At 41.8% G+C, this 143,380-nt stretch overlaps 3 protein-coding genes across 15 annotated transcripts; 2 read left to right on the top strand and 1 right to left on the bottom strand.

Annotated features, from left to right (window-relative positions):
• Window positions 1-10,504: 10,504 nt before the first annotated feature.
• Window positions 10,505-22,562, bottom strand: LOC103823012 (b(0,+)-type amino acid transporter 1-like). The gene is made up of 6 exons (XM_018921198.3): window positions 21,778-22,562; window positions 19,982-20,115; window positions 17,060-17,189; window positions 14,615-14,739; window positions 14,097-14,184; window positions 10,505-13,008 (listed from the first exon to the last, which is right to left on the bottom strand). Exons 1-6 carry the CDS (start codon window positions 22,519-22,521, stop codon window positions 12,775-12,777), a joined length of 1,455 nt encoding a protein of 484 aa, XP_018776743.1. The 5' UTR covers window positions 22,522-22,562; the 3' UTR covers window positions 10,505-12,774.
• A 7,318-nt stretch (window positions 22,563-29,880) lies between these two features.
• PUM2 (pumilio RNA binding family member 2) lies at window positions 29,881-105,833 on the top strand. 13 transcript variants are annotated; one of them, XM_050972460.1, is made up of 22 exons: window positions 29,881-30,057; window positions 36,146-36,274; window positions 59,473-59,541; window positions 65,124-65,229; window positions 65,515-65,702; window positions 66,324-66,496; window positions 69,488-69,758; window positions 70,048-70,141; window positions 71,992-72,117; window positions 73,296-73,435; window positions 75,125-75,263; window positions 82,240-82,383; window positions 83,400-83,681; window positions 88,426-88,662; window positions 94,830-95,097; window positions 95,665-95,794; window positions 97,334-97,468; window positions 97,723-97,860; window positions 99,532-99,657; window positions 100,194-100,315; window positions 102,012-102,204; window positions 102,907-105,833. In XM_050972460.1, exons 3-22 carry the CDS (start codon window positions 59,491-59,493, stop codon window positions 103,036-103,038), a joined length of 3,195 nt encoding a protein of 1,064 aa, XP_050828417.1. In that variant the 5' UTR covers window positions 29,881-30,057; window positions 36,146-36,274; window positions 59,473-59,490; the 3' UTR covers window positions 103,039-105,833. The 13 variants fall into 13 exon arrangements, with proteins under 13 accessions (XP_050828417.1, XP_050828418.1, XP_030092385.1 ...); XM_050972461.1 differs by lacking the exons at window positions 29,881-30,057; window positions 36,146-36,274 and adding exons at window positions 36,477-36,719; window positions 37,298-37,369; XM_030236525.2 differs by lacking the exons at window positions 29,881-30,057; window positions 36,146-36,274 and adding an exon at window positions 36,477-36,719.
• An 11,509-nt stretch (window positions 105,834-117,342) lies between these two features.
• On the top strand, window positions 117,343-141,659 carry SDC1 (syndecan 1). Its single transcript, XM_030236308.2, has 5 exons — window positions 117,343-117,679; window positions 138,822-138,903; window positions 139,954-140,447; window positions 140,624-140,753; window positions 141,261-141,659. Exons 1-5 carry the CDS (start codon window positions 117,623-117,625, stop codon window positions 141,425-141,427), a joined length of 930 nt encoding a protein of 309 aa, XP_030092168.2. The 5' UTR covers window positions 117,343-117,622; the 3' UTR covers window positions 141,428-141,659.
• The last annotated feature ends 1,721 nt before the right edge of the window (window positions 141,660-143,380 follow it).

Raw genomic sequence — 143,380 nt, 5'->3', positions numbered from 1 at the left:
TGTGTCACACTCCCCAGCCACCATGGGAAGACACTTTGGGGTGTGCCACAGGCTGTGCCCATCATGGACAGCTGCCTGCCAACACTTACCCTGGAGGGAAGTGAAATGTAGCTATGCTTAAAGCCTTTGGCAGGTTAAAGCCTAAATAAATATTTATCAACGGCCAGAGGTAGAAGAGAGAGATAATAAAAATTCATCTTTTGGAAGGCTCCCTGTCCACCAGTTTTCTGCAGGAAGGTAAATTTAAATTAATGTTGCACTTAAGCATTGCTTTGCTTTTAAAAACAATGAATGGGCTCGGGTGCATTTCCAGTGACCTGCTGTAAACCTGGCACATGCTGCATCAGTAGCAAATTGCCAATAGATTATGAGGCTCTGAAAATATGAGGGAGGCAGCTCAGACTTTTTCTTCTTTTTATCCCAGTCTCATTGGAAAGAGCACACTGGCTTCTTTCCCAGCAACTGGAGATCAAGACCCACAGGACTCCGTCTGCCTCTGCCATGGTTGTCAGAGCATCACCATGGCCCCCCTCACTAAACCAACACTTCAGCCTCATGCAGGGACCACAGAGGAACAGGTGAGGGATTGGGGATGAGCAGGACCCAACATCACCAAAACAAGCTTGTTATTTTCTTCCCCTGAAACCCAGACAGCTGGGTTCCCATTAAAATTAGACAGATATGGAAAAGCCTCATGGTAACCCCTACCAGCCTTTTTTGACACACTTCTGTGATGATTGCCATATGGATCAAGAGATGAGATGGCAAACTCAGCACTGCCTTTTTGTTTTGTGTTCATAGAGATGCAAACATGAGGGGTTGGATCATCCCAGAGCAGAGGGAAGTGCCCCTGATGGTGACGTCCCTTGTTTGTCTGGCCACAACCCAGCTGCTTTAAGACCATGGCAAATCGTCACATCTGATAAACTCTGTTAACCAGAGATCTCCGCAGATTCTCAGTCTGTCAAGAAAAGACAATAATACAAAGACATTAGTTGCCATTACCACAGGGCTTCCCTATGTGGTCATCCTCCAAGACCCCTGGGGAAAGAGAGAGCCCTGGGACAATCTTTACTCACTTTGACTCATTGGGAAGCCATCCACCCAGTGCAGGATCTGTCTTGGCACTTAGTCTGCTGCCTCATCTCAGCTACAAATTAGTGTTAAACATAAATGTTATTTATCTCTAATTAATTATTAAGGCAATGTGTAACAGCACTCAGGAAAGATCATATTGGTGTTTGTCTGGATACAGCCCTCCCTAAATCACACTGAAATCTGACTTCCCTCCTGCTTAAGCAGATTACTTCAGTCTCAGTGTTGGTACATAAGGAGAAGATTTGTCACCCTTCTGGAAAATCAATAGGCTCTTGGCAAACTGGCTTCAGTGCTGTAAATCATCCTGATGGCACCATCTGCCCATCTGCCAAACTGCAGCAGGAGAACCACCCTGCCTGAGGGCCCAGCCACAGCCCCTCAGTGGCTGCAGAGCCCTGGCACAGCTGGGTTTGCATCTCTGTCTGCATTTGAAACAAGCCCAGCTGAAGGTATAGGAGGATCTGGGGACTGGGAGTGCAGAGTTCATGGAGAACTCTGTCATGCCTCCTCAGTATTTCTGTTCCATGTCTGGGGGCAGTGCCTCTGCCTGGTGCCCAAAACCAGCTGAATGTTCACAGGAAAAACGGAGCAGTCAAAGATGCTAAAAGTTCCAGATGCCTGAGGCATCACTGCTGGTGTGTGCAGCTCCTCAGCACCTCACCAACATGCAGACGATGCAGAAATCCCGTGGCAGAGCTCGCTGGCTATGGACTGTCACTTGTCACCATATGAGGCTCTGGTGTGAGTGTCCCGCCTGCCCTGCGAGGAAGGGTCTCCTCCTCCTCATCATCCTCCTAACCCAGCTCAGTGCTGCTCCAACAGACAGGAGCAACAAGCTGTGAGAAATCCTTCTGTGCAGGGCCAGGACAGGCTGGAGAGGCTGGACCAAGCTCCAGGAAAGGATGAAGCAGATGACAGACAATCTGTAGCTCGAGCAAAGAGCTCTGGCCAGGCTCACAGGGCATTGCTGCAGCAAAGTCCTGGCTGCTGCCTCTGGAGAGGTGCTCCAAGTGCAGCTGCTGCCCGGCTGCTGGCATGGGGAAGGAATGGGGCAGGACCCCACACCACTGCTGGGGCTTCCCATCCAGTCTGCCCAGCTCTGCATTCCCCTAGTCAGGCTGGGGACATGGGCAAGGGACACAGGCTGGATCCAGGGGTCACGGGCTGGGGCAGTGCTCAACTTCCTCCTGCTCTGTATTAATCAGCGCTTTTCTGAATCACAGACCTGCTTTGGCTGTGGGATATCAACTATGAGATTCAGAAATTAATTCAGTTTGGGAGCTTTGGATGACTCAGACTTCTATGAAAACACCTCAGGGCAGAAATGAGAAGTAGGGAAAATTCGCCCTGGGGGTATCTCTCAATAGACTTTAACTGAGGACAAATTTAATTTGCAGAACTGAAGCATATTTTATTTACTTTTTTAAACTAGCATTTTAAATTGAAATATTCAAATAGGTAATCAAGATGCTCTTAATGGGTTGCTTTTATTGAAAGAGAGTTTATTTAAAATTCCTCAACCTTGGAGTCCCAGACATATTTCCTTCCCCCAAGTGAATTCTCTGTTGAATTTCTCTACTGCATTAATTATGAAAATCTGAATTCACCAAATAAACAGACAAGATGACACAGCACTGATGTTAGGCTGCCCACAACCTAACCCGTGATCCTGCTGGAAGTTGTCTGTAAGTCTCAATGGAAAAGCAGTATGCAGTAGTTATATGTTCTTTTAGGAGTTTATAAAGACAGAGCTCTTTCTCATGCATCACTGGGCTCCCAAAGATGGGGCTAAGCTATAACAACCCTTAGAGTTCACTTAATTCTGCTGCCAAATGTCTGCCTGAGAGGAAAAAAACCATACATTTTTGTAGCTGGAAAAATATAGAGGCAAAGGATTTGAAAAACTGAGCCATATGGACTCCTGCCTTAGCTCTCTCAGTGCAGCAGTGCTTCATTGCAATCAATAAATGTTTCATCATCATTTCTCTAGCAGGGAGGCTTTAAGGAGCCCAGGCTCCATTCTTGGCTCCACTGTCTGCTCACTGGGAGCTTTAAGCTTCATTTCATGTCAGTACAGCAGGACTCAGTGCCCTGTTTTCTTCATGAAATGCAGGCTATGTGCTGGGGACTCCCAAGGAAGAATCAGAATCAGAATCAGAACAGTTTGGACTGGAAGGAACCTTTAAAAGCCATCTAGTCCAACCCACCTGCCACAAGCAGGGACACCTTCAACTAGGTCAGGTTGCTCAGAAACTGTTGCTGCTCAGCTTGACCTTGAATGTTTCCAGGGGTAGGGCACCCACCATCTCTCTGGGCAACCCGTGCCAGTGTTCCTCAACACCTGATTGTAAAAGCTTTCTTCTTTATAGCTGAATTGATTCTATTTCAGTTTAAAACCATGGCCTCTTATCCCATTGCAACAAGCCCCTACTAAAAAGTTTGTCCTCATCTTGCAGCATCCTTTAAGTACTGGAGGTTGTTATAAGGTCTCCCTGGAACCTTCTCTTCTCCAGGCTGAACAAGCCCAACTCTCTCAGCCTGGAGAGGTGTTTGAGCCCTGTGACTATTTTTGTGGCCTCTTCTGGCCTCACTCCAACAGGCTGTTTGCCTTCCTGTGCTGGTGCCGCCAGAGCTGGATGGAAGTGTGGGTGAGGTCTCACCAGAAAGGAGCAAAGGGGCAGAATCCCCTCCCTGGGCCTGCTGTCCACTCAGCTTTGGATGCATCCCAGGATGTGGTTGGCATTCTGAAGTGGTGTGGGGTGTTCAGGACAGCTCAGGGTGCTCCACTCCTTGGGTGGAAGGGATGACAGGCAGAAGACTGTGGCAATGGAAAGGAGCAGGCAAAATTTTGACCATGCCTTCACCCTGGGAAGCCAGTGCTGATGACTGGCAGCTGAAGGGAAGCTGCTGTACATTTTATGAAAGAAACCCTGAGAGCAAAATCTGGGGAAAGATCTGGGGAAATTCTTTCCAAAAGCTAGGCCTTGTGCTGGAGGACACATCTGGATCCCTTTTGTTGTCCATCATCTCTGGAGATGTATCAGATTGTTTGAAAGCTCCCCATGACCCACCCAGCCTGTGAGACACAAGAGCTGGGTCTGTCTGTGTTTTCATAGACTAGAGTCTGGGATGTGACCAGGGGTGAAATTCACTTGAGGAAAGGAGTTCAGAGAGACCTGCGTGTCTTGCACTGGGCTTTGGGAGAATCCCAGCAGGAAGTGAGGGGCAGTTTGGCCACATCTACCCCCTATATGGCACTTCTGTGACAGTGGGGGTGAGGATGATTTTAAGGCTTTGTGCTTAATGATGCAGGTTTTATATCAGGTTGATTTTCTTGCTTTACTGGTGGCTGTGCCTGGTCCTCCCTTACACCTCCCAGCCAGTCTAAGCCAAAGCCACCCCCACAAAATGCTGAGATAATGTTATGGACATTGTTGACCCTCCCTTGGAAAGGATGGTGATTATCTCAGGGGCGACATGGGTTCCAGGACACTGGCTTGAGAAAAGCCAGATAATGGAACCTAAAATAACCCTGGAGAAATTGCTTCTCTGTGTAGTAACAAAGAGACAATTGTTGAAGTGACCTGCTAATATTCAAAGTGCTTTTAGGAATTAATTAGCTATTGCTGACGCCATTCGTGACTGCCTGGGACATTGTCAGAGCAATCAGCCAAAGTTTTTGCCCTTCTGAACTTTATTTTCTATAACCTCTTACAAGCTGGAGCAGGTATAGTGCTTTAAATGTATCCTTTCCTTTGCGAGATTTATTATATGGGCTAGATATCTTCATTTCTGCTTAAAGCCATAGAAGACATCTCTGTAGCTGCTGACACACCATGAGCATGAATCCAGGTATTCCCCACAGGGGATGCAAGGCAAGGAGATACATCCTTGTGGACAAGCCCAGCTGGTGGACTGATAGCTCTGTTTTTCTTCTGCCCCAGGAGGAACGTGTTCCCCTGCTGTCCTACCTGAGGGAATGCTGGAAAAGGAAAACTGAGTTTGTTTGCCAGTCCCACCTCTTCTGAGAAAACACTCCTGGAGGGAGCACTATCCCACAAAGCATTTCCATGGGTCACACTTTGCCAAGCCCATTCAACTGCACAGTAACTGGGGCTCCAGGGTGTAAACTGCATTTATTGAAAACACAAATGGGTTTCTTCTGCACAGCTCAGGCATTGTATAGCAGAGTTTTGCTGAGATGGTCTCTGGCAAATTGTTTAATTTTTGAAGGGGGTTTCTGCATATGTACAGCAAAATGCAGGTCCTAACTCACAGCTACAGCTTCTTTGTGTTAGGAACCCATGCATCTTAAATAAATGATAACATTCTTCCACCTATACTCCATCTGCAGAAAAGTATATGTAATTAACCCTTCCCCATTATGGCCTGTGTTTATCTGTTTGCACTCACCTTGAATAAGGAAAAAGTCATATTCACTCTGTGCCCAGTTACACAACTTGCACCTTGAATTTGACTGTGGGTTTCCAGCAAGCCCTGAGCTCAGCAGGGCAAGGTCCTGCCTGCTCCAGGAGGTGGCTCCTGCTTCCCAAACAGCTTTGATCTCAAGGCAAGACAAAGAGCCAGGTTCTTAAAATGCACCATAAAAGTACCTCTAGGGGTATCCAACTCCAGCACAAAAGCATTTCACTGGATTTCCAAAATGGCAGGGTGATGGATATGTTTTGAATACGGTGATGAATAATTCAGTTTTCATGTATTTGCCTGACTTCACAAGGACTCAACCTGATTTCAGCCTGAAGGCTGCCTTCTTTTCTTTTCTTTCTTTTCTACAGCTTCAAGAAAAAAAGCCATGGCCCTGGGGACAATTCCCTGTCCCAGGGCATGTGCTGCAGCCCAAGAGATTTGTCCCCAGTGCTGTTTAGCAGGTGGCTCTGGTGGGGGCTGCATTGTGGGTGCCTGGGTAGAGACACAGGGACAGATGGACATAGGAACCAGGAGGCCACTACTGCAGAGGGCAGGACTCGTTCCCTTGTATCATTTCACCTCCAGCCCCAGGACTGCCCTCTCCCTTGCTCCAGAGCTGGCATCTGTCAGAGCTGTTTGATCTCACTCTCCTGCTCCAAAAGGAGCTTTTCTGTTGTTAGTGGAGGAAGCTGGCTCTGGGTGGGCAGGGGCTGCATGCAGCTGTTCATTGCAGCACAGTGAAACAACTCCCTGGGCACCACTGACCCCATTCCTCATCTCAGCTCTTTGTCCCGCCCAGCCGCAGCAGGGCAAAGGCTGATGCTGCTGAGCTCTTCATCACCAGACTGCCACTGCCACCTGCCAGCCCCGCAGCCCCCTGCCATGTCACCTCCCTGCCCCACAGCTCCCAGGAACCTCTCACCTGCCTTGGGCACAGCAGACACGGGAACTTGCCGGAGCTTAGGGGAGACCTTACTGCTCTCTACAATTACGTGAGAGGAGTCATAATGAGGTGCGAGTCTCTTCTTTCAAATAACAAGCGGCAGGATGAAAGGAAATGGCCTCAAGTTGTTCCAGAGAAGGTTTAGATCAGATATTAGGAAATATTTCTTCACTGAAAGGGTTACCAACCATTGAAACAGGTTGCCCACCGATGTGGTGGAATCACCATCCCTGGAGGGGTTTTTTAGAAGTGTAGATGTGGTGCTTAGGGATGTGGTTTAGTGGTGGCTTGGCCACACTGGGTTAATGGTTGGACAGATGATCAATGATTGTAGAGGTCTTTTCCTACCTAAATGATTCTGTGATTTAAGGAAGCCAACGTTAACCTGAGGTTTCAGCCCAAATATGAGTGCAATGGCTTCCCCATCATTCCCATCTGTGCCAATGTCTATTCCAAATTCCCCCAATCCCCATCCTTTGCCCATACACAGGACTCCTGAGTAAAGTTTTTTGGTGCTGTCTGAGGGGTATTTCACATTTGTAAATCTGAGGAATGCTACTTTTAGAAGAAAGTTCACTAAATGAGAGTGGAAAAACAGGCAGGGGTTTGCTGGACAGGTTGGCAGCACAGCCCTCAGGGCAGGAGAGCAGGAAAACTTGATCCAAGGGGACATGGGGTGAGAGGACCCTTTGGGAAGCTGATGAAGACTGCAGGGGATTTTTACGGGCCATTTCTGCTTCCACAGTGGCCTGGAGTCGAGGCAGCTCCAAGGGAATGAAAAGTCACCCTATGTTTCTTTACCCATGGTCATGCTTGTGCCTGGTACATGAGAATCCTGGTAGGAACCTGCAGCAGGATCTGGTCTAAGCTTTTTGTCTTGCTCCAAAGGACACAGCTCTGCTGGTTTTGAGGATCCAAGGGGCCCTGATACTTGGGATAGTTTGCAGCATCACCTGGGTGTGCTCAAACACATCCATACGTCTCTTGCTTCCACATCCACACTCCACTACTTTCTTGCTGGGCATGAGGCATGACTCCTGCCTGCAGGGTGCCCACATGGCCCCAGGGGACTGGGAGCCATCCAGGGACACCAAAAGGGTGGCTCAGCTGGTGCAACATACAGAGTGGCCCTTCAGCCAGAATGAAACCCTCTGTAGTTTCTGCAGCCACTGCATGCTTAATACAGATTGTAAAAGTATAGGTAAGAGGGACTACTTGGCCTAGGAAGAAAGAAGATTATTGGCATCATTTGACCCTCCTGCTTCCTCTTCAGCGAGAGGATCCTTTTATTTATAAATATGAATGAATTAAAATTCATAACAGCTCAGACAGGCTGAACTCTCATTAACCCAATTTTAAACAGGGTGGGATGTGAGTGGAAAACCGAGCACTCAGAGCCCTGGAGTAAGGCCCCAGCAAAGGGAGGACAGCAGATCCAATACCCTGAGAGATCCTGGGGACAGCTCTGGATTCTTAACTCAGGAACTGGTGGTGCTCTTTGTGCCAGGGTCTGTATCTTCTGCTGGAAATCTGTGTGCCCTCTCTTCAAAGGAATCATGACCTGTTGATGATGTTTGGCAACCACAGACTGAGCAATGAAAAAAGGCTGGACTATTGCTCTACTTTGTTAATGACACAGTTATGCTGTGGGAAAAACAGATTGTGAAACGCCAGAATGTACAAACAGAAAGGAAATCAATTACTGCCAAGCAAAAAAAAAAAAAAATATTCTGTCATTTCAAAAATTCTGGGCACACATCTTTGCTGTTTGGTTGTTGTCCATGTCCGGATTTTATATAGGTAATTCAGACAGACCAAGGTATAGGTAATTCATACAAGCCAAGGTATTTTATATAGGTAATTCATACAAGCCAAGACTTGTATGTACAGTAATTCTCTTTCAAGCTGCTTCTCATTTTCCTTGTTCTCAGCTCCCCTGTTGCCTTTCATGTCACTGCATGGAAACCAGGGCATAGTTCATTAAATTAAACAATAACAACTTATGACCAAGCTTTAGAAGGAAAAGATAATCATTTATCTGCCAGACACTCAAGCCATAGGGCTCACTGTCTCTGAGGACAAACATGACATGGTAGCTTGAGTCTAGAAACAGATGGGCTATTTCACTAGCCATTAATCTCACTGCTACTTCACAAACCTAAGACCACCCATTTATTGTATGACTGTGGGTGTGCATCCTTTTTTAGCAAAAGCACTCCTTCATGAGGAATGAGTCACACACATAAAGACCCTGACATATCCAACTAACTAATCAATAAATGGTAAAGTGCAAGATGTAGATCCCCCTGCACTGCTAGAGTGAGTCATCATGATGCAGGATTTATCACAGCCTAGACAAAGTTTTTAATAAGAGCACCAACTGTACAAAGTAAGGGTTTTCCATTGCCTTCAACTAAGTCAGCTGAAGCTCTCAGAAGTGACTGAGTGAAGGGTTACAGACACTGACCTGCATTAGGAAAGGTACCTAAGCAGACCAAGGGATGTCGGTGTCTCTGTAGACTTGACACCTGTGAGGGCACACTTGGAATGTTGCATTCAATTTTCTGACCCTTTCCCGGTTCAAAAGGAAAGCAGATGAACTGGATAGAGTTCAGCAAAGAGCTCCCAAGATAGAGGTCCAGAGCACTTTGCCTACATGAAAAAGCTTCTTGGGTTGGGCTTGGCTTCTTGGGTTGAGTCTGGCAAAAAGAAAGAGACAACATAACAGCAACCTACAGCTCCCAAAAAGAGAGTTACAAAAAGGACAGAACTTTGGCAGTAGAAGATGATACAGGGAAGGGCAACAGCCACAAGCTGCAGCTTGAGATGTTCAGATTGAACTCCAGCAAAATTTCTTTATGCACAGAGCAGTGCAGAGAGATGGTGGGCTCTCTATCCTCAGTGCTTTCCAAAACATGAAGAGACAGAGGCACAGGTAAACAACCTTACATGTCAATAGGCCTGTTTCAAGAAGGAAGTTGGACAAGAGACCTCCAGAGGTCAGTTCCAACCCACACTGGAATTGTCTGTGATTCCCAGAGCTGACTGTTTTTATTTCATCCCCTAAGTGTGATGACCCAGAGAGCAAGTTAACACTGCTGAGAGAGTTCAGTGAGGTCTTTTTTATTTCCTATGTCCCAGCAAAGAGCAGGAGAGACTAAACATCAAATCCTCTGCACTGGCTGAGAACTGTTCAGATAAACCCACTCAGTCTAAGTGAGTGAACTGTGTTTCTTGAACAGAGGAAAATAAAAGTTATCTTGAATTCTGCTCTGTCCCACCCAACCACAAATTTGTCCTCAACCACGAATTATGGCAATCACTTGAACTTGGGCATATGAGCATGCCTGACTAGAAAATCACCAAAGGAGGATTTTCTGTGCTCTCTCACACGCTGGACTGTCCTTTACTGTCCCCAGGTGTAGTCCATCTCTGATGCTTCAGAGGAAGTCAGGAAAAAGCCCAGAATACATTCAGCTCTGTGCACCAAGGTAAAGCTCCCAACAGGTTTGTTGCAGGTTGCCAGCTGAAGGATGGGACTCAATTATACTGAGGGTCTAGAGGTGAAGTAGAGATCTTATGATTATCTTGGGGTCAATGCTGATAGTCCATTTTTCCTCTGAGCCTGTGAAGAAAGGGTCTAAGCACAGGTCATGGGGATCTGGAGCTTTGGAAATAGACAGGACCAATAAGATCTTGTAAGATAACCTGTACAAGCTGCAGGTACAGAGCTCAGTCCACTGTCACATTGTCACTGTGCTGCAGGAATAAAGTGTAAGGATGTGTTGCCTCTTCCTGGCACTTCTATTGTAAATGTCTCATGAAGGAAAAAGAGACTCCAATTTACATATCCTGGGGTTGAATAGATAAGCAATCATTTTGAAAAATGAGTGTATGCACATATAAACACCCACGCATGTTGTTAAACCTTCTGACCAAGGAGAGATAAGCCTAGTGCTGATTGTTTATGATCATGCAGTAAAATTTCTATGGAATTGTTTTTCTTGGGTGAAAAACAGAAACAGACACATTAACTCACTTCATTGTAATGCCCATTTTATTGTAATTATCTTTCAATTCTCTGAGCTTTCAGCATCTTGTTTTGGCATTATAAACACCTGCAAATCCTAGGCAACATAAATAAAAAAAGAACATCTTGTTACAATAATATCTATAGAAAATGAGATTGGTGCGAGTATGATAATTGCAGCTTTCCAGTTCCCCTATATCCATACACAAACCAATAACATATAAAGGCTATTTATTCAAAGTGCTAAGTCTTTTCATGTTCTTTATTAGAGCACAGTCCCATGTGATAGGCTTCATAAATAGGTAAGAAAAAGATTGTTTGAAAAAAATTATGATCAGAGAAATTGTATTATTCAAATTTTTGGGTAAGTAGCTGAGATGCAGCTCCTTTAAGAAGTTTCCCTGAAATCAGATGAAGAGCCTGGGACAGGGGGAGGAAGGTAACCTAGAGCTCCTAACCTCATCAATTCTTTTGAGAACAAACCCTCTTTAGGAGACACATCCCAAGAATTTTATATTGTCAAGGGATTCAGGAGGAAAAATTGTCCCCTCACTGGCCTTTGTTGGCAACTCCAGTAAAAATCAGTGGAAGGAAATCCTCCCAAACACTGTTTAAGCTAAGGATTTGGATGAGTGGCATCTGGCCTATCCATTATCATACCTAACACTTGGAAAAACAGACTGTTTGTGCATGCCTGTAGCTGCTCTGGTATCACCACTCAGAGGAGCAGGAGGAGTGACGTTGCAGAATGAGATTGTAATCAGATACACAACTCTGAGATGGGCTGGAAGAGGCCTGGAGGATCAAATAACCTGTGTTCTAGGATCAGGGCAGGTTAGGTAAAAGGTAGCAGGATTGTAGCAGGTTCTATAGAAGAATGCTAACAGAAAGTTAACTTTCAGTACTTTAACAAGGCATTTTAGGGACTAGCTCCTAGACCTTTTTAGTCTATGACAGGTATCATCCTGGAACCATCTGGAAAAATGTGAAGAAAACAGCTTATAATACCTCTCCTTCCCCAAGAGCAGGAAAAAACCAGCTGTGCCTCAAGATAGTAGGAAATACCAGAGACTTCAGTGTGTTTGGTGTGGGTGAGAGCACAGCCTGTGACTTTTGTGCTGTGCCTTCAGAATCACAGAAATTAGTGGAGATGGCTGTGGTAGAAAATCAAGGGAACTGAGATCTCCCCACCTTTCTGTACACTGCTCCAAGCTGCACTGCCCTCATGGGACACATTTCCTCTAAGTCTAGCCTGAATATCTCAAGCCACAGCTTGAGACCACTGCTCTGAGCTGCCATTAAAAAGAAGGGTACAGGTGGTCTTCACAACTCCACCTTGAACAGCAGGGCCCAACGCTAGATGCATGATTTCAGGAGTTGAGTCCAAAGAGACAGAGTGTTTCCTTGCTCTGCTGGCCACACTTCTAATGTAGCCCAGTATGTGGTTTCTTTAATTCCTAGCCAGAGTATTTTGCTGGTACATATGCTCTAGGGTTTTTTTGGTTGTTTTTTTTCCCTCCCTTTGTCACAAAATAAGTTTTTTTTCTTCAGGGGGATCACAGGAAGAACATGGGTGAATGTTGGTACTTGAGTGATGCTGCTTGTGTCCTCATCATGAATGGATGGATCCCAGATGACAAGTGCATTCTCAACTGAGGAAACTGACAGAGCTTTAAAGCACTCTCATCTCATGACAGAGGGTTTTCTGTGGGAGATGTGGGATGCCTTCTGAGACAGAGAAAGGACTATTGTGACTGCACACCTGAAACTGGAAGAAGCATAAACTTCCCAGAGTGAATACCTGAGTGAAAAAAGGTTTATTTCTTGTGGCCATGGTGAGCCCTTGCTTTATTGATTTGAGAAGCTCTGCAGTCACAGTGGGCAGAACTAGGTGTAAGTAATTAAAGGCATTGCCAGGAACGGCTATGGGTCTCAGCCTGTTATTTGAATAATGTTTCATTGTCTATCTTCTTCTGCATTTTATCTTGAAATAGGAGATAAGATCCTGAAACAGCCCTTTTTGGGATGGAAAATACAAAACCACATATTCGTTTGGAATCCATATGTAATGTCAAGGCAAAGCTGAAAAGGAGAAAAACATGTCCCCAGAATTTTAGGGAAACATGAGGAGTCATAGCTGCAGTCCATCTCACCTGGACCCTTAGTGTCACTCACATTCTACTCATTGCTCTTTACAGAAGAATATTTTCTGAGCCTTGAAAACCAAGGGATAAACCATGAGGTGCAGGCAGCCACGTGAAGGAAGGATGTTATCTCAGTTTGCATCCCTGGTAGTTGGAGCAACTTCCAGCAACAACTGGAGGTGCAAAGTGACTCTCTGTAAGAAGCGAGGGTGGTACTTGAAGCGAACCAATGGGAAATAAAAAATGATGCCACTAAAAATGAAGAGGATGATGTAGAGGATCTCTATTTGGGGCTGATCAATGATGGGAGCTAACACCAAGTACACAGCTGCCATCAGCACAATTATGGGGATGATAATTGGGACCTGTGAAAGCAAAACATCAGCATAAATACTCATGTAATTCTGGGCCTCTGTGTGTCTGGACAACTCTGGAACTTCTGCAGAAGGCTTTTTAGATGAAACCTTTCTGCAACCTGAGATATTACCTAGAAATACCAATTAATCCAGACATCCTGTTTCCCAGCCTATCCCCACTCCAAGGCTAAACATCCCTGCAAGAGCTACACCATCATATCACACCTGAACCCCTGGTCTTTCCTGCCCTCCTAGACCTGAAGATGCAAACTACTGGGTTTAGTGCCAGGTCTTTTCTTGCTCTCCCCACTACCTTGTATCTAAAAGCCAAGCTGTAGACAAAACACAGAGCAATTGAATTCAAATCAACAGTACCTTAGCACCCTTGCACAAAAAGTTTTATCCATGTATTGAAGACAGGTGGACAGGCAAACTCAAGGGCAGTTTCTGAAAGCCTGGTCAGAAAGCATTAAAACTTCAATTTGAAGCCACCCTTCCTCAAAGGAGGGTGGCTTGTACATTCATTAATAATCCTCAGTCACTGAGGAAGCACTGAAGATCAGCTCACTCATGGCATCAGGGGAAGAACACATGACTCTTGATTTCCCTCCTTTTACCTGTTTTGTGGGCAACAAACCTGTCCCTATGTCATCTCAAAGAACTTGGGGCACTCCACCTAAGTTATTTGTCCCTCTGCAAGGTTCTTACACCTGGGCTACCCTCAGAGGAGCTTGCCCAAAGTCTGTGCTCTGAGCATAAATGGGTGATTACAATGTTGATCAGAATCATCCTTCATTTACCATTTAAATCATTTCGAAAGAAAGAAGATATGGTGGATATATATTTTCATAGTGAGGAGGCAGGGCATTATTAGCTTATCAAGGCAGAGAATTCAATCTTGACTTATGCCTGTATGTTCACATTGTCTCACCCCTTGTTGGCTTTGCTGACACAAAACTTGAAATTAAAAAAGGAAGGACAACCACATTGAATCTGTAAGCCACCAGTGCTCACTCTTTTACTCTTTTTTCTAAATGTTCTCTTAGCCATTTGAACAATATATGAAAATATTTGAGGGGTTTTTGTTATTACTTTACCTTGTAAGATCTTGGCAGTTCTGGTTTCTTGATTTTTAAATACAGGAGTCCAGAAATAGTCATTCCATAGAAAAGCCATGCCATAAAACTTGAAGAAAAGAAAAAAAAAAATTAGACAGCATTAAGCTTGGGGTGAGGTCATCCAGGAATGTCAGTCCTGCCTTGCAGATCCCAGATGTTCATATCTCCAATTAAAAAGGTGAATATTGATATAAATTTAGTAGTTCTTCCATTAATTTCCTTTTTAGCACAAACAATGAGAACTTAAGAATTGTCTGAACATTACTGATTCAATGGGGATGAAGCACATTCAGTCAAGTCTCTAGTGACAGGATCATTCATGTATTGCAAAGGTGCTGGTTCCCAAGTTCTTTCTTTTCTTTCTTCCCTCCTCCTCTTCCCAGTATTGGTTAGAAAGCAATAGCCCAGGCTCAAAAGGATAATGCAAGAAAATACTTATAAACAATGTAAAACCCAGGAGCACAGGGGATGCAAACAGAAACCCTACACAGACATACCTGAAGAAGTTGACGATGCTGGTGAAGTTCCCTGATATTATCATTATTAAAGACATGGCAGATGTGAACAGTAGAGCAGGGGAGGGTGTGAGGCGTCCCACATGAGCCATGGACAGAATGTCTGGCTGAAAAACAAAGCAAAGCCCTGCATCATCATTTCATGGGCTCAGAGCTCCTTACTCAACCCTTCAGCTGCTGGTGGGAGCTTTGCTGCAGCCAGAGCCATTCAGAAACAGCAAAAAAGCATCATATAAAACCAGACCAACTCCGAGGAGTGTAAATACAGGAAACCCCTTCAAGGATATTTTTATTGTGTCTCACTGGTTTCATATCAAATATGCTCAGTTTGAGCAGGCAAAATGAGATTTTCAAACTACTGATGTGACAGAATGAGTCAAATTAGAGCTTTCCTAATCACCATCAGTACCTTTTGTCATGAGCCCACTCTTCTCCCCTCTGTCATGTCTCTCTGGGACTTGACTTCTCTTGGGATGACTGGAAAATTAGACAAGGACTAGTCCTGAAACATTTATGTAAATACAAATTAAACTAGGATTTGTTTAAGGATTAGCAGCCTGTTTATTGTTTGTTTCATCAGGAAAGTTTAATGAGAAAGGCTGTTTTTAAATTTTATTTTATTTTATTTTATTTTATTTTATTTTATTTTATTTTATTTTATTTTATTTTATTTTATTTTATTTTATTTTATTTTATTTTATTTTATTTTATTTTATTTTATTTTATTTTTAATTCCCAACCAAAATATCATGCAAGGACCTACCTTTGCTAGAGATGAGTGTTTGAGAAGTGACATAAGCATTCAGCTCATAGTCTGGTATGGTCAGATTCAGACTGTCTGTGCACTTCTCAGCACAGAGCTTGCCATGATAGAGCAGGCATTATCCTCAGAGAGGGAAGTTGAGGAACCAGTAACCACCGAAACCAGGAACCACCAAAACCAGCAACCACCAGCCCAGTCATCTCCACCAACCTGGTCATTCATATGCATAAAAGATTCCCTGCTGTGAACGAGGAGGAGAGGAGCTGGTGTGGAATCCTAGATTCATTGAATGATTTGGCTTGGAAGGGACCTTAAAGATCATCTAGTTCCAACATCCTGCTGTAGGTAGGGACACCTTTCACTAGACCAGGCTGCTCAGAGCCCCATCAAGCTTGGCCTCAAACTTCCAGGAATTGGGCATTCACAACCTCTCTGTGCAACCTATTTCAGTGCCTTCACACTTGAGGACAGAAATGCCAGATGTGGGTGGGAAGGACCAAAAAAAGCAGAGAGATTCAGGAGGAACACAAGAGGCCTGCTCAAAACAGAGGTCAAATACAGCTCAGCCTTTTTTCTCCTCCTTGTGGAGCAGTATGGTTAAGTGTGTGTGGAGGTGTACCTGTGAGTGAGGGGGTCTGTATCAGCAGCTGAGACGTGGCAGCAACCTTGGAGGTTTGTTTGCCCAGACAGCAGCAACTGGGGAGACTGGGATCCAGGGGCTGAGTATCTGAGCCCAGCTGCTGGAGGGACCCACACTGTATATATGTTTTATATTAATTTCTCACTAATGGACCCCTGATCAGCCAGATAGGGAATGAAAGGCCCTTGGTGTTGTTAGTGCTGGTATTTGCATGAGCTCCAGCTATGTCTGTATGTGGAGCTCTAAGTTCCCTGCTGGCTCTGTACATACATACACAGCTATACCTGTATGTGTATGTGTGTATATAAATATGTTTGATACCCGTGTTTGTGTGTGTGTGGCTACTGGGAATGCATGCTGGACTTATTAGATGGACCAGGGAGGGGGGAGCTGCAGCAGCCTGACCTCCACTGGGTTACCAGATTTGGCTCACGTAACAAAACCAATGATAAACTCAAGCTAGAAGATATGTGAGGCTTGGTGTCACCTTGTAATTTCTATGAAGCTTGAAGAGCAGAGATAGCCAATGCTGCATCTAAGCTGGACTACCCATGTGAAGGCTGGATCACCCCTGAGACCAACCTGTGTAGTCAGTATAACAACTGCAAAGGCAACTGGCTGGTGCTGTGTTACCTTCCCAGGGCAAGCAAAGGCGCCTTACAACACACAAGCATGGCCAGGTTCTCCTTTCCTGGCAAGTATATTGACTAGGTCACCCCACAGCCTGTGCCTGGTGCTCCAATGCAGCAATATTTGAGTGGTTCATTTCAAAGCTGTTCTTAGAATTCAGGCTAGATGTGAATATGTTATGGTTTTGAAAGTACCTGACTAAAAAAGAAAGCCCAGAGACAACATACACCTTACATTTGAAAGAGATGGGCATTAAAGTTTTTGAGCAAGGAACAAACCCCTTGAAGAGCTATCACTCTGCTAGCTGAACATACACAGTATTTTCCTCTCTGCTTTAGTGTCACAAGAAGATGAAGTTGCTCAAAGCAAGCCAGACCCCTTTCTTTGTGCTCACCATGTGGCCCTCCCTGGCAGCAATGTAGCACACACGGCCTCCACTGAAGAAGGTCCCATTCGAGGAACCAAATGTAGACAGGGCCACCGACAGGGAGATGAGCCATGCCCAGCTGCCCAGGACTTTGTCCCTGAGGTGGGAAAGAGTTCACAGCATAAGATGCAGTTCGTAGATGTACTGAATACCCACTGTAGAACCAGACAGGTTACATTCTTCCATTATTTCTGCATTATACAGAATCTTTTTCTGAAGTCTTTCTAGTGATTTAAAGTCTTCTTGCAATTCCCATAATATTTAGTGACTAGTAAGTTTGTCTTGTCTGACAGCTTTTCTTCCTGCTACATATATTCTGTCCACACTGCAGTGGTGTACAAAGAGGTTACAACAGGCAAAACCACCCTTTTTTTCCACAGTACTGAAGCTGTGGCAAAATGCCTGGAGATACTGCTATCACAATCAATAATATTAGCCAGGAAATCACAGAAAAACTGTTCCCATTACATGGAAGTAATATTCTGCATTACAATCTCTTCCTGAATATGCATAGGATTTTAATCCTTTAATCCTACATGCACCTATTACTGCTCTTCTGTGAATCTGATTTATGCCAAAACAATGGTTTGAATTCCAGACCTTTGGTTCTACAACTTGTTCAGACATTTCTGTTTCACTTTCTAGTTAACAGAAGAAGTAACAGAGTTACAGAGTTCAATGCAAACATTTGGAAGGAATGATAATTTTCTCACCTAAAAGTGAAGATTGTCTTCTGGAATGAAGCAGCTTTAAGAATATTAATTGAGTAATAAATGCTGGTGTTTGAGGAAATTATCACATACACAAACACTGTTTATCTAACTGGCAAAAATCCAAACCTCAAATGTTTTTTAGATCACTTTATTTACAAGCAAACTGAAACCTGTGGTTGTTGTTAAATCACTGTCATCAAAGAAACGCTGGGAAGAGTTTCCTGAGCTCCTTTTGTGGCTGCACCTCTCACCACTGAGAAGTGTTTCTTTCTGGCAGTTTTCCTCTTACATAGGGAATAAATGCATTTAAATGTGACAAGTCCTCCTCTGGCTTCTTCATGCTCCTCCCATTCCTTCGTAATGGCCTTAATAGCTGCATGTCTTACTTGTGAGCCACAAACTTCACCTTCTCCTCAGACTGGCTCCCTATCTGTTCCCCAGCCTTTGACTGTCCAGCTTTCCTGTCCTAGTTCAATATTTCTTCCTGAATTGCACTCTTGGGTGAAAAGGTCAATCAGGCAGGAAAAGGAGACGTTACAAAGGAGAAAGCTCACAAATAACTTGTTAATTAGGAATAATGGAAAAGGAAGTGCAGGAAAAGTTCAGGACACTGCAGCTTAGGGAGGCTTTGTGACATGCTCAAACAAAGCACTAGACCTTTAAAAGCTCCTACTCATAATGATGTGAAAGGCTATTAGAGAACACATCCAGCAAGAGCTCAGTCAGATCTTCAAATGGGAGATCTTGTGAAATGCACACAGAAACAAAGCTGCTGCTGACTTTTTTTGGGAAGAGTAGTACATAATCTGTGGATACACCATGTCATCATTTCTGCTAGACAACTCATTTAGGACTATCAGGGATTCTGTGTCTTTGGAAATATTTAGACTAAAGCTGCATGTTCTGGTGGAAGATCATCGATGGTGTCTATATCTCTCATGATGGTCCCGTCCTTCTTTTCCTCAATTCCTTTCTTGTACAGAAACTGTTTAATGTCACCAAATACTTCACCAAATACCTGATGAAAGGTAGAAATCGTTTCTGTGCAGCTCTGGAAAAACACAAGCCAAACTGAAGTTACAGTTACCAAAAGCTACACCCAGCCTGTGTATAACAGCTCTCAAAGGTGTTGTTGAGATCAATGCCATTTTCCATTTCCCCACAGGTGGAGAAACTGAGACAAAAGACTCTGGTCTGCTCTAAATTCCAGGCGCCAAGTAGACAGGATTCAGCCAGTTGACTCCTATCTCACTCCCAACCCACTGCCTCTGCATTAGCAGAGCAGCACATTGTCCTCTCAGTTTCCCTGGAAATATCTAAAATGTGCAAAATTTATCAGTCCCAAGTCTGGATATGTACCCTCGCTGCATTCCCAGTGCCAATGGGGACATGCTCCTGGTGTGACCTGCACCTCTCCTTTATGGACACTTTCCATGTGGTAAAACTTGAGTTGGGGGAGTTACAGGTTCCCAGTGTAAACAAAGGGAATGGGGAGTAAGGAAAGTGCCATCTCAGCAGCCTAGATGCACCTTGGAGACCATGGCCAGATGGAGCTGGTCAGCCTTGGCTTCACAGAACCATAGAATCATAGAATCATAGAACAATTTGGAATGGACCTTGAAGATCATCCTCTTCCAAGCCCCTGCCATGGGCAGGGACACCTTCCACTAGACCAGGTTCCTCAAAGCCCCTTTCAACCTGACCTTGAATGTTTCTAGGGATTGGATATCCACAGCTTCTCTAGGCAACCTGTACCAGTGCCTCACCACACTCACAGTAAACAATTTCTTCCTTATGTCTAATCTAAACCTACTCTCTACTCTCTTTCAATTTGAAGCCATTCCTGCTTGTCCTACTTCTACATGCCCTTGTAAAAGCTTCCTTTCCAGCTCTCTTACAGCCCCTTTAGGCCCTGGAAAGTGCTGTAAGGTCTCCCTGGAGCTTTCTCTCCTCCAGGCTGAGCAGTCCCATCTCTCTCAGACAGCAATGTGCTTCAGCCCTCCGAGCATCTTTGCCACCCTCTTCTTCTCTGTAACATGGTCTGACAGGACCTCCTGGCCTGCTCAATGCAGTGCTGCCACTTCCTCTGGGAAAAACACTTAAATCTCCTGAAACTCAGGAGCGAACCAGTGTTTCTCAGAGCTGCATTGCCCATCCTGCCCCACACAGAGCTCACCCCCAAGTGACAGCCACAGCTCCTGAAGACAGCAGCTCAGAGGGAGTCATGGCTGCCAAGTAGCTCACATTTACCAGCAAATACAGGCACGTAACCAAAGGAATGGCAATCATCAGAGCTCTGGGAAGGGTCACCTGGAAAAGGGATGACAGCAGTGTTAGGTGCAGCACTGTGCTTTTTTTGTTTGGTTTGGTTTTGCCACCACCCACATCTCTCATTCAAATTCCTCCACTCCCTAAACCTTTCCTCAGAACAAGACATAGATCCAGATTCACATGGCAGCTTTCACACCAGCCTTGTACAGTTCCAAAGTTAGTCTAAAAAAACCCACAACCAACCAACCAAAATAATTCAAACAAAAAGAACCCACTAAGTCTTACAAAAAAGATTTTGATTTGTAGCTGCCCAAGCTGCCCAAGATGCATTTTGCATACTTCTTGATTATTTTAATATTGATGTATTTGTTATTAGTATGTTATGTCTCCTGGTGTGCTGCATCTTCCCATAAACACCTCACTACCATGGAAAAAGTTCCAGTGTGTGTTGTATCCCATTTAACTACACTACAGTTTAAATCAAAATAGGGTGTTGATTTCAAAATCTCCAAGGGGATTTGCTCTAGGACGGAAATATTTCTGTTTTCTTAGTGGCAGGATCATGTCTTAGAACACCACAGGATCATTTTAAGACTCAGTAAAATCAACAGTGTCTTATGCAACTGAAAATACTGGGAAATGGCAACTGTTTGCATCTAAGAACCTGAAATATCAATTTTTGCATTCCCCATTCTCAACACAGGACAAGATACAGCAATTCCTAATGGTAGTGTATCCACTCTGGAAGGGCCTGAATATCAGTACTCATGATCCTGTGGGAGAGAGTGGCCCCGGGATCTTTGCTGCCATTTAGGTTAATATTTAACTGTGTATTTGCATTTGATCTGTAGGATCTTGTCTGCTGCACTGGTACAAAGCACACTCTATAAACTCTGCACTCACACAACTCTTGCAAATAAGAGTTGTTCACTGCTGCAGTTTGATCTGTGAAAATAGATAATACAGTGCAGAGAAGGCTGATGTGAGATGCAGGTGAGCTACTTCAGTGCCTATAGCATGGAGTGCACAATGCTAAAATATAGATGCTTAAAGACAGGGATTATTCAGAGTTAGATTGCCTTTCCAGTGAGGCTTGGTTTGCTCTGAAGGTGCCCCTTGATGCAACAGGGAGAGATAAAGTAGTTTTCTGAAGCATAGATTATGGATCAAGTCTTTAAGAAAACAGAAGTTGTTAAGAATCCTTTATGGATTATAGCAGTGAGTGCTTTTCTGAATAAATCTAGGTGTCTACAATTAGATCCTCTAAACACTAAGAAAAAACTTCATCTCCAAAGCATCCAAGTGCTGCCTAATAACTTCTTTGCAGTCAATGGGTTATTTTAGGACTCTTATATGACCACAAGATGGTTTGGATTGGAAGTGACCTTAAAGATTATCTAGTTCAAACCTCCATGCAATGAGCAGGGGTTCCTTCCACTACACCAAGTTGCTCAAAGCCCCACACAAGCTGGCTTTAACACTTCTGGAGATGGGGCATTGGCAACGTCTCTTGTGTCAGCGTCTCACAACCCTCACTGTAAATCCCTTGATTACCACTCTTAACACAGTCACAGATAGAATCAAACATATTAACAGCAGGATTAAGTAAGTAAAACCCAGCTTGCTCACTCACTCACTCACTCACTCACTCACTCACTCACTCACTCACTCACTCACTCACTCACTCACTCACTCACTCACCTCAGGCTTCTTCAGTTCCTCAGTTACATAATTTAGGTTGTTCCATCCATCATAGGACCAGAGCCCCTGGTAAAACGCCACTCCAACTGCCCCAATACCTGCAGTGGTGCCTTGAAAACCATTCTGAAAACTCTGAGTTTGTCCCTTGGCAAGCAGCACCAAGCCACCCACCACAATCACCAACAAAGCCAAGAGTTTGGCAGCTGTAAAAATGTTCATAACAGATGTTGCCAGCCTCACGTTGAGGCAGTTGATGATAGTTAAAATGAGGATGCAGGCGGCAGCTGCACATTTGATGGCAACCTGAGGAGATGAGCATCCTGGATAGAACGGTGCGATGGCGTACTCAGCAAAGCTCAGACAGACAGCTGCCAAACCAGCTGGTCTCACCAGGATGACAGAAGTGTAGGCGAAAAGGAAAGCAGGAAAGGAACCAAAAATCCTCAAAATGTAAATATATTCTCCTCCAGACTCTTTAATTATTGTTCCAAGCTCAGCATATGACAAGGCTCCAAACATGGCCAGGAGACCACATGCTGCCCAGATCAGCAGGCTGCTGGCAGGGTTCCCCATGTGGTGTAGTACCCACTCAGGGGACATAAAGATCCCTGAGCCTATCATGGTACCTGCAATTAACGACACGCCGCTAATCAGGCCAACCTCTTGTTTCAGTCTTAATTTCTCCTTCCCTTCAGTCAGATCTGTGGATGAATGGAGTGAATCTGTTGCCTTCCTTTCCCTCATTGTCGAAATGTGAGGAGACAGGAGACGTTGTTCTAAGGAGAGAATCTGAAAAAGGATTAAGGCATTTGAATAAGGACTACCTCAGGCTTTGAGGTTTAGTTAATAATTACAAAAGTCACACTGAACACTGTTGAGAAACACAAACCTATCTTCTGCATTTCACATTCTTTCATTACTCATCTTATCTTGGTAATTTATTATGCCAAGTTTGATTATCCCTGAATCTCATTTCAAGCAATGATAATGGACAGTATCCAGCACGACCTCAAAATCACTCAGCACATTACTGGACTGTGATCCCGGTTATCTCTCCTTTAAATCATGCCTCAAACAGCACGTGAAATAAGGATAAGGTAAGCAAAGTCCCCATGCAAATCTGTACTTTATTCTTTGCTGAAAAGTCAATGTTCAAGCACTTGCTTTGGTGCTCAATCATATTTTCATTCTTCACCGTAACACGATCAAACAAGTCTGCTGGCCAACATGCTAAGGCTTTGCTCAACAAGGAGCATTTCCAGTGTCTTGATCAAAGAAACAGAAAGGTTTTGCTAAAAACACAGTCCAGAGGCACTATTTCTGCACAGCAGTAGGGGGCAATATGAGCTTTTTCCAATTTTAGGAAGTGGAGGTAGAGAAGCATGAAAAGGCTACAATTACATTTTTCCAGGGCCTTTTTACCATTGTACATAAGGTGTGCACACTCCTACCAGATCTTCAGAGCACTTTGTCACAGGTCATTGTACACACATTTCAACGTACACATGACAAACATGGTACAAGCTTTTGAAGATACTCCTGACCCTTACTTAGATATCTAACACATAACATTCCAGGCCTGGAGGCAGGTTCTGCCATAAATATGACTATTACATGCATGAGGGTGTATTTTGTGATCTGAGATGTGTATGAAGTATTGAGCAGAAGGGAACTTCCACGTAGATTCCTTTGAACATGAACTAAACTTTACTGCAGAGTTGCTGTCTTTGGAGGTTTCTTGCAAACTTCTGTTTTGATAAGTACCAGCAGTGAGACCTTTCTCTGCCCTTCATGGCAACCACAGACCTTGAATCTTTATCTGTCCTTCTCAAATATTTGAGCTAAAAAAAGCATGACTATAAACAGAGCAGTATTTCAATTGTTTCTCTAAAAATTCCTTCTAAATAATTTAGACTTCTCTTTCTTTGCCTTAAAAAAACCCCAAAAAACAAAATCTAACTAGCTTTGCAGTTCTCTGCAAGAAGAGTCCAGGGTAACTTTTGGACCCTTAACAAAACTCATGGGTCCACAAGAAAAACAACACATACAAGTCATATTGTTTCTCATGCTAAGCCAAATAAAGATGCTCAAATTTTATCATCAGGTTGAAGGACTTTAAGTTCTCTAAAGAAGAAAAAAACTCTAAAATCTCATTAAAAAGTAGAGGGGTTTAAGTATAAATGCTATTATTAGATTAAGGAAATAATGAAAAAAGTTTGCTGGGTTTTGTAAAGGATTTCAGAAGCTATTCCTAATATCACCTCTCTAGTATTCACTAGAAAATGGATACCAGCTGGTTTTCTCCTAATTTTTAAGTCCCTTATAGAAATTCACAGCTGATCAAGGGGTAGCTGTAACAAAAGCAAAAGCTTATACTTTCTCTGTCAAGTAGGTTTTTTCAGCTTTCCCAGCAAAGGTGTGAGTTCTGAGAATAAACATACACCTTGTACTGCAAGGGTGCAAATTAACACATTTCAAGTTAATGGTTTGCAAAGTGGTTGAGAACTTGGAGGGAGGCATCCCAGTAATGCAGAGTATTTTGGTTTGCTTATACTAAGTGACAGTGCTCTTGTCTGGTTTAGCTATTTGTAGTGTATTCTTATTTAAATTGCAAATGACACTGTAAGGCAATGGAATCCTTTACGGGTCCAAAGGTCTGGGTTTTTTTCCTGCACTACTGACACTCCTGTGTGCATCAACACATGTATTGCGTATATCGATCCTTATTGAAAACAAAGGCACAAAATATGGTTAAATCAACCCTAAAGGAAAATTTCATATGAATACAACTAGTTAAGTGTCCTTCTAGTAAAGCTATACATATATTTCTCTAACTCTTCTCCTGTTTTAATGAAGGAACTTGGGATTTTTCCAACCTTTACTGTTCTTGCTTCTAGAAATGAATAACTTTTAATCTAATGTTGTAGGGAAAAAATATAATGTATTTCAACATGATCATGTAAAAAAAATTCTGTAAAGCCCCTCCTATAATGAGAATTAATTAACTGATATGTCAATAGCCTCAGTCAATTCCTAGAGGGAAGTCTATTTCCAATTCCAGATTCATTGTTACTGAGTTCTAACTGTTTCCACCTGAAGTAATAAGGAATCTAATTAATAATGATAAGAACTTGAGGCTATTCCTATGGAAGCTAAGGTAGTCTAATTGCTTTGGATTTTTTTTTCCCATTGTCTTGTTCTTTTTTAGACTGATATTAGCAGTAAGGAGCAGCCTCAGAGAGGAGCAGCAGCAGATAGTTTAGTCAAATGAATTGTCACAATTGTAATTCGTCAAAACTGAGTATGGAAAAGGGCAACTCACTGCTCCCTTCCCAAAGGGAGAGAGAGGTATAAGAAGGAGTAAAAAATACAAGTTCTACTCGTGTGGAGTAGCAGAGCTTTGCTGCTCAAGCTGTCACCTAATACATCCCCTACCTGAACACTTCTCACTTACCTCTGACACTGCAATGGGTGGTTGCCATCTACTGGTCCAGAGCAATAATGCGACATGGCTCAGTCTGCATTTGGGTTTGGTATTTTGCATTCCTGCCTGAAAAGAAAGCCCACTGTAAGTATTACTTCTTCAACATTAAGATAGCACAAACAGACTATATTCGAGCTGGGAATGAACAGTTTCCTTAATGTCTTTATGGGTTTTTTATCTCAGGAGTAACTATGAGGAGTAGAGAAAATGAATTTAAAGTAAAGGTCAATGTAAAAACTAGGCAAAACATGTGGGTAAATATTTTGCAATATTTAATTTTAGGCCCCAGGAGTGATATTTGGAACACAGTTATGGGCTTGGTTTCCCTGTCCCACGCTTGGAAAAGAGTTACAAGTCTCTAGATGGGATTAAAAATAACCTGTAATCTGAGGGTGGAGCAGCCAAAACCATTGCCCATAACTTAGGAGGTAGACACCAATACTATACCTATAAATTTGCGCAGGAATCGAGATTTTTTTTTTTTTTTTTTTTTTTAATTAAAAAAACCACCAAGCAACAAACATCAAGTTGGATTAGAGGTACTAAAGTTTAGTGAATTCATTCAGGATATAAGATGTGGTTTTGGTGGCCTTCTCTGCTTAAGAACATAGAAACCCACAAATTCAGCTTGAATACTCTCACCTCCAAAATTTAAGATTGCAGGCAGATCTTGATGCCTGTGCTTGCCGTATAAGATGCCTGACTGAAAACAGAGAGGAAATAAAGGCCAGGAAAATGGAGTTCTGAAGTACATCTCGAGCCCAGAAGAAAAATTGGGGCAGACAGACAACATACCCCAGATATCCTGCGTGAAAACAGACAAAGGAAAGAGGACTCATTGAGAGGTATCTTCCTGGGGAACGGTGCCCCATGGGTTTGACTCTAATGCTCTACATCCCCAGTGCATCCTGGCTCTTCTCACATCTGAGCCTTGAGAGAGTGCAGCTTTGGGCCTCCACCCCACTGGAGATGGCCTGGACCCACCAGCTTCTTTCATGAAGAGGCCAGCAGTGTGTGCTTGCCCCCAAGGCAACAGTGCCTCTGGCATAAAAACAGTGCTTCTTGTTCAGCAGAGCTCCGTCTGGGATTTTAAAAATGCCAATGTGAGCTGCAGCTAGCAAAACAAAAACACAGCTTGGGCTACTGGGAGTAGGATGGTGGGGTAGAAATGACATTTCTGAGGATGCAGGACAGCCCTAGGGTTCACAGCAAGAATCATCACTAAAACTGAGCTTGTTTATATTTAGAGTAACTGCCTGTCCCTGTTATGTTACAATAGCAGATCTGAAGTGGGGTGGTTAAGAGAATCTTAAACCAAATAATTTACAATGAGCTCTGCTAGTGCTCCCTCTCTGGGTCTGCAGACAGCCTGCAGCTGAGCTTGAGGCTCCCTGCTCCTGCTGAGCAAGGGCTCAGCATATTCTGCCTCTGTCACTATAAAACATTGAAAGACTTGCTTTTGTTTCATAGATATTCTTTATTAAAATGTATTTGGTATCCCATGTTTCCAATTAGGCACTGAATATTTTATGTTTAAGAGGAAGCTGCTAGTGCCATACTGAACTCCTTAAAAACAATGGGATCCAGGTAGAAGGAAATCTCAAAGGCTAGGGGGCAGGCTGTCCCTATGACTCATCACAAAAGATGAGTCAGTGGGAAAGAAAACCAACTTGACTGAATAGGGAGGTTTTGCTGAAACTCAGGGGGAAAAAAAAAGGAGGGTTTATGACCTTTGGAAGAAGGGGCAGGCAACTCAGGAAGAATACAAGGATGTCATTGGGTCACATAGAGACAAAATTTGAAAGGTGAAAGCTCAGCTAGAACTCAATCTAGCCACCACTGTGAAAGATAATAAAGTGTGTTGAGGATGAGAAGAAATGGCCACAAGCTGCATCAAAGAAAGTCCACGTTGGCTATCATGAAGAATTTTTTCACCCTTTTTTTGAACAGGTGGTTAAGCACTGGAATGGGCTGCAGAGGGAAGTGGTGGAGTCACCATCCCTGGTGGTGACTAAGAAACAACTGGTTCAGGTGGCACAGTGGTATTTGGTCAAAGGTTGGACTTGATGGTCTTGGAGGTCAAGCCTTGATGATTCTGTGATAATAGCTGCTCTAGAAGATACTGATGGAGTAAGATGAAACACTGATGAAATGAGAACCACAGCTGAAAAGAAATAATTACAGCTTGGGAAAAGTACTGATCCCACTTCTGTTTGCACAGGTCAAGTTAATTCATCAAGGGCTATGGGTACTTTTTCTTTCAGCAACTGAAGGAAAGTATACAAATTTCTTCCTTCATTCTGTATTTCCTGGGTTTATAGCTATATATGTATACAATATGTCTGTGTGTGTGATAGGAGTTTCCCTTCCTCAATCTAGCCTCAATAATTTATTTGCATTAGTTTGTACTCTTAAGAACGCCTTTTAAATGTTGGAATTAATTTTCATTTATTCATTAAGTCTACTTCAAGATTAGATTATCTTGTCCTATACAAGTCTTTATGAAATGAATGCTATCATTACCAGAATACAAATAAACATTTTCATGAAAACTTTCTAGCAAACAAGATTAAAAATAGAACTTAAACATGCCAAAATTCTATTTAATCACTGAAATGCATTCCTAAATTTCTGAGTAGATGCACAATAATACCTTCATTAACACAAAACAGTTTTATTATTTTTAAGATAAACTTTTACAACACATGCTTAGAGCTTAACCTGTAAATCCGTGTTCATTCTGTCAGGAAGCATTCTACAATAAACTTCTTTTCTCTGTACAATTCATGTCAGAAACATCATAATAATGGTGACCCTAGTAATTCCAGTTTTCCTCATGTGAAAAGGAGACATAGTAACTGCAGGTATTAAACCAAATTCCTTAAAAACTTCACAGAAACTGATTCCTAATTTTGATTGAACCTCTGGACCAGAAGTGACATTTAGGGCACACAGAAGCAGCTCCCTTCCCCAGCCTGCCCCACTGCTGCCACATCTTCCCAATAACCCTGAGGACTGAAGGGCTGTTGGCCCACCTGCCTCTTTTCTTCTTAATCACAAAAGTGAGGGAAGCACCAGCTTTGATAGTGTGGCACAGCACAGGACCTGCTCTACTACTAGGGGACTAGGAAAAGCACATGGAGAACAACAGCCAGGAAGGAAAATAGGGTAAGGTTGCTTGCAGCAGCTGGTGAAAGTTTCGTGAGTTGCCTCCACCTCTTTGCTTTCCCTGGGCCAGAGTCGGGAGTGCAGGGTGGGGCTGAGTGGCTTATCCCTGCCTGGCACTGCTGCTGTCAACATTTGTGAGGCAGATCACCCTTCCACTGCTCTCCCCCCACACAGGGGTGGGATGTGCTTCAGCTGGCAGTCAGGGCCAGCATGAGGGCAGGGTTTGCCCCTACATGCCCAAAACACTTTCTTTGTAGAGTGGCTATAAGCTGTATGATGGGCTCTGGGCCATCCATGCTTCCAGCCCTGTGAAGTTATCTCCTGGGATAAGCTTAGCCAGGGCCAAGGGGGTTCAGCCAGTGTCCAGTAACTGCCTAGCTTCTCAAAGAGCTAGGACAAGGGGGTAATTTTAATGCTGTTTAACTATAACATCACTTTTAGACTCTGTCAAATATAAAGAAAAAACTAATATTTGCCTGGAAAAGTCTTTAACATCTCTGGCTGCTGCCTTATGAAGTTGCAACAAACATGTATTTTCCAACTAATGCTTCATCTTGTGCATTTTTACCAACAGAAAAACTAATGCTCTTGGGAAGATAGTGATGTGTTGGGACTAATTCCTCCCACCTGTAAGCTTTGGTTAAAGCTAAAAATAGATATAAATAAAAGGAAGGATGAAATGGATTAGGCATCTTTTCTTGGCCTTCTAGGGGGAAGTATGTATGTGTGGGAGATGGGAACCAGGTTTTCATTCCACTTGGTAAATTTTCACTTGAGATCTTATGAAGGAAAGAACTGTACTAAAAGGTTTGGAGGACTCTTCCTGGTCTAGAGATCATAGCTCTTTAATCACCCTTGTCAGTGATGCTGTCATCATGATGTAACATGGATGTACAGGAATCACTCTTAAGTAGTATTATTCTCTTGAATGAAAATTGGATGCATCTACAGATGATGTCCTCTAATTCTTAGTCCTTAGCCAAAATGAGTGGAAAGGCACCTCTTATTTACACATAAAAACTTCCTGATTTGCAATCCACTAACAGGATGTATTACGAGGGAAGAAGTTTTCCAGACAAACTGGATTTCTGTCTGGAGCCAGCTCAAGCCAGTAGGCAAAGCAAGCTGCAGGGTGTGGTCTCATGCCTACTTTTCCTGTGCCGGGGAAATGGGAATTGATTACTCCCATTTGAAGAGCTTCCCACTTGCAAAGCTCTTCGTTCCAGGTGTCACAGAGACTGCAAAGGTATAGCTGGCTGGGTGGTGGGGTCCTCCCCCAGCAGGTCCCACAGGAAAACAAAGCAATTCTCTTCCCTCTCGCCCTGCCTTTTCCATTTTCTGCTCCAGATGCTGGCTCACCCTTGGGTCCCCACCCCAGCACTGGGGGTGCAGATGCACAAACAGCTGTTGGGTCCTGATAATAGATTAGCTGAAGACAGGGGTCCCATACTACAAGAAAGGGAGAACTGACTCACAAGAAGAACTTGAATTTTGTAATATTTAAAAACACATTGTTTCAGCTCAATGAATTTCTTGTTTAGTTCTGTATTTGACTAACTGCCTAAGAAGAAGGATGCATCAGAAACAAGTACTTTAGAAGTCTGCAAAACCTGCAGATATAATTAAAGGTAAGCCCACAGAGGTATGAAAACACTGTTATTATTTATGTAATATGTGCATAACATTGACACCTACTTTTCAGTATTACAGTGCTCAACCATTTGTTTATGCTCAGGAAGCAAGATGGAATTTCCCTTCCTCAGTCTGTGTCTGGCATTCTATACTCACCTGTGCTGCTCTGAAGGCACGTTTGGCACAGAAGGAGGTTTGGGTTCTCTGTGTGGAAATGGGGGCCAGTGGGTATGTCTTCGTGCTATAATGATGAGTCAGAACAGAGGTCTGAACTAGCTCTGAGCTGATACATCTGTGCTCCAGTTTGGTATTTAAATAATGTGTCCAGTCATCTTGTTCCTTGCAGTTGGGCCCCCTTGACACTGTGTAAGAACAGGAAATTCTTGTGAGCTTCAGGTGCAGTTAAGATAGAAAAAAAAATTATAGCCTAGTGATTACATCAGAAGAGTAGAGATGACTGCAGATGTCCAAATGTTACCCTAAGCAAAGTCCACTAAGTGTCAAGGCTGCTGGTTCAGAGCCCTGTCAGAAGAACCTTTGGCAATTGGGAGGATCAGTATTTGATATGGCAAGAGGTAGAAGGGTGTTAATGAACATAAGACATGAAATTATGTAAGTCAAAGTACTGTTGCAGATCTTTCTTCTAGTTTATCCTTTGCACTACAGCTTAGTATTTTTGAAGATACAGAGAAGTTCTAGTTCATGCAAGTTAAATTGGTGAAACTTTATGCAAAAAAAATCAGAACTTCTGGATATGCTCTTAGGGTTCTTATAATGTATTTCCCTAGGAGAGAAAAAAAAAGCATGCTTCCCACTCTTCCTTGTTCTGATATGGCTGGATTATGTCATCCTAAATGTACAAAAAAAATACCCCTCCCTATTACTCAGAGTTCTTGTGCTTGCTTCCATTGCCTCGGATATTTCTTTGAACTTTTCACATTTTTTTTAGAAATTAGAATGTTTACTCACTACTCCTTAATATATTAAATGAGTGACAATTAATTTGATGCCCAGCTCTGAGGTTTCATTCTTTGTACTGAGTATCATATTCAATCTTCAGTTCTAAGAGCCACAGACTGCCTCTGTCATGGAGAGTTCCTGTAACTTAATTCTCCTGTAACTTAATTCTCCAATAAAAGAAAAATATACTTTTATTAAGACACGCAGGCTCTTTTTTCAAAGATAAGCATTGATGGCACTCTGTTGTGAATTAAGTGAATGTGAATATAAAAACCAGCTGGCATTATTTCTGGCTTTGCACTCCACAGCTATTCACATTCACTTATGTACGTGAGGTGATGACTCTTGTTGTGTTACAATGGCAGTCTCTGCTGGCTGTGACTCTGAGGTATGTTTATGAAGTTTGTTCAGACCTCAGCCAATTATGAGGGGATGAATGACTCGGGGACCAAAGCCATTGCGCAAGAGAAACAAGTCTCCTCCACCATTATAGCACAGACTGACTTAGCAAAGCATTTCCAGGAGAGACATTTCTTTCTTGGGACAAGTTCATGATGATCTGTGCTGCGGGACTGTGCACACCACTCACTGACACCTCCTCTCATGCATTTCTTTTAAACATCTTGTTCTTGTTCTTGCATAATTATTATCTTGCTAATGTCTAGAGGAGCAATGGCCATGTGTGCAACTGAATGGCAAGGCAGCATTTTAGAACAGTATTATAGTAATGAGTCATTCAAAAATGGGATTTGTGACAAAATTTACTATAATACAATTGTGAATTTTCTGTAGGTGCTAAACTAATGTGCACTAGCTCAGTATGTTATGCCAGTTGCTATCTAGTCCATAAAAAAACCCCAGATTATGTGGCCTTCCTTGAAGAAATTTACAGGTGCACATACAGGTAGGGGGAAACAAATGGAAATAACACCACAGTTTTGAGGAATAGAGCAGACTGGCCTTTTCAGCATACTTAGAGCCTGGCTGTTGTCAAATGGGTTTATGGAAATAATACTAGGGGAAGGCCTTTTTGTACCAGTTTTTGTGTTAAATGGAAAATTTGAAGGATAAGTAACTCAAAAGAGTTCTTCCCATGTATGGGACTAAAAGTTTAAAACATGTAGTTTTAAACATTAAAACTAGACAATGGATGCAATTGCATAATGTGGGTCAAATGTTTCCGTATCAGAAGAGAGGGTTGAGACAGGCTGTGAAGATTGAGGGAATTCAGACAACAGTATCAGTTCAAGGAGAAGCTGCAGAGGCTGAGCAGGTTAGTAGTCAACAGCAATAGAACAGAAACTCAGCCCTGACTTAGCACATGAATGGCTGTGGCAGGGAAAGGCTGCACTTGTGAAGCAATGGTGGGGCAAAATGATGCAGGAATGGGAAAGTCCTGCTGTGAAAAGAGTCTGCAGCTCCTAAGCCTGTTTCTCTGTGGCTCCGGCTACAGATTAGCCAAGGGGGAGCCCTGGCTCACTGGGACAGTGTTCCTACTGCAGTAAATCTGCCTGTTATGGTCACTGCCAGACTAAAACATGAAATACAAATGCATCTATCAGCATGTCTAGTGATTGCAGCATTTCTGACTCACTAATTTTATTAAGCCCTTGACAAAATGGAATGCAGAACCCAATGCACTGGGTGCCCAGATTTGGTATGCAGTGGTGATGTGGGAAAGTTAAGATGTGGGATCGGCTCCTGCAAATGCATGAAATGTACATCCAGACCATCATACTTTACCAAGATGTAGCTCACAAGGGACACGCTAAGGATGTAAACCACCATTCCAAGGCCCTGCTCTGGAACTTGGATAGCTCCAAAGGCTCCTGAGCTGCAGGGCTGTCCCTCAGTGAAGGTGTAGGTAGTTAACTGCAGCTGTGAACTCAGAGGTTCACACATCCATGACTGCTCCTCTTAAGATGTAGGATGACAACCAGGCTGGGGATTAGACAGGGGATAGTTAGACTTGGGGTTTGGACTAGAGGGTCATTAAATCACTTCCAACCCAAACAACTCGATGCTTCTCTGACTGCAAGGCCAACAAGTAGAAGATCTGAGATGAAGATATGGACTTCTTCCCTGCAGAACAGACCAGCTGCAGCAGAGGGGAGCCAAAGTAGGCTGCTGATCTGGGGACTCTATGCAAGGAAGTCATGCCTGTAAATCTTGAGCAAAGGAATCAAATTTGGGTGCCCCCCCATCCTGGGAGTGAAGGATGTCACACACCTTGTTTTAAAAGAGTGCAAGTTTTTGTAGGGACCTGCATTTTTTGTGAAGATGGTTTGAGAGTTTCTGCCATATCTAGTTATTTCATTTTCATGGCAGAATACTTCATTTTAATGAATACAGGTTAAATATTTGCTACCCTGATAGATCCAACAGCACTGTTTGTCAAAACTGCTGGGGGACATGAATGTCATGGCACAGCAGGATAAATTCTGTTTATGTCCAGAGTTTTAGATCCTGAAGTTTGTGGCTTTAGAGAATGTAGACCTCTTCATGATTAGGCACTAGCTGAACAGGGGTGGTTAGGGCTGCAGCTTTCAGTTTCTGTGATTGCTCCTCAGTTAAGTGCCTTACCCAAGATGTCAGAGGAAGACTGTGGAGGAAGGCAATGGTATCCAGGCTTTCCATATCCTTGGCTACTGTCTTAAACTGTAGACTGTGTATCTGTTTAGTATTTTTCATTGAGGATACTTATTCACAGAAACCAAAGCATTACTGTGTTAGAGGAGTTTATCTGAAACGTCTGGACTGTAAGCAGAGCCCAGTTAACACATCCTGTTAACACATCCTTAGCAAGAGGAATAGCTGCAAAAAATATTTTGTAATGGACTGATATCAAGTAAAACTATCTAAAGCATTAAGTATTTTTAAAGTTTCCACTCAGAACAAAGGTAAGAGAGAAAGTAATTTCTGGAACTATTTTAGCATGAGTCAAAAACTTTAATGCCATTATTTAATTGTGAGATGTGTGGTGGTAGAATTGTTTTAATATTTTTTTAAAATGCTTTAGAAAATAATCAATTAATTGTACTTATCAGCTCAAATCTCAAACTGATTGCACATAAACATTTTTCTGTTTCTTGATCAGGTTGGGTTTTTCTGAGAAAAAGCACACTGAGAGCCCACTGATGCGGAAATCATTCAAGCTTACGATTATCAAATGCGTATTGAGTTCTTTGTAAAGATTTGATGCTTTATACAAACACTGATTATAATTATTGAGAACAAACAGGGTCCCCAGAAGGGTAAGAGCTGGAGAGCTGGTATAATGTAGACCAGCTGCTCTAAGTGTTCAAGATGCCAAGAGCATAACAGGGTTTCCTTCAGTCCCAGCTGGTCTGCATGCAGGGAAGGGCTGACTTGGAGGCTGTGACTTAGAGGCCTTCCCTCCTCAGTAAGCACAGGAATTGGCTTTTCAGCCCTGCAGCCTCCCTGGAGACAGCCCCAGGTGGCAGTGGGACAGGACACTGGGGATCACAGAGATTAGCCACGTGAGTGACAGCAGGCTGCAGACATCTGAGTATTTAGCTGACTAGTATTAGACTCAAGGAATCATTTTCATTTCTTGCAGAAATGTTTCTATCTTTATCAGGAGCTGGGAACTTTTATGTTCTTAACCATGTCTATAAATACTGAAAACAGTGAGGATTTTCTCCTTTGAGACATCTCTATTTTTAAGAACACAGTTGGTAGTCACAGACATCTCATCCACACAACTGCTGCGCCAGCAGTAGCACCAGTACAGGTGCTATTCCTGCAACCCCGCTCGGGGCCTGGAGTCACTGCGACAGGCCGGACCTGGCTCCTCCCTGCCCGCACAGCGAGGGGTCGGGTCAGCAGCAGCGACTGTGCAGTGCCCACAGGACCCAGAGACACGTTTTGTCTGAAGGTTTGGTCTGTGGATGGCATCTGGCACTGTTTCCTGCAATGCTGCATTCTCTAACCAGGCTCTTGAAGAATGGGTAAAAAAGCAAAATAGGGATTTTCTTGTGAAATGCAAGTTTTAAAATGTCATTGACACACAGAGATCCCTCCAATTTCTAGGAGCTGCTGAATAAGCAGAATTTATGCTCATAGTGATTGAGGTTATCAAGACACAGTGCTGGCAATGCCTACCAGCACCAGAACTGTATTTACCATCAGCAACTCCCTGCTGTACCAGTGATGCCATCTTTAAATCTTTCATGAGATGGGAATAATTGGCTCTTTGCCCAAAATCACCATACGATAAGTATCAGCACAGCAGTTAATAAATTAGTAACTGCTGAGATGCATTTTTGTTTGATGCAAACACACATCCTGTGGGTAGTGTGGGGACCTCGGGAGTCACCAGGGACCCCTCAAATAGGCCTCACCTCCCTTTTGTCTCCCAGACTCTCAGGTGGGCACCACCTCCCACCGCCACACTTCCTGAAAGGCCCAAAATCACAGGATCACAGAATTGTTAGGGTTGGAATGGATCTGTGGAGATCATCTAGTCCAGCCCCTGCCAAGGCAGGGTCACAGGAATGTCTGCAGAGATGAAGATTTCATGGCCTCCCTGGGGAGCCTTTTCCAGTGCTCTGCCACTCTCAATGTAAAGTTCTTCCTCGTGTTGAGGTGGAACTTCTTCTGTTTTAGTTCACTGCCACTGCTCCCGTCACTGGGCCCCCCTTAAAGTCTGGCACCACCCAGTACTTCAGGCTGGAGGAGACTGACGGGAGACCTCATTTCAGTCTTCAACATCCTCATGAGGGGAAGTGGAGGGGCAAGCAGCAATCTCTCCTCTCGGGTGACGAGGGACAGGATCCAAGGGAGTGGCTTGAAGCTGAGTCAGGGGATGTTTAGGTTACATATCAGGAAAAGGTTTTTCACTCAGAGGTTGGCTGGACACTGGAACAGGCTCCTCAGGACAGTGGTCACAGACCAAGCCTAAGAAAGATCAAGAAGCGTTTTAAGGCACATGGTGTGACTCTTGGGATCATGTCTTGTGCAGGGCCAAGAGCTGGACTTCTTGATGCTGATGGGTGCTTTCAAACTCAGCAAATTCTATGATTCTCTGAGCCTCTTGGCACCTGCCTTTGACATACTTATATGCATTAATGAGACCCTCTCTTTTTTCGCTTGACTGAACAGGCCCAGCTCCCACAGCGTCTTCTAATACGGGAGATGCTCTCAACCCCACATCATATTTGTGGCCTCCGCTGGACCCTCTCCAGAAGTTCCTTCTCTTTCTTGCACTGAGGAGCCGAGACCTGGACACCAGTAAGTGAACGTCAGCACAAACCCACACAGCCCAACACTAAGGCTGTCGGGCGACGGAAGGACAGGGACAGGGACACCCCCTGCAGCGGCGCCCGCGTGAGGGGCGGCGAGTGGCGCATGCGCGGCGGAAGGGGCCGGGGGCCGCCGCCTCCTCCCTCCGCCTCCCCGCGGGCCGGGCCGGGGCGCGCAGGCGCGGCGGGGCCGGGGCGGGCAGGGGCGGCGGGGCCGAGCGGCGGCGGCGGCCGGGGGGAGCGGCCAGGGAGGTTCAGCCGCGCTCTCGCTGTCCCTGTCCCTCCGCGCCATGTTGTTGTGAGCCCTAGGCGGGCGGGAGGGGAGGCAGGAAGGAGCGGCGCCCAGCGGGAGCGGCAGGAGGAGGAGGAAGGGGCCGGCGGGCAGGCAGGCGTGTCCCAGCGGCCGCTCCGGCTCCATCGCCGCCAGCCAGCCCGTGAGTACCCCCGGGGGGGCCGGCGCCGCGCTGGGAAGGCCGCAGGCGGGCGGAGCGGGCGGGCGGGCCCCCTTTCCTCCAGCCCCCTTTTGTCTGCGGGCTCGGCTGCGCGCCGAGGGAGGGGAGAGGGAGGGGAGGAGGAGGAGGAGGAGGAGGAGGAGGGAGGGGGCCATGTTGTGGCAGGTCACCGGGCGGCGCGGGGCCTGCGCGGCGGCCTCGCCGCCTTTGTGTCCGCCCGGGAGCGACGCCGAGGTGGGGACAGAGCGAGCGCCGTGAGGGGCGGTGGCGCCGGGGGAGCGAGGGAGGGAGGGGCGGCATTGTGCACTCCGGGGGGCTCGGAGAGAGCCGACCCCGGCCCGGCGGGGTGTGCGGGGCCGGGTTGGTGCCCGAGGGAGCGTCGGGGGCCCGGGGCAGACGGGGGCGGACGCAGCACCGGGGCTACAATGGGCTTCGGCTCGGGGGGAGCGGAGATGGGGGCGGCGCTCGGACCCCACGGGCCATTGCGTGGCTGGGATCACACGGGCTTTGTTCGAATGTACGAAAAACTTGTGGTTTTTTTTTTTTTATTGCTCTTAAAGATAATAACCGCTTCCTGAGAGTGCAGCGAGAAGGCCGAATGCCTTTGGTAGCTGGTGGCACACAATGAAGCGGTAGGGTTTGATTCTGCTTCAAACCTGCCCGTGTAGACCACAAAAACAAAAAGTTGAGGAAAATGCCTCCTGTCCTGAGTGGATCGTGCGTACAGCGAACAGTTTGGGGTTAATCTCCGTGGCAGTTATTGTGCAAAGATTTTTGGGGTTTGATTTGGTATTGTTTTCTTTCGTGTATTTCCTAAGCTCAGATCCTTTTTCCTTTGAGAGAAAATATTTTTGGGACGGTTTATATTCTTCTAGTTTACAGTTGGTAGCAAGATGGCTTAATACCAAAATGTGCAGCATGTTTGAGATGTGATAAATAGGTTCTTATCACCTGATTTCGGGATGCTTTTTTCTGAGCAATTAGATGTGTATGAGCAATGTGAATCAGTAAAACTCTTAATTCGCCTAACATTCCCTACATATGCTGCATGTTAACAAAATACTTTGAGGTTTATTTTACTTTCTCTTTGTTGCATCTCCACTGAGAGATCAGGCCTTCATAGTTTCAGTGAGCTGATGGTGTAGCTCTTCAGGTATGTGGGATATGAATGCATTCGAAATATAATTACTATGCCGTGTTACCATTTTTACACATAAAGCATAGTTTTGTGTTATATTTAGTCACGTCTAGGTTTAAAACCAGATGTTAACAACAGTCGCAGTTTTGTTGGGAAGCTGAGGGAAATGTTGCCTGCTTTGCTCAACAACTCTGTGTCAAGGCAAGTATAAATATGCTAGGGAAGTGGGAGAAGGAAACTTGCATTAAAAGGGAAATGCTAATTTGGTGGTGGTGTAGTTTGGGTTGTATGGGTGGAAATGACACCAAATCACCTGACGGTTTTCTGAAGTGTTCAGAGTTGAAAATTTGGAATTTGGCCCAGCAGAATGGTTGGTAGGCAAATGCATGTGAGAAACTGCCTGATAATGCACATTCTGCAGTTTATTATGTGGATGTTGTGCATAGGAAAGTCCATGTTATTTAAATATTCTTTTTTCTGCATTAATGACAATGGTTTGTTTTTATTTTTTTCATGGAGTATCACTCTGTAGTAATAAATCTTCTGTGTTAGGGATGTTGGCACAGTGCTGAGGCAATTGTAATTGTATCTGGTATCGTGATTGAGCTAATAGTGCAAGCAGTTGGCTGAAAGAACTGGGCTTGCCTGCCTTTTTATGAGAAGATGCCTCTTGTTATTACAGTTTATATTAAATCTTACAGTGGATTGTGGAGTACACTGAAGGCTTTATGCAGCTGTTTTCCTTGGTGTTTCTCTGCAATGTTCTTGGTGGGCCAGATGTTGCAGATGTTATGGGCAAGTGTGTTAACAGAATGTCAGCTTGCTGAAACTGTGAACTTGATCTGATTTTTAAACAGCACTTTCTAGTTCACGTTTAGATATTGCTCCCTCTTTATTTAGTGATATTTGAGTGTGCACTGAGTAATCACCATGTGTAGAAGCATTCTCCTTGATAATTTCATCTTTTTCTTTGTACAGTGGGTTCCAAAATCCCCATATTATTAGACCAGTTTTTTACACACAAAGGCAAGTAAGCCCGTAGAGGGTTTGAATTATTGCTTGTATGTTTTCCTGCTTTTTTTTTTTTTTTTGAGTGTGGAATTATATGAAAATTAACTGTCTATGGCACTAAGAAGAAACCTAAATTCTCTTGAATGTTAAATTCTGTGTTGAGAATCTCCTGTAAAATGAGCATTTATACATTGTATTTTATTTTTACAAAGTTTGGTAGAAACTCTACAGAGGAAACAACATATGACAGTAGACATGATGTATAAATGCTTCTCACTGTGTGTATCAAAAGTGTGGGCATGTAAGAGAGTTATCAATCTTCTTTCTCTTTGAGTAATTTAGGTGAAAATGTTTGCCTCATTAATTGGGATTTCCCCACCCATATAATACCTGTTGTCTTGCTTATTGCACGTAAGCCAGTGCCCAGGCTTTTGTCTTGGCAATGAGGAAAGAAACCTTTCCTTTACAAGCTTCTGTAACAAATAATACCAGTTGTGTAGTGTCGCTAAGTAATGAAGTTGGAGGCATTTCACAGTCTTATAGTGGAAAAGCATTTTAAATTACATCAAAACATGTAAAGGATTCAGTTCTAGCTGCTTCAGTGTTATTTCAAACAAGTTATATAGAATTTATACAATGACTTGCATGCTGAAACTTTACAGCAAGATTCAGTTTGGATCTCACTCAGAGTAGCTGCTGTGGCTTTTATCATAGGAGGCAAGAGCTGATATGTGAAATGTTTAGCTTACAAATAAAGACCACTTATCTCTAAAGATTATATTTAATTATTGCTTAACAGATACTTTTTCTAAACATGGTTATTTAAAAGCAGTTGTAGGTATGTAGAAGAAATACATCTGAGGAGGTTATGACAACCATCCTAGAAGTTAAGAAGGAAATGCCGAACTCCATAGCAAAAGCATCTTACTAATAAGCCACACTTGACTTTTTTGCCAGTTCTCTGTATATGCATCTCTTTGCCCTAAACTTGGGTGGTGATATGAACTGCTGTCCTCTGCAGGCTATGCTAAAAACACATCTGCAACCTTTCTAGGCAGGCTTATTTTTTGACACCAAATATTTTTGTACCTTGGACTAAGTAAACTGGTTTATGTTTTGCAGTTGTGATTATTTTTAATTTAATTTTTCATGCAACTCCAGGATAGGTTGCCAACACCTCACCTTCACTGAGGTGTTGGCAAAAGTCTCAGTTACAGGTAATAGGTCTGGTTGTCTGTCTTTCCATAAAATGCTTTCAGTATGTAAATCCTAGTGTAAGTAAGTGGAGTCATGTCAGATCTATATGTTCATAACTTTGCTCTTAGATTTCATCCATGGGGTTTTTTAGGAAGAATTTTGGGTGATGGATTGAACTAGTCATATAGTCATTTTGCATGGCGGATATGAAGTACATGTAGAATTAGATCATAAATCTCTTCAAAAAGGAAGTGAGTTTTTAAAAGCTGTATTAAGCTCTGTAACTCTTCACATGTGTGTATTGATTAAATATAAAGCTAGACTTCCAGGAAATGACTTTGTGTAGTTGATGTAAAAATAAGGAGTCTAGCTTGGCTCATATATTTCAAGTATCTTCTGTTTGTTTCCTCTATGATATATATTGCTTAAATTTTAGTTCTGGCATGGTACAATGATGAGTTAATCACATAGTCTGAAGAAGTTGTAGAACTCATGTTACTACAGTATTTGACAATAAGCAAGTATCTACTGTAACAGTACTGATAAGACAAAGTAGGTTTAGATCTTGCATTACTCACAAAACCAAGATTGTTCAAGATTAAAAAAATACTTCTCCCATATAACTGTCTATGTATTATATTTTTCCTTTAAGATGCAACATTTGGTATCTGTAAGACTCAGTGAATAGGGTAGAACTGTGTAGAGGGATTAAAGGACTGGTTTATTTTGTCTATATTCGGGATCTATCTACATATGTTAGATTTTAATTGGACTTGCCACTTTCCTTTAGCATGAAAAATAAGACATTTCTTAGACTTGAGTATTTTTTTCTTGCTTAAGTACTTATTTTAGATTGTAGGTGGTATTTTGTGCTTTATTTATGTCCATTCAGATCCCAAAAGGCTGATAGTACATCAGTTATGGTAGATTAGGAATGTGTGGAGATCATTAAGTGTGGGTGTTCAGGCAGGGACAGGTGTTTTTTCTGACAGGATTTTGTTGATACCTGAGTGTTTTGCTGTTGTCATTTATAATTGTTTTAAACCAAATCTTAAATGTTTCACAAGTGAGCTGATGAATTTAATTGTAATCTGAGTCTGAAATCTTTGTTTTGTGAAGAACCCCACAGGTACTGTTGTGTGGGTTAGAGACATTTAATGTCAACTACTATGTTAGAATGTTGTGTGGCTTAACACATTTGAAAGAACAATTGAGGCTGGGGTGTAAGAGTGAGATGTGTTCCCATAAAAAAGTTAGTTTTCTGTGCTACTTTGGTACATAGTCTCCTAATTATAGAATCAGACATAGCAGTATAACAGAATTAGTGGTTTTACACATCATGCTGAGTAATAATGTAAAAGAAACTGCTGCCTTTGTGACTGAAAATTATATTTTGATTTTTTTTAGCAAGGAAATACGTGGGCAAGCATTTATAATGTATGGAGCTCTACCATTTTAATATACTATTTTCTGAAAACCTCTGTGGTGCTTTTTTTTTTTTTTTCTTGTAGAGTCTTAGTTTGGCAGTGGCATTTAAGATTTAAAGTTTGAGTCAGTAACATATTTCCCAATAAATATTGTTCTTGTACTGCTTGGATTTTTTTTTTCCCCCAGTCCTAATTATAAGAGCTATATATTTAAAGATATGTAGCAGAGCCTTTTTTTGTTATCAAAAGTTTTTCTTCTTAGCTTTCTATGTGGCGTGAGCATTTATTGTGTTCTCCTTGGCATGGATGAAGTGCCCTGGCTGGAGATCAGAGGAATGATGCGTTGGTGTGGAAGCCAATGGGGTTGGAGTAGGGGTTACCCGACCTGGAGCAGTAGCTGCAGTAACATCAGGGCCCAGTTCAGGTGTAAACCCTCCTCACACCATCCCTGTAACTGTGGTGTCAGGTCTTCCAGTGTCCAGGTACCTTCAGTGGATGTTCTCCATGCCACAGATGGAATTTCTCCCAGCGGCAGGCTGGTGGGCAGCTGTGTCTGGCAAACCCTGCTGGCCCACAGGACATGGCGTTCGCATAGGTCATCCAGTAGGTTGTAGATTTGTTTTTCATTTAAACAATTGCTGTGTTTTGTGTCGAATCTACATATTTAAGAACAGTATTTGTGAATTAGCTGATTTTTTAATGCTGTAATAATACAACCCTAAAACTTACCATTCATTTTGTTAAAGCAATTATACATTTAGCTGCATAAAACAATTTCGAAATGTTCAGTTGGAACCATTTTTTCTAACTTGCATAAGCCTATCATATTTCTCTGAGTGCCTGTTTTTTATCAGAATATGATAAAATAATTAGTTTTGAATTTATGCAAAGCAGTTCAGTTTGAAAAGGCACTCTCTCCTGGTAGTCTTTATGAGAAGTAATATGCATTTAGTACTGGGTCTTAGTTGTTACATTTAGTGATAAGAATGTTTTATTCAGGTGAAATAGAATTAAATGTAGATTAAAATGTAGCTCTCCTTTTGCATATGGTAATCAAGAAGAAAAACAAAATCCAGTTTTAAGCCTTTTGCCCTTAAATGTTTGATACAGCTCCCCAAGTTTCTTTTAAAAACTTTTGTTTGGATTTGAAGGTAGGAATTGCTTTCTCCCCCAGGATTCTGGTAGCGTGCCACAGTTTAGGTCCACAAGGAACTTCTTGCACCTTCCCAAGCCCAAAGACGTAGGGACTGTACTCAAAAAATGTAGTAAGTATAGGAGCAAATGTAAATAAACAGAATTTGCTGACCTTACAAGCAGGAAAGCCTGTTGTATCTTCATCATCTTCTTCACCTGTTCTTTCTCATTCTTTGATTTCTTTTGGCATTTAGTTTCTGATTTTCCATTCTACTATTTTCTCCCTCTTATATTGACCTACATAGCAAAATAGAAAACCTTTTACCTGACATCCTGCTTCATGCTGTATCACATTCTTTATTACTTACGCAGAAGCTATAAAGCAGTTTTGTAAATCTAAAATTTACAATATTTTATTTGTCCATTTGGATATACTTCCTTAGAATGAAAATGATGAGTTTTTCCTCACTAGTGGAAGCTGCACAGGTAATGGTTCTGATTTTCACTAGCATTTCTCAAGGCTGATATGTTGTGTAGGTAAAATTATTCACAGGTAAGTAAGTGCTGAATAACAGTTGCATCTCCCTTCCGCCATCTGCTTTCCACCCCTAGTGATCAGAGCCATGCCTTTATCAGAAGCTTTGTTTGGTTCTGTTAGGTCCACCCAAATACTTCTGTATTCCTCTTGCAGATAACTGTCATGAACCTCCTATGTGTTTTCTGGTAACTTGAATGGGGGTGCAGAGGAACTACTCTTTAATTTTTGAAGCACTTCAGTGGTTCTGTGCATTATGAAGATTTGGTGAAGGGGAAGATGCTCTTTGCTGTGCATTATCCATGTGGGAATAGTAGTTTTCAGCTTACTGTCATCATTGTCTTACTGTTGTGCTGTTTTTTGACTCATTTGCTCAGTAGCAATATAAACTAGAAGAAATCAAGGATTTGATTTGAGTTCTATGTACCAGTGTTCTTTGGGATTTAGTTAAGATGGAAGTTACTGTTTTGTTGGAAGTGGTTTTGGCTTTTTTGGGAGGCTTCATTTCTTTGGGGCGGGGTTGTTGGTTTGTTTTTGTTGGGGGTTTTGTTTTTGAAAACTATTGAGTTAGATGAAGCAAAGAAATGGGTTTTCTAAAATCTGTATTTATGCATCCAGTGGAAGGAGTTTAGCTAGGATTATATTCTGTGTCTACTACACAGCCTGTGTAGGTTGAAATACTGATAATAGATTTTTTTTGTGCATTCGAAGAAAAAATGGAAAGAAAACTAATAGATGCAAATACAGTAGATAAACATCTTGTAATGTGTGATGTTCAAAGAATCGCTGAGTGGTTTGGGTTGGAAGGGACCTTAAAGATCATCCAGTTCCAACTCCATGCCTTGGTCCAGCTTTCCTGTAACCCCTCTGGATACTGGAAGGTGCACTAAGGTCTCCTCAGAGCCTTCTCTTGTCCAGGCTGAACAACCCCAGCTCTCCACCAAAAGCCTAAGAACTTCTCCCCAGCATTGTGCTCCATGCAGTTTTCCAGGGATATGTTGCAGGGTGGTAGAAATGCTGCAGCCTTCTTTGAAGTCTCCTTCAGAAGCCGCTTGGAGTAAGGCCACAAGAACAGCCATTTCTAGTCCATGCACACACACAGGCCACAGGTAGCTCAGCACATGAAAGACAGGAAGGATCCTTGTATGTTATTTTCCAGTGAAGGTTTGTTGCATCCACCGCGCCAGAGGGAGCAGGGACAAAGGCAACAAGGTTAAGTAGGGGAGGGCGCAGGGACAGTACAAAGGGCAGGGGCTTGCAGGGGAGACTGGGCTGGCCACCAGGGGTATCACAACCAGTGAGGAAACAAGGAGAAGAGAAGCCAGGGGAAGTTTGGGGAAAGGAACTGGGATGGATTGGTGTTAAGCAAGAGTCCATGGGAGACTCCTTTCTGTCCACCAGGTGGGGAAAACTCTAAGGTAAGTCTCTCCAAGGCAATGCTCTGGGGATTTTCCTGAGGAAGAAGGATTCAGAGGATTCCACAGGGATAGTCTTCTGTCAAATAAGTCCCATGAGCCTTAATTGGAGATTTCAAGTTAATAGAGAATGTGGAAAAACCTTATCTTCATTTTCTCACCAAAAGATACCTGATACTTTTTGACTGACACTGGGTGATACATAGAAGTGAGTTGAATGTGTTGTTGTTGTGAGCAATAAGATAAACAGATCAACTGGGCTGGAGTCACTAATAGATTGTGAAGAATCTTCAAATTAGTTAAAATGCTAAAGAATCTCTGTAGGAGAATAAGAAGTTGATAAATATACTTCATTAACTATGAGAAATTAATTCCTGGGAAGACTACTGAAATATTATGTTGGTCCTCTGAAAGCTATCTGAAATAACTTCAAAACAACTGAACATAAGGCAGACAATGTCTTTAGTAACGATAATTACTTGTCTGCTTGGACATTTAATTTTTACTGTGGTTCAAGACTGAGGAGTTACTTGTCAGTGTCTCTGATAAGGGGTTATTGAGGGATGAACTGTGGGAATTATCACTGAAGTATCAATAGTTGAAAGGCAGTTCATGCCATTAATAAGATGCTTTAACTTTTGGTCAGCCCTGAAGTGATCAAGCAGTTGGATTAGATTATTCCTCCCAGCTGAAATATTCTATTATAAGTTAATTCACAGTAGCATTGTAGGCCTTCGATAGCTCAGAGAAAGATCAAATGGGTTATCCTGGAGATCCGTGGCAGTATTGAGGCTTAGTGTACCCTAATTTGGAAATTACCAAGACTAATGAAAGAACTCCAGGTGGCACAAACATTTAAGAGAACAGCAGGAAATTCAGACACACCACAAGTGGATTCAACACTTGGTTGAAATGGAAAATTCTTTTGCTAAGTGTACACTTGACACGTTGGTGTCCAAATTGATCAACCACTGGCTCAGAACTAACATCATTGTCTTACAGAACATTTCAGCATAAGAGGCACAGAAACATGACAGTTGTTATTATTCTCAGTGTGATGTGTTCTTCTACATCTGCTTCAGCTGCAGCAATAAAAATTGAAGTGGTGGACAGCAGTTACCAATGCCCAACACTTCAGAGACATGAACTACTTTGCAGGCAGAGGGGGAGTCTCTAAACAATAATTTGCAGCATAGAAGAGGGCAGAGGCTAGAGGAGCATCTTTGGACACTCAGTTGAATAGTAGTGCATGCAGAACTCCTCAGTACAAGATGTCAAAGCCAGCACTGTTAATTTGAGTCTGGACACCACTATTGTCACCTTCCATTTTAAAACAGTAGTGACCATCCAGTCACTGACAAGGTTAAGTATAAGCTCCTTAACCTGGAGATAATCATCCCTGACTGTCATTAATCTTTCTTTAAAATATTTAATGGGGAAAAGAGTTATAAAGGATAACAAACTAAGTATGAAAACTATTTTCACTTGAGGCTTTGACATTTTTTTCTTTCCCTCAACATCAAAAAAGCATTTCAGTCTCTGGTAGCAGAGCATTTGAGGAAGACTGCTGTGTGCTGTGGCATCATCCTTTTGTCCACATCCCCATGGGGCTGCAGATAGGTTAGTGATCTGTTTGTCATAAATTCACGTCATTTCAGGAATGAAGAATTGTCGAGGATAGAAAGGTTTAGTGATCATCAATCAGTATGTAATATTTGGAGTTAAAGAGAAGAAGTTTTTTGTTAAGTCAGGATATATTTTCTAGGATGTCGAACTACTTGCAGATATTCTTCCCACATGCTGAAGCAAGCAGCTACAGCAGTGTGATACTGCCCAGGCTACTTGTCCTGTCCTTTCCTAATTCAGCTCAGTCAACTTCCCTCCCTCATGGCAAAGGTAGTTAAACACTTCATTAGTTCAATCTAAATACTTTAGGTTGTGAATTTTAACATGAGCTGGGTGTCTTTGAGTCTTGCTTTCGAAGAAGCAGGAGCTGATAGGCAAGACTGACAGAAAAGCTTTGGCTGTTGCAGCCTTTTCCAAAAATCCTAAGGGTAGTGGTGCTACAAACAAAAGAATATAAATTGTGTCTTTACCCAGAGTTTCAATTGAGCTGCAGTTGCTGCAACTCATTTGTGTTAGAATTGACAAACATCTCAAAGTTTTGTGAGTAGCTGCTGTAACAAAGAAAAACCCTTCCTTGGAGGGGAAGAGGAGAGAACAAAGGAAAGAGTCTTACTGAGTTCAAGAGCTTTTTGGCACTTTTGTGGTCTGGAGGAGAAACTGTATGTTTCAGTATTTGCAAGTATCCATCCTGACTTCCATGAGGGTCTATTAGAACTAATATAGCCATGAGAAAATGTATAGGTGCTATTAAACTAGCAAAATGTGCAAATACTTAACAGGATGAAACAGACAATTTCTAGCAGAAGTTCTGCCTTGGTTTTAATAATATTATTTTGTTTGTTGTTCAAATAAGGTGGACTAATATGTTTATGCAATAGAAATTGGGAAATCATTTTCCCATATGAGACCTCACAGTCATGTAGCCATCCCTTGAAACAGTGAACATAATCTCTTCATTCAAATTGAGAACAACATAATCTGTTTCCTGACCTTCCAGTGGGAATTGCATTTCCTCAATCATTAGTTCTTTCTTTTATAGATTTTACTTAAAACTGTCCCTAGAAATCTAAATATGCTTGCAGTCCATTTTTTTATTTCCTGTTTTTGTTTGCAACTTTTACTTCAGCTTAAAAGTGAAGTATAGTTGTGAAATATAACTATTTTAAGGTGATTTCAAACAAATTTTCAGCAACAGATTTCTAATACATTTTCAAGTGTTAATCACCTATACGACACATACTTTGTTAGTTTTTCATTGTAATAGCTCAAGTTTTATCTTAGCTGATTGATGGGGTTGTTCTCCCTGTAGAAGTTCTGAAGATATTTATTTCTGTTTTTGCAAGCAACAAGTTCTCTAACAACTTTTTTCTAAGTATTATCTTTCTGTGCTGGGGTTTGCTCTGGTTTAATTTTGAGTTTGCCATTGTCATCAATTAGTTCCAGTAGCATTTAGCTCCACCAAACTAGAAATCCAGATTATGGTTGTTGAATGTATGATTTAAGCAGCTTCTCAAATTTGCAAATAACTAAAACTTTCCAAGCCTCACAAACTAGGAAAAGAAATCTTAGACTGGCGGGATTTTCCATTATGCCTAGGGGAGAGCTGAGAGGGAGGGAATATGATTCCTGTTTTGGAAAATCTGTTCCCTTTTAAAAGATCTTGTTCAATAAGTTCCTGGTGAGATTTTTCTGTCATAGTAGTGCTGTATGAGATGGGGCTAATAGTGTGAGTTTTTTGAGTGAGTTGAAAAGTTGGGCCTTTTTTTTCTGTTAAAAAATTAAATGTCTTGCAACTTAATCAGTGAGATATCACTTTATTGCCTGCCTGCTTGTGACTGCCAGTTTTGATAGCAGACGTGGCTGGAAAGAGGAAATATGTCCATCTTTCCCCTCTCCTTGACTTGAAGTAGCTGAAAAAGGAGTATTTTTTGATGTATGCAACATGGTTTCATGAACTTGGACTGAAAAAAAAGCATGAGAAATTTTTGGTGAAATGCTTTAAAGAACTTCCCTAGATAGAGGAAAATTACAGTGCTGAATTTTGCAGATACTTGGGTTGTATTTTTAGTATTTTCCAGCGTGTAGTGCATGGAATAGGTAGCTTAATGTGAACTGTCATCAGCGCAGGGAAAAGGAGAGTTATTGCAGTCACCTGACTGTGCAAGCAAGTTTGTTCTGTATGGCTTCTATTCTTTAGAGACTTTTTCCTAATCACTCCTTCCAGTCACATTTGCTGTTTCTGTGTGTCTGCACAGTTTCTGACCTTTTCAGCAGCATTTCAAATTGCAGGTGATAGTTTCAGCCAGTGAGGAATTTGACCAATTCCCCACACTGCATATTGTCACATGTGGTGTCAGGTGGTGAGCTGCTACCTCGTTCATGTCTACTTTGTGTTAGTTGTGTCTTTATTAAATATCTTCACCAGTGTCCTTGTGCTGTCCAACATACTCCTTTATAGTTCCACTTGCCTTGATGTCTCCAAATACCTGGCAAGCATTGTCGAATGCATTCATGTGAATGACTGCTTTATCTCACTTTACCAATTTGGTTTCTTGTTGTATCAGTCTTTGTAATATGTTTTACACTTAAAGTTCTTTGAAGCAGAGTCCTTCATATTTTAGTGCTTTTTCAGTAATTAGCACAGGGAGAGCCTGGTTTGATATTACAGCAAACAAATGGCATGTGGTGAACTGTGCATTATCTTATTTACATATAGATAAACTTTGGTGTGTGCTTGTGCAGCAGTGGCTCTGCACAGAGTCCGTTCAGGTCTGTGAGGAATTACTAGGAGCAGCATAAACCTGAACTGTAGTGCTGCTTCCAGAGGGAGTGTGGGCTGGGAGTGGCCTTGGAGCACTACAGTGGGAACCAGAGACCTGAGCTGGTGGTGTATGGAGCCAGCTGGAGTTTTTTTGCATTCATTCCAGTGTGCTCCAGGTTCTAGGCAAGATTGTGAGTGAGGCCTTGTTCTAAAAATGGTCACTGTGTAGTTGTGGAATTTTGTCCTAAAGTTAAAACTTGTTTAAGCCATTCTAGGAGAGTTTTGCATGACATCCAGGTGGTGTGAGCCAAAAAACCTGGCCAAAAAAGGCTGCATATAGGCTTTCAAGCCTTCTGCATTTGCAGCAAATTTCTTAATACGTTCTTATTAATTTCCTTACGTTATTCATGGTGTCAAGAAAATAAAAATGTGGGTTAGTGTTAGTTCTTTTGCTTAATATAAGTTCTTGTCTGTGGGTTTAGGATGCTGTTTGCCTTTTTTAAAATGTGATTTAAAATTGGTGGTTTTGAAAATGTGAAACTGCTGTATTGGACGTAGGAGCTGCATTTAGCTTTCTGAACTACCTTGACTTGGTACCATTAAATTAAAGTCAGGGTGAAGAAGGCCCTTGTGTGTCTTTGTGAAGAGTTATGTGAAAGCTTTTTTCTCTTCAGTGTAAAGATGAAGAGAAAAGCAAAGTGGATAAATAGTGAAGGGAAGCCTGTAGTTGGGTAAATGATTTCAGGGAATACTTTATTTTGTGTGAAGATGAATAACCTGGAATTTAGACATCTAACCGGAGATTTTGCTCATAAAATCACTGTCTGATATTGTTTTAGATGATAATTCAAATGTGGGTTGTTTCTATTCACAATTTCTGCTTTTGCCTGCCCTACGTACTGTGCCTGTTCATGTACTGATAGTGGCTTTTACATGTAACTGCTCTGAAATTTTTAGCTTCTTAAAGAAAAAGTTGAAGTATTTTGCTTTAAATCTATTGAAGCACAGACGTATCAATAACAATCTTTGAACTAATTTTTGTTAAAAAGTTTTTGTTGCTTCAATTTCAATTCTAAATAGCCTGCTTTATTTTTTTACTTTTGTTTACTATCGTTGGTATAAAGTTTTTGATGTTACTTTAGACTTTTAGTTCCTTTGGAGGACTATGCTAGGGAGCACTTAATGCGATACTAATGTTCAAAGCTAGGCTGCAACTCTTAGTTATTAGAACTGATGCCTACCGAGGTAGTCTCTAGTTGTGTTTTTTTAGAGTTGGCTGGTTTTCCCAGCTTTTAGGCAATTGTAGAAATCTATGAGTAGTTTATATGCATGTTGTCCAAAGAGAACATCTTTAGAAAACAGCTGAAATAATTGATAACAGCAATTTCTTTAAATGTCCGTTCACCTGCTGTAGACAGATAAGTAGAAGACACATATGCTTCCCTGTAGCAAGGGAAGAACTAAAAAAATACACTAAAAGAAGTTAGTTTTACTATTCCCTGGCTCTCCTTGAATCATGCAGAGTTTAAAAGTGCCAAAAAATCAAGGTGGATTTTTGTCATGTACTTGAAACCTTGGGGTTTTTCACTGTTACTTTATGCTGGGGATACTGAGAAGTTGTGTGTTGTGTCAGCACCTTTCTTTGCAAAAGCTAGTTATTTGTAGTGAAATGAAGGGTCTAAAAATTCCAGGGTTTTTGTTTGTTTGGGTTTTTTTTTTTTTTTTTGTACTGTCGGCTGTTCAGTTCATTGCATAAGAACTAGGTAGTTTCATCTCTGGTTGTAGCACCCACTTTGAGAAGATCAGACTGTGTTGGTATCATCTACTTTCTTCTTGCCTGCTCAGAGGGGAAAAAAAAGCAGAACTGAAAGGCCAACAGCTTATTCAAATGGTACTGGATCGTGAGGAAGAAGAATTCATGATGCTGGAAACTTCTGAGCAGAATTACTGGGAGAACTTCAGTTTTTCCATGTGTTACTGAAAACTAAATCCTTGAGAAATTAATATTTTGTGTGGCAAATGAATCTTCCATATTCTGGAGGAAACTAAAGTAAATGCTCTGAAGAAGGGGATTGTTACTTAGCAGTTGCTGGGGGTAGGAGGAATGTTTGTGATATCAGCTCTACAATAACCCAAAATAAAACTCTTTCCTGCAAATTTTGTTAGTGACTTCTGAAATTTCCTTAGCCCCACTTTTAATAGGTGTGGTGTCTATGTGTATGTACATACATATGAAATAATTTTCTTCATATAAATGATACTATGTATAAATGAGTTATGTTCCATGGAATTCCTTAGGATCACATTAAGATGGTGTTAAAACCCCATAATTTGCCAAACAAAAATTTAGTCTGGGTTGGTTTTTTTGTTTGTTTGTTTGTTTGGGTTTTTTTGGTTTTTTTGCTTTTCAGACATTTGTGTACAGGAGATGTTCTGTTTCAGATTCCTTGGTAATAAACAGAAAAGTGAAGATAGTTGAGATTTCTAAAGAAAACACATCAGCAGAAAGAATATTGTTTAAAATGTAGAACATTAATTTATGGAAATTTTACTTGATTCCAGGCCTGTGGATTCCAGTGTTCCAATTCTTATTAACACATTTAAGACAAGCTTGTTGACTCTATTAGAATGAAAGCCATGTTTCATTAATCATTACAAAATACAGTGAGATAAATTGTCTAGTTCCTGCTTGTGTGTAGATATCTCTAGAATTTATACAGAGTTTTCATCTTCAGAAAAGGCAAAGTTTTAACCTTTTTTTAATAGTATATTGCCTAGAAAGCACTCAAAGTTTTTTTTTAAGTTTTTTAATTTACTAAATAAAGTTTTTGAATGAGAACAAATGATGAAGTAATGAAAGCTGATGTCTCAAAACAGCAGCACATCAAATTAATGTCACGCTTCTGTATAGAAGTAGCAGGATTGTTATTACTCACTGACAGAGTCTTTCTGTGTAGAACAGGATAATAATGGTTAGAAATTTGGCTCTTAAATTCCTCTAAACTTCTGTTACACCACTTGTAGCACTTGCTACTGCTAACAGAAAGGGGATGCTGACTAACCAGCTTAACAAGAAGTGTAGATATTTAAAATTAGGAAAAAAAGAATTTAGTCATACATATATAAGTAATCAGCAGCAATTAAATTAAGCATGTTAAGACAGAAAGTGCAACTCATATTTAATTTCACAGCTTTGTTTCCAAATTTCTGAGTATATTTAGTGTCTTCCCTCTTTTTTCTGGTATATTTATGAAGGATCATTGGAGTGAGTGTTGCAGAATAATGTGTGCAGCAAAGGACGGTGAAGAGTCTCACCAAACTACATGGGATTTGTACCTTAACTGTTTCATATTCATGATTAAACCTGTATGAAAAAAATTTCTTGTGTAAAAAAATAAGTCATCAGTTTGATTCCTGAGCCGTAAAGGACCAGTCAGCCACTTTTTTTAACAATTACTTTTTCTTGTAGCTCATTTAAGTAATCTAAAAGGTGTATGGGAAATATTATTTTGATCACTTGTTCTAATTAGAATTTTTAAAATAATTTCCTGTTTACAGAAGTTCTCACTGGACAAGTTTTTATGGGGTTTTTCTTCCATTTTGTAAAATTATACTGCACACTTTTTATCACATTTCTAGATTTTTATTTTGCATACTTCTGTTTACCTCCCTGCTGTGCTGTACATTTCTTAGAAACTCTTTTGAATGGATAACTTCTTACACAATTAAAAAACGGAGAAACCTAAGGTTATTTAGTCTAAACTATATGCCCTATGTATGTAGGAATATATCACTTCAGCTTTTCAAATGGTGCAAACAGTGTAACTGTTACAAATGGTTATGAAATCTGGTTTCAGTACAGACACATTCATTTATGTGAGCCTGGTAGCTCTGCCAGTATTTGGCTGTATAGATTAAAAACCTGAGCTTGAGGACATTTGACAGTAGTTTAGGAAAACTTGTACAAACAGTTCTGCCAGTCTTAGGGCAAAGCTTGAACTGGTTGGGTGGGAAAGAGAAGCATGAAAGCCTGTGCAAAAAAAAGGGCGAGTTTCTTATGTGGTTGAAGAGTTCATTTTTAGGGGAAGCAAGTGCAATTTCTTAGTATCTTTAGCTGACTTTGAATGAACCATCATGTAGTTCTGAAACAGGGGGCAAGATGTCTGTCATTTTCCTCTGCCATTCTTTGTGGATAGTGTTGATATAATAATCATTTCTCTGTATCATCTGTTGGCAGAAGACTATGATAAATAAGGACTATTTACTAAGTAAATCAGTATTTTCCAAACTTGATGGTGACTTTTGAGATACTGTCTAGCATACTTGGACATATATATAACACAGATGCATTTTTATACATGCTGTTGATGAAAACCTAGAGAATTCATTTCTCCTCTTTGCTGGCTTTGAGGTTATTGATATTCCCGTTGAAAACAAACAGACAAAGAATGTGAGTCGGTTTTTTCAGCAGGCTGGACTCTGCTTTGCGGGAGGTTATTCCCCTGCCCCTTTAAGGTGCTGCAGAAACTCCACCTCAAAATCTGCTCTTTCCTGTCGCTGACAATGTTCTCAGTGTTGCTAGGGTTGCTTTGTGGAGTTCGGCTGTTTGTCTCTGTCTCCACACACACTTAGGGTGGTTCTGGCAGGCTGTGTCTCAAAAGATGGGTCTGGACTCCAGGATTTTTCGGTCTTCAGAATTGTTTATTATATCTTATCTGTAAAGTCCCTTCTCTGCCCGACTGGGATCTGACCAGCACGGCAGCCAAAGGCACTCTGGCCACCCCCAAGGCGGGCACATCTTTTATAACAAAAACTACGTATGTCATATTTACTTTTCATCCCCAATACCTATCAGCCTCGTCACCGGATACATTCTTACCCCAGACCAATCCCCAAATGCCAACACCACAGCAGAAGATGGACGACAAGAAGAAGGAGGAAGAGTCTTGTGACCTGCCCTGTTTCCTCCATCTTGTTTCCATAACCCCCCTGTACAGAAACCCCAAAATCTGTAATTTACCCTATAACTACATTTTCCCTTCACCATTCACACCCGGGTAATTCCCACAGGTTCCATCTTCTCATACATCAGTGGCACATCCCTAGATGGATCAAAATCAAGCCACCAAGTGCTTTTGGCAACATTCCAAGACCCCCGAGACCCCCAAGGGTTCTCTCGGTAGCTCTGGACATCAGGAGTGATGTTCTGATTCCCACATTGCTTCTCAAACTACAACACAAAGCTTACAAGGAAAAAAAGCACAAGAGCCTTAAGATGCAGAGTGATTGCTGAGCCAAGCCAACTAAATTGAGAAATTTGATCTTGTTAGAATATTTGGATGTACTAGGGGTCATAGAGTGCAGAAGTATAGTACTGCTCAGTCTGAGAATGAGTTAAGAAGTCAAAAATACTGCAGTTGAAGAATTATTCACTTCCTTACAAAAGTTTTGGTTGGTTTTAGAGCACTCTATTTTACAGTGAAAATTGTTAAGTGCTCACTGGAGGAAGATGTACTTTTGAGATTGTAACCATATAAATATATGTTAGAACTTAAAATTGGTTGCCTAAGTTCCTTGTACCTTTTTTGTTTGGACTGCTTAAGGAGCCTGGAGATTTTGGAGTATTCTGTGAAGTTTTCAGTTGTGTTACTCTTCCATGTGGCCCTCAGAAAACCTTGCCTCTTATCAAAACACAGTACCTGTTGACTTTTAATTACTTGGGAGCAGCAATTTTCATTAACCAGTTTGGTAGTAAGTAAGTGAACCTCTGGTTCTCTGATGCTTCCAAGAGGTATGAGAAGATGCATCTACTTAAAAGCAGCTTTAATCAAACAGATGTCTTTTTTTTATTCATGTTACAGAAAATAATTGATGCTTAGGGTCAAAACAGTTCAGTTGTGCATCTTCTCATTTCCTGTTCAGCTACTCAACAGCTTTTGTTGACTGGGTGTACTGTGGGTTGGCTTCTCAATCAAAGTAAGGATGTTTTATGTAATTTCGGCAAAAATATTACAGAGTAGAAATCTCATAACAGGTTTGTAGATGTGCAGTTTAGGCTTCTGGTATAGTTATTCCTTCTTGTCCTTTGTTATCAGTCTGTTCTACATTTCTGTCTGATATTTGTATCAAAAATGCTATTTTTATTTTGTAATTTCAAGTTGGCCACCTATCTGAGGTTTTTGTTGAGCTGTCTTTTGGGGAGCTTTTTAAATGTCTTGTCAAGTGTCTGACTTGGCTTTACAATACAGTGGTCAACTTCATGGAGGATGGATTGGCAGAATTGCTGTGTATTGGGTTTTCAAAGTGGTTTAAATTGATCATAATATTAAGTCTCTGCCATAAGCACATCTTATATGTTGCATAAGATAAGTGCTACAGAAGAGCCACCCCTGTAGAAAACTGCTGGAAGGGTGTTTTGCATTGAAGACATTCAATAAAATTTAGAAAAAAGCAGTAGCATTTGCAGTGTAAACAGCAGCATCCCTTTCTTTCCAGTCCCAGTGCTGTAATTACCAAGTATTCTGTGTTGAATTTCTGGCCTAGGACACATCTTCAACTGCAAAATGTGTCGTCTTTGTCCCAGTGGTTAGGGTATTCACCTGAGAGGGGAGGGATGGCATTTGGCATTTCTTAATGCAGAAAATTTGTCCTACTTTCTGGTCATCTAGTTCAACCACTTTTGATGTATAAAATAAAGTCATATTTTTCTCTTTGATACTGTGTTTTGTGTTACTATTTTCCACAGGCCTTTTTTTTTTTTTTCAAAGAAGGGGCTGTTCTTTGCTTTTGCAAGAAAATGGTTACAAGCTGGCAAAATTCAGGGTTATTTGAGAGAGTAGTTGTCCCAAGATCTGGGATGCATGGATTTCAGAAATGGATATTACTGTAAGCAGTGTTTCTTGTGGTAGTCCTAGATGATTTCCAGTTGAGAGTCTGCCTCCCTAAGTCTGCCCTGAGTTATGGAGGGCAGAGTTTCACGTTTCTGGTTGAGTTACCATGTAGGCAGCACTGAGTGGATGCCCCTGTCCCACCCTGCTCCACACCAAGTTCTCCTTGTTGCTCTCCCCAAGTCAAATCTAGTGTCCTCTTTTCTGTGGTGCTTTAGTGTAGTGGCCTCTTCTCTGTGGTGTTTTACCACAGCAGTCTTTTCTCTGGGTGATCTGGTGAAATTCTCATGCATGGAAAAGGAGTGAAAAAACCTTCTGAATCAAACAGTTACCTCTGTGGTTACCAAGTTTATTTAGGGGGAGTGCTAAAAACTCTGTTGGGTGAAGGGTGGCAGGACTGTCCTACAGAGTCTCAACAGAGTAAAGGAATGGGTTTTGTGTAGGCCTCTGGATTTATAAAAAAATATTTTAAATTTCAAGGAGAGGAAGCATAAACTTGAGAAAGAGTCTACTAAGACATAATTTTGTTTTTTGAGAGAAATTTTGTGTTAAAATATCATTGCTAATGCTACAATGAAAAATGGACTACAATGTGCTGGTATGCTGTATCTAGAGCCTGTAGAAGAAGATGAGAATTTTCTGTTGATGTGCTAAGGGGGAAGAAATCAGGAATGCTTATGCCATTCTACCTACTTAACAGCAGTATGTGAGGAACTGTTTTACGTAAAGACAGCTTGGTGTGTAATATCTGTTTGTGCATAATTTGGGGGCCCTGTGAAATGATCTGCTGTGTACTGGAAGGTTGAAACCGTTGTCCAACCCCCTGCCATGGGCAGGGGCACCTTCTGTTAGACTAGGTTGCTCAGATCCCTGTCCAGCCTAGCTTTGAGCAGTTCCAGGGATGAGGCAGTGATGTAATCAGACAAAACCAGCAAAAAAAAAACCTTGTAAATGTTGAGCAGTTCCATAGGCCTCTTTTTGACTTATGAATTATTCTGTATAACAGGATATGAATAATAATACAAACAAGGGGGTGGGGTTAATGTTCTGAATTTATGTTTTAAAAAGTATTAAAAAGTTTCTTTCTGGAACCTGAGTTAAGTTAATGCTGGTATTGAGTTAGAGAAAATAAAACTCCTTGGTAATACAGATAATCCCAATCAAAGTGTCTCCTTTGGGGAAAGGGCATAGGAGATACACATAGGAGATCCAGCTGGGTGTCATTCTCAGTGTTTTCTTCTGTTCCTGTAATGAAAGGGCTGGGTTAGGGTTGAAGAAAGACATGGAGATACTGGTGCTGTCTGTGCTTTTTCCAGTTTGTAAACGACCTGTGAAACACAAATTTGTGATATGGGGCAAGATCTTGTGTGTTTTTGGTGGAAAAAAGGACTGTGTTTTTTCTCTTGCTGCTGGATGGCAATAGATAATGCTAACTTAAATTTTAAATTTTTAAGAAAGAGGCCGGTGAGCAAAATTTATGCACATTGTGCTATAAAATGTATTTACAGTTTCATAAACTTCCGTTTCTTATAATGGTCTTGAAACTGCTTAGAGGAAAAAAGGAATTAGCTGTGCTCTTACCCTGTTTCTTGGATTGTCTTTTCTCAGAGACAGGGAAGGAGGTGTTGTCATGGTTTTGGACTTCACTGAATTGTGAAAGATAAGCATTTATTATTAGGTCTTGCAACACCAGAAAAACACAATCAAATAAAACCACCACCACTGAAAGTTAAAACCAACAAAAAACCTGAACAACAAACCCCAAACAATCCACCCAAAAACCACCACAACCAAAAAAATGATGCCTCTTTCAAGCTTGGTTGTTTATTATCTAACAGTGATTTGGGTAGTATTTATGGTAAATATAATAAATATAAGCTTTACCTGCATATTTGTTTAGAGATCATTAGATCAAAACTACATATTGAGACAGAAGTGCCTAAATTAATATTGGTTTGTAATTGAAACTAAAGAGTGTGACCTCAGCACGAACAGTGGCCTAACTAGGTAACATCATGAGCTCTCTCAGCAGTCTGTAGAAGAAATTATGTTTTCAGAAACTGTAATACTCAAATTCAGAAGTCTTCTAAGTTTGAGTTTCTGATTTTTCTCTTTAAGTAATTGCTCTTCTACCATTACATTTTCTGTGTGCATGCACAAATATTTGATTATCCCTTGGAGATAATAAAATTTTGCATAAAATATGAATGTTTTTTAAAATACTAAGTTGAAGAAAATATATTTAGCTTTTTGAAGGCTATATTAAAATCTTTCAATTTTTAACAATCTAAAATCAAAATTAAAACTAATTTAGTGTCAACATTACTGGAATAAGGCTAGTGTGCTGATGTGCCTACCCCATAATTCAGTCTGAAACTAAATTTGCTCTTCAGTATCTCAGTGAAATTGTTGGAAAGTGATTTCACACTTCATCTTAACTAAAACATTGTTCTTCTTGAGGGAATATTTCTTTGAGCTGTGAAATTTCTTCGTCAAAAGCACAGACAATCTCAGAAATTAATGGCTTAGAATGATTGAGACAATAACAATAGTTTGGGAGTAAAATTTTGAGAATGGACTATCTACTGGCCACTTTTTCAATCCTAAGAAAGAATTGTTTGTGCCACAATGTTGAAAGCACCAGATTGTTTCTTTGCCTAGTATTTGAGCAGCTACTGAAAAGTGTTAGTTATGTGTTATCAGCTGTGTGGAGTAACCAGTTTGTTTTATTGGCTGGTGTAAACAGATGGATTGGTGAAAGTAACTCCTCAAGAGAGTGGAATTGGGAGGGAAATTAATTTTACTTTGAACTTGAATAACTTTGCCTGCTGGATGTCAGTATTGGGAGAGAAGAGAAGGGAAAGAAACAGCTCTGAATTTCCTTATTTTATTTGTTTTTCTAAACTTATCCTGGCTTTGAAAAGTCCTTATGGAAACCATTTACTCAGAAAAGAATGAGCCCAGTGCATTGTGCCTTGCCATGAAAAAGGAGGTGGTTTGTTGCAGCAGCAACTCTTACTTTAGTAAAATATCTTTCATATTTACAACAATTAAAAAAACACCAAACCAAACACCAACCTGTGGAGAAGGAAAAATGTGATTTCCTGGAAGAAAACATAAGGAATTGTGTTAATACACTCAGTTACTAGATTTTAAAAGCAACACATTACTAGTATGTTTTGTGACCTGCCTTGTGAGCTGTTCTTTGTTTCCTGCCAGGTGTACTCAGTAACAGTGTGCAACAGTTCCTCTCCTTTCTAAGGGATTTTATGTGGTTAAATCTTTAATTTTACCTCTTTCTTTTACATTCATTGCAAATGTACTATCGGCTATTGTTCCTATAGTGAGCAATATCTGTACAGATATGTGGAGATTAAACTGTTTAAGTCTCTTGGAATTTCTTGCATGTTATTACATTAGCAAAGTACATTAAATTGGTCTAACTATATCTGGTAATGAAATCCAGACTCATGTTCAGACAAAATGGGGAAGCACATTTTTCGTGTGCTTTCAATATTCAGGAATCTTCGGGAGTACTGAAAACTCTTAAACTTTTGTAAAGATATTTGACTAATGGATTTTTCTTTTGGTTTTCTCTCTGCAGGTTCGATCTGTGGATGAGATGAATCATGAGTTTCAAGCTCTTGCCCTAGAATCTCGGGGAATGGGAGAGGTAATTATTGAGGGCTGAAAATGCAGTTGGTGGAAGCAAAGAGCTTTCTCTTAAGAACAAGTTAATTGTTTCTGTCTAAGGTGAAGAGAAACTAATTACATTTAGAGAATGTTGGGATTGTTATTGACTGGTTCTGCTGTTCTGTGTCATTCTTGTTAGATGAGTGATAGTTCTAGGGAAGTGAAAGGGTAAGTTTTTGTAAGAGTGTACTATTCTATGAAAAGAGGCATGTTTTCAGTCTCACTGTATCTAAGCTAGTGGAACTTGCTACTCCTGAGAAGCCTGGGAGACTGGGATTTGGAAAAAAGGTTTGGCTCCAGAAAAATGAACTGGCATACCCAGCAGAAATGTGTGGTAATTTACTATTTTTTCACTGGTAATTACTCCTTAAAAGATTTTAACTAGGCTGAAGAGTGCTGTTATGTAATTTAGCTGGAGGGAAGAGGGACTATTTCTTTTGACTGATTTGATTTGTTTGGGTTTTTTTAAGTCAGTGTACTTTAAGGTTGGGGGAAGGAATTTAAGAACATGAAGGATGACTTGGCTCCTTCAAAAGCAGTTCCCTGAACTGTTTAGAAGGTAATTGACAAGTGTTAGGGTTATTTGCCCTGACAGGAACCTGGTAAAGAAATTAATGTTGAACTAAGATCTCAAATGTGGATCCTTTTGTCTTGCTGGGTATTTACCTAATTCAGTTGATGGTTGAACCAGTGACAATATTGCAACCTAACTTTCTTAAAATGATGGTAGGAGTCTTTATGGAAGCCATAACTGCTGATGAAAAATAAGTGCTGTGCTCTAGTTGCTGAATGTTTCTGAGCTGACACATGGGCATTCCTACGTGATTTTTTTTTTTAATTTTAATGAATGAAGTATTCAAGCAATCACTTGGCTTTTCAGCAATTTTTGCTTCATCCAGGATTGTCTTTGAACCATCTCCTATTTGAAAAAAATAATAGATGGAGCCCTGTTCTTTAGAAACCTAAGTAGCCACACTGCTCCCCTCCCAGTTCTTAAAACTTCTTTTGAAAAGTAAAAGTGTTAGTGAAGTATCTGTGATAGTACCAGCAGTGTGATAGAGTGGATGGGTAAAATTCATGGTGGTATTTGGTCTTTTGACAGCCACAAAGTACTGTAAAGATTGAAAGCTGTAAAAAGTGAAAGTGAAGGATGGCACAAATGCCTGGGAATTAAATTACAGTATATATGACTGTTCATACCAATCTTCATTTTAGGTTATCTCAGATGGAGGGATGTATTTTCTGCATGATTAGGATTCTGTTAGTTTGCTTTCATGGCATTCTGTGGATCTATAAGGATGTTTTAAAAAACCACACACAAAGAGTCAGAGTTTTGATCCTGTACTGCAGCATCAGAAATTGGTAGTCAGTTGTGACCGTGCACTCACCAGGTTATTTTGTCTTTTGTTTCAATGGTGTCTTCCAGGTATCTTGAGGTAATACAGGTTCCCATAGCTAGGTTGACTTACTCAGTAACTTTCTTTATGTATTGCACAACAGTAAAGTAGTTCTGGGATACATTCCATGGCTGTTCTAATCTTCCTTTTGATTATAGCCTTCTAGAATATTAAAGGAAACATCCTCATAAAGTAAGCTAGAATTGGTAGAGGCTCCTACATGGTGTCCTCCATATGCTTTGAAAGGCATGAAAGAGAGGTCATGTCAAGTGAGCTGTTTCTGGCTATTGGGAAATGATTCTTTATTTTCTCTGTCTGCCAGAATTTTTCTCTGAACTGAAATTATTTTCTTTTTCATAATTCTAATCTTTACTGATACTTTTCTTCATAGCTGGATATCAATACTTGTCATTAGGAGACTGTTAAGTCTGTTGCAGACATCTTTCTCTAAATGTGTTTCACAATTTTAGCTTGGTTAAATTGTTACATTGGTTATTCACAGATGATGCTTCTGGCTCCATCTCCCAAAATCTATGGTGGCCTGTAAAGTCACTTTAGTATTCTGAAGAAATAAGAACACATGGTCCTGTTTCTCTCTCAGCATCTGTTTGCTATATCAGAGCAAGCCAGAATGGGCTGCACGACTTCAGTGTGACCCACTACCGCCACACAAAACTAAGTGCCAAACAGAACAGAAAACTAAATCTTCTTTAGATAATGTCTGTTGGTTTAACTTACAGGGTCGAAGCACACAGAGTTCATTTTAGGAACAAAGTATTCATTTCTAGTGTCCAGACTTCTTTCAGAGAAATTTAGCTGAGACGTTCTTTGAGCTCGGTAGGAATAAGTTGTGATCTTAAAGATAAATTTTAAAAAATAATTTAAAATTCTTCACTCGAGAGTCAGCAATGGAGACAGTGCAGTTACATATCAGAGAGCTGGTTAGGAGGCAGCATGAGCATAACTGCTTGTTATTATTTGTGTGTAGTAAAGGGCTTTGTCTTTGTCTGGCAGACACCTAACAGGGATTAGTGCTGGTACTGAAAAGGACACATTTAATGTACTTTTGGGAGAGTTTAGTGAGAAATACGACAACCTTCTCCATTGTTCTTACTTATAATTGGAAGTATCTTTGTAAAGTTTGTGGTTTATTACACTAAATGCAGAAAATGTTGAGGAAAACACATGCTATCAAAGAGTAAAGCACAATGATTTTAACTATTTGTATTGATTTGACATGACTTCTAGATAGTCTTTTTCAGTAGAACTAATCAAACACATTGTTTTTCCTGTCTCTTTAGTTTTTCTGAAAAATACTTTTATTACTTGAATTCCACAGTTAAAATAATTGACAACTGATAGGGCTGTTTATTTGACAATCCAAGACCTTATATCTGCATTTAAAAAGAGCATAGTATATGTCATACCCATCTCTCAAAATGAATAATAAATCTAAATCAGTGGCTCTCAGGGAATTGCAATATTGTTAACTTTGTAAAATTGCATTTATTTAAATATTTGAAGGACTTTGTTGTGTAGAAGGTTGTGAAGATCATTTCAGTAAATCTGTTTGATCTTCAGTAGTTTAAATTTAGCCTCTCAGTATAGATCATGCATTATGTTTTGTGTTAAAGATACTTTATATTCTTTGTGTACCAAAGTACATGAAGACTGAAAGTAGTTGAATTTGTCTGATTGAAATTTGAGAGTAAGAAGTTAAAAAAAAAAAAAGGCAAACCTCAAAAAACCCAAAACAAACCTTAAAAAGCCCACACAAAAAACAACAGCAGCAAAATCTCCCCCCAAAACAACTTGTACTTTTGCAGTATTATTGCTTCTTTCTCCCAGGGGACAGTTTTCCCTCTCATACATATCATATGAATGAGTTTTGATATCAAAATCAGTATTGCAGTGTCTTCTGCTCTAAATTTGCTTATTGTTCTTAACTCTGAGTTGTCTAAACATACCTGTCTGATAGTAGAATTTACTAATTTCTGGGTTAGCATACTTCAGGTAATTCTCATTTTATGGCACTTGAGATATTACTAGATCTGTTTTATTCTGACAGGGTTGTGTTAGGTGGTGACACCTTCACTTAGGTGTTTCAAAGCTCTCAGCTGGACACATATTTCAAATTGGCTTAGACAGCATTTAAAATAAAATTATTGCCAAAAGCAAGGTTTTGTAGATAAATGCTTGCTTTCTGTTCTACCACTCTCCTGCAAAATGAAAATGAAGTAGTATTGCAAACCTGTTAGAAATAGAAAGATAAAAAAGATGTGTATATTCCATAGGCAGATTTGGATTCTGTAAACTTCTCCTTTTAGTTGAAATGCAGTTGTAAGATTCCATTAATCTGGTTCTCTGCCTTCGGATGGCTAACTTCAGACCTTAAATTTGAGGTAAACTTACATCTTGCTGCTCACAAATTATGTTTGGTTGACACCTGGTGGTGATTCTACAATGCATTTGGGAGTGGGCATCTCTGTCAGGGCAGATCACAACAGTACAGCACTTCTTGTAAGCAGAACATTCTCCTGTAGATTTGTTGAGCTTTGGCTGTTTATCAACCTCCCACCTGAATCCTTTTCTGTTAATGAATTTCTGTAAGGAACCCAGGGATTTGAGGTTAACCAGTCAAAGACCTTCATTTCTGGTAAGAGCTCTGGGCAGCACAGAAAAACAGCAATCCTTAATTTGTCCAGAGGAGCTCTTGTCACCTCTTGTTGCACTGTTAATGCTGGGGCTGCAAGTGGCAATCTTATCCACCTCCTCTTGAGGCTGTTTTCACAAGTGCTTTCGGTGTCACACTAAAATAATTTTTATTATATACTGACTCCTGTTACTAGTTTCATCGAGGCTCATATTAACCAGCTGTGAAGTTCAGAAGGGCTTTTTAGTCACTTAAGTTCCAGAAGAAGCAAATTTCCAGAATGTACTCATTTATTGCAGACAGCTTCATCAGATTGTTTTTTTTTATCATTTCAAAATTTAAAACTTTAAAAATTCTAAATACAGCATTACGCAGAATCTGATGGATTGTGCAGCTTTCTTTTTCCCTACATTTTGTAAGTTGTTTTCACTTTACTCTCTCTTGATGTACCTTGTAAAGTACCTATTCTGTCTAAGAATACAGTTTTTAGTTACATATAGGGAAAATATGACATGTAGAGTTTGGCAGTTGTACTGTTACTGATAGGAAAAGATACAGGAACAAACTAGTAAAATCAGAGCAAAAAGAATGCTAGTATTTGAGGAATTCTTGTTTGTGTGATGCTTCTGTCATGTCACACTAAGTCTTTTTGTTGTTGAAGACAGTACAAGAAGTGATACTGATCTAACATGACACCTTCTGTTTTACAAGTAGGAATGAAAAAAACCATGCATCTAAATAACACTGTTGGTATGTGGAACTACACATGTGAAATGTCACAGATTTTTAACAGCCCTGTGGTCTAAAGGAGCTGACTTGCTACCATATGTATTAGTCACTTTCTAAAATTTGGAACATGATGCATTTCCAAGTGAAGAGAACTTCACAATGAACTGCAGCTCCTTCTGGTTATCACAGTATTAGTTAACAGCCGAACTTTTGAGTCTTTGGCAGGAAGGCACTGTTTGTTAAAGTTTCTGAGAAGACTGTCTTGACTTAACACTGGGATTAATTTGATTTGCTTTTTCACAGCTACTTCTGTATTCTGTATTTCTTCCTCATAACTTCAGAATCTCAATACTGTTGGGGTTATTTTAGTAATTCCTTTTTTACAAAAAAAGAGGCAGAGCAAATTTTTACAGGGGCAGCTAGTGGTAGAATGAGGGAAAGTGGTCTTAAATTAAGATGAGAGAATAGATATAAGGAAGTAATTCTTTACTGTGTGGGTGGTGAGGCACTGGAACAGGCTGCACAGAGAAGCTGTGGCTGCTCTATCCAGGGAAGTGTTCAAGACCAGGTCGGATGAGGCCCTGAGTAACCTGCTCTAGTAAGTGGCAATCCTGCCCACGGCAGGGAAGTTGGAATTAGATGATCTTTAAGATCCCTTCCAACCCAAACCGTTTTGTGATTCCATGCTGCAGAACTAATTACTTGCATATCTTCTTAATATCCTCTTGCTATTTTTGCCCATCTATAAGCATATTTAAATAAAACCATCTTCTTTTTTAACAGCTTTTACCTGCCAAAAAGTTTTGGGAACCTGATGATTCAGCAAAAGATGGACAAAAAGGGATATTCCTTGGTGACGAGTGGAGAGAGACTGCATGGGGAACTCCTCGTAAGTGATTGCTGTATATGTACAGAAAAATCAGTCACGATTGCTGAATGTTACTCAAAGCAAATTTTGTGACTGAATATTAAATTTTATTTTCCTTTAATTTTAGTTGTGAAAATGTAAACTGCGTGGTGATTGTATTTCAATAGCACTTTTTGAAACTTTGATTTGGAATTTTTAAGTTTTTTTTTTTTTTTTTGTCCTAATATTGCTGTTGTAATGAAATACAGAAACATTACAAGCTGTATTTTAAAAAATACTATAGTTTTATTTGTTTGTTTTTAACAGACCATTCTATGTCCCAGCCTATTATGGTACAGAGAAAGCCTGGACAGGGTTTTCATGGAAACAGTGAAGTAAATGCTGTATTGTCTCCACGATCAGAAAGTGGTGGCCTTGGAGTGAGCATGGTAGAATATGTTTTAAGTTCCTCTCCAGCTGATAAATTGGATTCCCGGTTTAGGAAAGGAGCTTTTGTAAGTAATACAGTGTGTTAAGCTTGCCTGGTTACCTGCTATGGTCTTTGTTACATGGTTATATTTTCAATTCTCTTTGTCTGTTTTTAATTTTTAACTCTTTAGAAGGAAATAGTTGCTATCTGTCTGTCTTCCTTGGTTGGAGGGGGCAGAAGAGGGAAGTGGTTTGGGAATCTTAACTAAATAGCTGTCTTAAAGTGCTTTCCTAAAAACTTTAATTAAAGGTAGGAAAAAGACTGCAAATTGCTTAATTTAAAATGTGTGATGAGCTTTATTCTAGATCTTCTATGTTTTCATGCGGGTTTGTTTTGTAACTGGATGTTTTAATTGTATAATATAAACTTTTCTCTAATTCAAAGTGTTACTGCTTTAACAGCACCGCTATAGTTAAGGTTGAGTTAGCTCTTCCATTATAAATCTTGGCATTCCTTTTCATATTTTGGCAGTTATTAATTGCATGTGGTTGAAACTTGATGATCAAGTGACCCACCAAATGCAATTTCATTGACAACAAACTGTTTGTGTTGTTTACGTGCACTGTAGTGTAGAATTAGGTCACCTTGTGGTGCTCCTATTGTGTTCTGTTCAATATTCAGAATCAAACAGATTCTTTTTCCTCAGGGCACTAGAGATGCTGAAACAGATGGACCTGAGAAAGGAGATCAGAAAGGCAAGGCTTCTCCATTTGAGGAGGACAAAAACAGAGATCTTAAACAAGGAGATGATGAGGATGTTACTAAAATAAATGGCAGAGGTTTGCCAAATGGAATGGATGCCGATTGCAAAGATTTTAAGTAAGCTTTTAACTGTTTCTCAAGAAGACAAGCATGTCTCTTAAGGGCATTATTACAGTTCTGGTTTGTGTGTCAGCTTTAAACATTACCCAGCTGCAGACTGATTCTTCCCCTCTGAAGTCCTCCCTTTCCCACTGTGCCACATGTTTCTTAGGATGTCATTAATGTGTGTGTCACTTCTCATGAGACAAACTCATCTTAACATAATAACTATTAAAAGTAAATGGGTACCTTCTGAATGTGGTGCATTAAAGAGGGATGAAAACTTTAACCCTTTTAATGTCAAACTAAATTTCTTTCTCTCTCTGCTTCTTTTTAATACTCTTTTGCATCTAAGTGTTGTAGAGAGTCCTACAGAATTTTAACTTTCCTTCTGATATTGCTAGTAGATACCACAGCCTAACATAACTAAGCATTTCCCCATAAGTCTTTATAAAAGCCATATCTCTGACTAAGGTGGAGCAATGTATTTTCCTATTCATATAATTAAATGTCACCCATGGAATGGTTTTGCGGTTTGGTTGTTTTTGTAGGGAAAAATAGATTGGACTAAGCTCAAGCTTTTGAACAGTGAACTCTTATATGACAGCACAGCCAGTCTGTTTTTTTTTTCTAACACTAAACTGCATTTTAAATTGGGTACTTTTTAAGGGCTGTTCCGTCTTTCTTGAATCGCTGTGATGCATTTGTGTCATACAGAAGAATTAAAAAGATAGAGAACTAGAGTGCTGCTCATAAATTTGTATTAATGTGATGAACATGACCAGATAGTTGTGGTTTCAGTAGTTCATTACTGAGCAAGTATATTAAAATGCATGTTTGAATCCCATACGTAAGTATTTCTTACCCTTTAAAAAATGTATTTACCTGAGGCTAAAGAGGGATTCTTGAGGTCTATATTTCAAGACGTATCATTGAAAATAATACAATTCCAAGCATACCAGAGAGCTCACATTGGCTCCTTTCAGTTGTGTACTGCAATATACGCAAGAAACAAAGTTACTTTCATAGTTACCCATAGCAAATGCAGAATAACTTCTGTCCTGCTTTTCTTTACCAGTATCTATTTCAATTTTGAAATAGGTGTTTGTGAAGTACCTTCTCTATTATTTAAAGAGAGAAGTTTTTGAAAAATACACAAATGCAAAAAAGCATCCAAAGCCAGTAAACCTCTCAGAAAAATGAAAAAATAAGGCCATCTAAATGAAATGGGCCATATAAAGTGGTGGTATAGAGCCCTCCAAACTGAGGTTTATAATTGAAGTATTGACACAACTTTAACTATAGCAACAGAACAGCACCAGTGTAAGGAGCAACCTGTTATTAGCTAACCATAAGTATTAACAAAGAAACTTCATCCTGTCCTCCTCATTGTATTTTTATTGTACTCGTAGCATTTTTAAACTAAGTATGTACTGAAATAACTGCCTTTTTTCCTTTTGTTCTTCACTTTGTTAATGCTGTATTTCACTTGGGAAAAATAGGGAATATTAAATGGCTTTAAACTCAAGTTTTCAGCAAGACATGGTTGCTTGCTAGGATACCTAGATGGTAAGCCAGCATGTTATATACAATCCTCATGAGGTTTCTTTTTACATTAAAAAAACCTCTTGTCAAAAACCTCTTCCTTTCTTTGACATATTTTGTCCAGAGTAATAAATCATACAGTGTTGCTGCAATAAACTCCCTAAAAGGCTGATTTCTGGCTGTACAGACTTAAGTGTTGTTATCAGCTGCTACATAAGTGCTAGTAGATTTCTTTGCATTAGTCATGGGCTTCAGTGAGGAACAGATACTTTGGCTCTGGAGCCCTGAAGAGGAAGCAGAACAGGTAGTACTGAGGCTGTGTTGCTGACCTAGAATTAGTAGTTCAGCAGACTGGTCTAGTACTGTACTGCTGGAATAAACATGGGTTCTTCCTGCAAGATGGCATTTGGTATTTGAGCCCAGTTTTCACAAGTAAGACCAACTAAACTTGAAGTTCTGCATTTCCTGAGAAAAAATATATAATCATAAAGTTCTGCCAGCACAGTAATGTTAGTGGATCATAGATTTTCTCACACAGCTCTTTCCTAGAATTTAACTTAGATTTTTGCCAGTAAAAATTGATAGTCTAAACAATATGGCCTCCCACAGAAGGTGGGTTGCCATTCAAATTAAGGTATCCTAAATCTAACCAAATAGTGCTGGGAATCTCTTTAGGATGATACTTTGTTGACATCTCACCTCATCAGTTTGCTTGTAGGTGTTTATAGGTATCCAAAAATATCTATCCCCTGTAGACTGACAGTCAGATGAGAGAACAGTTCAGCTTTTATGTATAATACTGTATCTTTGATGCTGTATATTTTGTTCAGGGTTATATTAGGAACACTTTTTCCCCACCAGTCATCAGTGTAGTAGTCTATTAAATGAGTTGTGTAGGAAATGAAATGTTTTAGTTACATGCTAAGTGAAGTGGTTATTAGTTCATTTTACTCAAGGTAAAAAAATATACTGCTTGCTTTTCAGATTTGAAAAATGGTTACTATATTGTATGATTGTCTTATCCAGTTGAAATTATGCTGTGTCTTTCTCTTCTTTGGCATGAAATGCCCTTAGGCATTAATTTTTTTTAAATTTCTCTGTAGTACATTTCACATCACTACCAAAATACAATAAAGAGACAGCCCAAAATTCACAAGTGACCACAGTTCACTCCATTTGACTCAAAACAGCCTCACAAATCAGTTTTTTTTTCTCACAAGTAATTTGAAGAGCTCTGTAGTCAGTCTTAAACTTACAAAAAAGCAAAACTATGCTTTAGAGTTAAATGCATCCTTTATCTTGAGCCATCAGTGCATGCTGGTTGAAAATTATAAAATTAGTCTGTCCCTTCCCTTTGTAAAGTCTCTTGAGTTCAGAGCTGCTTTGAAAGTAGAAATACTGTGCTCTGTCCATGGACAGCTTTATTTAAGACTGAAGAGTCTGTCTTAAATTCCTTCTGAACAGTCGTACCCCAGGAAGTCGACAAGCCTCCCCAACAGAAGTAGCTGAACGCCTGGGCCCCAATCCCAGCACCACAGAAGGATTAGGTCCACTTCCCAATCCTACAGCCCACAAGCCTCTGGTAGAAGAATTTTCAAATCCAGAAAATCAGAATCTAGATGCCATGGAACAAGTTGGTCTGGATTCTCTACAGTTTGACTATCCTGGCAATCAGGTACAAATGGACTCTTCAGGAGCTACTGTAGGACTTTTTGACTACAATTCTCAGCAGCAGGTTAGTAATGGACTGTGGAAAATTGATCCTTTAAGTTGTTGATTATCCTCTTGATAATCATTCATTTCAACATGCAGTGCATTGAGTATTATTTTGTCTGTGACTTAGTCAAGGGCAAATAACTGTATCATTAATCTAGAAGAATATTGTTGCATAATTTTCTAGTTTAGTAACTTGCTATTATGGAAGCTTGGTTTGACATAATTTTTTTCCATAAACAAATCCAAGTATATTATAGCTCTGACTTTTGAAAACTCAAATGCATCTTTTTTTTTTTTCTCCCCAATAGCTTTTCCAGAGGACTAATGCTCTGACTGTTCAGCAGTTGACAGCAGCCCAGCAGCAGCAATATGCACTGGCTGCAGCTCAGCAGCCACACATAGGTGAGGTTTCTGTACAATGCAGCAAGTCCCTGACAAAGTGGGTGTGTTGTTTTGATAGACTCCTTTCAATTTAGCCAGTCTTCTCATTCAAATAGATACTGATCACTTGGCCCATTGCAATGGTTCTCATGAAAACTGCTCAGAATGACTGCCTATGACTGTACTGTCCTTAGTGGAGGTCTTCTGTTGTAAATTTTCCCCTTTGGACAGTTGTATACAAAGAAATAAGACTTATATTTGCTTCTGTAGCATAGCATTTGAATGCTGGTGAGAGTAAAACTTAAAAATGCTTACTGCTATAAGTAGTGGTAGAAACACTAGCTTTATATACTAAAAACCATTATGCAATTCTAAGATTCTATTGCAGTTTAGTATTTTTAGTAATCCAGTTAAGAACCATTGTACAGTAGAATTTTGAAATCATACTGTTGTGTTGATGGAGTTTTAATTTTTCCTTGTTAATGGCACCATTTAAACAGCTCTTCTTGCAGGTACCCTAATGAGCTAATTCTTTAGCAGGATTTTTTCAGTGCCTTTAGTTCAGCGAGTTAGTTAAATACATCAAGTTCTTTCAAGTGCTGCAACTTAACAAGGAGCCTTCATTTCAGTGACAGCAATTTCATGTTCCACTGTGGAGAAGCTGTTGGTGTTTAGGGGAGGGAGGTTGGAACACACATGGAAGCAATTCCTAGTTTAAGGAAGGGATGTAGTCGGGATTTAAAGATTTCTACCCTCTCCATTTCCAAGAGGCTGTTAAGGCGTGTACACAAATGTCTTTCCTCTGTGAGCAAAAAAGGTTTCTCAGGATCAGAAGGGCAGGCAGAAGTAGGAAGCATTTCCAGTGACTTGTGTCCATGCTCTCCTGCAAATAAGTTTTCCCACCAACTTGTTGTTTAGGTAGGTGGTGAGGTCTGCTTAGACTGGAATCAGCAGCCTATAGCTGGGATTGAAAAGTGGCAGCTCTTGACAAATACAGGCTGAGAGCTGGGAGCATGGCAGATTGAGATGTTTGTGTGAGTCCACAGGTCCTATCTTTGACTTCTAAACTTTGAAGAAGCCTCAACTTAGGATGAAGTGCTGGATGAGTAGTCAGCTGAAACTCTTCTCCTTAAAATGCAGCTTCTACTCATGTGCATATTAATAGAAATTTATCAAGAAATATTTGAAAGGAGGTACATAGTTTGATGTGCCTTGCTTGCTGCAACAGTTGCTGACTCAGTGTTGGATAAAGTACATGAACCCGACTGGGGAAACTCTGGGTAGTGATGCTTTGTTTGCTGCAGTTTCTGCAGTTGTCCCCTTCCATTGCAATTCCTTTATCAAATTAGGATCCTTGGGAAGTAAGATTAGCATCTCATATCTGGCTGTTTAAAAGCTAGGTATTTGACTTAAACTATCTGGTTAAATTTTTTCCTAATTGTCAGTGGAGAGAGATTTTTGTCTCTAGCAGGTGGTTTATTTCATCTGGCTGATTCACTTCACACACTAGATGACTTGTCTGCTACAGATTTCCTTGCAAGATTAGTTTAACTTTCAGATAGTTAAAGTTGAGCAAGATAAATTCCACTTTGAATAATCCCTTCTGTGTAAGGATGGATAGATGCATATGAGATAAAGCTCCTTGGAGTCTTACAAAACAAAACTAAGCTGTTAAGCCTTGGGATTAGTAAGAAAGGACCGATGAGAAGACATAGAAGTGTTGATTTCTGTTATTATGTACCTGGTCTTAAGAGCTTCCAAAGTACGAGCAGTTCTGATTTTAACAGATAGGCTGTGTGATTTGGGTGGTGTGAATATGATGATGCTTGCTAAGAATGTTGGCTGTAATGAAGCTCTGTTTGTTACTGCAGCAGGCGTGTTCTCCGCAGGCTTGGCCCCAGCTGCTTTTGTGCCAAACCCATATATTATCAGCGCTGCTCCTCCAGGGACTGACCCGTACACCGCAGCTGGATTGGCTGCAGCAGCTACCCTAGCAGGTAACTGAACACTGGGAAGTGTCTGTCTTGATAATTCAACTGAACAGAAAGAGGAGAAGAAAAAGTGAAATCTGTCCTGTTTATTCTCTGCAAAGGTAGTTCTAGGAAGAAGAGACTTGTAAAAAAATGAATACTGCCATTTTGAAAATTCTTACTGCAGTAGAAAGGATTTCAGTTTGTTATGTATGGATTCCAAGTTTCTCTTGCCACTGGACTTTCATATACAAAATGTAGGGCTTTTTTTTTGTTCTAAAAGTGTTGTTTATCCTTCATAAGGTGAATCTGACTTTGACAGTATGTATTATTTTGAAAAGATGTGACAGCTAGCCTTTCCTTGTATATTTTTACTCAGTGCATTAATTTTCTAAGTCTAGCTGTTCTCATTCCCAGTAGGCATGAGAATAAAGATGGTCTCCAGCATGCTAAAAGGCCCAGACCACAGAGAAACACAGGAAAATGTCTTAAAAGTTACTAGATATCACTGTGAAACACTGTGACTACTGAGTATTCAAGTCCCAGCTAGTGCTCAGACTTGAGCATAACATTAAAAAAAAAAAACAAACCCTCCTTTGTTTCCAGATGGTTTTTCACAGGGAAGGCAGTAGAAAAAACTAAAATACATGTACACATTATGGTTTATATGTACAATCCCATTAAACAGAGAGATTATTCTTCTACAGGTTCTTCAACAATAGACTGGAAGAGTTAAGTGTGTCCACCTTGAAGAGCATCATGTATGTGCAGGAGAGGCACAGGCAATAGTGTTTATAAGCAAGGGCATCATACAGAAAGGAGGAATCACAGATGATCAAAGTCTCAGTACATCACTATCAGGAGGATAAATTTTGTTCATATTGTGATGTTCTGAAATGATCTTTTCTTCCAACCATGAAAACTGATTTTCAGTGTTCTTTGGTACACAGACTCTGAATGCTTTAAGGTTTTTCTTTGTCATCTGAGTCTCAAAAGGGTATTCATTTTATCATACAGGTATGGCTTGGTGTGAATTTTTAAAATTAACCCATTTGTATTCATGTGTCATTTTAGCTAATGTGGGAATTCTTTCTTTTTAATACTAACTTCTCTTCTGAAACTGTGAAGATTGATCAATGAGGGATGCTACAAACTGTATTTTAAGCAGCTGCACTAGATGGAATAATCATGCTTTCTGGTTTTAGGTCCTGCTGTGGTTCCTCCTCAGTATTATGGTGTTCCATGGGGGGTGTATCCAGCCAATTTATTCCAGCAGCAAGCTGCAGCAGCAAATACCACAGCAAATCAGCAAGCAGCTTCCCAGGCACAGCAGGGACAGCAACCGGTACGTTCAGCATGAAAAGCAGAGGTGCCTTACCTTAATATCCCAGTGTGTAAGGGTCAGCTGCTGGAAAATTTTACATAATTCAGAAATTGCATTTAATTGTATTATAAATGAATGCTTAAAACTCTCAATTTCCTTATTCATTGTCACTGTCTCACACCATGTTAAAGTTATTTTACAGTCTCGTTTCTTAAGACAATAAGCATTTAAAATGGTTCCTTTCTTCCAGTTGCTATTATGTGTGTAGGTGATGCTTCCTTTGTAGTAAATTTATGTGATGTTTAATCTAGAAAATTGACATAAGGGGATGAAAAGATATATTCTGGTAATTTTTGGAGGATATTGTTTCTTTTAAGCTTGGGGAAAAACTGATCTGTGTTTTCTTAAATTAGCTGAAGATTGACTGTTACACATTTTTCTGTCCCTTTGAAAAGCAGGGAAATAAAGGTGTTACCAGTAGTTCTGTTGCTTCACAGGAAGGAAGGATTGCCCGGCTTATTTTTCTGCAATACAGTACATTAATTGTATTGCAGCATCACCATGTGCCATATGGTGTTTTTGCCTTGGTGAAGCAAGAGTGAGCAATTGTTACAAGAACCTGTTGAAAATTCAGTTTCTTTAAGTATTCCTTGAAAAATGCTAATTTTTGGTTGTTACTCTGGATAAATTTTTAAACTATTGTATGAATTTTCAGCATAAATGAATGGCAATTTTGACAAAGGAAAACCCCAGATTTTACAATAGCTTTACACTTGAACGAATGAAAGCCTTTCAAATTTTTTACCAGCAGTATGCTTAATTTCAATGCCATTCTTAGAATTGTAATATAAGAAGTCTGAGACACCTTTAATTCCAGGGGTTTTAATCACTGTTTTTATGTTGAGGTAGATATTTCTTTCTACTGATTGTTTTTATCAGTGACCTGCATTGGTAACTGAATGTATATTGTCTCTGCCATTTCTTTTTGTTTTCTCTATAAAGTTAATACTGATTTATGCAAATAACATATACAATTCTTTGTGCGAATATATTGTGAGTTGTGTTTCTCCCTTATTTCGGACCTGAAAAAGCTTATTTTAACCCAGAGGAATAGAGTAGTTGCAAGAATTTAGATTGCTTTTCAGTCAGATTCCCGGAGATTTGCTGTCAGAACATAATAAAATATGCCTGTGTTGCATGGTGATGGAGTGTTATGTGAATGTTTAAAACATAGTGGGTGCATTATTTACAGCACTGTTGGCAGTAGAGTGTTAATTATTTAGACAAGTTACTACAAGTGCTGAGATACTCAAATTTACATCATTCAGTTGCTTGGAAGTAATGTCAACAAATGTGTTTATCAAGGAAGGTCAGGCGTTCAGTTAATAAATAACGTAGGTTGTAAAATGTATCACTCTTACAGATTTTCTGCCTTCCTTTATACTCATTGCCATTGATGGAACATACCTGAGTCCTGATGTCCAAAGCAGGGCAGATATTTTATGGTCACATTGCTCAACAAAATGGTGTATACCTTTTATTCATTGTATGTGTATATTCTGGAAACCAACGAGGTGCAGGATTCCCCAAGTGACAATCAGGGCTGAGAGGCATCAGATACTCAAAGCAACTGTTCTAGACCTTTGTTAGCACATAATAGATTGGCTTCCTTACCTTTTAAGGAAGGGGTGTTGTGTCGGCCTTTTCCAGGTCCTGCGAGCTGGAGCAACTCAGCGCCCACTCACTCCCAACCAGGGGCAGCAAGGGCAGCAGGCAGAGTCACTTGCAGCAGCTGCAGCAGCAAATCCAGCTTTGGCTTTTGGTCAGGGTCTTGCTACAGGCATGCCAGGTATGTATGTTATCAGTGGATTCAGAGACTCACAGAAAGTAAGAATATTGGTGTTATTAGGTAACAGATTAACAAAGTGCTGTTCCATTTACAATAAGCTGCTTAGAACTGAGTGTTATAGTTTTGTGTTATTCAATTGGTTTAAAATACTGGCACAGTATTTTTAGAGCACAAGAAGCTCCTCTAGCATTTGTTATTTGGAGCATTTTCTCTGTATTGGCTGTTACAAATGTATGCACAAGAAATACAGATTTTTGCAAGGTAATTTCTTGTATAGTGAAGCAACTACATGCTGTCTTTAAAAGTCATTTGTTTTCTGGTTCTTCTGCAACAGGAAGTATTAGGTTTTGCTAGAATAACTTTTATTTGGGACATAATAATATCTAAAATTCAGAATCCAAAATTAAGATGTTTAAAAAAAATGTACTTCTTGATCATATCTGAAGATCACAAAATGCTTGGAAGAACTCCAAATGTTGGAGCCTCAGATTCTTTTAGTGTGCATGGCTTCTGACTTCCTGAGGAGTGGTTCATGTGTTGTGGAGTGGTTTGCTTGATGTTCAACATCTAAGTGTTTGGTACAATTACCTGAGCAAGAGCAGTTTCAGTGTACTTGGCCATTCTTCAGTATGAAAGTTAAGGTTTTTACATAGTTAAGTTAGTTAATGTTGATCCACTCCTTTTACCTTTGCAAGTTCTCTCCTTGGTCAACACCACTGTGAGATGTCCTGCAGCCTGGAGCCAGAGTTGTTTGCTGCATGCTCTGGGGCTGCATTGTGTACTTGGCCTCCTGTGAGCACATTGTAGATTCTAGCTGCAGAGGACACAGGCTATGGTGTTTTTCCTGTCTGTTTTCTTTTATAACTGCAATTTCTATTTCTTCTCATGCAGTAATTATCTTCAGCTTGTAGCATCTTTCTTGTAAAAATGAGGAATCAGCAAAGTTCAGTCCTGGCACCTGCCAAGTGGTGCTTCTGCACCTCACCAAAGCAGTGGATAAGGCCTACAAACAGTGAGAGATATTATAACCATCTTTGCACAAGCCTCAAAGACTTAGTTATAACTTTTAGGTATTTTTCCTGAAGAGGGGATGTGGTGTGCATTTTTTTATGGTTACTTATTAGTTCTTACTTTGGATCTGGATTAGTAGCTGTCTGAAGAGTAGTTCTTAAAACCCATAAACCACACCACACCCCCCAGGTGGACGATTGAAAGTAATACTGAGTGGTCAGATACATAACCTCAGCAGTGCAAGAGCCTGTCCTTTGAAGAAGGTACTTGAAGACTTTTTTTCCTCTTCCCCAAGCCCTAAAAGGTTTTCCATGAGGGCAGGAGCCTTTTTATTCAGTTTCTAATGTAGATTCCTGCTTTATCCCATCTGATGCTTCAAGCCTGGATGGCCAGAGAAGAACTCTATTCTTGTGAATATATTTCAGACTGTTGTATAATAGGAATTGTGTGCAACAGCCTTAAGCTTTACCAACCAGACTATTACAGGGAATAGAGCTCAAAATATAAAGATATTTTTTCAGTCATCATCAGATGGGTTTGTAGTGACTCAGGAGTGCTGGTGATTCCTCTTTAGGGTAAGAAGAATATAGAATGAGGAAATGAATACATGCCTTTATAGGTGGGAATTTTGTTACTGGGTTTGGTGTCTGTATTTGAGAGAGATGCTTAGGCTCCATTTATATGCAAAGATAAATAGGAACTTTTACTCTTGATTTGTCTGCCTCTATTTTAGTTTCCTGATTTAGGATAAAGTGAGTTTGGCTCCAGAAATGCCTTTTTCTATTACCTTACTATAAAATTGAATCAAGATGACTAAATAATATTTAGATACCAAAATGTGATTCAGTGAATCACTGATGGCATCCACTGAGCAACACATGTAATGTAATAAACAAGATTTTGTGTGCAATTCAGGTTTCAATGGACTAAGATGTTTTACAAGAACATGAAGGTCTAAACTGAATTTCAAGCTTTTAAATACTCTTTACAGACAGAATATTTGTAGTTTGGCTTCACTGTGAACTAGCAATTCAGAATATATTGTTCAGTTTGTCCATGCTGCTGTCTTGAAATTATTTTAGCTACTTTCTCCTTGTCACAGCCTTTGTGATGGATGAAATTCATGTTATCCCAACTATTTGATGGCTTTTATTTTGAAATTTGATATTTCAGGTGTTTCTTTGTTAACTGTTTAGGAAAGTACATTCCTGTGTCACTTAAGATAACTATCTCATTCTATGAGCAGAGAGAAAGGGCCTGAAACCCAGGTTTACTTTTCACATAATGTTGCTGTTAAGTCTCCTTTCAGAAAATCACAGAATGATAGAATGGTTTGGGTTGGAAGGGGCCTTATAGATCATCTCATTCTAACCCCTTGCCACGGACAGGGAACCTTCCACTAGACCAGGTTTCTCAGAGCCCCATCCACCCTGGTCTTGAACACTTCACCAAGGGTGAGGTGGCAACAGCTTCTCTGGGCAACCTGTTCCAGTGCCTCATCACCCTCACAGTAAAGCATTTGTTCCTAATATCCAATGCAAAGCTGCACTCTTTCATTTGGAAACTATTCCCTCTTGTTCTATCACTTATGCCCTTGTAAAAACTCTCCAGCTTTCCTGTAGGCCCCTCTGGGTACTGGAAGGCTGATAAAAGGTTAAACTTAAAGTTGTTTTTTAAAACCACTTAATGTGAAATGCATTTTGAATTAAGGTTACACAATACCATTTAAAATTCTTCCTGTCCTAATTGAGCAAGTCATTCAATAACAAAGATTCTTAAAAACCAGAGTGTTTCTGTCTTAATATATGTGCAAGAAAGTATCAGAGGGTATTCCCCAATTCATAGGGCAATTAGTATACATTCTGCTTATGAATAAAACCCTTTCTCCTCACAGTCAACTTCTGGACTTGGCTTAATCATTCAAAGTCAGGAGTCTACTTGAGACTTCAGCTGTCTTAAGGAGTCAGTGGAGATCTCCCTTGTGCAGTTGCTGTAAAGAGGCTGCAGAGCTGCTCGACTTACCCAAAAATAGATGTCTGTAACAGCAGGTCAGCCACCAGAGGCTCCACTGACTGCACTGACTAGGTCAGATACAACTTAGTTTTATGGAGCTAACACATTAAAGCTGTCATGGTGCATCTAGCTTGCAGGAGGACATGTAAAGTGAGTAGTCTGGGAAAAAACACCCATGTAAAAAGCATAAAAATGAACAATTTCTGTCCATTGGCATAGCATTTTTTGGTTTTATTACCTAGAGGAATTTGAAGTGTGACATTGCAGTGGGAAGTATGAAATAGAAGTCAAATTTCATTGTGGCAGATATACAGTATAGGCAAAGTTACAGTGGTTATAGAAAGTATAAATGGTTTACTGGCTGAATAGTAAGTTCTGAATTTGATTTGTGAGAGGATATGCAGAGATAAAGCTGAGTGTGTCTTCATCAGTACAAGCAAAAGGTTATAAGGGTTCAGGTTTTGGACAAAGAGAGTTGGGGAGGGTAGAAGATGGCATTTTTAAAAGGAGGAGATAATTGAGTTGGCAGTAAGGAGTGTCACATCTGTGACACTCCTTAAATTGTGTAGAGAGAAGTGGCTAACTGGCATCTATTTGGATGTCATCACTGAGGGAAGTTGCACTGCTGGATGGATAAGGGCAGTACGAAGGATGACCTGCATGAGCTAAGAGGAGAGATTTCATTTCTTCTCATTCTTTAGGTATATTCAAGATTTGTGTAATAATCAGAAAATTTTTCAGAGTCTGTGGTTTCTGGAGACATTTAGGAATCATTTCAGCAAAATACCCTAGTTATAAACTAGATTGTTTACTTTCACATTCCCTGCTGATACAGAGACAGTAAGTATAGATAGAGCAATTGAACTTGAAAATAAAAGGTGTGATTAGAAACTGATTAGGAAACAGTATGTTTTAGTTTTCTGACCGCATGGGAACACAAATATGAAGGCACTGAAGTGTGATTGATAATTGTTAATTTTGAGGGGAAATTGCACAACCACAGGGAGAGATGATGATGTGATGGAAGGTAATAAAAACTGAAACAGGAAGAGAGGGAATTAGAGAAGAGATCTGCGAAGTCATCACCTTATCTTTGATAAGAAAGAAGGCAGGGGAGGTTTCTAGATTTGTGCTCAGCTTTCTGGGATGAGGCACAATTTGTGGAATAGTGGAAAGGAAAGGAAATGCTCTGAGTTTGTTGTGAGACCTCTTCTTCAGTTACTTAATTTGATCTTGGATGGTCTTTCTGAAATTTTATTTTCGATATCAAAGCAAAAAAATGTTATACCTTTGAGGATGTAGATGCACTTTAGCAAGGTTTTAGCAATTTCACAGATAGTCCTTTGTTGCTTTGTTGTGGTAGATTTAAGTAGAAGCTGAGGCCTGTTTTGGTTCAGAATGTATTTCAGAAATTGGAAACAGAGATGAACCCATCAGTTCTCATTCATAGCTTGAACCTTCTGTGGTAGTACCTGGATGCTATTGATGTAGCTTATCATTACATATTTTAAATGTACTGTCTGTGAGTGGATCACAGGTTGATATAATGTCAGGGAAGTATCAAGGGGGCTTGGGCATCTTGTAGTGTAAAGAGCAAGGGCAAATTGCTTCCATTTTTTAATTTAGCAGTCATACAAGTAAATTATTTAAGAAAATCTAATATTACTGTATTAAACCGCATTAGTATTAATTTCAGTGAATTTAGTTTATGCAAAGTGTAAGTTATCTCCCCTGCCCCCCTCCAGGTATTTTGCATTGGAAAATAGGCTTGTTTACATTATGGGCTTGAAGTCATATAAAAAGCTGGGTATTAGTTTCAGATGAGAGGAAGGGTGTAAACATAAAATCAGTGGGAGTTTTGTGCAGTTATACTTCAGGAGTTACAACATTATCCATGGGTTTGTGCATTTGGAGAGGGTAGGTGGGCAGAGTAAATACTGCTAAGCATTAGCCAATTCTGAGTTCTGAAGAAGTGGTTTCATAAGATAGAGCAGGAACAAACAGCAGAACCAACATGTTGTTATTGGTTGAACCTGCTAGGAGTAAAAGCAGAAATTGCGTAGGTACTACTAATTAAACATTGCTAATGTGTGCAGGAACATGTGTTATTATAATGAGCTTTTGTACTGTGTCACTACTCTAATATTTTTGTGTTATCTGCAGAACTACAGTAAAACAGTTTGTCACCTTTCCCTACCTGAAATGGGAATCTAGCAACTTTTCTTAGTAGTCAAAGAGGTAGAGCAGAGCACATTTTTGTAGGTGGAAGAGGCAGTGGCACCTCTAGCAAAGTATTTCTACCTAGTTCACCTGCAGGAGCCTATTTTGGTTGGTTTTAACTGGCCAAATTTTCAGACAAATGATGTGGAGGACAACTGTCTTCTTGTGCTGTTGGTGGGAAAGAGAAGGTAAATGTGCCTGGATTGCAAACTGAGTAGTGAGCAGTGGGAACAAACAGGTTTAGAATTATCGCAATGATGATTTTTCATAACCAGTATAATGCATTTGTCCAAACTGTGAATTGAACCTAAAGATCTGGATTTTCATTGCTCCTGTCCTGTTCAATGCTACCTGAGTCTCCTTCATATCTTCATATTTTCTTAGTGTGTGAGAATTTGGACCTGTGTGTCCAGCTTCCCTGCAGAGCACTGCAACCACCAGGCCAGAAGGCAGATGATGTTTCCAGCTTTTTTTGGATTGTATCTAGGCAGAGGAGATTAGAGATGTTTTAGAAATCAAGGAAGAGAAAATATGACTTGGAAGGCTGGTGATTATGGTACTCGCCTTAAATTAGAGGTCCAGTTATGTTCAGGTTCATATGTATTTCAAAGAAAAATCTGCTAGACCTAATTCTAAACATACAAGGTAACTGATGGGAACAGCTGACTTAAAATAGAATGCAAAATCTTTGTTCTTACATTTACAAAAATAGATGTGTGACTTTTGCAATCTTGTCTTTTTTCTTAATACTGTTAGTATATATTTGAACATGGGAGGAATATTGAAATTCCATTCGGTTTTGTTTTATTGCTTCATAAGAATAGTCAATCTAACAACTAGAAATTGTTGTATTTTAAATAACAGCAGCCTTTCTTAAATTATCATAGCTTGCCTTCCATTTTTGAGGGATTCTTATTCCAATTAATCTCCTTCACTATAAAGTTTCAAGAGCTTTAAAATTAATTCTCGTGCTCTTGTTCTAAATACAGAGGGGTTGTTGCTTGGCTTTCTTTTGTCTCTTTTGCTTGTCTTCATTCATATATTGTATCCTGTATTCTTTTCTACTGCTTGCTTTTCTCCTTTTTCAACTCCTCCTCCTTTTCTTCATCAATTCCAATTCTTAACTGTCAACTGAATGAGGTGTTATGCTTGGATTACAGTCTTTTTTATTCCTGTGAAACTGGCTGGTCCAAGGTACTCCTGCACACACAGCATTCCTTTCCTAATGTGTTTTTTGCAGATGGACTTTTAAGTCTGGTTAGGTAATGTGTGGAATTGCCAGACTTGCATTTAGCTCAGCCATTTAGCTCAGCCATTTAGCTTTTAATTGTGCTTGTCTCAAGAGCTTCTCCATGTGCAAAGGAGTACAAGAGAAAAGTATTTTAAACTGATGAAAGAAATTGATTTGGTAATGGTCCAAATCTGCCAGTTGTGTTGTACCTGTACCTTCTCACTATGGTGTTAGAAACTTTAACTTTGACAGTAAGTGCAACTTTAGACTACTAATTTTAGTAGTTATTTTAGATGTAAAACTTACTTGAAGCATTTCTAAATCTTATTTTGTCCCAGTATTTTATAATCTTCACTGCTTTTTCTTTGATGTCCAGTTGATATTCGAAGACTGTGGCAGAAATGCTAGTTTGTAGTTTGTGGTTAGAATATTTCAAGGAGAAAGGAAATGCTGACTGTGTGAGACTGTGTAGCACTGATCCTTGTCTCCTGTGTGGTGCAGGTTACCAGGTGCTGGCTCCCACTGCCTATTACGATCAGACTGGTGCCTTAGTCGTAGGCCCTGGAGCGAGAACTGGCCTTGGTGCACCAGTCAGATTGGTGGCCTCAACTCCTGTTCTAATCAGTTCTGCAGCAGCACAAGCAGGTAAATATTTAATCCTGCACAGATGTTTCTTTCACTTCTCTACTGAATCTTAACAGTAATGTTATTAGCATTTGACACTGTTGTTTTCTGTGCATCTGTGAAGTTTTCTAGTTGCGAAGGATATACTGTGCATGCTTGCTTTTTTATTCTGTCTTCTGTTCTTTCTCACAGATGGGATTTTCCATTTTTAATTGGAATTTACACTCCTCTCCCCATACATACACAGGCATGTTTCTGCAAATGTTACTTGTCAGATAGGAACATTTTCTCCTTCCTCTTCCCATGCATTATAACATGCACTTCTCATCAGTCCCCTAAATGGTGTCCTCTAGGTAGCATCATTTCATTGCTTCGGCCTGGCAGAAGATGGACTGCTCTGGAACCTTGCTGTGCTTTACTCATGAAGCTTTTCTCCTGAAAAATGTGGCAAGGAGAAAGCTATGTATAGAATGGAAAGCAAAAGAGGAGAATTAGTTGTATCAAAACCCTCTAGTTTCCTTCTTTTTTACCAGTTGTAAGATCTAGTATTACTTTACTGAACCATTTATTGCATTTGTTAAATTAAAATTTAGAATATTAACCCTGGATTAATTAACTTAATCTGGTCAGAAATTTAGATTTTAAGTTACTATATCGGCTTCTTTCTCTGTGCAGAACTTGCTTTTGACAGTAGCTGAAGATGGCTTTGAATGACTCTTAGCTGCAATTCTGCCACTGCAACTTAGGATGTATAAAAAGTTCAGTAAACAGTAATGTCTTATATGTTTACACTGGAAATTCCCTCAATTACATTAACAGTTCTGCAGCCTTGATTAGCCTAAAACATGTGCTGTCTTCACCTTTTTTCCTTGAGTAATTAAGATTGTATAATACTATTAAGTTTCTTAGTCCTTTCATATGTGAATTTCTGCTTGTTTTAAGAGGGCTTCAAGAAAATACAATTTAGTTCTGAATAATCCATTTTTAGTTAGAAATGTTCAAGAGAGTAATTATGATTGAAAACATGTGTTTTACAGCTGCAGCTGCTTCAGCTGGAGGAACAGCAAACAATCTCGCGGGAGCCACGAACGGTCTATTTCGGCCACTTGGTGCCCAGCCACAGCAACAGCAACAGCAAACAAATAGTAGCCTACAATCCAATTCATTTTATGGCAGTAACTCTTTGACCAATAACTCCCAGAGCAGTTCCCTTTTTTCACATGGTCCTGGCCAACCAGGAAGCACATCACTTGGCTTTGGAAGTAGCAGCTCTTTAGGAGCAGCTATCGGCTCTGCACTTGGTGGATTTGGCTCATCAGGTAGGTTGTTAATATAGTGAGGACATTCTGTGAGACTTTTGTGCTAAGCAAAAAAATGTATCTGTATCAGGCATCATATCTATACATATATTTCTAAAAGGAATGCAAAAATAGGTCATATAATTTTAAAACAAATTATAGAGGAAAAAAGAAAGTTTTTAAAATTCACTTGGGTTCTGTATAGAAGATGCATTTTTGAACAATATCCTGTAGTCACGGGTATCTCCAAAATACTTTTCCATACTGATCACTGAACTGTGCCCCAGAAGTTTGTCGCCGTTTTTCAGTAAGCTGCTTTTGTTTTCAAGACAGTCTTCATTCTGTGGTTAAAGTAACAATTGATGATAGTGAAGATATACATTCTTTTGTTTTAATAATTATATCAGAAAAATTCCTAGTTTTCCTTTTAACAAATTAAACAGCACATGACTTTCTAAATTTGATCTAATATCCAAGTGCTTGTTTCCGTAACTTTTTGAAAGGATTTATTAAAAAAAAAACCTGATACCAAGGAATAGTCCTTGTTAGCTCTAGCAGGTTTAATCTTAGATATAGTTAAGCCTAAATAGTTCTGTGCACGTTTGGGGCCTTTAATTATTTCAACAGATACTCCTAAATATTACCAACCTGTTTGTATTAAAAAAAAAAAAAATCATTCTGTCACATTTCTGCTCTAAAGCAGAAATTTCATATTCACACAGTTTTTAAACATGCAAGGTAGGTTTCTTATATATCAGATTCAGTTTTAGTAAGGCAAGATAAACATTTTTAAGAATATCTCCTTTTGCTATTAATCTCTAAGTTTACAGCACTGAATTGCTTCTTATTACTAATATTATTTTAATGAAATGAGGGGAGCATGTTTGATCTTGCATATCTTGTAGATGGGTAGAAACTGGGGGAATTTTATGCACTCTTAACAGTATTCTTTGCAAAATTAAGGAAAAATTAGAGCTAAAGAAAGCAATTTTTAAAAAATTACAAAGTAGCCTAATAAATGGGGGAGAAAAAAACAGAAGGAAAAGCACACCCTTCAGTGTTAAGTCATGGTAGTTATTTGGTACCTGTGTGACTAGTGACATCCAATATGTTGCATACCAACACAGAGTTTTTTTTCTCAGTGTTAATTTTCATAAAATAATCAGAAAAATTATTTACTTCAACAAAACTAATGGTAGGAAGTCCAAAATCAGGTTTTCACACTAATCCTGTCCAGCATTTGATTTTAAAGAGGAGACCCAAAACATCCCATGTTCAATTTAAAAAAAAAAAAAAAAAAAAAATGAAGTACTCAGTAGTGAAGGTTTTCTTAGATTTTCCTTAATTTACAGCAAGTAAATTTTATTTACAGAATTGTGCTATCCAATATTATGTAATATAACTTGTCCTGAACTATTTATAAGGTTTCAGTGAATCCTTAGCAGCTGTGTTTCACTCTAGGTACCGTTTCATTACAGTGGTAGATAGTCATAATAAATATATATATTTAATACTGTGCAACTATTTAAGGTCTCTAGATACAATAGATATAAGTCATAAAAGTGTTTATCCTGCTTTATCTGAAGAACCTCCGTAGAACACAAATTTTAGTTGTGTATCTACTTAAGAAAATCAGCATAGCTTTTTCTGGCACAGGAGATTAAGCCTTTTTTTGTAGCAAAGGTCAGTTACAGAGATTTATCCAAAGCCCTCAGCACAGAGAGCACATGCTGAAATCTTGGAGCAGTATTCAGGGTGATTTAATTAGCATGGTAGTTTGCACAGGGAAGCAGGAACCCTGTGCTTTTGCAGTTTGAGAAGTGCTGATGAAAGGTGCTAGCTAAACCTGAAATATTTTTAGTAGTATTATTAGAAAAAAAGTATATTGAAAGTGCCCTTCTGCCAAGTATAAATTATACTTGCCCTAATAGCCATTTAAAAATTGTTCCTGGTTATTTATTTATTTATTTTTTTAGAGTTCTGGCCTGTATGTATATATGAATTGAGTTACACAGATGAGCACTTAAACAAGAGGTATTCATGCATATTGAGGGGAATTGAAAGTTTAATTTTTTACGTGCCATGGTTTCACCTTCTTTGTAACTCCCATCAGTGTGTTGAAAATGTTGAATTTCAGTTAAAATATAGCCATGAAGACTGATAGATGGCAGAACACATTTTGCCCTTACGTTTTCAGTTTTTGCAGGGGGCAAAAATAGCTGCAAAAATTGCGAAGGTGAGCATGTTCTAGCTTGAGTAACTGAACAAAGTAACAACTGAAAGCAGCAAACATACCATATAAATGACTGTATGTACTCACCATCTCTGTTCTTTTATAATAAAGTTATTCATACTCCATTTTAAAGGTTTAGGTACATGATGATAAGTCACTGCAGCTTAACAGGTAGCCAAGAATTAGATCAACTGTGGCAGCTTTCCAGATGCCGCCTTCTGGCTTGTAACAACTGTAAAGGAATTGGATTAGCTTAGTGAGAGGGGAAGAGGAGTAAGCTAATGCAACTTATCTTCTGGGTTTTGTGAGCTTTGCTTGTTTTGTGTGTGAAAATGCAGCTCAGCTGCTTTGTGGTAACTTGTTAAGCTGCAGTGATTTAGCCAAGTAAGAAACGCTGAAAGATGGAAAAATGGCAGTCATGTAGCATTGTATTAACATTTATATGGTTCACTGAGCCAGAGCCTGTAGAGCTGGTCTCGAAGCTTGAGATTTCTTTCAACTGTTGCCTTAATTTGCTCTTCTGGTTTCTTGTTCTCAATCTCCTTGCCTAGTTAGTCCAGTATCTTTTCCTTCTGGTTTCTCCTCTAGTATGTCGTATGTCTTCCTTCCCAGTTTCCAGGCAACATTTATCTCCTGCTTCCCTCCTAAGTATGTTTCTGTTTCTACTTGTACTGTGTGATGTTCCCATCATCAGCTTACTATTCAGTCTTTTTGCCCCACAGTCACATACACCTTCTACAGCCTAACTTCAGATCTGCTTTCTTCTCATCCTCAGTCCCACTGAAAGTGCTTGCCAGTTTTTCTTTCAGTCTCTTTGTTGGCTCCTTTATCTTCCTTTCTTGCTTCCTCCTTCTGGTTTCCTTTTTTCTCTTTCCCCTCTCCCTAGTCCCTAGTCTACTTCTTGTGTTTGGCTTTTGTCTCCCCGGCACTTGAAATAGAAAACTTCCTTTCCTCATTGCCTCATGGGCCTTTCCAACACAAGGTGGAATCTTGGACAGCAGTTTCAAAGTCTGTTTTTGACATGGCACACTGAAGTTCAGTTGCAGGCACAACCTTAATCAGCCATCTCAGATGTGCTGTGTATGGTCAGGAGTTTAAGTTTTCAGCTATGAGTCTATAGCAGATCTGTGCTGAACTTGGGTGAACTGTGATTTTGCAAAGATTTTAGTCCAGTCTAAGAGTGTGAAAATAAAGGTCTCCTGTTGCTGGCATATTTGGTCTGAGTGCATGAAAGCATAAACTTCACAAAGAGGTAGCTGCATTATTTTGTTAAGGATAAAGCACCTTTCTTTGCCAGTGTTTGTGAAATGGCAGTGTTTAGAAAAAAGTTCTATTAAAAATTTTGTCCAAGCAAGTTCCTGCCATGAAAAATATTAGCCAAGTTGTTTATGTTATAAGAAAACAAATTAGTGTCTTAAAAATGGGAAGTTTCAGGCGACTTTTATATTGTTCCATTCCACCAGCTTTAGTAGGAAAGTACTTGAAAAGGATAAAGGTTATGGAAGTAAAAATTCTGACCTTTCCGTTTTAAGTTGAAGTAGTCAATAGTAGTAATCAATTTTCCAAATTCAGCTTAAGAAAGATATTTGTTATTAAAATATCCTTAACTTTGGTTTTGTTCATGATTATAAGAATGTTCAGTGTTTAAAACAGGCACACTAGTTTAATACTTCACTAGTATGCAGCAGATATTAGAATTTAACATTTCTAAAAGCTTTTTATTGTTCTCCTAATTTGTCCTAGACTGCTCATCACCCTTCTGAATGCTGCTGTGCAGGATAACCAGTCCTTCACTAATACACTGTTATCCAAAGCCTCTAGTCTAATTTGACTTTGAGAAACACTGATAGCAGTAAAATCACATTTTTAATTTCTCGCTTAATTTTCCTATCTCTGCTGTGCTTCTCATCTTCTTTCCTGGCCTGTTCCCTCTTTATAATATCTTTTCAGAACACTTCTTTGAGAGCCATAATTCTCATAGGGAATTTAAAGTAGTCATTTTTTTCCTACAGGTGACGGGTTCACAAACGAGGAAGTTCAGAAACAGCTGAACAGCAATATAAGTTATTTTGTGAACCCTTAAACAACAACAAATTTCCTCTAGACTTTTTCCTGAAATGCATGTCACTGTCTGACTAGTAATTTATGGTGGAAAAAAAATTATCAAATAATTTAGTGGCAATATTTTTAGAATCATTTATCCTATAAAGTGACAGTGCAATCTAATCTAATAAATTCTATATTTGTCCCAAAGCCTGAAGTCAGCCATTTAAAACAGAGTACTGCAATATTACTGTGAGAAGTCTAGTGTGAAATGTTGAAAGACATGGACATTGATGAAATTATTTGCCAGTGGTATGTTTATACCCACTTAGATTTACTTAAAAGCATGTGTGGTTATCACAGTGATTGTCTTTGTCATAACGATTGCTGTAATTATTGTGATCGCATCTGTTGTTGCCCAGCTGTAGTTGGGGATAGGTTTTATTCAGTTGACACTGTGTAATTAGGGTCTTTTTATTTCTTCTTCAGTTGGCAGTTCTGCAAGTAGTAGTGCCACAAGGAGAGATTCTCTATCTACTAGCTCTGACTTGTACAAAAGATCTAGTAGCAGCCTAGCACCCATAGGGCAGCCATTTTACAATAGTCTGGGATTTTCCTCCTCTCCAAGTCCAATAGGCATGCCTCTGCCAAGCCAAACGCCAGGACATTCACTTACGCCACCGCCATCACTTTCATCACATGGATCCTCATCCAGTTTGCATTTAGGTAAAAAAAACAAAAACAAAAAACCAAAAAAACACTTTTTGTTTGTATGTGTGTATGTATTTCTATGTGTAAAATATATGTTGCATAAGAGATGTCACATTACCTTTGCTGTTAAACAGTTTTGTAATGAAGAGGGGCCATTCCTGAATGATGCAGAGCATGTTCAGATGCTCATTGATTTGACAGTGGAGGGCACTCAGCTTTTGGCAGTATCAGGCCAACAACTGATGTTTCTTCCCTTGCAGAAGCCCAGTAGAGAACCCAGTAAGAATTATTGGTCCTTTTTCTGTTATGTTTCCACAGTATGATAAGCAAAGGTGCATTATTTTTGTTTCTCCTCCACTGTGTTTCCGTTTTAAGGACATATTAGATGATGTGTTTAACAGTGAAGTGACTTTCATTAATGCCCCTTGCCATGATAAAGTAGAGAAGTGAGCAGTGCTCTCTCTCAATGTAAAATGTATTGAAAGGTGATTTTTGAATCAGTCAACCTCATGGCCCAGTTACCTTGCCAGGAAGACAGTAATTTATCACCAGACTGATGGAAGGAGATGAAAAAAAGCATTTGTCAAAGAAGTAGCAAAGGCATTGTTAGTGGTGGCTCTCTGTTATTGGATGTATTTTTTAAGGCTTGCTGAAAATAATTTCTCAAGTGGTTTTTTTTTTGGCTAGTAAGATAACATGGGAGCTCAACCTTTCTTAAAAAAAAAAAATTAAAAAATAAAACATCTAAAGAAACCCCACTACAGTATATAGTATATTTAAAAGATAATGCCTCTAACCTGAGGTTATCTAGTAGAGTTTTGCCTTTCTGCTGCAAATATTTGCAGTCATTTAATCTGGATGCTAAAATCATACAGTGAAACTGGATGTAATTCAAGATTGAGTTGCCAGTTGCTCCAGTAACTATTCAATGCACAGTTCCATGCTTGCCATAGGCAGCATAATCCCCTATACTTCTTAGTGCAAATAAAACAGGAAGCAAAATTTTTAAATGCCTATCAGAATACACCTTTAGTGAGAAATACGTGAGTGATTTGTATAACAAAGGTAAATAATTAAAAATATTACATTTGCAGTGCAGTATCCCCTTCAAGGTTAAGTGCTGAATACCCGAAATAAAACTGGGCAAGGGGATGTTTCAGCACATTTTATTTTTTTTTACTTACCTTTTTTCCTTTTTCAGGTCTACAAAGTGCACCTTTGGGCTGAGACCAAGCATGGAAAGTTTCAGCCCAAATGGAGGCTTTTGAGAAAGTTCTGAACATCTGACAATGGGGTTATCATGGAAATCTTTTTCTTTCTTTCTTTTCAAAGTACTCTCACCATAGTTTTCATATTGCTGAAAACTATACTTAAACCAAATTTTGGAAGGCATTATCTAAAATTTAAAACATTCAAAGTTTTGTTTGTTTCACATTTGATAAATGTTAAAAAACTTTTTTTCAGTACTGAGAAAATAGGCTGTGATCAGTACAGAAGATTGCCTCTATCAACAGAAATTGTTAAATACTGACTTTGACCCATTTTGAACTGTTTGGCAGTGTCAACTAAGCCTAATAGCTTGGTAAAATCATGTACTAGATCAGTGTGTAACTGCCAGAATATACAGTTGTACTCTGAAAATTGACACAACCTTGTTGGCTTCCATGTGTCCTCTTCATCATCCAAATGAAGTGGACCTTGATACTGATAAACTTTTCGCTATATTACAAAATCAGTCTGAAATTTGGAAATGGAGGACTTCTTGATATTTGCTTTCACGAAAAATGCAGTAATCTTTTTTAGCCCTTCTGCCCTGTGCCATATTTTTGCAAAGTTGCATTCAAAATGCACCTTCTAAGAGTTTAAGACTATTTCTGCAGTTAATTGTCTGTCTTGTTATATTTATTCTGGTGTGTTCATCAACCACTCTTGGAAGCATGTTTTGTTCTCACATACAAAAAATAAAAAAAACAAAGGTTTCTCACCAAGTGAGAAGTTATGCCTGAAATCAAACAGGGAGTGTACTTTAAGAAGGGTATGGTTATCATGTAGTCACTTTTCAGAGTAGAACAACATTGTAAGTTCATGTCTGCATGCAGTTTCCATTGGTATTCTGATAATGCCTGTCAAATGCAGCTCTCGCTCCACCTTCCAAACTTGTCCTGCCTGCTTGTATCAACAGGTTCAGCTAAGTTTAACTCTTGTTTTAAAATGGGCATCAAACTCGGTTGCTCCTGTTTCAGCCATCAGAATCTAGAGCTCTACACTGGGAAAGGGTGCATGGTTTTATAACCCCTTTGTCAGACACTGCTGCATTTTGTAGCTTAAAAGAACAATTTCCCTTTTACAAGAAATTTGTGATGTTTTACTGTCTTTATCTCTTCTCACCAACTTTTATCCAACATCCTAAAATAGGAATGTGCTAATGACTTTGTCCTAGTTGTCAGTTTTCCTGTATTTGAAGGGATTTGTCAGTTGTCTGGAACTGCTTCTTTACTGTAATCAGCTGGAGCAGTAAGGTCATGAATTTGAACTACCCTTTCACTCCCAAGTACAAGGAACTGCAAGAAGAGGTGGTTTTCCATTGTCATAAAAAATCCTTTTAGATTGATAGTCCTTACCCTGTTTGATGGCAATTGCAGTATTTTAACAATAGAGTTATGGTGTAGAGTGGGATTTCTAAAATCTGGGCTTTTGGAGGTAATTGTTTCCTGTGTATTGGGAGCCAGGCTTGTTAACAGTTGGGATTGATGTTTCACCTTCAGAGATGGTCATTCAGGGTAAGAGTGAAGGCCCCTTGGCAAGGCAGTTTGGGGAGCTTTGCATTGCCTCAGCTGTGCCCCTCCTCTGTAGGGCTGCAGTGAACCAGTCATTACACATACATGCATTGATTGCGATAATAGACATAGATCTGTGTAATTCCGTTCTTCATGTGAAGATGAAACTTTAGCTTAGGATGAGACTAAGCTATTTTTTTACAGATGAACAGATGCTTAATAGAAATGAAGTTTAAAGCATTTATGTATATGTAGGTGGGTTACTAGAAAATACTGCTGACACATGTAAATAAGTTACTCTGCAGTAGACGTGTTTTCTGTCTTTATTAGAAATAATTGAAAAAATACTTTTGATAAATACTAACAGATTAATGCTGTCAAAATAAATGTGCCTGGATCTAGTTTTAAATGTTTTTTTCATGTTCTCCTTAAAGGAGTCAATAATTTAACATGCTTTGTGTCCTTGAAACTTAGGCTCTGATTTAGATTATCTATATCCCCTTAATATCTCTCTGCCTTTTCGGCCCTGTGGATTAGCCATGGGGGTTTAGGTTCAATTAAGCTAAAACAACTCAATATAACTCAGTGCTTTGGAGATTTTTGTTTTATTAGATCAGAAGTGGTAGCTAATTGATTATCTGAAGAATGAACTGCACACTTCATTCCCCAAGAGTTTGGAATTGTGTGGCTATACTGATGTCTAATAAGTACTTTAATTTTTCAGTGCTTGCTTCAGTAGGGTGTGTTCCCCAAAAACTTACAAGATATAGGCTGTTAACTTTTCTAGTTTGGTGAAGAAAATAGGCCATTGTACTCACAATTATGTCTGCATGTAATAAGTATCTAAGACAATATGCCTTTATTTTGGGAGTTTTACTGTTTTTCAAGTCTGTAGAGTTGCCACTGAGCTCTAATATTGCTATAATTAAAGGTTATGTGAAAATAAAAGCTAATTACTAATTAAATTACTCCTTTTTTTATAAAATTATCCAGTGTTTTACAAGGTTCTGCTTTCTGAGTACCACAGGTTCTTCTGGGCACAATGGATGTGCTTTCTTAAAACAGCCTTCCTGTATTACTGTCCTGCTTAATGTGATTGTGTGAAATAGTCTCACAGGCTAGACAGGAGCCTCCCAGTTGCAGCAAAGTTGTCTTAAAAGTCTTAAAAAGTGATGATTTCCAAATTAGACTGAAGAAAGGCTTAATAATTCTCAGCAGGAAATGTATATTACACATATATAGCACATTTGTTAAAAGCTACCAAATTTCTTCATTTCTATTTTAGTTGCTGGATAAATTGTTGCATTTAATTTATAGAAATGGAGGCTCAGTTAAAAAAAAAGCTGAAACAATTCCTGACTCACATGTTCAATTCTTTAACTGTATATGTTGACTGAGCATATGATCAAAACTGCCCTGTTAGTTTCTGACACAGAATTGAACATGTGATCAGTGGAGTAGTAGAGATCCTGCAACAGGAAAGGAGCCTGTTAAGTTCCTCTCAGATGTGCTCTGGTGCCCTCTTGTGATATTGATAGTGTTACTGCACAGCACCTACAGGGGAGCCAGGATTGCACTGGTGTGCACTGTTTACATAGTCTAGATGAGAAATACCATCATTTCAGCTGCATAACTTGTTTTGTTCTTTAGAAGTCCATTCCTAGAGGAGAAATTATGGCAGAGCATCACTCTGCACACTGCTTCACCTGCAGAATGTTGGAGTTTTATTTCCTTTTGTTTGTTAGTACCATAGTGTTTGTCAATGGAAACTGAAAATGATAGTTACAAAAATTTGATTTTTCTGGCTGTAGAGAATGAAGAGGCTTTAATTTAAGAGAAAACCTAGTAATTTTTAAGAGGTATTGTGGGGCATAAAGTATTTATTGATGTTTTTCACAGAATTTTGAAGACCTAATTATAAAATAAGTACTAATTATTTCTATTTTAGAGTGTAGTACTATACAGTACAATAAATGTGATGCTTGATGTGTCTTGCAGAGCACTAACATTTCAGATTCTGGTACTAGAATTTGACCTTTTGAGAAAGATAACTTCACCATTTATACATTGCCAGTCCACTGTAACACTGTTGTTGCCTGGCCTTATAAATACTAGGGCGCAGTCAGCTGGGTTTTTTCTTTTTTTTTCTTTTCATTTTTTTCTGCCTTTTTTTTAAATTAAGTTCGTAATAGAGCACCATTCAAACAGCACATACTGCAATTTGTTTTAAATTCAAATGTAGATATTTATTCTGTTGACTTTGAAAGGGCGTTAATTACTATGTTACTTCCTAGACAGGGAGACAAAATGCTTTCCTTTTCCAATTCATAGTCAATACTTTCAGGGAGTGTTTGGTTTTTTTCTTTCCTTAGTTTGGTTTTAGTAGTAGAATTGAGGTTTCTCTGTGGGAATTGTCTTTGAGTATTTCTGCTTGTAGTGTAGTAAGAGTATCCCCCTGAAAAATCATACAGTAGTTGGGAAAAATGCTTTGAATGCTTTTTATGATAACTGCTGCCTTTTGTAAAGTGGAGGGAAGAGGCATGCTGGAGGAGTTCAGAGTAACACACACTGATCAGAGAGCAGGGTGTGAGGAGAAATGAACAGGACTGTAGAGTGATAAGAGCTGTAAGTGGAATCACTAGCAAAGAGGAGTAGGACATAGACACAGGAAGGCAGTTCAGTTTTTAGAAAGTAGGGAAAGATGAAGTGAGAGTGTTTGTGCAGTGAGGAAAGGACTTAATGTTTCTAGTAGGTGCTTCAGTTTGATATATCTGTGGTTGTTGGATAATTAAGTAGAGCACTCTTAGTTACCTGATTTGAAGTGTGACATATTTAGTGCTGAGAAGAGGTACCACATTGAAAGGATGCTGAAGTCATCAAATAACCTGCAGGACCCGCACAGCTTGGCAAAAGGCACCATAAGTGCCTCCCCAGAAATGCCCTTAACATGCTGTCAGCTGGAAAGGTATCTTAGTAGGGACTGAAGGGTAGTTCAGATTTCATGGTCTATTTTGACACAATTGGCTAACTTCAAGACTACTAACAAGGGTATAAGCCAGTATGACTCGTGAAGTGGAAGTCTGCCCACTAAAGCCTGTTGCCCACCCAGTTCTAAAGTTTCTGTAAGGCTGGAGTGGGTGCTTACTTTACCTACCTTGATATATTCTTCTAATGACATTTCTTTTCCTGGTGCCCTTCACATAAAAATGAGGAGGAGAATGGTTTTATTTATTGCAAGATAAAGCTATCTAACTCCTCTGACCACAATGAGGTAAATATAAATAACAAGACAGCACTGTTGTTTTCTTTGGCTCCAGGGTGTATCCGTAGTTTTAGTTCACTTGCTGTTTTGCTGTTGCTTACTTTCCTCTCACGGCTGTGACTGACAGAGCTGCTTCCTTGTAGGAGGACTGACAAATGGTAGTGGTCGCTATATTTCTGCAGCCCCCGGAGCCGAAGCCAAGTATCGCAGTGCGGCGAGCACCTCCAGCCTCTTTAGCTCCACCAGCCAGCTCTTCCCTCCTTCGCGCCTCCGCTACAGCAGGTCTGACATTATGCCTTCCGGACGCAGCCGGCTGCTGGAAGATTTCAGAAACAATCGTTTCCCTAATCTTCAGCTAAGGGACCTTGTTGGACATATTGTTGAATTTTCCCAAGACCAGCACGGTTCTAGGTAATTATTATAAGAACAGTTTATAATGTTTTAATGCTTTGATGCTGTTTTATTAATATGAAACTTTTGAATGAGGTGCTTGTCATCTTAACTCAAAGTATCTTAATTGGAGCACACACTCTTAGGCTGGCCTTCTCTGAGAAATTTCATTTTTCATACTATAAAAGCACTTTTCATACTATAAAAGTAGTATTAATTTAGCTGCCTGAAGAAGTTCTCAGTGTAGGAATAGCCTCATAACTAGACTTGTAAACTCAAGTATTTAGTTATCAAAAAGGCGTTGATTAAGAAAACAAAATATGTGGCATCTGGAATGTAAAACTGTTTTTGTCAGTACATCATCAGGTACTTAGTTACTGTTATTCTTTTCATCTTTAAATGAAAGTTTTCAAGTCCTAATTTTACTAAAATGTATCCTTTTATATGCAGAGGCACTACTTTCATTTTAATAAATTTTATAAATGTTGACTGCTTTCTTTAGAGTGTTGAGGTGTCTCATTGAAACAGTGTTTGAGAGGTTTTCCTGTTGTTGATGCAAAGCATAATGTACCTTTTTTTTGCACTTAGATTTATACAGCAAAAGCTGGAGCGAGCTACTCCAGCTGAGCGCCAGATGGTATTTAATGAGATCCTGCAAGCAGCCTATCAGTTGATGACTGATGTATTTGGAAACTATGTAATACAGAAGTTCTTTGAGGTAAGCACAGCGCTAAGTGTATGGATGGACATGCAAATGAAGTGCTGTAAGTCTGATTAAATTTAGCTGATCTTTCCATAACACCATAGCAGAATTCTGCATGACTTCCACAGAACCCAAGTGTAACTGCATGGGTGTTTTCTGTTCTGTTCCCAGTGGTTTTTGCCATAATGGACACAGTTTCTCCTTACACTGATGGTGAACACTTTGCCCACTGAGTCTTCAAAAACCTCTGAGTAGAACTTATAGGGGCTTTCAGCAGATGAAAGGGAACATAAATATTTGAAAACTGCTTTTTATTGGTTAGTGCATCATGGTACATTGTCTGGATAATGCGCCTGTGCTCAACCAGCTGTGTGAACTTCATCCAGTGCTGTGTATGAGGAAACTCCTATAAAATGTATAGAGGCAGAAGAATTTTGAGTAAGGGTATCCATCATAAGATACATCCAATATTACTACAACTAGTATTTAAAACAGATTTGTCTTCTCTTAAAAACTATGGTAAAAAAAAAAAAAAGCTTCATCAAAGAATTACAAGCTTTGGCTTGCAGAGAGAAGAAAAAAGCAAAACCTGTGTCTTGGGAAAAGTTATATGTAGGAAAGGTATCTAGTATAGTGTACTTTAAATCAAGAGCCGTATCAAGGACTTGTGGAGAGAAGGTGATGCTGGAAAATGTCCAGTAGGAAATAAGATACTTACTGTAAACAAGAATGTAATTTTTAATAATCTGTAAAACAATGTGCTCATTTTTTTTTACTTTTTTTTAAATAACCAGTCAAAATATCTTCTGTAAAGTGTCACTGACATAAAATATACAAGATCTTGATTTTGCTCAAGGATCATCATTTGCTATTTTTTCCATAGTGTTAAGTTGGATGAATACACAGTTAATCATTGTTAGCTGAGTGTTTTCATCTTAATTCTGCAGAACACTTCTCAAGAACAAAAGTGCACGTGGCCTTACATGTAATAGGGGACCTCATTTTTCTGCATAGGTAGGCAGGTGAAGTTGTTGGTCAAGCTTTCTTCAGAGCTGACTACAGGTGTGGAGTTTGACAATTCTCAGCAATGCTGCAGGAATATTGCTGTGCCACCCGCTGGTTGTCCCGCTGGTCACTTCTGTGTCTTCTCTTACAAGATGTGAGATGCACTACACAAGTTTTGAGATAGAAAATCTGATTTGGATTCATACATAATAGTGACCTGTGGTCAGTTTGCCAGTATAATTTATTTGAAAAAGTGGTTTATTGCACTTAAATATTCCTACAGACAGACAAATATAAACTATATGATTTCTTCTGTTGTCTTTCAAGGTCATGCATTTGATAGCAGGTATGTGAACTGGATGTGGAATATTACAAAATGTTGCATTTAGAAAAGAAAAGCTTCTGGTAAATATCCCCACCAAAATACAAACTGAAAATTTATTCAAATGTTACAGTCACGTACATGTTGACAGTACTTACTCTGACATGTAAATTCCAGCATGCTGCAGTATGTCTTCATTTGTTAACAGCAGATTTGTTTTCTTTTAGTTTGGAAGCCTGGATCAAAAGTTAGCCCTAGCAACACGTATCCGTGGTCACGTTCTGCCATTGGCCCTGCAGATGTACGGCTGTCGTGTCATCCAGAAAGCACTCGAGTCAATCTCACCTGACCAGCAGGTAATTGTAAGTTAGAGCAATGCTTTTTTAATTTTATTTATTGTATCCCTCTTTTTACTTGATAAAATTGATGATTATTCCCTTCATCATTAAATATCCTGGGGGCTAAATAGTTGTTTAAATGAAAGTACTGAGGTACACAGTTAACACCAGTGAATTTGAAGGTTGGAGTCTGGATGAAATTAAATTTTTCCCCATTTAAGGAGGGCAGGGTGGGGGAAATACCATCGTAAAGACAAGGATAATCTTTGTTTTTCCAGAATGAAATGGTGAAAGAGCTGGATGGCCATGTTCTGAAGTGTGTGAAGGATCAAAATGGAAACCACGTTGTACAAAAATGCATTGAGTGTGTTCAGCCCCAGTCGCTCCAGTTCATCATTGATGCATTCAAAGGACAGGTAGTGTCAGTGGTTCATTTCCTCTTTGCAGGTTGCTTAGATTTCACAGGAAAAGATTTGCAGGTCTTTGTCCATCATTTGCATGTACAAGGTTGCATTTGCCGCTTCTCACTGAGCTTATTTTAAGTAGAATGAAAAGGAGAATGATGGCATGGAGGAGCTGTTGGAGAGGCAGTTAACATGCTGTAAAAAAATGAATTTGTTGGCGATAAGGCTCTAGACAGACATGCTTGTATGTATTACAAATAATAATAAATATTTATGTAACATAAATATATAAAAGGGACTTTGCATGCCCAGGCTTTCTCTTTGTGTGTTGTGATAGCACCATTTCACATTTCCTTCACAGCTCTTGGCAGGGCCATTTTTTATATAATAATAATGTACATGCTCTCTAGTATACATTTTTCATTAAAAATTACATTTTCCTCTCCTGTTGCTCTTATTGCGCGTGTCTTTCAGTGTTTCCCAATATATGTCAGTCCTTAAGGAACTGCAGTGATGAAATTCACTAATCTGTTCCCTACATATGGACTAGTGTGAAGGGGGTGTAGTATTTGTTTACTTCAGATTGGGGTTTTTGTTTTGTTTCCAAAAAAGCATTATTACTGTAAGATTGATATTGTGCTGCAGGCTAGTGAATGTGCTGCAGCTAAATAACATTTTAATCCTCTGAGACAAGCGTGTACTTTTATAGTCTTGAGAAGAATTGTAAAAATCTTACTGACTTGGCTGTTGAACTAAATTTTACTTTAATGGATGGCCAAATGTATTTCCTAATAAAATCTACAATATCTTTCTCATTTTACACAACAGCAATACCTGAATTATTGTTGTACATAGTACTAAATTGCATACCAAGGTTTCTAGTGTTTGGTCTTTTTACACCAAAAAGTGTGTATGAGGTACATGAGATGCATTTTTTAAATTGTAAATAGAGCTCCTTGACTAAAGTGTGAGTTTATGTACTGAACATCCATCCTAAGCACCAAGTAATTATATATAGAAAGTAATAGCTAACATGAAATGGCAAATGAAAAATGTCACACTTGTGATATTACTTATAATTTTCTCCTGCATTTGAGTTGATGCCTAATGATACAAGATTCTGTGTTCAATCCTGACCAACAATTAAATTTTTGGAATTAATCCCCAAACCACAAATGTAGCTTCAGGAGAGGCCAGCAGAAGGAATAAGAAAAATTTGGCTGTATGTTTTGAGTAGTTATTTACAAACTTTGTATCTGTAACTGGGAGCTTATTGTGTATGCTGGAACACGAAATTGGTGAAAATCAGCCACTGTTATTGAATTCCTTTTTATAAGTGTCAAAGTCTTAAAATTTGAAAAGAAGGCAGAAAGGAAAGCTTGGAAGTTGAACAGCAATTACCTAAGGTGATACTTCCAGGCTTTCCTCTGTAGCTATGTAGGCTAGAAACGTTGTAATGAGCACTTGGGTTCTTAGTTGTATGTTTTCTGGAGTCCTTGACACACAAAAACCTGCTTTTTCATCTTTTCCTGACTTTTCCTGGAAATGGAATTCTGGTCTGGGCAGACAAAACTTTTTTTTTTATTGGTAGTTGGGATGTTCAGTTCCATTTAGAATGCAGCAATATTGCAATATATGTGAGCTTCAGTTGGTTTAACTTCAGTTTGCAATCCTGTTTTCAAGGTATTTGTGCTTTCAACTCATCCATATGGTTGTAGAGTAATCCAGCGTATTCTGGAGCACTGCACTGCTGAGCAGACTTTGCCAATCTTGGAAGAGCTGCATCAACACACAGAGCAGCTGGTGCAGGTCAGTGCATGTAGGCTCATTGTTAATGCACTTCAGAGTTTTCTGTAAACATCATCTACTCCTGTATCCTAGTTTAAATGCATTTGCCTCTTTTTAGTTTTGTAGACATTGATTTTTTTTGTTTTTCTTTCCTTGTATAGTTTTAATGAAAATGAATTTGGAAGTTGGGAGGCAAAGAAGATACAAAAAGCATTTTTCTTACACTTTTGACTGTAGCTTGGTGTTCAGGGGAATATTAGAACTGTTTAAGTATGATCTTAAATTTGAGGATACTTCTTTCTTTAAGAGGATAAAAGATATTCTAGCAAAGCACTGATTTTACAAATTATTTACATTTTTCATGTAAAATTTGTGGTCCATTAAGTAATTCCTGATGATATATTTCTTGCATCACTTTGCTTATATAATGTTGACACTATTGTTTTTTCCTTGCATCCATGCAAATAGTAATTTCATACTTTATGCTCGTACAAAAGCTGTCAGTATTCATTATTTGGTATGAACACAAAAGAATATTTAAGTAATCTTATTTTCAGGATCAATATGGAAATTACGTTATTCAACATGTACTGGAGCATGGTCGTCCTGAAGACAAAAGCAAAATTGTTTCAGAAATAAGAGGAAAAGTTCTAGCTCTGAGTCAGCACAAATTTGCCAGGTATTGCACAACTTTCATATATTAAAGATTCATTAACCTTGTAAAGTTGTAATACTGGGTTTATTTCTTCTGTTACAAAAGAGATACCATAATTTTTTTTATTGTTTATCTTACCTCCTGAAATTCAATATTTTTATAGAGATGAATGTAGTGATATTTTTATACTCGGTTTGGGGAAGGGAAGAGGCAAATGTTCTGTAGCAAAACAAAGGAGGTTCTATGGGGTTATGGGATGGCTTTTGTTCACTTTGTACAAGTGCAGGGAACAGGTTCCAGGTTTTCATGTAAGGCTCTCCAGATCCAGGTGAAAAGCTCTGCAGGAACTTGAGTGATGTGCTGATGACGATGACCTGGAGCTTGCTGACTCTCAATCCATCCTAGCAATTTGCAAGTATAATAAGGCTAGCTTTAAAAAATGGTAATTCGGTCTGACAAGGATTTTCTGTGTTAGAAAGTCTGAAAGACTGCTGTAGGAGGACTGAACTATTCTGAAATTGGGACCTAAAACTCCTCCTTTTGTGCTTTTTGCTGAAATATGGATTATGTGCCTTTTGGGAAGGAAAAAATATACCTGAGAATTCATTCTGGGTGGTTTAGTGAGACTAACCTTGTCATCAAAATGACGTAGAAATGCACTGTGATTTTTATGGGGGCATTTGTTCTGAAAATTGCTAGCAAACTAGTTTATTTGGATTTTATTTTTCTTTGCCTAAATAGAACTCTTCAAAACCCTCTAACTTGCATAATTACTAAAGCACAGATTTAGGACTGGGATCATTTTGCTATGTTACAAGCTTTGATGGCCTTTCCAGCTTCTGAAATAAACTAGAAGGTCAGAGACTTGCTCTACAAAAAAATATGTGATGGAATCTCTGATGTAGGCATGCTCTTGGAAGGTGCATTTATTCAAAAAGCAAGAGTACCTGGCATTCTCTGTTGTGTCTTCAAAGGGCCCACAACCAAAATAAATGTGCTAGAAAACATCTGCAGCCTGAAGTCCAGTACACCTATGTAGGTTCAGTGAAAAAGTCTCTCCTACCAACTAATCAGAAAATAGGCCTGTCACACATGTGAAATAATAGTGATGTGGTGACTAACTTCCTCAGTCATTAGACTGGAAATTTGAAAATGAGGAATTCATGCATTTGCAATATGCTCTTTACTGTCACTAAGAACCCTGAAGAACTGATAAACTTCCAGAGAAATTGGTAATAGTTACCTGAAAGAATGTTACACCTCCAGTCCTATCGGAAATCAGGGCAAACCCGACGAAGGGAGAAAATTATGCTTCTGACTCCATTGATACCAGAAGGCTAATTAATTACCTTACTATACTATATTAGTCCATACTGTATTACACTACATCTAAACTGAATCTGCACAAGCACTCAACTCAACTGCCCAGAATCCTGTGACTGTCAGCCGACAGTCCAGACACACACACAGATTCAGTTGGTCAATGAATCAAAACACACCAGAATCCAGTTACCAATTCCCTTCAGGTAAACAATCTTCTACAATGTTCCACCTGTTCCAAAACACAGGAGCAGTAAATGAGATAAGAATTGTTTTTTTCTTTCTCTGAGGTTCCTTGCTGCAATTCCCAGAAAATATCCTTGGGAAGTTGTGCCTTGCTTTTCTCTGTGAGGAGAAATGTGGCCACACAGTCCTATCACAGACTTGCCTTCTTTTTCAGCAACGTGGTAGAGAAGTGCGTGACTCACGCGTCGCGCGCGGAGCGAGCCCTGCTGATCGACGAGGTGTGCTGCCAGAACGACGGCCCGCACAGTGCCTTATACACCATGATGAAGGACCAGTACGCCAACTACGTCGTGCAGAAGATGATCGACATGGCCGAGCCCGCCCAGAGGAAGATCATCATGCACAAGGTATGTGTGTGCATGCTTGCAGGGATTCAGAAATAGGTCTGGGAGCTTTTCTGCCACAGCACCTTTCCCTGCAGATGTAAAACTCAACACTTCTGTAATCTACAGCTTGATGACATCTAGTGGAGCTTGGTAAAGGAGAAAACATTCAGGTCTCTGAGCACTGAGCTAAAAAAGGAAGTTTCAGTAGTTGGATTTCACCTCCTGTCTTTCTGCCAGCTTTTATGTGAAAATACTTTAACAGGAAAATGTAGTATCTGTCATTGCTATTAATATAACAGGAGAAATACTGGTTTCTCTTTTTATTTCTTGGTTGTGGGTAAAAATCCACTCTGCAGTTCCCCCCAAAAGAGATTAATTCCCACACTTTCTAGCATACAGGCACATTTCTACTTAAGAATATGCAGACATGGAGAAGTGTGCTGTTGCCATAATGGCCGGAGGCTATTTAACACAGGGCCCAGGATATTTATTCCTGCAGGAGCTCTGCTTCCTCCAGTCACCAACAGGGCTCTCGCAAAGTACTGCCTCCCTTTTCTTGCAGTAGGAACATCAGTTATTTGATGAGTCAAAATCACTGGTTTTACATCTTCCAGAAACTTCCAGCACTTTGAATAAGCACATTTTGCATAATTTTTTCAAAGTGTATTCACCTCTCCTTAAAAGTGTGGATGGAAAAAAAGCCAAACATATTTCTTATTACAGATTCGACCCCACATCACGACTCTGCGTAAATACACCTATGGCAAACACATTCTGGCCAAGCTGGAGAAGTATTACCTGAAGAACAGTGCTGATCTTGGGCCAATTGGTGGACCACCAAATGGGATGCTGTAAAAGACAAAGAGAAACGGAAGAAAAATTAAATTGTGAATTATCAAAACCTACAACTTAACTCTAAATGTTCTGATTTTTTTAAATCTATTTATTGACTTTGTTCATCCATTTGTAAAATTTTTATTCTTGTGTATATTTTTGGGGAGTGAATTGTTAAAAAAAAAAATCTCCAGCCCTGATCCGGAGACCTATCAGATTGGATGGCTGGCAAAGCACAGAATGCCTGTATATGATGTAATTGTATCAAAATAGCTGTCACATATTTTGTAAATTTTTACCTTGTAAAGTCACTGAAATAGTTTTTAAAGGGAAAAAGTACAGTATTCTTTTAATACACTGGCTTGCAATCTGGTAGGTCTACCCAGCATCATAGCACAACAAGTTTATAGAGTTGTATATAGAATTAATCCTTATTTTTCCCTTTTGTGTGAAGTCTTTTATACCAGATTAAAATTGATCAGCTGCATAAACATTATTTAACATATTGAAAAGTTAAGTTGTATTTTGGTGGTTCACAACATCCTATCCAAATAGCAAACAGGGCGCAGCAAATTAAAGTAGGGAAGAACAAAACAATTGAAACTTTAAAAGACTAGGTTTTGGCACTTGCTGTGGATACAGGTTTTTTTAAATCATGCCCTAAGGTTTTCTCTAGCGATGTATTAAAAATAAAACGCTGTATATACTTATATATTTAATTGTTGTACAAGGTAGAGGGATTAAAATGATGGTGGTACTTCCATTCAGCAAAGTACTCTGTTGGAAAAGGAGTGAACCCTGTATTAACTTTACAGTCAGTTTTACAATGCAGGAAGAGTAGAGATATGTATTTTTTTATTTTGCATATAGAATTGTAAGGATTTGAAAGTGTTGAGCATTTATTTTGCTTTCTCACTGTAGATGCAAAAAATAGGTAATGATAAAGAGAAGGGGCCACTGAAAAGTAAACTTGATAGCTCAACATTTAAGCATGATTGATTAAATATTCAGATAGCTTTTTGCTTCCTATAAATATATGCATTGTATACGTGTAGTTAATAGGTGTAAGTTTACAGTTTGAAAACAAATCTCTCGTTTCGATGTTTATTACAAAGCCTTGCTAATTTAGTAGTGATGCTTACCTTGGTTGTACAGATGTACATTTGTAAACCTTCATGCTGTAAATGTAATTTGTTTTACTCCTTTTTGGGACAAAAATTTGCATTTTAGTGTATATTCATATCCTCATTCCCTTTTTTCCCCCGGCATATAGTGTTGTATAATGTAAATTTATTTCAGCAAATCAAGAGTGATTTTTTTAAAATTCTATCTTTATATGGTTTCAAAAATATGAACCGGCTTTCTTTTTATCTATTGTGAGAAACATTATGTTTTGTTTATAACATAGCTGTTGAATCTGTTCATATGGACACTTTGGGAAATCAATCTGTTCAAATTTTAAATCAGGATAAATAAGCATAGTAAGAAGTGGACTGAAATATTTGGTTATTACAGAAACCAATGCTTCTTCCATCTTAATAAATGTGGCATGAATTTTTTGTACAGAAGAGTACTGTATTTTTGAATAGCCTTCTCGCAGCGTAAAGCAAATATGTATGATACTGTCGATTTTTTTCTCTGGACATATGACATTGTAACAGTAACATAAAGATGATGTACATATACAAGCGGCCTTATGTACATTTCCCAATGATCTTTTTAAGGCAGAATTGTGACCATATGTGTATAATTAAAATCCTTTTTAATCCTTTGCCTATGGAAATATTTTGGAAAAAGCTTACTTTGTATATTCAGTTTCTGAAAGATAAAGAAAGTGCTTTGTATGTTGTTGAAGTAAGTATTTTGTGTAAAATGTTCATTTGGATGGCTTAACTAAAGTTTTGATCAACGTGGTAGTTTGGAAATAACGTCTTGAGCATTGATCAAATAAAAGGCTGTTTTGCTAGGGGTGTGATCATGAGAAAGAAAATAGTAGTGGTACAAACTTGTATGAGGAATTCTGTCATGTTACTGTTGGTACCAGGGTTACATAACTGTTACTGTAGCAGACATCTGAGGCGCTGCGTTTCTAATGGTAGTGAGAACTCCTTAATAGGCAAATGGCAAAGTCTCTTCCGGCCTACTTCCAGTGCCTGCATGAAGGGAAGTAGTGGGCCTCGTTATTTTGAGTAAGCACAATTCTAATTGCCAAGTAGTTTTTGCATGGCAGTTCACAAAATTCCTCCCCAGAGGTACCAGCCCAGTCATTGGAGCCAGAGCTTTCCCGTAGTCACCCAGAGGATGACTTTTGAGCCACTCTCTTGGACACATCAATTCTCAGTGACTGTCTTTACCCTGTGAACCTGTGCCGCGTGTTACAATCCACAGAGCCGGCATTCCTTCAACACATAAGACAGTACAGCAGGCTTTTGGGGATGTCCAGGCAGAAACTTGATAATGTCCCTGTACTTTGTCCCTGCAGCACTCATGCCATTGTTGAATTAAAACAGTCCTGTAACTGTCATCCTTGGTGCTTTCAATATCTTGAGTATAATCTTCCACTTGCTCTCCTGAGATCATTTGTGCACAAATTCTATCCAGGAACATGAAAATCACTGGATTTCCTTTCAACTATTTTAGGGTTTGGGTAGAACCACTAGACTTTTTGCTCAAGTATTGCTTTTTGATATAGATTGTTTACGGACCAGTTTGATTAGGTTTGACTTCAGGTGGCTCGTATTGAATAATGTAATGTTCACGTGTATATACTGTAAAAATCAAAATGAAAATGTGTGAATAACACTGTGTGAAATATATCTGGTCTTGTGTTTTTCCTGTAGGAAAGCAGCCATATTCTCATGTGACTTACCTGTGTCTATGGAGCTCAGCTTTGGGAAGGTGCTCGCTCACTTGTTCTGATGGGAATTGGGCAATTATTGAAGAACCCTGGATTAGATCATTAAATTTTCAGAGGGCACTTTTGAGCAGCTAAACCTTCCTACTTTATACAATGTCTTATCCAATGGCAAGTTAAGCTACAGCCTGGTGACAGTTTCTTCGTACATCTCTGGATTCAGGATGAGTTCAGGAGCATTTGAGAGGGTTAGCTTTCAAATGAGAGAAGAAATTGTTAGTTCTCTGTGGCATCCCTGGATCCACACTCATTTCTGTTACTGCCCAGGAGGTTTTTCAAAAGACCGCTTTTAGCTGAAGGTGTGGAGTGAAGTGGACTGACAGCACAGGAAATGAGCCTGGTGGGAAATAACTCACCTAAGGGGCCCCTGTGGACAGAACAGTCATAATGCCCATCCCTGACTTTTCCATCAGAGCATGGAGAAAATTGAGGTTTTGGGGTCGTAATGCTTAGACATTTTAAAGTGCTGATGCAAATTCAGAAACCAATTTAGTCACTGTTCTCTAAGGGACATGCATTTGGAGAGATGCTTATGGCTCACCACAGCACAGTAGCACAGCAATGAGGTTGGGCTTCGCCAGAGTGTTTGATGCTCAGCATTCCAGTAACTGGGAAAGTGAGTTAACAGTGGGATGACAATAACTCCCACCGTGTCGTTTGGGGAAGCTGAGAGAATGCAAAAGCATTTTAACATCCAGTGACTGGTCATTGAAACTGCAGATTTCATGTAAGTCATGCACCTGGGGGGAAAACTCAGGGCAGATGACAGAGCAGCACTCTGCCCCAGGGCAGCCGCAGTGCTCCGGTGAGGAATTCTGCATGGAGCATCACGTGTCCTGAGAGTGGCAGACCCTGCCCCCGTGGTGACACAGTTCTCTGCTTGAGGAAGGAAAGGGGAACACCATGAGCTGTGTGATCTGAGCTGTTGCAGCCCACGGCAGGGCAGGAGTGTCTGTCTGTTGGTTTGTTAACGCAGTGCTTCACGTCATTCCAAGCTGCCAGTACCACCTGAAGTCTCATTAGTCTGTGGGCAGCTCTGATGTGATGACCTACAGGCAGTGCTTTACTCAGCCCAATTTCAGATACACAGGCACTATCTGTGCCCAAAGGATGCTGATTGAAGTTCCTCTTGGCTTGGGAATGAGGAAGATTGGTTCCTGTCAGGGATATATCCCTCTTGGGGCTCTGCTTGGTTCTCTTGGCAAGTGTAGATCCTGCCACCCAGGAAGAGACAATCAGAGATGCTGCAGAGTGAGGCCAGGGTGTTTGCTCTCCTGTGCAGCAGAGCACCCCAGGCCTCCCAAACTCCATCATCAGAAGGGGTTAAAAGCCAGAACTGTTGTCACAGAAAGAGTCACACGTGGAGAGGATGGAAGGATGTCTGTCCATCCCATGTTGATAGTGCTCCAGAGCTGATACAGGACATGGGCCTTCCTGAGCTAGTGCAGAAAAGGTGGTAACTGCTTTAGCCAGGAGAATGAACCAGATCCCAACATCACACATTAGGTGTCAGAACACAGAGGCTGTGGGGTGGGGGAGCAGCCACCCTGCATCGAGGCCGGGAGGGGTGGGGAAGACCAAGCTTAGGGATTTACCTGAGCTGCTGGTGCTCCTCAGGGAGGAGGTGCACGAGCGTTTCCTCTGTTGGACGGAGCCTCTCCCTCTGCAGGCTCGCTCTGTGGTTAGGGAACTCGCCCAGCAAACGAGATGCTTGAATTAGTTTCCATTACCAGCCTCAGGGTTTTGAACCCACCTCCCTCACTTCACAAGCATTTTCCTAACCACAAGGAGCTGGGCGGGTTTACCTTCTACTCCTGAATTTGGGCTGGGCTTTTAGCACAGCTTGAACCATTCATTGCATCACAAAGAGCACAAGATGGAGCATGAATCCTAAAGCACGCAGGTGGGAGTTGGAAGTTCTGCACCTGAGATCCTTGTCTCCACCTCGATTCTCCCAGACTCACTTAATGCAAAATATATCTTGGGAGCAGCATTCCCCCATCATTATCAGACTGGAAATTTTCTAGAGGCTTTTTAAAAGGCAGCTGAAATGCAGGAAGACCTATTCTAAAGACCCTCTTCCTTTCATTAATAAGAACAAACATTGGAATAAAACATTCACCTTCTCACCAGCATCAGTACTCTGGGCACAGGAGGCCTTCTGTCTCTTGCTCTTCTGCTTGCATAGTGCCTACCCCAAACTCCCCAGATCTGCAAACAAGAACTGGGGCACACTGCAGGTGACACAGCTGGTGTGCAAGAACATCGGGAGGGTGGGGAGAAACCCCTCACATAGCTGAGCCCTAATGAGCTTTGTTTGAGCTTCAGACCTGCCTGGAGGGCTCAGATTTCCTGGCAGCCGCACAGCACCGCAGCCCTTGCTCAGCCTGGCTGCTGGATCTTTTCCCAGTCCAGCCTCAGGGAGTGAGGCAGCCCTGCCCCAGCACAGCCGTGCTCAAGTGCTGGAGGCTGGGGGAAGGCTGCCTCCTTGTCTGCTGATCACAGGGCAGGTTCACACGCTGCAGCTTCACAAACACTTGATCTGAGCACGGGCTGTGGGTCGTCCCCACAGCAGCAGAGCTGCCCCAGTACCTGAGTGCCACAGAGGAGTGTCACTCGTGGGCACTGGGGGGCATTGGCCAAGCCTACTGAGATCCTTCTCTTTACAGGTGATGTTGGCTGTGCCTTCTCAGGCTGCGAGGCCACTGTCTGCCCCGTCAAAGGGCTTTTCTCAGTGTTGGGGAAGCAGAACAGTTGCAGGTGTCAGGTCCCAAAGTAAAGATCCCCAAAGACATACAACTGCTTACTGAGGGCTAATGGAAACTAAGGGAAGTTATGGCAAGGGAACACACACAGGCGGTGGCAGAAACACACAGGTGGTGGCAGAAAACACTGACTAGCAAGGGAGATGATGACAGCACATTTTACAGCTATATTCTCTTCTCCCAAACATAGACACCCCATTCCTTGTCTAAACTGGAGGATCAAAAATTAGAGGTTCCCTGGTGGGAATGAAGACTTCTCTTTCCTCCCCTGTATAAACCTGATCTCCCTTTCTCTAAAACAGCTAAAATACAGCATCAGAAAGTATTTCACACAGGATCAGTTCAGGAGGAGAGGTTTTGGGAGGCCATCTTTCATACAGGCTGGATCTTGGAGAAGGATTCAGCCCCTGAGCCTGGGCAGACCCCTGGTGGGTCTGCCTAGATGCTGTTCCTTACTCCACACCTGTGTGGGAACTGGATCCAGAGGCTGGAACAACAACCACAGCAATCACTCAATAAGCAAGAATCAGAGGGCTGAAGCTGGGCTGAGAATAGGCAAACTCACAGAGTCCAGTCCAACCCCTTGCACGGAGGGGTGGGATGAATGGAGCAGAGTTCAACCCTATCAGAGATCCAAGCTATACACTGGCCTCTTTCAAGGGGGCCATTTAGCTCTTAAAAAGCTTTTTTGTATGAAAGCTCACCATCTTAAGTACTCTAAAACTCACATGATGTCTCCTGTTTCCTTGAAACATCATGTGTCTCATGAGAACTAAGGGTTTGATTATTCATCCCAGTTTGGGAGTCATACAAGCTCACATCCTGCAGGGAAAGGGTCTATCATGCAGCCCTACCCCATGTGCCACCCCCTCCACATGCAGGGAACCAAAAGTCCAGAGGTCTGATCAGGGTGTTCAAGGTGATCCAGCCCACATTTCTGCGAAGTGCTGCATGGCCCCCACTGGCCACCTGGAGAAGGGATACCCCCACATGGGCCATGCAGCTACACCCCACCAGCGAGGCTATGGGGGAAGCACCACCCCAGTTTAAAACCAAATCTGTTCAAATGGGGACCCTTCCAGGCAGAGTCATCCACTGGGAACAGATCCTGTTGCATACTTAGGGATCTAAGTATGCAACAGGATCATTGGAGGAACCCTTGAGCATCCAGGACACCTGGGCAGGGCAGGGAAACATTCCCTAGGAGCTTGCCTCAGCCAAACCTTCTATTCCAGCAGAATGTCTTAGATAGCACTGGACACCTCAACACACACAGTTGGTCTCTTCACCTAGCATGTACCAGAAATCAGTAAGCAACATTTTATAAATCAATGGTTAAAAGGGGGAGGAAGAGAAGGGAGAAAGAGAAGAGAAGGCAAGACTAGGCCCGAAGGGTTTGTTGGGGGTGGGAGTGACAACAACTTTATACTGAAGAATGGAATGGGATGAGAGGTGGTGAAATAAAGCATCTACATCTACACACACACACAAAACTACTGCAACCACAGTGCAATAAACAACCATAAGGTCCTTTCGGATTACAAATAATGGGAGAAGGGGAGGGGAAGGCAGAAGGATCACCTTGAATACCAAATGGTGTTTTTGAAAAGTACATAGCATAGTAATAATAGTAAAGAGACACTTTATGCATTGCAAAACCTTCATTCCAGGCCTCCCTGTGAAGTATATCTTATTTCACAGCCACCTAAAAAGAAATCAAAATAAAAAAAAGGAAAACATAGGAGAACAAAATTTGAAGCAATTAAAATCTCTGTGTTCACCCCCTCTGTGTTGCAAATATCTTTGTTCACCCAAAGTCAGTGCTGTCAGAGTGGAGCAGGCATCAGGCACACATTCCACACTAAGCTGAAAACCATGTAAACCCCCAGCTTTCTCTTCCCCTCAGATATGAAGGTCAGCAGTGCAGGAACCCCCACTGCCCAACCAGGGTTACAGCCTGGTAACCCCTCCAGGGTTACAGGATTACGGCCCCCGTCCTTCCCTCCAGCTCCTCACCCATGTGTGCGCCCTGCTGTGCCCCTGCCCTGCTCCCTGTGCCCGTTCCCACCGGGACAGATGCTCCCATGGAGGTGGGTCGCCCCCAGGAAGGTGCTGGCACTGGAGCACGGCTTGGTCTGTGCCTCAGCCTTGCACCTGCACCAGCCCTGCAGCGCCGATCCGCCCGGGGCAGGGGCATCCCCACCGCCGGGAGCCGCGGAAAGGCGTTCTCCCAGTGAATGCATGGGAAGGGCCAGGGTGAGGGATGAGACAGGATGGGTGGGATCGGTGGTGAATCAATGCTCTGACAGCCAGGGCCGGGAGGCACTTGCACCGCCGGGAGGGGTCGGCCAGGAGTGACTGCACTCAGCCCCCAGCCAGGGCTGCCGATGCCTGCGGGAAGGGGTAAGTGGCCTTGAAATGCTAAATGAAGGGTGATAATTGCAGCGAGATGCATCCGTTTGGTTAATCAGGAAGAAAACCCATACGTTGTATCAATTTCACGGCATAGTCACCACAGGTGGCAAGAGGAAATGGGAAACCTGTGGCTGGCCCCAGAGCCATCGTTCCTCAAAGACCCTCAGCCACTCTGGGGTCCAGATCACCTCAGCTTGATGAATACATAAAAAAACAACAGTATTTTTTACAATGTTCCAAATACCTGTTCTAATCAGCTGTTACTGAAACGGAACTAAAATCTCTGATGCAGCCTAGCCCTGCTCTCACAACTGCTCTGCTGCAGCATCTGCTTCTCCCAAGACCAGCTTTTTTGCATACGTAGGAGTATTAAACCTGCTTTGGCAGAATTCCTGAAGTTAGATGTGCTTACTCAAATTCTCCATGCAGCAGAAACACCTAACTCGAGACACTTGGCTGTTTAAAAGTGACAGTCTTGAAACTTATAGTCAGCGTGTTTCATGTGGACCGAATACTTCCGTATTTTGGCTAAAACACTTTCATTTTCCCCGTTCATTTGGAACTTTTTAATGAGCAGTACCACTCTAGTTTGTGCAAAAACTGATAGCTAACTTCAGGAGTATGTCGTATATTGGGTATGGTCAGAGAGGAACAGGGCCCACGTTCCACAAGGAGAACTTTTATTAAAGTTTTGTGCAAGTTAGTCAAGTATAACCTATTATAAGATAGAGCATAAGCCTCTATCACACATCAGGACAAAAAAGGAATACAGAGAAAATACAGGAGGCTTTTGACAAGAGATTATACCTCATTAGATCTGGAGTCCTCATCTCCCCCAGGCAAACAATGGGTGTCTGTGACACTGCCAGAGCCAGCTGTAGGATTAAAAATACACATATTTTATTGTCATATCACTTACTGAGGTACTGTAAAAGCACCAAGTATCACAATTCCTATTTTGCAGGGTGGCAGGCAGCTGTACAGGGTCCAACTTCTCCCATGGTCAGAGGGTTTGCATCTCAGGCAATCTGCAAAACTTCTTCTCAGCACTTCCCCACTGAACACATGAAGAAAGCTCCTGCCCCCAGGGAGACCACAGGATCAATGGAAACCTCCTCTGGAGGAGCTGGGTGAAGGCAGCAGGTACGAAGCAAGGGGTGCTGTGGAAACAGGGTGGCTCTGTCCTACCTGTGCTGCTTGCCTTTTCTCCAAAGCTCCCAGCACTGCCTGCCTGTATGTTCCTGGGAGTCATGATACCCTTCTCTCCATGCTAATTTTCATGCCAGGGCAAATCCCATTCTGTGCTCAAATTATTTAGGGTCACAGAGGTCGAGGGATCATGCACTGCAAGCCAGCATGAGTCACCGTGAGTGAGCAGCCCTCAGCTGACCACAGGTAAGAGCATCACAGAAAGGCAGCAGAGCATCTCCCTGGGCAAAGGAAAGAACAACAAAAAAAGTGGTTATTCAGGTGAGTGCTTTCAGAAATACCTGCCTAGTCCACAAGCTCTGAAAGTGGTGGGCGAAAGTTGATGAACAGTGAAAGCAGCATCCAGTACTACAGGAAAGGCCTCATTAAGAGAGAGCGAGTCAGTCTTTTCTTGTGGGCAACACCCATGTAACTTCAGGCTAATGGGAAACCCCTCTGTAGGTTTTCATGCACCAGTCCCTGAAATCCAGCTCTGAGGCTCTCTGGAATGAGCATGCAAGATCCTACCAGGCCCTCACACGCAGCATCAAAGCAATGCAACTGCTTTTATTACAGCTGTTTATGAAAACTATCACAAAAGTGGCATGCCACTGCCAGCTGAGCTTTTGCCAAAGGAAGCTCTGCTTAATTAGGTCAAGAATTATTTGGTTAGTGGCACAGACATATTTATATATAGTTTTCAGTGTCCACACAGAAGTTCTCACTAGCAGAACAAAGGGAAAGGGGACCGAGGAGAAAGAAAAAGGTCAGCAAACTCTTGGGAGAGGCAGCCAAGTTGATTCAATTAGCGACTATAAAGTCAACACTACAGCTACCCTAACACTTGGACCATTGCACTTTGCATTGTTTAAGCAGAAAAAAACCCCAACCTCCAATTTTTTACAAGAAGATTTATTCTTGTCCAAGTAAGCAAAGTCATCCTTTCCATCAGAGCATTACACCAGGAGAAGAAAGGAGATCAGAGCAGACATGGCCTCAGGCTAACTGCACACTCCACACCTTAGGGTGGGCCACAGGGAGTCTCCTTTGGTCTCTCACTTCCTGGGAGTGCAAGCCAGGAGGAGATGGAGTTGCTCAGAGATGTCTGACTCACTGCAAAGGCGGCTGGACAGAACAAGCAAAATCAGATATCACTGTGCAAGCAAACTGGGTGTGTTCAGGTGATCCTGCTGCAAGTCACAGCTGCATGTGAAAGGGTCAGAACCAATTATTTCTACATCAGTGCAAAAGGACACCCAAGCCAAACGCACAGGATTTGCCAAGGCATGCAAGGAGTTAGGAAGAGCTAATTGAATTTGGTGCCACCAGCCTGAGCAAAGAGAAATGGCCTGGTGAATAGGGGACCTGGTGAACAGTGGCCCTTGTGTCTGGGGACCCAGAAGATGAGTAGCACAATGTATGGACACCAGATGATGCACTCTGGCAGACAAGCTCTTGGTAATCTGAGGCTGAAGATTCTGCTTGCTTCCTCTTCAGATTCTTTCTTAAAGCTCGTATTGGTTTAATGACTGGGCAGATTGCTCCTTTGTTACTGCATGGAGTTAGAGAGAGAAGGATGTGGTCTGGGCCATGGATAATAGAGGCATTGGCCTGAGGAACTTCAAAGAGGAAGAAGAGAAGATCCAGGTTAGCAGCAAATGAAACTTTGCAAATCTTCCTGGTCTACACAGTCTCCAAACAGGCCACCAGCCACACTGTTCTAACCTACTCCTGTCCGGACAATACTTCCTCTTCCATCTGCAGGTATTAGCTCACTGATCAAAGCTTCTTGTTGCCAGCTCACCATTCTGGGGCACCATGCATGGGAAACCCTGACATTGAAGGGACTGTCAGTGACAGTACTTTGCCCTTCCCAGACACCATCCCTCTCTTTTGGACGCATCTCTCACCTCACTCCAGTAAGTTTCTAGGGCAGACTGAATCTGAATGCATTTAACTAAATATATTTAGCATTCTTTTACTGCCCCATGTGTCCAGAGGCACCCTCTATCCTCTCTGTCCTGTTCAGCATTCACCACAGAAATTCAGGGTTTCACCTAAAGCCTTGCCTTCACATTATACTGGAGAAGTGAAACATGAGAGCTGTGGGTTTCCTGTTCTTACAAATCCCCTTTAGCCAACTGAGCTACCACATATGGGGAAAACCAGACTTCTTTCTCTGTCACAAAAGCAACAACAGAGAAAATGGCAACCATCACCTCAGAAGGCAACAACCTGAAGCCAACCAGAAATAGCCCATGTGAGCAGTGAGCTGTCAACCCCAGCAGGTGGGCAGCCTGGACACTTACAGCAATCTCAATACTTGCACATACTCTAACCTCCCACTGTGGGTTAGGGAATACAGTTCTCTTCTCCATCCCAGGATGTCGGGCTGTAGCATACTTAAACAAGTTTGCCAGCTGATGAAATCATTGAGATGTGATGTGTGAGTCTGTCCAGCTTGATGTCACAGGTACAGTCCAGCCCTTGATAAGGAACTCAAAGCAGAATCTGACCCTTTTTCTAACCCTACCCCACCTGGTCACAGACCATTAATAAACCATCTAAGGACACATGGCACCAGGCTTCAGGAGTCATCCCTCAGTCACCTTCTCTGCAGGCTGCACTGCTGTTGAGGTGCAGCTTTGAGGTGAGGACACAGAGTAACAGTGGCACATCCTCACTCACTACTGTGGGTGGGTCTGACACCTGGCAAGCCAGGCAGGCAGCTCCTGATGTGTGTGATACTCACATTCATCAGGGTAGGGGACAATGTCTTCTGCTCCACAGCCCAATGCAGAAGGGTTGCCATCCCTGCTCCCTGCTTGCCTCTGGTGGTAGCAGAAGAAGTGAGCAGGATTCCTCCCGTGGCTGTGTTTCCTCTCTTCCCATGGCAGCACACAGTTCAAACCAGCTCCTTTTCCCCAAGGAGACTGAGTTCAATTGGGCTACACTGTTGGAAGCCCTTGATCCAATTCTGGGAAATCCCCACAGCTCCACTGTACTGGGCAGAAGCAACCAACTCCTATGATCCCCTGAGCTCCAGGCTGCCAAGAAACTCCTCTCATACAAGTCTCAGCTGGCTTTTCAGCATGGAGTTCTTTTGACTGAAACCACAATACTTAACATGCTTCAATGATCAAGCGGAGGGCACGGGAATGTCACTGAAAACACTTGGCTTCCAAATGCTGCATTGTTCTTCTCTCACCCCATTCACAGATCCTGACCAGAACATCCCAATCAAGCTCGAAACCTTTTCTGGCCAATCCAACAAGAAGCACCACAGTCCTCTTTGATTGAGGACACACACAGACCCACCTTGGCATAAAACCCAGCACCACTCAACCCCAGCAGTGCCTTGTCACCGCTCCCAGGAGTGCTGTGGAATTGTTGCCTCCCTCCACTGTGTTGCTAGGGTCCACCAGATGCAGCCTAGGCCAAACTAACCACTGCTCCACCAAAATCTGCTGAGAAGGCTGGCTGTGCTCAGCTTGCATTTCCTGATCGCCAGTAATGGCCATGCAGATGGATGTCACCACCTGCCCACCAAGTCTAGGTGACGTTTTCAGCCTCGTGCTCTGCAGGCCCCAGCACCAAGCACCTCTGACCCAAGTCCTCTCCCAAAAGTCTCACGTCCAGTGTTCTGGTGGCACCAGATTCAAGACATGGCAGGAAGAAGAACCTGGTGGCCATGGCTCACGTGAGGGAAAGGCAGGGTGGTAGGAGCTGCATGAGTAATTTAAGAGAGAGGGAAAGAAAGCAAGGTAATTAAAGATGTGATAAAATCTCAACAGTTTTAGCCACATTGAATATCCAATTAGGTCTATAAAGCCTTTGGGCCACAGCTGTGGGAAGAGATCCTGGGTCTGGCACAGATTGACCAACACCCACCAAGAGCCTCCAGAGCAACCAAGAAACACCAGTTAAGGCCCCTCTTCCCCAGCAGCTCCAGGGCAGCAGGGCCCAATGGCTGCAGCATTAACCACATCCCTCATCCATCCAGCTGTGCCGTGGCCATGCTGTGCCTATTGGCCATGTGGGCAGTGTGTGCTGCTACAGCTTCCAGCAGCTGTAAAAATTCCTAAAAACTGCTCCTTTTTTTTTTTTTTTTTTTTTAATAATATTTGCACACACATTCAGCTGCATTGTTTATAGCAAACATTTCAACATGTGCTGGCACAAGCAGAGAAAATAAAACAAAACAAATGAATGGACTGGAACAGGAACTCCAGCCCTGACCCCGTGGAAGGGTGATACAATTCATCCTGCCGTGTTTTTGCTGGATGGTTGTTGCCTCATTTTTGCCATCCTTGGTGGGACGTGCGAAGACCAAGCCACAGCAGCACTGAAGTCGCTTTTAACTCCAGAAAAAACAAGGGCGAGTTGCAGGAGGGCGCTTCTTTCAAAGAGGCATTTTTTGCCGCAAACCTCTAGCAGCATGGGCATACTCTGCCAGAAATCCTGATGCGAGCAGGAGAAAAAAGTTTGCACAAAGGCACGGGCAGGGGCTATGGGGCCGACCCCGGGGACCCGCGGGCAGGAGGGAAGACACCTCATTTCCCCAAACACGAATTTTCTGGGGAAGATGCCCCTGCTGGAGGTGATCGGCAGCTAGGAAGGTTGCCCTGGATATGGGACCACCGGGGAGCGCTCCCGCCTCTCTCTCCGGAGTGGCGCCGGGGGGGAGACTGCCGAGCGCCCCCGGGCTTTTCCCACAGTGAAACGGGAAGGGAGGGCTTGTAACATTATCATTATTATTATTATTATTATTTTGAGTTATTATTTTTAGCGAGAGGGAAGGAAGCTCGGCGGGAGCAATGCTTCTGCCAGAGAGGAAATCTGGGAATGCAGTGGAAGGGAAGCGGCGGCTGCCGGGGGACCGGCCGGGGAGCGGGGGAGAGCGGCCGGGGAGGGGGCACCGGCGCAGGTAGCGCGGCAGGAAGCGGGGGCGGGCTGCGGGGCAGGGCGTGCCGGCCGGGCCGGGCTAGGGCTGGGGAGACGGGCTGAGCCGAGCCGAGCCGAGGGGAGGGGAGCGGAGGCGGGGCCGGCCGGGGGGTGGCCGTAAGGTGAAGGTTGTTGCAGTGGGTTCATTAAAAGACAGAGTTCAACTCCTCGCCATCGCAGAGCGCTGCTGGGAGGCTGGTTCGGCTGTGTGCGAAGGGGGGAAAAGGAGGGAAATAAAACAAAACATAAAGAAACCAGAAAAGGGACCAAACCCTCAGATACTTAAAACAATTCTAAGAGGAGCGGAGCAAGAGCGGCGTTGGAGACGGCGGGAAGCAGGGGCAGGCTGCGCGCTCCCGAGGCCCGGCGAGGAGGAAGGATGATAAACGTGGTGGCTCTGTGGCTGGTGGCCCTTTGCTTCCAGGCTGCTGTCCCGGTGAGCCGAGCGGAGCGGGGCGGGCGCGGCGCACGTGGGGCGGCGGGGCCCGGGTGCGGAGCGGGGCCGGGTGCGGGACCAGGGCGTCGGGGCACAGTGGGCCGGGCCGGGCCGGGCTGGGGGGACTGCTCAGCTCCCCGCTTCGACGGGCTCCCGCAGGGGATCGCAGCGGTGCCCAGCCGTGCTGGGGTGGAGGGCTGCGGTGGCCTTTGTGCTGGCGGCGGGCCCCAGCCTGGCTGCCCCGGCTGCCTTAATTCAAACCAGACCCGCCGCGGCGGCTCCCGACCTGCCGGCGGCTCCGCCCCGGGGCGCCGCGGAACGGGCGGGCGGCGCTCCCCGCACCCCCCCTGCCGCGGGACCCCTCCGTGCGCCCGGGAGGGCCGGGGGGGGTCGGATGCTGCCGCCGCCCCTCCGGAGTGTCGCGCCCCGGAGGCGCTGAGCCGCGGGTCCGGGGGAGCGCTGGCATGTGGCCCTTTGTGGTTCGGCTGTGGCCAAGTCACGGGTGGCTCCTGAAGCTGCGGCGCTCCTGTCGTGCCCCGGCACAGCCCCGGGGAGCGCTGGTCGGTGGGTCCCCGCCGCCTTTGTGCTGGAGAGCCCCGGCCAAGGGGAGGGTACGCCCGGACTCTGCTTTCTGCCTCTGAAACAAAGGTCCCGGTGCTGCCCGGCTGGGCGCACGGCCGCGCCGGTGCCGGAGCTCCCCGGAGCGTGGTGACCCCGCGGCAGCGAGGTCCGTCCCGGCTGCCGTGTCCCGGGAGCAGCTCTCGGGGCAGCCCGGAGCCGTGGGGCGCGCTGGTTCCGCAGCAGCAGCAGCCGCCAGGTGTCATCCGCGGACAGGGGATGGCTCTGCTCCTGCTCCCGCCCTGCCTGCGAGGGCCTTGCCGCGGAAACCTGGCCCCGCAGCCCCGTGAAGTGCTGTGCTCGCTGCTTCAGGTCTGTGCTCGCAGCCTGGGCGGCGTCGAACCCCGTGTGCGGTCGGAGGGCGCGGGGCAGGAGATCTTGTGGCCGCGCCTCGAGGGCCACAAAGCCCCAGTCCCGTCCCTTTCCTCTGAGATGTGGGACACGCTTCTTTGCTTCCCATGTGGTCTCCCACCAGACCTGAGTGTGCACCAGTGTGAAGTCTTCCCCTTTGGATGACTTTGGATGAAAAAGTGGAGCATGAGATAGTTTGAGCAGGCAGGGCCATCAAAGTAAAACTAGTGGGATTTTTTCTTTCTGAAATGATTGATTTAAAACTTGCTTAGGGGTAAACTGCAGCACCAGTCGGATAAGGAGTGGCAGAACAAAGTGCACAGTGGGATCTGAGCTGCTTGAAGTACCTCTGGTTTTGCTGTACCATTCTGTCTGTGAACTTTGCTTGTTCTGGAAGTTGGCCCTCCTGGCCCGCATGGCAGTGAGTCGTTATGAGATAGCTAAAAATTACAAACATGTGAGTGTAGGCAGCACTGTTCCATGGAAGGAAGGCTCTGCTCTCAACTTCTGAGTAAGCTTCTGCTTAATGAAATGGGGAAACTGCAGTTAATTTGCCGCTGCTGTACTCTATTTGGATAAAATTCCCCTGTGATAAGTATTCCTTACTAGAAATGAGAAGGACATGAAGTAAATGCTTGTCTGGAGTTCTCCTGTGCCTGAGAGATGCTCAGGCTTGGCAGGCACTGCAGATTGAGGGGTTCAAGGGTGAGCACACTGAGGAGCAGAAGTCCTGGGGCTCTCCAGGGTGACTCAGCACTGAGGCTGTTTCCCTTCTGGAGATCGCATGGCTTTTTTCCCATGTCAGAATGTCAGTGACAGGGACTAATCTGCCTTTCCCACCCATCTGGAATAATTATGATTTTGCATTGAGTGTCTGGAAGCCTCTTGTGTTGAAGCAGAGTGACCTTGCACAGCACTTTGAAACTGCCAAACTGCAGTGCTTTGGGCATTGCCATGGTTGTGTTGGGTTCTTGGTGGTCTCATTGTTGGGATGGATGCCACTGCTGCTGGCACGTGGCTTGGCCCTTGGCTCTTGCTGTGTAACTTGGCTCATCTATGCATATTGTCATTGGAATAATAAACAGGAGCAAGAAACTGGCCAAACAATAGTTGTTTTCTTCCTCAGTACTCTTACCTGCAGGAATGACTGGGGAGGTTCCTGGTCTCCTTCAAGGTGACACTTTATTGCTTAAAACACTCTTAATGAGAGTAATTGCCCTCTGTTATTATGATGGAGACATGGACTTCCTTGAAATGAGAAGGCTGATGTATTTTACCATTTTAACAGTTTAACCTTGTTATTCTCTAAACCAGAAACTTTTACATGGTATAATGCTGCCCAGAAGCCAACTGATCCTGCTGCAGGAGGGCAGTGGGCAATCCAGCCCCTATGGTGAGAGGAGGAGGGTTCTGGTTATTTTGTCTGGTGTAGGTGCATGCTGGTGGTTGACAGAAGCTTACCAGAGCAGGCTAAACGTTTTTCAAGGGTCATGTCGTTCCTATCTGAACATAAACTAGTTAGAAGAAATTGGGTAGTCCAGCTTGCTTGGTAAACATGCAGGCAGTGGAAAAGGAGGAAACACTTCTTTTCTATAGTATGCACAGAGCAGTGTCACAATATTCATCTAGCACTGTAAACAGCTTCTCCATCTGAACACTGACTTGCTGGTGGCCACCTCCCGGTGAAATGGTGACTGCTATATCTGGTCAGCTCTGAGTAGAGCAGCAGCAAATGAGCTGGAGTTTGTATGGTGTAAGGGGGCTTTGGTGCAGATTTGTAGTCTTTGTTTCAGGTTTCTCTGAGTTTCAAGTGGTGAGAAGAGCTAATGTTTTAATGGCAGCACTCTGAAATTTCTGGAAACAAACAATCCTCTCTAACAGCCTGAGACAAGTTACAGCAAGTGCAAGAAATCTGTAAGCCTTCTAAAATTAAGTTAGTGCACAAACCTGAAATGTAGGCTGCTGTTTTAGCAGCAAAAGTGGTCCATTTTAAGTATGTGTTTTGCATTGCCTGTACTCAGATGTCTCCAGGTGGCCTGTATACCAGCACTCTGTCGTAACCTTGTTTGAAGTGATTCCTGTGTCCAAGAACCATACTAATAACTCTGAGAGGGACACACACTTGTTTCTGGCATCTGAGGAGCTGGGATTTTAGGCCCTCCTTACAGGGAGGAGGGAGCTTCTTGGGAGAGAGAAGGTAGGGCCTTTTCCTGAGTAGGTGCTGCCAATTATAAAATTGCAGTGCTTCAGCATTGCAGCGTTAGTGTTTTCACCCTAATAGCTTTGAGATAATAAAGAGTAGAAGACGTCTAATACAGCACTCCTTGACAGCTGAAGATTGATGGGCTTGCTGTGTTCAAATGGCACTAGTCCCTCAGGACAGCGTTCAGCTGATGCTGAAGCACCTAAATGTAGGTGTCTGTGTGTTCTGGGTGCTTAAGCCCTCATTAGAGTCAAGGCGATGTAATCAGTGGAGCCAAAGAGAGCGATTATCTGACCAGCCCCTGCACGTCTGCTCCAAGGTGAGTTGCTTTGTCAAGGCTTTATTGGCTAGATCTCAAGTTGCCTATAAGAGGAGCACAACACCTTTACTCCGGTGCCTTTATCTGAGAGTGATTTAGCTCAAAGTGATGGACTTTTTATCTGTGGAAATTAATGGTAACTCTCTCCATAAACAAACAGACTGGACAGTTGTTCCTGCCAAGAGCACTATCAAAGCAGTTGGGAACATCAGCTGCTGGCTAGAACAGCAGCTCTCTTCTGTTCTAGTATAGCTGTAGTTTTGTTCTCCTAAAGAATGTGGAAGAAATTAGGGATTATAGCTGGGTCCCATCTCAGCATTCTGAAGTGAGCAGAATATATATGAGCAGAAACATAAGTGGTTGTATTTTGGGGGGGATGATTGTGAGCTGTTGAGTAAGCATTAGAGCATTGTAATATTTAAAGACTCTGTTTATTTGTGGATTAGATGTTAGGAGCTTTTGTTACTCTGTAGACTTTGATATAGACAATGAACTTACTGTGGGCAAGTTGTTTTGACCAAGAGTGCGAGGACTTCTGATGTTTCTTATAGGCTCATTTCTGAGTTGAGAAGATATTCTTAAATGCAGAAGGCATGTGGTGCCTCCATTGGAGTGCTGAGTGTCAGCTTTGTTAACAGGTCTCTAAGTTAGGGCTGGCAAGTGTGCTTCACCTGAGCTGCTGCTCTGCTGGCTACTGGTGTACCGCAGTGATGAGCCTTATCTGGCCTGGCTAGAAACTTGGGACAGTGCACTTTCTACTGTGGGGATGCTCATGGAAAAGTTACTGCTCTGTGAAGCCTCACCTCAAGGTGAGATAACATTTGGACCTCCTACAAGCAACTCTTGTGGGGCAACATCTGCTAATGTGGTGGTTTCCCAAGCTCTCTGTTTCTCAAGCAGTGCTTGGCTGTAGTTGGCGTTCTGGGTCTTGTGGAACCGGCACGGGTCCAATGGAGTCTGTTAGCTTGGGCTCCTTGCCATGTTCCACTGTAATGTTTGTATCTTGCTGCTGAGACCAGTCTCACCAGTGAGGCTTGCTCTGCTGGATGGGAACCAGTGTGTTAGTGGGATTTGGATGGAGTTGGCAATAGAACTTCCCATTGAGTCACTGGAGCTGCAGTAACAACTGAGTCATGGAGGTGTTGTAAGTCATGGCTTTCCCTGCTAGGCTTCTAGTTAGAAACTCCTTGGGGTATTTTTAGTTGAAGAACTCTTGCTGCTTCACCCGTGTCTTGCTGCTCTGCTCTCTGGCAGAACTATCTTCTCTCATAACCCATGTTTTTGCAACACGGCTCTCTTTAATGTCCACTCATTTTGTGTCTTGGTGTTCAGGCTTTTGTAGTAACTGAAAGGTCTTCTGGATTGCTCTTGCGGAATGACTCCTGACTAAATTCAGAGTGCTGATATAACATAGGAAACTGCCTGCCAAGCAGCTTAAAATACTCATGGGTATCCTGCCTTGCATGAGGGGTCTGTGTTGTCATACTCTACTGCACAGGCAGTGTAGAAAAGCTACACAGTGATGTCAATGTCTTGTGATTGCCAGTCATAGAAGCAAAGGCTGACAGTCTTGATTTTTGGATGTGGGCAGTCCCAGGCACACACTCCTGTCAGGCAACCTTCTGCACAGTACAGGTAAGTCACACAACAACTCCTCAGAGTGCAGAGGGCTCCATCACCTGAGCACACACAAACCATAGCTGGACATTGGGGCTTGCTCTTTGTCCGCCTCTGCCATGTGATGAGGAGCTTGTTGCCTCTTTTAAATGTAAGGAAACTTGAACTCTGTTCCACTTGGAAGGGCAGCGTGCTGAATGCTTACTGGGCGGCATTGCAGACCGTGATTGTCCTGTGCTGTACACAGGAAAGCTCTTGCTAATTAGTTCCTAATGCTGGTGGCTGTACACATCCTGGTCAGTGGCAGGCAGCAGCTCCAGTCCAGCCCCTTGCTTATACAGGGATTACTGGAGGAGCAGGCTGTAGATTGAAGCCAGAGGTGGGCAGGGGTGAGTGGAGCCAGTCTGCTTTCTAGAGAGCAAATGATGATTAATGTAACTAGTTCCAGATGAGAACTCTTGTGAAGCTCCATGTCATAGCAGTGGTGCTGCTGTGGCTGTGCTGGTAGGAAGCCTTTGTCTGTTCTCTGGGGATCAGAGCTGGCAGCTACAGTGCTGTAGGAAGAGACTACCTGGCTCTTTCCTGTCCCAGAAGAGGATCCCATGCAGTCTTTTCCTATGCTTTGGGACCAGAAGAGTGGAGAAATACAAATATAGGTATGTATATATTTATAGAGAGAGACATCTAGGCCTGTCACATGCTACTTGTTATCCAGCTGACAGCAGAGTTTGGAGGCTATGTGCCCTGGCCCTAGCATGGTGATCTGGAAGATTTGATACCTATGCTCTGCACAACCACAGGAGCTCAGAGCAGCCTGTTGATCTACCAAAACATCAGTCTCTGCTAAAGGCATCTGCAGAGGAGACAACCTGTTATCCCATTGACCAGCTAATAGGGATCTTCTTTAGGGACATAGTCCAGGCTTTCTTCAGTCAGGAAGCTGATGGGTAAAAACCCAAAGTAGAGGAACCGCAAAGCTTGCTTGAATTTGTATCTAACACAGATGCCAATATATGTGATATTCTTCACTCACTTGCTGTGCTCTGCTGCTCATGAAACTGTGACAGAGACTCTCACACTAGCAGATTTGATGGACAAATGATTTGTCCACCTCACTGGCTCTAGCAGCGTGTGAGTGGCACCTACATGCAATGGAAAGTGGTGGTGAGGCTTGCATCGAAACTTGCCCAACAGCCTGCAGCCAGACAGCTTTGACTTCTAAATCTCCTTCTGTCCTAACGGAGGAATCATCTAGATCGTGACTACTTTCCCATCAGTGAACAAAGCACGGAACAAAAGAAGCTGACTCTGGCATGTCTGGGCAGTGGCAAGGAGTGCTGTGCTATCGTGCTCTCACATCGACTGACTCATGGCCTGCAGAAGAAAGCTGCTGGCTTAACCCTGCAGCAGCACCGGCTCCCTCTGAAGTGTGTTTAACCTGCAGAAAGTTCCCCAGTCTGCATCTGTAGTTGCAGATGAGCTGTGAAACACTGGTGAGCTTCTTTCTACACAAGCTGGAAGATGCGATTATGAATAATTAGAAGTTATTACTCTGGTAGCTCAAGAGTGTTAAATCCTCAGTGTGCCCTCCCCCCCCAAACCCAGCATGCAGCCAGAAGGAGTTAAAAAGATTCACCAAATGTTCCTACACTGGTGCTTGTAAGAAAATGGGCACCAGGTGCCCACCGAAGCTGCTCTGTCACTGCCCTTCTCAGCTGGGCAGGGGGAGAAAATACAACAAAAGACTTGTGGGTCAAGATAAGGATAGGGAGAGATCCCTCACCAGTGACCATCACAGGCAAAATGGACTTGGCTTGGGAAAATGAATTAAATTCTATTACCAATCAACTCAGAGTAGAATAACAAGAAGTAAACCCACATCTTAAAAACACCTTGTCCCCATTTTTCCCCTCCTTTTTTTGGCTTAACTTTGATCCAGATTCTCCAGCTTTCCCCCCCAGGAGTTCAAGGGGATGGGGAATAGGGGCTGTGGTTAGTTTGTCACACATTGTCTCTGCTGCTCCTTCTCCTCAGGGGGAGGACTCCTCAGAGTCTTCCCCTGCTCCAGTGTGAGGGTTTGTCTCCATAAACTCCTCTAGTGTGAGTCCTTCCCATGGGCTGCAGGTCTAAATCACTGCTCCAGTCTGGATCCCTTCCATGGGGTGCAGTCCTTCAGGAACAGGCTGTTCCAGCTTGGGTCCCCCACAGAATGACAGGTCCTGCCAGCAAACTTGGTCTGCTGTGGGCTTCTCTCAATGGGGGCTACAGGTCCTGCCAGGAGCTTCTTCCAGCATGGGCTTCCCATGGGGTCACAGCCTCCTTTGTGTGTCCCTCTGCTCTGTTGTGGGATCCTCCACAGGCTGCAGGTGGATCTCTGCTCCACTGTGGACCTTCATGGGCTTCAGGGGCACAGCTGCACCAGGGGCTGCAGAGTTATCTCTGCTCTGGGGCCTGGAGCTCCTCCTGTCCCTCCTCCTTCACTGACCTTGGGGTCTGCAGGGTTGCCACTCTTGCATATTCTCACTCCTCTCTTCTCTGACTGCAATTACTCCTGTGCAATAACTTTTTCTCCTTCTTGACTGTGTTATCAGAGGCACTGCTGCTGTCACTGATGGTCTCAGCCTCGCCCAGCAGTGGGTCTGTCCTGGCTGGCACTGGCTCTGTCAGGCACAGGGGAAGTTCTGTCTTGTAAGAGAAGCCGCTCCTGTAGTTCCCCTGCTACCAAAATCCTACCATGCAAACCCAGTACAGTAAGGCATGTTAGACACAAGGTGTCTCATGACCAACTTAAACACTAGAGCCACAACTGTGTAGGAAATCTAATTGTCTGGCCTATTCTGTAATGCACCCCCTCAGCAGACTGCCTGCTGAGAACCTTCCTTTGCTTATTTGGGGACATACTGCTTGGCAAGGCTCAAAACTATGTCATAAATCATTCTAATAATGTGATGGTATTGGTGGTGTTCTAGTGCCTGGGGATGTTCTCTGATATTATTTAATTTACTAGTATGATGTAGCCAGTGGGTCTCTGGCTGCAGGCCCAGAATATTATGAAGCTGAGAAAACTGCAGTATCCAGTAAAAGAAAGTGAAAGTTCACAATAGAGGATCACAACTCTTCTCTTGGAAACTGAGCCTGTTTTGGATAATTCAGAGAGATGAGCAAGTACAGTTGTGTGAGAAGTCCTGTGTAATCCATCAGTTGAGGATTGTGAGGTGAATACACATCTGGGACAGCATTCAGTGTTGTGATGGTGCTAGTCCATGCCAGTGGTTCAGCCTGTGCTTTTAGACTTGACCCACAAAGTGGTCCTTCAGCATTTTGTGTTCTGCTTTACTTAAAGGGATAATGTGTTGGCTAAAGCTGGTAATCACGGAGTAGACCCAGAAATTTATTCATATATATGAAATATCTTCAACTTAGTGATGTTTGAACAGTGTTTTACAAGTTTGATCTGTTGTTATGTCACATCTTGGCTATACTGGTGGCACCTCTTGACAGAAACTGATCTGAACTAGGGGATATGCTGAGTTAGGAGTAACTTGGTAGTAAAGCATTCATCTTGCCTTGCAGTTTTAGGACTGTTTTATTGACTTGTTGTGGTGCCTGTCAATCTGTCAGCAGTGGCATTAGTGGTCTAATGGAACAGAAGTGGCTCCTGTCTCTTCACAGTATAGATGTGTAAAACACAGGGATGTCCAAATCACAGCTTGAAATCTTACAGTTGCCCATATGAGGCAGGAGAGCATCCAGAGTACATAAACATGGTAGCATCTCCCCTTAAACTCTTAACCTCCCCACCTGATTTAGTGGCTGCTCTGAAAGAAGGCCATGGGGAAGACAGGTGAGCAATCTGTATACCCAAAAATGACAGCAGGAGGTGAGGCTTGGATAACAGCTGAGATCAAAAGGAAGCTCTGATTTATCTTGCCTTAGCCTTTGTAACAGTCCCTTGTTCAGGGCTCTGCTGTACAGATATGGTATGAAACAGTGTAACTGGGTGACTGGGTCAGAGTCAGTTTAGTCCAGTAGGTGTTTGGTCAAGAAATGCCTAAGGTCCATTAATTAGATGAGTGGAACAGTAGGTGACTGGAGCACAATTGCAGCAGCAGGGTTTTTTAGGACTGTTTCTGGTGGGAGGATTTCATTTGGTGCTTCATCACTGAAATGATACCTCAACACCCTTGTGACTCAACATGGAAGTACACCAGTCAGCTCTCATAATCTCACTGAGGTGTTGCATAATTTAACTGTGAATGGGGCAACTGCACATGCTACAACGTCAGAACGTTGTAGCATGTGCAGGATTAGGAGTGCTTTTGTAAACCTGAGCACAGAGACCATTAGTGTCCTAGGAAGGAGTGCTGTGAGCTTAGTCTGTACCATTTCATGTGGGTACATCGCTGGCTGTGTGCTCCAGTGCTTGTGAGCATGTATGTTTCTTAGAGGGAATCCATGCAGTCTGAACTGTGTCCCACCTTAGAATAACTCAGTGGAATGTGGTCCAGCCTGTACCCAAAGACCACCTGAGCTGCTGCTGTTTATTTCAAGGAGACCAGTAGCACCCACAACACTCTCATGGTGATTTTCTTCTGGAACTGCTAGGACAGTTGTGGAAGGAGGGGGTAATGGTGAAAGTGCCTCTTTGAGAAGACTCTTGGGACAGTGGAACAGGGTATTCCTGATCTGAGATGTGCCTTCTGCTTCAGGTGGAGATGTTCCAGTCCTTGTGAATGGCTTAGTCATGGCAATGTAACTGCATCTGTTACAGGGATGACTTCTGCATTATAAACAACCTTGGCTTAGTCAACACTGAGATTCTGTGGATAAGACAGTGTGATAGCATGCCTCATAATGTAGGGAGAGACTTGATTTCATCAGATCTAAGCTGGCAGTGGTGAGCCATAGAAACAAACATAAAAAGAACACCAAGAATAGTAGAATATACTGAGTTGGAGCTCCACAAGGATCATTGAGTCCAGTGTGTGCTAGTGTAAGACCTGCCAAGATGCAGGAACTGCCTTGCATTGGGTCAAACCCAAAATGTAAAGCTGCCTGCATGGTCTGTGTGAGTCCAGCCACTGGCTGTCGATTGAGACTCATGAGTTCATTCCTAGCAGACTGGTGCTGGCTGCTGTGAGCCTTTCTGTGCAAGAACAGAGTCACTTAGAACTGGCTGGAGCTTAGCTGGGACCAAATCAGAGGGTGCTGTGGAATGCCAACTCTTGGCTCATTTTCCTGCCCAAGTTTTGCTTCTGTAGCTCGCTTGCAAATAGTCAAGGTTTCCTGTACCAGACTGACAAGCAACAGCACCAAGCAATCAGGTTTTGGTACGTCCCTGGTCCTGCCATCTGGTGTGCACATGTGAGAGAGATTGCATTGGTGCCTGTTCAAGCCAGGCAGCTCCTTCTGGGTGCTTCCAGTCCCCAGATCCATCAGCTCTTCAATGGGGGTTGTGGTTGAGAGGGCTGGTGGTGATGCTGCAATCGAGAAGTTGAGTGTTACATTTGTAGTGAAATACAGCATTCCAAGGGAGAACATGTCTGGGATGCCTGTATGGAAAATACAGATTGTTAACTCTCCTGGTTTAGATCCTGTCACCCCAGGACATAAGCAAAAAATGATTTCACAAGCCTTGGAGATTTCATTGTGAATCCCTCTGAAGAAAATGTGGAATGTTTCACAAAAGCAATCAAGGAGGTCTTGGGTTGTTGAGCCTTGGGGTGTTGTCATGATGTGAAGGAGCTGATCTAAGTTCTGTAAGTTAGACTGTGAGCAGATCAGCTGGGAAGATAAAGCAGAGTTTGATAGCCGCAGGCCTTGCAGCTGGCAGGTGTTTCTGTCACTGAGGTGTGAGCAAACAGAAGGTAACTTTTGTTGTCCTGTCCATATCCGGTTGCTGTAGAATACATCCTCTTATAAAACATTCTCTGGGCAGTTCCACTGTAACTCTCTGTAACTAACTGGAACACCTGGTCAGGTTTTTTGTTGTTGTAAGGCCAAGTATTGTTAAATTTAAGTAGTCTCACTTAAGTTTACCGATGGCTTTAGGTGAGACCTTTGGTGCTCCAGGGCTGCAAGTTTATCTTTCTGCTGAGGTTTAAACAACATCCTAGCTGCTAGGAGCCACAAGTCCTGCCCTAAGTACAAGCTTTTTAGTTTGGTACACTAGGGATTTTTATCTGAAACTTGGATTTCACTAATTTAATATAGCACTGCAAGGAATTTGCTCAAATTAGAAACATGTATGCATCAGTAGGACACTGAAAATGTTTCTGTGATCCTTCAAGAAATCTTAGAGCTTGGTTTCCTGGCTCCTTGGCCTATCTCACATTAGGTAATTGCTGGACTTCAGGGTGGAGAAGAGGGAAACTCTTGAAATAAGAACCTGAGTCTTTTCCTATCCTTGTTTCTAGACACTGAAGGCTGTTGCGTTTTCTCTTATCTGGCAATTGTTCCTGGCTGCATGTCGGCTTCCCTCCCTCAGGTGAAGCAAGACAGTGTCTTTCTCCCTCAGAATACTGTGTATCATAGTGATGAGGTGGTTTTTGACTTCTGGGACCACATCTGCTCAGGTCAGAGCACTTGTGCCGCTGTAGCACTGCTTGTGGTAGTTTGCTGATCATTAAAGCTGCCATGGAGCTCATTTGAAATGGTAGTAGTTCCACCGAGCAAGTTGCACAGCATTTGTCTCCCAGAAACAGGCCAGAGGCGCACGTGTTCGGGTGCTGCTGAGAGGCATCGGCATGGCACAGGGTGCCACCACCCCAATTTGAGGACTTGAGATGCCACAGACCACATCTTGCTTTCCTGTAGGCACACCTGATTTCTTAGCTGGGACTTCCTGAGCTGATTGGCTGAAGATGACAGGAGTGAGCTGTGCTCCCGTGGGACCAAAGTCCCTGAGCTGCCTCTGCCATGTCCCCACACTGGTGCTGCAGGCTTGTGCTCTGCCCTGCAGCCACGGCCTGGGCAGGAGGAGCGTGAGGGGCCGGGTCCCCCCCACCCTCGGGTGCGGGGCCGGGTCCTCCCCCGTGCCGGGCCGAGCCTCTCCTGCGGGCGCGGGGCCGGGTCCCCCCCACCCCCGGGTGCGGGGCCGAGCCCCTCCTGCAGCGCTGGGCCTCTCGGTGTCCTGGCACATGGCTCACAGCCCCACGCCGAGCATTTGGAGCTCACAGGGCTGCCGGGACAAGCCAGTCCCAAATGAAACAAATGGGGGCACTCACCACCTGCAGCTCTTGCCTCAAACCCAGCCCTGGGCTCCATTCAGCAGCCTCAGGGCTGTAATGCCAATGGTTGCTTCGCTGGAAGCTGGGTGGTTTCTGAGGTGTGTGGAGAAAGGAGCCTGGCTTCCCCAGCCCACACATGCTGCCAAGGAGCAGCCAGGCAGTCTGAAGCCCACCCACTGTTGCACTCGTCAGGAACTCTGGTTCTGCAGCAAGTTTAACTGCAGTGACAGTCCTCAGTGCTGGCCGCTGAACAGGGTGAGTGGTGTCAAGAGATGGGACAAGGAAAGGAATTTGCCTCCACCACAGGTCAGCTGGTTAGGAATAATTGGCAAATGAAGACATGAGCTCAGAATGTTTATATGTGCTGGAGGCAGCACTGCAAAATCCAGTCTCTTATTTAAAAGTGGCCGTGGGCTTGTGTGAGGTGAGTTGCTCTTTCTCACCCGAACTCCACACTAGGTCCTGCATGTGTGCTGGAGAAAGAGGCAGCAGGAATTTGAATCCTGTCACTTCCAATTCCTTCTGCTGGCAAGAGGGTTGCATTTTTCTGTGGTGTGGCTACTAGTACATGTGGGTAATGTGTGGGTTTGGGCTGCTGGAGTCCTCTGCTGGATAGGTTTCCATTTCATAAAGATTTTCTGTTTCCCAGCGTGCTCCCCTCTTTAGCCTTACTTTGTCAGGTTTCAGGGGTGAGTGCCCCACCTCCAGCCTCTGCTGAAACCAAGCAATTCCTGGACTGTTCCTTTCTAAACAAGCAGATGAAGTGGTTGTTGCTGTAAGAATTAATCTTCCCTGCTGGTTTTGCTACACTAGGAAGTAAGAAATGCTGGTGACTTTCAGTCACAGGGTTTTAAGACAAGCTAGGTTTGCCTACTCTTGACTCAGGCAGCTCAATGCTCATCTCTCAAGCCAGCTTAAGTAGATTGAAATTAATTTCCCAGGATGGATGGCCTCAGTGAGCTCCACCTACTTTGCACAACCCTTTGAGCTTATACATTGGCCGTGGCTTTCTTTTGCTAGCTCAAGAAACAAATGCCTGAACTATCAAGTATGTTAAAGAGCTGCAGGGAAGGATCTTTAAAGAAAAGTGGTTTATAACATAAAACTGAACTGGCTGCTTCTCATGAGATTAGCTGCAGGGAAATGAGCTTTCTTGTTAGACTGCATCTTCAAAGCACGGGCTGCCTTAAACGTGGGAGACAAAAGGGACCCCACTTTTGGCCATATTGTGACAGCCTGTTACTGATGCAGAGTTAAGCTGTGTGCCTGTTGTGTGCCACATCTGTGGATGTGTTGGTCAGTGGTGAGATTCAGAAATTCAGTCTTTGGCCTGAGCTGCATTGCTTGACTGGAAGGAGCAGGTTGGTGTGAGTGAAAGCAGTGTGTAGTAACTTCCTTGTTTGATACATAGTCCAGGTGAAAAAGCAGAAGCACAGGCTGTAACTCACTTCTCTATTGCTGAGGGACTGAGCAGGCTTCTAGTGGAGCTGGCTGAGAGGCAGCTGAGCTCTTCTGCATCAGAGCTGGCACGGTGCTCTGTGCACTGCTGGCAGAGAGGGCTCCCATGCACAGCTGCTGTGCTGTCCCTGCTGCCATGAGCACAGCCATGAGCTTCCCCTGCTGAGGAATCCATAGCCCTCTGGGACTCCAGCTACTCCAGCTCTGCTCAGACCTCTCTGATGAAGGATGTTCAATGTACTCTTTGTCCAGGAATAAATTGCAATTGTGCTGGGCCGTCTGTAAAGTTTAGGTGGCCCAGAATAAAAGCAGATATGCTCTGCTTTGAGCAAGCCATCTGTCTAGCCTTTGCTACTGTGTATTCCTGCTCCCAGGAGGACTGGGAGGACTCAGAAGCACTGCTGTCAGACCTTGGAACAATCATGATCCATGAGCAGACGCTGCAGAACTCTCCCTACAGCCCCCATCCTTGCTCATTTTTGTATGAACCTGTGTGGCCCTCTGAGTCAGCCTCTGATTTGTGAGTTGCCTGCAGTCTGATGATGTGCATTTCCATAATGCATGGCGGGCTGGGGAATGAGTGTCAGCATCCCAGAATGCAGGCTGTGAGCCTGTGTGAATGCTTAAGCAGCCCTGGCTGCCACGCTCTGCCCTGTGCCAACACAAACACTTGTGCATTCATGCACTGAGTAGGATTGGGAAACTGGTCCTGCTGGAAAATTCTTTGCATGATATTTTATCCTCTTCTTACTTTTTTTTTTTTTTTTTTTTTTTTTTTTTTTGTTTGGATTTGTTGGTGGGTTTTTGGGGGTTTTTTTGGGGGGGGGGCAGTGGGGGAAGGTTTGGGGTTTTTTTCCTTTGCTTTTTCTTTTTCCTTTTGTTTAGTTTAACAAGACCAGTTCCCTGATCTGGTTCACCATGAGAGTGCACAAACAGAAGTGCAGGAGATGGTCCAGGAAGCATGAAGTGACATGCTCTTGTGGGAGGTGGGAGTTAAAAAGGCCCTGCTGTACAGTGTGAAACTTAACCTGGTGGCGACAGGCTGGTTCATTTTTGCTCTTGGCATGTTGATTACTATGTTTCTGCCTTACTTAATTAAAACAGTTGCCCTGTCACTCTAAGGAGAAAATGTAAAGCTGATTGGGCAATACTGTGGAGCCTCTAGAAGCACTGGGACCCTGGCTGCTCTGCCTGTGGAGTAGCTGGATGCTCTTCCTTGGCCACTGCATCTTGTGCAGAGGGTCAGGGTATGCTCCTACAGCTTAAAGAAAAGGAGGAACACAGCCTAGTGAACAGTGAGCAGTCTGCAGTATGTTTTTTTTTCTCCCCATGGTGGAATAGATCCTAAGAGCTCTCATCCTGTTTTGAGCAGCTACTGGGAGGTGTTTTGCTGCCTTTGAGAGCTGAGTGCCAAGAGGAGACTACTGTGTGGTGATCAGGGAGTTCAAACACAACTCCCTCAAAGATGGTTCCTCTCTCAAGTCACCAGGCAAAAATAGAAGAGGCCAGTAAGAATGCAATTAGCCAAGATTTTCCATATATCTTTACTCTAATAATGATCTGAAAGACAAGCAGCCAGATTAACTGGCCTGCTTACCTCTTTCTGCTAAAATGGTGCTTGCCTTGCTGAGCAAAAGATCCCCCTTTGCTTTCCACTTGCTTCTCTTTGGAAGGAGCACCCTCTGAGCCACTCTCCAGCCTTGCTGCAGGTGGCACAGGTTGATGGATGGAAGGGTGGGGATGCTGAAGCTTGTTGATACACATCAAAAGGTTGTTGAGGGCACAGGGGAACACCACCATCTGAAACAGGGAGGGCGCTAGGAAGTGAGAAGTGCTGATGACTTGGTTTGTAGAATCATAGAAGGGTTTAAGTTGGAAGGGACCATAAAGTTCCAACACTCCTGTTGTCACAGCAGTCCTTGTTTGGAACACTAGCCAGAGATAAGATACTGCTTAAATCTAGGCTGTCCAGCCTTTGAACTATGTGTGGGGTGGTTGGTAGCTGTCTTTGGGCTGTGCTGTTAGTCTGCATCTTTGGCTGCTTTAGGAAGAGAAATACTTCATTGACCTACATGATCACCAAGGAGCACTAGGGTTTATTTTGAGCAGTGGAGTAGCAGGAGAAACAACTGCAAGAGAATTTAGGTGAGGTGATGCCACACTGCTGCTGAGTTCTGATGTTACAGGCTTTCATGCAAGTTTCAATCTTGACTTGCCATATAAAAGCATCAGCTCTCTTTCTGCTATTCCAGGATTTGTGGCTGACTGTTAAAAAGAGTGCATGGCCATCTTAATTCCAGAGTCTATAAAAGAAGGGGGATAGGTGAGGATGCTGCTGGTGGGTTTTACTTGATTGGGGTTTGTTTTTGGTTGTTGGGTGATTTTCTTTTTAATTCCCCCCCACACCCTTATCCATTGAAGCTGTCTCCCAACCATGAACATCTGTGATTTGAGTTAATTGTCCATGGACTATTAACTGCAGAATATCAAGGTTTAACAAAGCTAAAGTTTCCTTCAGCAGGTGGTTTTTTCTTCCCCCACACTAATACCAATATTATGTTGAGGTTAGAAGCTCTTTGGGCTGCTCTGCCTTAGATAGCATTTCTGCTCTGCAATGTATTGGAAAAGGTAAAAGACAAACCTTTCTGTTTGAGTTTATTTAAGAATTAATTGTTCAAATCCTTTTGAAAGTATTCTTCTGGATGCTCTATTGTAGCCAAATTCTAGGGCAAATGTTCATCTTGCTCTTGTATATCTCTTAAACAAGAGCAAATTATTGTTTTTCCTTCCCATGCAGTTGCAATACTCTCACAGGATGGTTAGGGAGCTGTTTGAGGTGGGAGAGCTCATTACAGTTCATTCTTTTTCAGCTGAGTAAGAAGGATTTATTAGGGAAATAAATGTGCAAATTTAACAGCTTTATTCAGATAATGGAGGATTTCAAGTGTTTTTGACACTGCAGATCACTAACTGGATTAAGAAGAGTTGGACACAAATCATCCTTAATCTAGTTAAGGGCTTGTAGCAGCTTGTGGCAAAGCCAGTGGTTTTGCTTACCTCAAAGAGCAATTTGAGAAAAGCTCTTTCCTTTTGCATGTATCAAATTAAATAAATGTGGTTCCCAGTTGGGGCAGGGTTAGATCAACTAATCAACTACAAATCTCCCCCTCATCATGAGAGAGTGCTTCAGATCTCTGCTGTAGCAGGAGGGAGCTGGTAGCAGCTGATAGGATAAGCCCAGAAGGACCCATGCTTTGAGACTCTGACCAAGATGAAGACTGAAGAATAGTTAAAAATGAAAAAAAGCCTGGACTATGTCAGCCTTCTGGATCCAATAATATTGCTAATGAGTTGTGAAAGCCTGGCCCATTGTTGATTAAATTGAAGATGCCACTAAGCAGCTTTCTGGTTGTCCCAGCAGAACTGAATAACTATTGTTCTGCAACAATGCAGTGCTCAGCAAGAGCAGAAGAGCAGAAGCTAACAGTCACCCCAGGGTTTCCCGTGAACAGGCTGCTTTGATCCTTGTGGAAGAGGGTCTTCACTGGTTAATGAGAACTGGTTAAAGCATATCAAAAATACAGTTAAAAACTTTACCCTTCACATGCAACTGAATTCAGTGACAGCAAATCAAAAGGACTGGACAAGTATTTCCAACCAGTTGTCTGAACTGCTAACAAAACCATACAAGCTTGTTTAAATGGTAAAAAAGCAACATGTGGTAAGTGCTCAGTAAGAATGTAAAGATTTTTTGACTAGAGTACATGGATACCATCAGAGATCCTTCAAAGGATCCACTCTCTGAAAGGTAGAGTAAGCTTGTTTTAAGCTGAAATTATTTTCAGCTCTTTTGTATGATGGCATAATCCAGTGTTCTGTGCCCCTAATCCTCTTGGCTAATCAAAACCTTTCTCATTGGTGTAAGTCAGCTTCAGTAAAAGGTCACTGAAAAACCTTGACCATGAGGTGTTTGTTCTTTGAACAGCACGGTCTGTCTTCCTGATGCAAACCCAAATTAGTTCAGTCCCTTTCAATGCTGTCCTGAGTCAGTGTTTTCTAACCTTGCTGTGTCTGAAATCCTTGAGCAGCAGATCATTATAGAAGCATGGCCTTTCTGCAGTACTTGTATTTTGTGGGGAGGTTACCATCTTTTATGCCCATTGAAGCTGTGATTTGTGGAGCAAGAAATGTAGTCCTTATATAACCATACAGTTACATAAATTGGGCAAATGTTCCTTAATGCTCGTGTGTCATGAAATTGGATGGTGCCATGAAATTACAGCACTTTGTGGGTATTCTGACTGCGATCCACATGTGCATAATCCTGTACTTCCCTTGAGTATTTGGGCCAAAGTCCCTCTCAGATCCCAAGCCTCAAGCTGACTGGTTAAAGGGAGGTGCCACAATGCCCAGAGGAGAAGCTGGGACAAGGGGACAAGACCCTTGGGGATATGTAACTTCACTAAGTTCTCATATGAAACTGTGGAAAGCAGGCTTTACTGATTCTGGTCATGTTTTCTATTATTCTCCTACATGCAGCAGCCAGCCTCAGGGGTTGGTGGGTTGTGTTTGGAGAATGGGTGCTGAGCAGCTGCTGGACAGCTCTGCCCTGGAACACCTTGGGTGACCCTTGGTTTGGCTGCCCTGGGCTTCTCTTCTCTGATGAGGACCTCAATATCCCTGCTCAGATACAGGAATCAAACTAGGACTCAAATGGGTACATAGGAAAGGCTGTGGACAAGCAGAGCTTGCAGCAGCCTGGGAAGAGGCTCAGAGCTCAGGTGTGAGTGGTGGTTGTCCTGGGTTAGACCCTGGTTAAGGGTTGGGTGGCTGGACACACTTCATACAAACAAAGGAAATGTGGCACAGCTGAACAAGCCACACCTATTAACCCCTCAAGGGAAGGGGTCCAGGCTCAATAGTCAAGATCAAGAGTTGCCATTATATTTCTTTACAGTCTGTGATCCTTTCAGGAGGATTGTTGAGGTCTGCAGGCAATCAATCTGTCCAGGTGTTGTTGGAAATCCATATGAGCAATCCCTGAATATTCAGATTTGGGGGGAAGGTAGCCTTGATCCTAGCTGAAGGTGTATGGTGACACAATCTTAAGCTGTGTTGGCAGTGCCTTACTTCAATAAAAAGCTGAAGAATTTGCTTTCTAGGTGCTTCAAGGAAGTTTTCCCACTGGGCAGAGAATGCAACCCCCACCGTTAGCAGCATGTTCCCCCTTTGCACTCAGCGAGGCTGAGTGAAAGAAAAAAGGGCTGTGCTTGCCACTGCTGGTGTGAGAAATGAGAGAGAAAAATGGTCTCCAACCCATCAACAAAAACTGCCATTTCTAAGGCCTCACTTATCTTCTGAACGTACTGGGAAGGGCACATGAGGGAGCTGAGTTTGGGCAGCCTGACAGTTCTTTCTTTATTCTTTATGCACCAACAGTTCATACTCTTTAATATTTGAAGTGAAGTGAGATCAGTCTGCGTGAGTCACCACCCTTGGACACAAGAAGTAAAACACACGGGAAGTACTTATCTGACCTACTTTCTGTGGAAGGGTGCAAAAGCTCAGTGCAAACAAGCAGGGACAAATCTAAAAGTCAAAATTACCTCATGACTTGCCATTAAGTAAGAGATCGAAGGGCAATTCACTCTAGAAATATGCTTGCAGAAGCTTAAGGAATAGTGCTTTGGGGGTTTATTTTCAGTAGGGAAGAAAAGAGCTAAAAAAATTTTATGTCTGTATGAGGGGGTTTTATTCCTAGTTTTTTTTTTTTTTTTCTTGTTATTAAAAAAAAATCATATAGCTACAATAATTGCCTAGAAGGGGTAAGATCTTGGGGCTGAATAGGCTGGTGGCAACTTGGTTACTTGTCTTCAGAGAGGTAGATCTAAAGGGCTAGTTAACCATCTTGGAAACTAGTCCTGTGGAAATTTGGGGAATGGATAAGGTATTAAGGATGGAAGAGAAAACTGGATAAATCTGGTATCTTAAGAATAAAAAGAAGAGAGGACCAATAAATATATCCATTGTAGGTAATAAAGTGGCAACTACAAAGCTGGATTGTTTTGACAGTACATAATGGTGCTGGCTAACTTCTCCCTGGGATGACGATGAATGTTATATTCATTTTAAAGTGACACTGTGTTAATGCAAGCAAGAGAAATACAGGGGGTCTGGCTGCAAAGCTGGCAAGAATATGTGTCCTTTTTTACATAATAAAACGACACTTTGCACTTCTTGGGATCATAGGGCTCCCACAGCTTGGATGATTCAATGTGACATCTAAACGTGCAGATGGCAGTGCTGGAAACGGGTGACAAAGGTGACTTGAGGATGAGATAGAAGTCAAAATTTGTGGAAACGGGGACTGTAGTTGGATGTCAAAAAGATGACATTTGGAAGAAGTGACTTACAGAGTTTTGGTTTGAAATCTGAGAAGGGAAAATGACTGGTTAGGTAATGGTAGCCCTGCAGAAATAAACCTGAGGCTCCTCATGAGCTGAGAGTCAGGCATGTTGTAGTGATAGGAGCAGTAAGTGTATACAGCACAGGCCAATGAAATGCATGAAGTAATCATTCTGTAATTAGTAAACTAGTAAACACTGAAAGAGTGTTGTCATCTTTGGAGATACTGAATAGCTTTGAGTGTTGTATGCTCTGATAAACAAGTGCCATAGAACAGGGCTTTGGCCTCTTGTTTCAGCAAGTGAATTTCAATGCTGGGTAGTGCACTGAGTGTAAATGAAGAAAGCTGAGGGCTTGTTCTCCAACAGCGACGGCTGGCTTCTATCTCTGGACTTATTTTGAGTGCCCACACTCAAAATAATAAAAAGGGACTTGGATTCTCCTTCTAGCTACCTAAGACCAAAGCTAGATGCTTTGGTTTCAGATATGTGAACAGTATTTGAGTCATAAAGGGAAAGAAGGCAAACTACTTTGCCTCCCCTTCCCTTCTGCTCCTTAGAATTAATGCAGTGATTTGCAGGTGGAGTGGTTGGTAGATAGGGAAGACACAATCAGCACCTGAAACAGGCTGGTAAGGACTGGGCATTGCCTGCTCCCAGGATGCAACATTGAATGGATTCCTTGCTTTCTTCTTCCCCAAAGCAACTGCAGCCTGGAAGCAGTGCAGAGAAAGGATACAGCAAGACTGACCTTTCCAACACCAAACATACTAACCAGAGCTACTCTTTTGGGGAGGGGAGCTGGAATGAGGGAAGAAGAAAAAATGCAATCTGAACAACAAAATTTTGTGTGACCTCTAGGAACCCCTAGAAGACTCTGTGCAAGCAACCTGATCACTTCAATCTCATCACTGACACATCTTTTTTCCTCTTCTCTTTAAAGCAAACTACAAATCTGAACCTTCCCCCTGAAGACCTTGATTCATCTGGTGATGAGGATGATGCATTCTCAGGTTCAGGTGCAGGTAAGTTATTAGAGCTTGTGCTGGTAGTGCTTGATCCTTCTGGCAACTGAGATCTCAGTAAGCACCCAAGGGAAGGGGGGTAGAGAGAGGAATCCACACACTCACCCACCCCAGAATATGAGAGCTGGGAACAGAGAAGGGGCCTAATCTATTAATCTTGTATTCCTTGAGATTCTAACAGTTAGTAGAAAATGAGCTGTAGGAGACTTGAGAGGGAGCAGAAGCAGAGGTAGACTCCATGTGCCTGCTAATGTGAGATGTGGGAAGAATGTTATGAAACTGGAGTGATTCTTCACTCATGGGGAAGAGAGATCATAACAAGGCCCTTTATGAGCAGGTATAGGAGATAATGTTTGAGGGTGTGTAAACCCCAGCCTACCAACATGGATCAAGTACAAACTTTATCTGTCATCAGATGTGCATGTTCCCATGGGCCATAGATTTTTATAAGTGATAAGGGGGATTTAGGGTAGGGGGGAAAGTCTATAAAAATGATTGTTAAACTGCATGAGAGAGACCCTTGGTGTTCAGCACTGAAGTTGAGGGGATGCTAGTGAGAAAAGAGCAAGCTATTAAAAGCTGAAGCATGCTATGCTTCTGCTTCCTTCCGGCCGCAAGTTTGTATTTTAGATTTTACTCTGCAGAAATTAAGACCCTGAAATCAGTTCCAAATGTGGTTGAGACTGAAGGTGTGACTGCTCTGAATCAAATAAAAGTGTTTATGGAAAAAGACTCAGATATCTACCCTGAGGAACCAGTGTACTGAAAGCAGATTTCCCTTGTCAGCCTCACCACAAACAGGCACTTTTGCCTTGGGGAGAAGCAGATGACTAACAAAGTATTGCTGGATACCACATTGGTCTGTCCCTTCCTTATTCCACTGAAAAGGATGAGGAATTACAAATTGAACTTCAGTTATTATGAAAATTGACTATGAAGATTAAGCATCCTCCTTAGACCAGTGTCCTGAAGATACTATAAATAGGCCTCTAAACTGGCCAAGGATAATATTTGTTTGTTTGTTTGTTTGTTTGTTTGTTTGTTTTGCAGGTCCCCTGACTGATCAGTCTCGCACCTGGAAAATCCCAGGAGAATCAACTAATTCCTCAAAAGTGGCAGCACCAGTGGATTTCAGTGAACAGCCATTTCATGGGATTGAGAGCAGAACTGAAAAGGAAGCAATATTCCCTTCTGCAACCAGTCATCCAGTGACAGAGGAGCCAGTTGTAGCTGTGAAAGATGAAGTATCCATCCTGGGCTCACCTGATGAGAAACCAACAAGCCACATACTCACAACAACAGTGAGAAGTCCCACTGCTCACTTTCCTTCTGTGGTTCATGTGACTCCGTCAGAAGCCTCTGCTGTGGTCCATGAGATTGAGCCTAAATTCCCCAGTTCTGATGTGCCAGACACCAAGGATGTGCCCGAGCCCCACTCTACTGTCCATGGTGAGGGGGAGGTCGCTGCCACCCCCGCAGCCACAGCTCCAAGGGATGTCGCGCCTACACATGAGGAGGTTTCTGAAGTTGGCTCTGGAGACCCGGTGAGGACTAACAGTTCTGACACCCTTTGCAGGGAGATGTCTTTAGTAGCATGTGCTAAGTTGGTTTGGTGGGAATGGGTGTTAATTAGTCAAAACCAGTGATTTGGTTTAATATGTTATGTTGGTGGACAGACATGATGAGAAATGTGAATAACCTGCCCTGTATGTCCCAACAGGGAGACTTCATCTTGACTAAAGACGAGGACTTTCCCCCAACTCAGAACTCAGAAGTACTGGCTGACTCTGAGAGGAATGCCAAAGCAGCAGGAGCCTCAGGAATTATGGACAGAAAAGAAGTTCTTGGAGGTACCAGATATTTTGGATTTCTAGTTGGCAAAAGCAGATTCCTGGAGTCTCCTGGCAGCAGAAGCTGCAGTTGTACAAATACATCTCTGAGCAAGGATGCCAACCTTTTATATTAGACCTCTGAAATGAGGGCGATTATTCTGTGGTGTCAGAACCCTAACAGGGGCAAATATTAGTCTGCTAATAGCAGTTGCTTTATCTGCAACTTTAAACCTCTTCCTTCACTCTTCTGAAAAGTTACAGTAAAATTTCTTTGTTGCTGCCTTAGTCAAATTACCAGCGTTGAACACCATGGCCTTGAGTGCTGTTCAGCATGGCCCAGTGGGAGATCCATGTCCCTAGGACTGGCTGCTGTATTTGAGCAGGTGCTTGGTTTGGGAGGGGACAGAAGGACACATCAAAGTCATTAAGCCAGGGATAAGAAGGGAACAATCTGGAACTTAAAATCATAGTAGCACTATCTGGTATGGCATCTAGAGTAATCTGTGTCTTTTTCTCCCCTTCCAGGTGTTATTGCTGGAGGACTTGTAGGCTTGGTGTTTGCAGTGTTTCTAGTTGCATTTATGCTGTACAGAATGAAGAAAAAAGATGAAGGCAGCTATTCACTGGATGAACCAAAACAGTCTAATGGAGGATACCAAAAACCACACAAACAAGAGGAATTCTATGCATAAACACTGCTCTTCAGGACACTTCTTATTCCATCTTTCTTGGACTCTTCTCTCCCTGCACGTGGACCTCCTAGTGTGCTTTGCATTAAACTTAAGCCATATGATCATTGGGTTATTTGCCCATACCACTTTGCCATTGGAAATTTTTTAACTACAAAGTAGATCTGGATTCATTGAACATTCCCTGCTTTCTTGCACAACTTGGGGGTTTTTTTTGTTTTTTTTTTTTTTTTTTTAACAGAACTGGAACTGCAAGTTCCTAAACTCACTTTGGTTTATCTAAAGACTGCTGGGACAGGCCGTGGGGAGAAGATAAGGGAGCACTGTATGTATAAAACTCTTGATATTTAGGGAAAGGGCTAGCAAGAATAACCAATTATCAGTGCTCAAATTCTGTATAGCAGGGGTCCTTCCTATTTAACTCATAGATGTGTTTTGAGTGTAACAAGTGGCTGTGCTGGGCAGACATTTGGTACACTGCTATCCTCTAGCTCTTTCTGACAGCTGTATTTGGAGCACTTAATGCCTATGAAACATCAAGCTGAACTTGATCTCTGACAAAAGGAGGTGTGAGGGGCAAGGTAAACAAATGACTGTCACGTGGTTTAAAATAACTTATATTTTGGAAGCATTATCCCATACTCAGAACCAGCTCCTAAGCAGCTGGTACATACACTAGCAAAAAACAAACCCCAAGAACCCCAACACTAAGTGGAGAGTAAATTTTACCCATAGTGTTGGGCTGTCCCACTACCCTCTCTCTCTCTCTCTCAAGGCTTAGGTAAGAAGTAGGTTTTTTCCAAGCAGTCTCATCTCAGACATTCCCTTTCCTAGGTGCTGAGTGGAGGTTGGCTGTCCTGCTGTCTGATCTTACCCTGGGCAGCAGCAGGTGACCGGGCCGTGTTGTAGCACCTCCGGTCACCACGGCTGTCTCGGATCACGCTCTGCCCTCTGTGCCACAGGGTGCCGTGGCACACAGGGCTGGGAGGTGGAAAGCAGCACCTCATGACTGCAGCTAAGGAGTAAAGAAGCATCTGAAATGAGCCTGGGGTAGGCTGAGTGTAGGTGGCCTTAAACAGATACAACAGTTGGTGTGCTTTACTCTCGCTACTCCGGAGAAGCTCCTTGGAAGCTGTTCCTGCACTTTGGAGAGAAGCCACTCCAGGGATGTCAGTCTAGTAAGGGCAGAAAAGCACCCCCTGAGCGCAGTGTGGGTGCTTGAAGCTGTGTGTGGTCAGTGTGCTCTCAGATGTCAGGCACTGGGGCCTCTCTGGGGGTCTGGAGTTCTCCAGAGCATCTCAAACCATGCGAACACAAGTGTGGTGTTCTGTACAAGCCTTACTTTGGCTCTGCCTTTGGGTAGCTTCTTGCCACTTCAGTTCCTCATCACTCAGTGCAGAAGGTATGGGGTGGGTGGAGGAGTGTTTACAGCTGATGTAAATATTTGTACTGTTGAGCCAGAGGGAATGATCAGAGTATATTGGACAATATTGCAACAGTTGGTACAAATGTTGCACGTTAACAGACAAACTTATAAACCTGTGTAATTTAAATGAAGTATAAAACACTTCTGAGCTGCCATGCAGCTAAAATTGGTGCCTTTGCTGCAAACACAAGGAAAAAACCCCAAAATGTCTTGATTCCAAACACTTCTTTATGCACGTGGAGAACTTGTGCATATGTGTAGCTGGCTGGTTTTTTAAGTAAAACTGTAACAACCATTATGGTTTTTTGTTAGGGTTGTTCTGTTTTCAGTTGTTTGTTTTTTTTATTTTGGATTTTTTTTTTTTTTTTTACTGGATGAATTTTTATAGGTTAATGCAATGACCAGATGGTGTTAATTTCAGCTGTAATTCTTTGCTTTGTATAGGAATGTAGAAATGTTTGATAGGTCTATCTATGAAAAGGTTCTTGTAAAGCACAGGAAGATAAAGTAGTAAAATTCAGTTGTACCTC

The sequence above is a fragment of the Serinus canaria genome, chromosome 3 (assembly GCF_022539315.1).
Source record: "Serinus canaria isolate serCan28SL12 chromosome 3, serCan2020, whole genome shotgun sequence".
NCBI lineage: Eukaryota > Metazoa > Chordata > Aves > Passeriformes > Fringillidae > Serinus > Serinus canaria.
The sequence above is the reverse complement of the archived record's forward strand: the minus strand, read 5'-3'. Positions and strand labels throughout refer to the sequence as shown.

Excerpts from the sequence above, each read along its gene's own strand:
- LOC103823012 (XM_018921198.3), bottom strand. The coding sequence starts at position 22,521 with ATGAGGGAAAGGAAGGCAACAGATTCACTCCATTCATCCACAGATCTG. Across the intron at positions 20,116-21,777 it reads AGGAACTGAAGAAGCCTGAG|GTGACCCTTCCCAGAGCTCT; the intron begins GTGAGTGAGTGA and ends TCCCTTTTCCAG. Across the intron at positions 17,190-19,981 it reads GCTGTGGCTGTCACTTGGGG|GGACAAAGTCCTGGGCAGCT; the intron begins GTGAGCTCTGTG and ends TTCCCACCTCAG.
- PUM2 (XM_030236526.2), top strand. The coding sequence starts at position 36,891 with ATGTTGTGGCAGGTCACCGGGCGGCGCGGGGCCTGCGCGGCGGCCTCG. Across the intron at positions 59,542-65,123 it reads AATCTCGGGGAATGGGAGAG|CTTTTACCTGCCAAAAAGTT; the intron begins GTAATTATTGAG and ends CTTTTTTAACAG. Across the intron at positions 100,316-102,011 it reads AGTCAGCACAAATTTGCCAG|CAACGTGGTAGAGAAGTGCG; the intron begins GTATTGCACAAC and ends CTTCTTTTTCAG.
- SDC1 (XM_030236308.2), top strand. The coding sequence starts at position 117,623 with ATGATAAACGTGGTGGCTCTGTGGCTGGTGGCCCTTTGCTTCCAGGCT. Across the intron at positions 140,448-140,623 it reads AAGTTGGCTCTGGAGACCCG|GGAGACTTCATCTTGACTAA; the intron begins GTGAGGACTAAC and ends ATGTCCCAACAG. Across the intron at positions 140,754-141,260 it reads CAGAAAAGAAGTTCTTGGAG|GTGTTATTGCTGGAGGACTT; the intron begins GTACCAGATATT and ends CTCCCCTTCCAG.